General features: G+C 41.5%; 7 protein-coding genes and 2 long non-coding RNA genes across 13 annotated transcripts; 4 read left to right on the top strand and 5 right to left on the bottom strand.

Moving 5' to 3' along the window:
* Positions 1–2,503: 2,503 nt before the first annotated feature.
* On the bottom strand, positions 2,504–7,442 carry ttpal (tocopherol (alpha) transfer protein-like). Its single transcript, XM_086123027.1, has 7 exons — positions 7,361–7,442; positions 7,170–7,252; positions 6,863–7,071; positions 6,276–6,519; positions 5,509–5,702; positions 4,948–5,058; positions 2,504–4,128 (listed from the first exon to the last, which is right to left on the bottom strand). Exons 3-7 carry the CDS (start codon positions 7,052–7,054, stop codon positions 3,850–3,852), a joined length of 1,020 nt encoding a protein of 339 aa, XP_085979153.1. The 5' UTR covers positions 7,055–7,071; positions 7,170–7,252; positions 7,361–7,442; the 3' UTR covers positions 2,504–3,849.
* Positions 7,443–9,104: 1,662 nt separating this feature from the next.
* Positions 9,105–34,474, bottom strand: hnf4a (hepatocyte nuclear factor 4, alpha). 2 transcript variants are annotated; one of them, XM_086123015.1, is made up of 10 exons: positions 34,188–34,474; positions 20,179–20,353; positions 20,007–20,101; positions 16,679–16,785; positions 16,425–16,580; positions 14,758–14,845; positions 14,474–14,626; positions 13,354–13,590; positions 12,270–12,392; positions 9,105–9,962 (listed from the first exon to the last, which is right to left on the bottom strand). In XM_086123015.1, the coding sequence occupies exons 1-10, from the start codon at positions 34,261–34,263 to the stop codon at positions 9,820–9,822; spliced, it is 1,353 nt and encodes a 450-aa protein (XP_085979141.1). In that variant the 5' UTR covers positions 34,264–34,474; the 3' UTR covers positions 9,105–9,819. The 2 variants fall into 2 exon arrangements, with proteins under 2 accessions (XP_085979141.1, XP_085979133.1); XM_086123007.1 differs by lacking the exon at positions 34,188–34,474 and adding an exon at positions 22,156–22,312.
* ormdl2 (ORMDL sphingolipid biosynthesis regulator 2) lies at positions 29,459–49,963 on the top strand. 2 transcript variants are annotated; one of them, XM_086123053.1, is made up of 4 exons: positions 29,459–29,801; positions 45,476–45,649; positions 48,228–48,379; positions 49,327–49,963. In XM_086123053.1, exons 2-4 carry the CDS (start codon positions 45,476–45,478, stop codon positions 49,460–49,462), a joined length of 462 nt encoding a protein of 153 aa, XP_085979179.1. In that variant the 5' UTR covers positions 29,459–29,801; the 3' UTR covers positions 49,463–49,963. The 2 variants fall into 2 exon arrangements, with proteins under 2 accessions (XP_085979179.1, XP_085979169.1); XM_086123043.1 differs by lacking the exon at positions 29,459–29,801 and adding an exon at positions 44,100–44,173.
* A 544-nt stretch (positions 49,964–50,507) lies between these two features.
* On the bottom strand, positions 50,508–61,684 carry nemp1 (nuclear envelope integral membrane protein 1). The gene is made up of 9 exons (XM_086122994.1): positions 61,561–61,684; positions 58,953–59,074; positions 57,971–58,187; positions 57,819–57,891; positions 57,640–57,733; positions 57,444–57,558; positions 56,106–56,331; positions 54,866–55,042; positions 50,508–51,501 (listed from the first exon to the last, which is right to left on the bottom strand). Exons 1-9 carry the CDS (start codon positions 61,667–61,669, stop codon positions 51,315–51,317), a joined length of 1,320 nt encoding a protein of 439 aa, XP_085979120.1. The 5' UTR covers positions 61,670–61,684; the 3' UTR covers positions 50,508–51,314.
* LOC147211177 (uncharacterized) lies at positions 54,941–58,659 on the top strand. The gene is made up of 2 exons (XR_015102183.1): positions 54,941–55,062; positions 58,044–58,659. It is a non-coding gene; the product is annotated as an uncharacterized LOC147211177 (long non-coding RNA).
* A 6,344-nt stretch (positions 61,685–68,028) lies between the features above and the next one.
* Positions 68,029–83,417, top strand: cd63 (CD63 molecule). The gene is made up of 8 exons (XM_086123087.1): positions 68,029–68,196; positions 68,807–68,901; positions 78,519–78,707; positions 78,809–78,883; positions 80,559–80,657; positions 80,822–80,965; positions 82,104–82,187; positions 83,072–83,417. The coding sequence occupies exons 2-8, from the start codon at positions 68,836–68,838 to the stop codon at positions 83,135–83,137; spliced, it is 723 nt and encodes a 240-aa protein (XP_085979213.1). The 5' UTR covers positions 68,029–68,196; positions 68,807–68,835; the 3' UTR covers positions 83,138–83,417.
* Positions 83,418–88,557, bottom strand: letmd1 (LETM1 domain containing 1). The gene is made up of 9 exons (XM_086123073.1): positions 88,401–88,557; positions 88,029–88,168; positions 86,604–86,719; positions 86,366–86,448; positions 86,085–86,271; positions 85,465–85,566; positions 84,989–85,141; positions 84,809–84,905; positions 83,418–84,299 (listed from the first exon to the last, which is right to left on the bottom strand). Exons 1-9 carry the CDS (start codon positions 88,514–88,516, stop codon positions 84,223–84,225), a joined length of 1,071 nt encoding a protein of 356 aa, XP_085979199.1. The 5' UTR covers positions 88,517–88,557; the 3' UTR covers positions 83,418–84,222.
* Positions 88,558–89,418: 861 nt separating this feature from the next.
* On the top strand, positions 89,419–91,387 carry LOC147211180 (uncharacterized). The gene is made up of 2 exons (XR_015102189.1): positions 89,419–89,602; positions 90,356–91,387. It is a non-coding gene; the product is annotated as an uncharacterized LOC147211180 (long non-coding RNA).
* Positions 91,388–91,560: 173 nt separating this feature from the next.
* Positions 91,561–116,050, bottom strand: LOC147211181 (DNA (cytosine-5)-methyltransferase 3C-like). Of its 3 annotated transcripts, XM_086123100.1 has the most exons (25): positions 115,904–116,050; positions 115,645–115,790; positions 114,059–114,230; positions 113,889–113,959; positions 113,099–113,225; positions 112,781–112,843; positions 112,175–112,227; positions 111,330–111,428; positions 110,514–110,573; positions 110,270–110,419; positions 110,076–110,183; positions 104,728–104,857; positions 104,496–104,618; positions 103,710–103,754; positions 103,542–103,621; positions 103,231–103,343; positions 102,685–102,868; positions 100,419–100,503; positions 99,414–99,559; positions 99,249–99,339; positions 97,061–97,209; positions 96,905–96,990; positions 95,702–95,771; positions 95,214–95,329; positions 91,561–94,337 (listed from the first exon to the last, which is right to left on the bottom strand). In XM_086123100.1, exons 1-25 carry the CDS (start codon positions 116,025–116,027, stop codon positions 94,178–94,180), a joined length of 2,751 nt encoding a protein of 916 aa, XP_085979226.1. In that variant the 5' UTR covers positions 116,028–116,050; the 3' UTR covers positions 91,561–94,177. The 3 variants fall into 3 exon arrangements, with proteins under 3 accessions (XP_085979226.1, XP_085979235.1, XP_085979244.1); XM_086123109.1 differs by lacking the exon at positions 111,330–111,428; XM_086123118.1 differs by lacking the exon at positions 91,561–94,337 and having other exon boundaries at positions 94,975–95,329.
* Between the last annotated feature and the right edge of the window lie 13,801 nt (positions 116,051–129,851).

Here is a 129,851-nt window from a genome sequence, read left to right on the forward strand (position 1 = left end):
GCTTCATTGAAGGAAAAAATGCTAACAAAATAAACAGAAAGCAATTACATTCATATGCCACAACTGACGACCATAGATATTCAAAATGCAGATGGGCTAAACGTTACCCAGTGAGCTGCCAGCCAACCCTACGCTCTTGTTCATTGACCCCCCCCCCCCCCAAGTCACTCACCAGGCCAGGCACTGCTTTTTAACGGCAAACACATTCCAAGTCCCATATACTACTGTGTGAAACGTGAGGGGGGTGACCCCAAGCAGACAAAACTAATACCTGCTCCTCACATGGATATTTTGTATTAGTATTTTACATAAAGCACTGAAATATAAATATCCCATGAAATTCAAATAAATATATGGTCACTATCTGCTAATTTTCGTCTGTCAAAGGAAGTTGTGGATGGTAACCCTCATGATGAACGAGGGACTTATTGCAGACAAATACTGAAAAGTAAATTTAATATGTTTGTGTTCACCTTGTAGTATCATCACGAAGCAAAGTACAGCAAAGATTGCATTCCTGTCGCTTCCAGAAAACTCTTTCTAAACGCCTTCATCTCTCCCAACACCAAAACATGAGGCTTTTTGTTTCATGTCAAGTAAAGCTCGCGCTGTGAAATTACATCACTCTTCATTCATTCACTCATTCATGCGTTCCAAATGAAAACCGCCTTCCAGAGGAAATCAACGTGAATCTTTTGTGGCGACATTTTAAACAGAGTCGAGACAACTGGCCACCGGAAAAAAAGACATCGCAGAACCATCAAAGAGTGGAACGTGCGGAGATAAAATGCAGTCAAATCTATACAGTACTACCGAGGTCACAAAGAATGCTCACGAAAGAACCGAGACCAGCGTTAATATTTCTGTGGCAACCGACCAAAAGAAACGTGCAGGCTCACATGCCCACTGTATTTTTTCACCCGCACATTTACGCTGTCTGTACTGACGCGCACGCTTCATCCATTCATGACGCACTTGTTACATTAGCAATCAGAATAGTTTAGTTGAAGGATGGACAGCAGCTGATGTTAAATTGAAGCTCAAGGCAAATATTTCTTTGCAAGAATATCAAGTATGAGCCCACATTGGTCTAAACACGTTATTCTGATTGAGAGCGTGTTTGTGGAATAACATTTAAGATGAATCCGCCCATGTTTTCATTTTAGGGAGCTGCCATTTTGTCAAAATAGCGCCCCCTGCTGTCGACTGAAATTGAAGTACAGTACATGCAATAGAACACTGGAGATGTTAGTTCTGTAGCGTTTTCTCAACAGCTGCAGCTGAAATAAAGCTCTTTACAGAACAGCTAACATAAAATAAGAGTCCGCGATCATCTTACCAAACTCAGAAAACAGCTGAGCCATGATGCTTGCAATGCAAGCCCAAGGGTACCCTGGTGTCGGCTTAATTCGTAATACAGTACACAAATATAACTAAGAATATATTTTTCATACTAGTCGGAGAACATGGAATATACACACATAAGGTTTTTGCCTTAAGTTCGACCCAAGGACACACGTGTGGAAATAATACCCGTCTGCTCATGGATTCCCCCCCATAATGTTCTTCCTTTGATATATTGAGACCCACATCAAATTAACTGCTGGGAGACAGCATATATTTATTACTTCTTTCCCAAATTTGAGATGCGAGCTCTGTTCGGTAGAAGGGAACTCAGTTAGGTAGCTTGTGAGCAATTCTTTAAAAAAATGAAGCTTCTTAAAAAAAATGAAGCTTCAAGGTGTTTACTGCAACGCCCAGTCGAAGTTGACTCTTAAACCAAATGTAAAACAAAAATATTTAGGCTTTGTGTGTTTTAAACAACCCACATTGCTTTGAGTTTAAGCTCAATGCTAACACATAATTGGGAAATGAAATTCTCGAGTGGGTCAACAAATAGCATCTTTGTGGAGGTGGACAACAACACTGTCACCCAACAATGGATATTTAAACATAACAGTCCAACAACAATATAACAAGACTCACAGGCACACATTCGTTATCACCTGTGAAGAACTATTTCATTGCTGAGGAGTGACAGTGTTTAGCAAATGTGGAATAAATAAAGTATACCGTACATTGCATTGGTATGTCAATAATATACTGGCCGCATGTAGCCAAGGCATACACACAGCAAGCGGTGCAGCATAATGGCTGACGAATTGATTGTATGTTTTTATAAATTACATTATAGTTTTTCCTCATTAAAATACATATTACAAATATGTTTTTCGGGCAAGGGAGGAATAAATTATTGGCATCTGTATTCATAACACTGGGGAAAGATGATTATAATTTGGGTGTGGTCACGGAACAAATTCAAGTTGTATCTCAAGGCGCCATTGTATACTGTAGTGTCAGCTTTCTTCTACTTTACATCTGCCGTTACAATATGTGTTTGACTGTCTTGGAATTGTGAATCGTGAGACCAGTGTGGGCAACTCGTATCCTCTTCACACCTTTGTACCAAGAAAAAAAAAAAAAAAAACACAAGAAGGCTTCCTCATTCGAATTTGACTTTACTGCTATTTTCTGCTATGCAATCATTGACGGCATGAGACATGCATAAAATATAAAAGCCACGCGATTGCACTGTAAACAATAAGAAAGCATTGGGGAAAGCAGATGCAGCATTATGGCACTGTTCCTTCACAACATTTGGCAAGTCGCAACTGAATGTTCAATCGCCGCATATGCCCATTTGATCACCAAGGGCCTTGGGCGGAAAAAAATTAAAAAGGCATACTGGTCAACGTGGGCGGCCCAATAGTCCAGTGGTTAGCACATCGACTTCACAGTGCAGAGGTACCGGGTTCGATCCCAGCTCCGGCCTCCCTGTATGGAGTTTGCATGTTCTCCCCGGGCCTGCGTGGGTTTTCTCCGGGTGCTCCGGTTTCCTCCCACGTTCCAAAAACATGCATGGCAGGCTGATTGAACACGCTAAATTGTCCCTAGGTGTGAGTGTGAGCGCGCATGGTTGTTCGTCTCTATGTGCCCTGCGATTGGCTGGCAACTGGTTCAGGGTGTCCCCCACCTACTGCCCGAAGACGGCTGGGATAGGCTCCAGCACCCCCCGCAACCCTAGTGAGGATTCAGCGGTTCGGAAAATGGATGGACGGATACTGGTCAACGTAACATATATGCTTGCGCTCACTCTCACTCTATGTATGGCGCGGTACCAAATGGCCCACTGGCCGGTGGTTGGGGAGCCCTGCACTACACAAAATCCTTTTGAAGACAGTCCACATGAATATAGCTTTGGTTTGTAGAACTGTGTGCTGCGATTGCTTTAAGGCAATATAAGAACAGTTTTGATTTGACACCAACGTGTTTCCAACAACTTCATTCATTGCTTGGAAATACTTTGGTCATTTTTAAATTAAACTGTTCTGCTCGTATTTTATGATGAAACAATATTCTAAGAGAGCTGATGGGACAACGCTTGAATGAATCCTTTACACTACTTTTTTTTCTTTTATCAGCTACATTGTGGGAGTATGAGACTTGAGACAGACTGAGAACTGTTTATGCTATGACTTGGAAAAACATCCAGGAAAAAAAACTGCAATTAGATAAGACAAATCCTGAAAGCATTTTTTGCCACGCTCACGTCCACACGCCGCCTGCAGCTGGTGATGTACCAAATACGCTGAGTTCCAACTACACAACACTGACCATCTGACTCCAAATAGTGCTCGTGACGCCCAAATCAGCTGGGATAGGGTCTAGCTCACCTGTAACCCTAGCGAAGATACACAAACTGGATGGTTTGTAGAAAAACAATCTGTCATATTAGCAACTTGCCCGACTAATCGGCGTCTCGCCACAAGGGAGAATGTCCAGTGTTCATCAGTAACACGAATAAAGTTGCGAGCGCAGACCCCTAAAGGCATCTTCGTGCTCGCAGCCAGCATCGCCACCTTGGAACGACGCTGACTCAGGCGGCACAGCGCCCTCCAGTGGATCGGGCTGGCAAAACTCCACTATGAAGTCCTCCTCAGAGTCCAGCAGCAGTCTCGACCACGCACGCATGTCCAGATGTGCGGCCGTGCCGCCGTATTCCTCGGGCAGGACCGAGCACGGAATGTTCCGGTGGAGGGAGCGCAGGTCTGAGCTGTGAAGCAAGTACTGTACAAATAAACAGAGAACACCACTTGGTCATCACAAACAATTGGAGCGGCGCAAACGCACTTTGAAAATTACATCGTAGAAAAATACTCCTCCTCCCATTCCGTATGGAAATGGGACATTTTTCTCTTTTTACTTGGTCCAGCACCCTTCACACATTTTTATACCTAAAGTTTAGTTTCTACGTCAAATGATATCTCCGTAGCTTGCAAGGAAGGCACCCTTGAGTGCGTGTGCGCATGACTGTCTGGGTACATTTGTGTCATGCTATCTACCCAGGCTACCTTTGTTCAATCGACATCGACATATTGGGCACCCCTGGTATACATGCTTTGTGCTCTTTGTTTTTGCTAAAAATATGTGTTCAATTACATCTGTCTTGTGTCTTTAGATGCTGTATTTCAAGGATTAACTCAACATGTATTGTATTGTAATCACCTCTCAATATGGGTCAGTGAAGAACAGGAGGGATGTACAGTGTACAGTATTGAAATAACATATAGAAGTTCATTATGACTTTTACCATCTCGTGGAAGAACATTTCATTGCTTTGGCTGTCATATCACAGAGACAGCGAGACTGACATAAATACACCATTTGTTGAAAACAAATGATTTTCGGACCAATTGGGTTACCTTTAATAATTTGCTGTGGCATACCTGATGAGTTCACAAAGCATAGTGGTAATGAATGTGACGTGTTTTTTGCTGTTGTTGTTTTTGTTTTTTAAGAAACTACAGCTTGCACTTTCTCCAAATAGTCCTTTGTTGCAACCTATAATGTCTGGTAGGAGTGAGAGATTTGAAAGAGACTAGCTACCCTCTCTGCCATCTTCTCCTTCAGGAATGGCTTGATCACAGCAAAGATGCCTTTGAAAATCCGAGGCTCGTTAATAATGTTGACAGCCTTGATTCGGATTGGGAAGCCGTCCTGTAAATGACAAAAGAAACACTTTTCAGACAAACACAGCCGATACAGATTTGTGTGCAAATATAAGTAGCCAACTGCTGTTAGAACAAAAAGGTGACTAATGACTTGATGAACACTGAACAAAAAGGAAAACGCAGCGCTTTCGTTTTTCTACTCCCATTTTCCATGAGCTGGCCTCAAAAATCAAAGACGTTACCCCATGTTCACAAAATCTCTATTTCTCTTTGACATTGTTCACAAATCTGTCCAAATCTATGTTGGTGAGCACTTCTCCTTTGCCGAGATAATCCATTCACCTCACATGTGGGGCGTATCGGTGATTCTGATTGGACAGTATGATTATTGCACAGGTTGTCATTTTTGAGATCCGCTCATGAAAAACAAAAGTCTTGCGTTGACATTTTCAACCATGATGTATGTATTAAAAAAAATAATAATAAATTTCTTTACCTGTAGAATGCTCACGACCTTTTTGGCGAGAAAAGGACCCGGATTGGAAGCCTGAGACATACCAACGCCGGTATAATCGGCCAAGATAACGATACCATTGACTTGCGTCTCCTCTGGCTGGATCAGCTTCTCCAGCGTCAGATACATGGCCCTCACATTGTCAACAAACGGGTAATCGTTTGCTTTCCATTTTCCTATACGACGAGACGCAACACAAATAGTCTAAACTCTCTTTTAAATGTATTTTATTTAATATTTGTTAATATCTGAAGAACATTTGAATATATGAAGTTACATGATTTTTAATGGGAAATATTGTAACAGTTTTCATCCAATTTGGTGGTCAGACTTTTTGGAACAGGTTAATCAGGAAAACCGAGGTTCCACTCCAGTCACAACAATTCTATCTATTCTTAAAATGTTATCGGTCAATTGTACAGATTTCACATACACTTAAAATGTCATTGTGTTATTTTGACTGGAGGCAGAGAAGATCATAAATTGTGCTTATTATTGTATTTACAATATGCAGGGTGTGGACACTGCACAGAAGGGTTTCTAATAATGAAATAGTATAGTGATGATCATTATCTTTGCAAAGGCCAAACATACCCTCATGTTGTGTGGCCAGTGTAAGTACAGGATATTTAAATCCCCATGACCTCCTCAATGGTGGTTGACAAAGATAAATGAATACATTTGTGCTAATTGATCCTGTTTAAGTTTTCAAAGCAGTTAAAGCGGGCCGCCTTAGGGCAGATACCAACCTGGCCGAAGACAGAGGATGTACCTTCCGTTCGGGTCCGGTCGAGGCAGGACTGTGAGAAAGCCCAAGTCCAGCACATGCTTCACCGAAGACGGCTTCAGGTCATGGAAGACCTCGGGCCAAGCCTTCCGTCCAGCATGGTAATTGAGCAAGAGCTGTAAGGCTCGGTCATAGTCAAACTTCCTGGCCCGCAGGAAGCGCAAGAGGAATGAGTCGTCCAGCCGTGTCCTGAGATTGGGCTGCTCCTGCACATTCCATACAGAAAAAAACAACAAATGCAACTCACAAAAAAACTGGGTGTGATTGTAAACACTATACACATTCGCATTTCTACCACGATTCGTTTGACATGCAGCAAATTGTGAAAATATACCAGTAGTTGTCGCCACACATACCTAAGGACAATTTCGAATCTTCAATAAAGCTCGAATGCATGTTTGCGAGACACATGATGAAGGTGGAGAACCACAGAAAAGCACATAAAGTACGGTCTTCTCCGCGTACAACGGCAAACAGGCAAATTCAATACAGCAGTGCCGGATATATTTTTAAAAATTGAAAACTGGACTGAATACAGGCAGAAAATACCTTTAGTATCATATCTCGAAGGGCTTGAACATCCCGTAGACGCCATTCCGGTTTTTCCTGAAGCTCTTCCCGTGCCTTGGCCACCAGCTCGGGGCTCAGGGTGCAGGTGTAAATTGGTGGTGGGGGGCTCGGGAACCAGCTGTGTTCTAACGGGCTGACTGGACTGGACCGTGGAGCGGCAGACTCAGCCATGGACTGACTGGATGAAGCTGTTAAATTGGGAAGCACCACGCGGTCACACAGTACATTCCAAACACTTCTTGTAAAAATAAACAAATAAAACCAGACCACGTAAGATCTTGCTCACGTTTATTCAAAGTAGAACGGGGCGGTGCAGGTTGAAAGCATCATTCGTCACCGACTGCATGGCTAATTTGATTTCACATGACCCTGAAAATAAAGACAATGCAGCAAAGCTCATGTCAGACAAAACGGATGAACTTGAACTTGTGATTTAAATTGCGATTCGTTTGGTAATCCGTGAATCGAAATACTCACCTTCAATGTTATTCGCGATAACGATCGCAAAAGTGACTGTAATTACACCAGGGCTGTCGGCTACACAGTTAATCATTTCCGGGTAGAAAATAACGCGCTCACATTGGCTAATGTGCATCACATGAGACGGAAGCGATGTTTTTTTATTTTTTTATTTTTTACTGCATTTGACGCAGATTTTTTGTAAGCGCCATTGATACAAAAACACCCTCTCCATTGCAATAAAGATCAACATTTTGATCTACGAAAAAATATAAACATGTTTCCCTCGCTTTTTAAAAACCTATTAGGGCATTTTCTCATATTGCACGAGTTTTTTTGTCGTGTTAAGTGCCGGTTCGTATGCGTGTGTACCGTGGCATTTATCTACACTATATTTTTTCTTGAAAACAATGTGTGGCTGAGGTAATTTTTTCAGCGAGCAGGTTCGTACTGCAGATGGCAGAATTTGACTTGCTCTGGAGCAGACGTGTTGACCCCTACAAATACACGCATCTACCATCAAGGTTTTTTTCCAAGTTGTGATTATATTTGTCCATACAAGTATACCTTCTGTCGTACCTTGGCATTTAAAATGAACATGAAACCTAATAAACATTTTTTTCCATGACGACGTACAGTTAAAAGTGGCAGCCACAAACTTATACCACCATTTTGAAAGGTATTTTCAAACTTGAGAAGTAACTGTCAGCAGTCCCGAAGTCAATGTTTTTTTTTTTAAAATTTGTATGTGCCCTGTGATTGTCTGGTGACCAGTCCAGGTTGTACTGTATACTGTACTGCCATTGTCACCAAGAATCATCCGGGACAGGCTCCAGCACAACTGCCATCTTAATGAGGAAAAGTGGCACAGAAAATGGATGGAGGACAATCTTACAAGACAGTCATCACAGACAGCAGTTGATGATGAGTTCAGGTACAATTATACTCAGTCGTGTTTACATTTACAAGAGCAAAAAAAAGATAATAATAAAAAAATACACCCCACTTTCACGAAAGAGTAGACCTTTCACCATGATTAATTGCCGATTCTTCAGGGTGGCAAAATTTCACTAGTAAGCAAACCCTTGTCTTTTATCCAAGGCTGAGGGGAAAAAATGTTATTGAAGTGTAAATTAACCTGATAGCCCTTTGTATCACTCACTAGGCAAGAAGTCACATTCACTTCCAAAAAAGGTTGGTGACGCCTGCGCTATATGATTTGGACTTTGGACTAATTGCAACCTGAATGGTGTATAAATTATTGTGTATTATTCTTCAATTCATTCATTTTCAAGTGCTCATTCTCATTAGAGTCATGGGTGAGCTGGAGCCTATTCCAGCCGCCATGGGCGAGAGGTGGGGTCCACACTTGACTGGTTGCCAGCCAACTGCACTGGATGCATACCAATAAATGAAATTATCTTTATTAGGGATAAAAGATTTATGCATGGGCAATTTATTTGCATTTTCAATATTCTTTATTGGGGTGGTAGTAATATTGGACCAGAGTGAACATGCCGAGTTGCCAACTAAATCACTCAAATGTGTGTGGGAGATACCTCACTCCTCCATCTCTTCATTTTTACATTTGTCCAATGAATTGTATGGCTGTTTATCAGTCCAAAGGAATCTGTTATCAGTGACCCTATAGCCCTGCCACATTGCACCATGCTTAAAAAAATCTTATTCAAGGTCTGTCCTTAATTTCTTCATTCAGTTTGTATCGTAAACACTTGTGTTTTAAGTATAGACAACTGCAAACTTGTGCAATGTAAAAATAGACGTTGATTTATTCGTTTATCTTCACATTGTACGGCAAACATTTGCTTCGTTTTAAGGCAGTACAGGTTACAAGGCACACTTGGCTTTATTATCGTTTCAAACATTACATGAGCGGGTCGGGTTTGACACAAAATATACACATTTATAATAAAACTGGAAAACCTAATCAGTGGGCCTACTTATCAATGAGTAGTTTTGAACACACCATTTCATTGCAGTAAATCAAACACATGTTTTCGTCTGGCCAGTGTGATAAGCAATCTCGTAGTTTTTTGAGGTTGGATGAAATGCCTTTGTGACAGAGATTTTTTTTTAAATCACAGGAGAACTTGAAATATAAAAACACAAAACAGAATGCAAAGCCCTGTAACATTCATAAAATACTGACATGGTCCCATTGCCATGTCGACCTTGAGCTTTTCCGCCACACACTGAGGACATGCAAAAAGAAAGCCACATTGGTCATTGAGAAAGTATTTACACAACTAAACAAAGTTTGAAATGCCAACCATACCCAACAACTGCATTCTTTTTTTTTCTGGTATTAAACCGTTGTTTAAGTTGTAGACTCAAAATAGAATCATTACTTTCAAGGCATTTCGCTACTTTATGTTTCTGTCAACTGGACAGCTTCAAAGCTGTTTATTTGGAAAAGTAGAAGAAAAAAATAGACCCAAACATTCAAATAAGGGTCATTAGATGGCCTCTTGCTTGGTAATGGTCGGCTGAGGGATGGAGGTTGGCTGCTTGGGGACAGTGGCTATGACTCCTTGAGCTATTTTGTAATGTTCTGAGCTGGACGCTGTCGGCGGAGATGGTATCGGGGTGTCCGGAGTGGCTGCAGAGCAGGACACAAAGCAACAGGAGCCAGTTAGAAAGAGAACGAGGAAGAGAGGACCCACAGCATAAAATTCTAAACAGTATTATACTATTTATAATATATATTTCGAATGTATTATTTTATATAATTGCTCCCTATGCGGTAGAACATGTCGCAAGACAATGCTATTTTCAGATCAAGAACAAGCACTTTTGTGAAATTTCTCAGCGCATTAAACATGTTAAGAAAGAATAACAGAAGTTTTCTTTGACAAAGTAAGCCAGATTAGTTTGCATGAAGAATTTAAAGGATTATTCTGCCAAGCCCTTTTAGCTAAAAACATGACGAGGCTGCAGAGGGAGTTGGGAGGGAAAAACTTGAAATGCATTCAACTGCAGCACATTCAGGTCAATCGAAATCCAGCTGTCAGAGAACCGTCAAACTATCTTATTTGCTCAAATTCGCAACGTAGCAACTGACTGCCATCCTTGTGGAATTTTCAAAAAACAAAAACAAAAAAACCCCCAGAATGAACACTTCAAATGTCTCTACAGCAGGGGTCAGGAACCTATGGCTCACAAGCCATATGTGGCTCTTTTGATGATTGCATCTGGCTCGCAGATAAAACAAAATATTCTTGCTTGTTTAATCCATCCATTGATTTTTTACTACTCGTTTCCTGTTAAGGGCTGCAGTTGGCTCCAGGAGCAATTTTGATTGGATAATACTGGCCTACGTTGGCCGTTGCTGCGGAAACAGATAAACGCCCCCTTTTGAATCAGCCCGCTCGGTCATTAGCTCAAAGCTAATCCTAAACGAATAAGGTGGCGAAAAGAAAAAAAGATTAGGACTATGGTTGACCTCAAGACGAATGGACCGATGCATTCGCCTTTGTGGAGAGAACAGGTTCTGCGGTGTGTCTGACTTCCAATGACAAAATACCATTGATGAAACGGTCGAATGTAAAGCGGCACTTTGACACGCACCATGCTACGTTTGCATCAAAATACCCTGCGAGAGACAGACAGCGGAAAGGAAGCGTGCAAGCTACTGAAGAGGGTGCAAGCTAGCCAGCGGCAACTCCGCATATGGACCCGGCAAGCTTTCTTCCATACCGCTGCATCCAATGCTGCTCCGTTACTGAGTATTTTTGTGTTCTGCATCCAGCCCGGCTTTCTGTTGTTACTTTGTATTTTTGTATATAAAGACTTTTACTTTTCTACTTCCGTATCCTATCTTCTTCTGGGTCTAAATTCTGCTCCTCATGTGACAAGATATTAATTGAATATTCATTGAAAGTTGAATATTCATTTAAAGTCTGAGGATATGGATAATTTGACTCCTTATTGTTAATAAACAAAACAAAATCAATTTCTGAAACTTGTATATGATTTAGAGAGCGTGTGAGATGAAAATGTTGTTTAGGTCACACGATCCACAAGGTCAATTTCAGGGTCAGACTATAGGTCAAAAGGTCAAGTTGTTAAATATGCACCAATCTTCTAAATGCATATTTGGAATACTTGTTGAACTCCCTTTGCACAAATATCTGTTTTGTGACGATTGGGCCACAAGTTCCTGAGATATCAGGGTTCTAAGAAAGGCAGCCAGGTCCTTTTTTGCAGAAAATTTCCAAATTCGGCGGGGCGCATTTAGTGTTGTCTAATCACTATCAACAATACACTAAGTTTCATTAAAATCAAAATCTGCTTGGTTAAAATTGTCTTTTGTTCCGTGATTTGGCATGGAACAGAAAAAAAACAAAAATCAATTGATGACCAACGTACACATCTTCTACTGTCCACACTCGTCTCCTCTCAAATAATTATTCCATTTGTGCTGTTTGTGTCAAATTATGTGAGTGGCACCATTTGAAACATCATCGTAATTTTGACCCATCAGCTTGGAGACCCCGAGAAACTTCTGCCCGTACGGGCTTAATGGGAGATATTTTTCACAGAAGCTTTGGAGAAGGGCTTCCCTTAGTAGCAATGGACAAAAAATGTTCAAAAAGATATGTTGAGGAACAATCAAGTTGTAGATTGTTTCAATCAAAGGCCTTTTTTAAAATCAATTTTGTATTGACTATATCACACAAAAACATTCTCCAAAACTGCAACCTTTTTTTTGACACCCACTCAAAAAAAAAAAAAACTCGATTTCTCCAGAACCCATCATCTAATTTTTTAAAATTCTTGCTGCATTGTACTGAGGCAGAAGGGGTCCATCCAACCAAATTTGCCATTTTCAAACACTGTAATTTTGAGGAAATCTTGTTGCCATTGTTATTTATTTATTTAGTGAGTTAGTTTTTGGGGTACGTACAAATTTGTCCATTATGGATGGGCGTCGGCATGTTGCTGGCCACGATGACGTTGCTGCTGAGGTGCTCTTGAACCAAGTGTGGATGAAGTGAATGAGGTGCATGAGGCGCTTCATTGGCAGAGCCTGGAAGACAAAAGCGCACACATCGTAAATGGCACCAATTGCGATAGAATGCTCCTAAACATGTCAACTCAATGAATAGTAGAACACAACGTTCAGTATTAGCAGCCTGTTCTGTCCACGGTGGCTTGAAAAAAGGCTGCCATGACTGCCAGGAACGTAATTTAAATGTGTCCAAGCAACTCGGTGAAGATCTAATAAGGAGAATTGTAGATTTACACAAGTCGAGGAAACCCAAACTGTGAAATGAAAACCAATTGGTTTGGATGTTCCGGAGCAAACTAGGAAGTACAGTACCAGGTTTTACCAACAAGTGTTACTGTCCACAGTGAAGTGGATTTTATGTGGCCGTTGCACCGAGAGGCCATTTTCTGGTCAGACGAGACCAAACATCTGACTCACGAAGGAGGAGCCCCGTGTATCTCGTATTCTGGCTAAGCAAAGGTTTTGTGCATCTGTCAACAATGCAGCTATTTCCATGTTTGTTCAAACACGTCTGCCTGCTGTTTGCAGCTGTGATTGCCTGAATGTGCCTGACTGGAGGTTCATGTAATTTACGCTGAGTGAAGAAAGCTATTTTAATTAAAGAGATGTTAACTTTATATAAATAACACGCAGATTGTAACTAGTTCTTTTTATGTAAATAAAATGGTTTTCAGACTTTTAACCTGTCAAAAAGAAAATCTGCACGAATGCTATTCCGCTCTGATGATACAAGACAAGGCTAAAAATAGATTAGCTTTTAAGTTCACATGCACCACAAAAAAAAAAAACAACCCGCATGAATGAATTTGTCTGCGAAAATGTCTTATTTCGCCGATGCGATCATTGACCTCAAAGATAGATAGCATGAATTATGGCATGAGAGTCAATCACCGATTTTGTATGAAATGCAAAATATTGACTGATTTCGATCCATTCGACCAGATCAGAGTAAAGTCCACTTCAACCACTATTAACTCACCTCCGAGAAGCATCTCCTGGAGAAGATTGTCAATCTTGGCCATGCCAAACAGTTTGACGAACTGGATTTGTTCAATCATCTGCCAGGTGATGCTCTGCAGGGTCGGCAGCAAGAGTAGCAGCTCCCCGAAACGTCCACGGGAGTCATATTGCCGGTCGTTGATGTAGTCCTCCAAGCTGACCTGGACTTGGTATCGCATCCGTTTGATCTTTCCAGGGTCACTCAGACCTTTTGCATCTGTGGGCAAACACAAGCCATGTATTTACCAGGGAATTTGTCACAACTAAACAGTCTTCTTATTGCCACAGCTGTATACATTTTCAAAATGTGATCACATATTTCTGTCAGATGGCAAAAGTTCAAGCATTCTCATGGTAAACAAAGCCTTCCATGGAGGGATGCACGCTATCGGACCCATAACTATCAAACTGACATTTGGAAGAGAAGGACATCACACTCATCGGTCTGATATTAACAAAACACGCCTCAAAAACATTGTACTTCAAGTCTTCTGCCTTTCTATTGGTGACATGCATCCACTCGCAGCCGACAACGAGGCACTCTAAAACGCCTATGCCAGCAGTCTCTCTGCAGGGAAGGTGCGTTTTCAGGGCGTATGCATAGCTAGCTAGCTAACTGCAGCTCCTAATTACGCGGGATACCCGCTGATGTGAAGGAAGGGGCTCAAATTCTTGTGTGGGAAGGTAGCTGTGGAGTGGAAAGCTGGCAGGGCTGTTGGTTCTCGTGGCGGGGCCAAGTGCATCACTGGGTCCCGTTTTGGCCATTCTCAAGAAAGTCAAGGAAACTGAAATGGTGTAAGACTAAATCTCCACAATAGTGTACAGCATAGTTCTTTGACTTGGCCCAGTTTCAGCAATTACCTGTATTTTCAAACTTGTGTCATGCATTTATAAACAAACCTCTGAAGTTCTGAACATCATCACTGAAGGATTGGTTAATGAACTGACTTTTCTATTCCTCTGCCTATTGCTCTTTTGACAGTGAAATGGACGTTTAAGTGCAAGCACACTTGCCATGATGCTTCTCTCGCTTTCTGACGCTTGAAGTACCGTAGCGACGAGTGTTTACAAACATGAATGACTGCAAAGCTCAATAGTACCTGGATCAAAGAAAACAATGGCCTTTAAGCAGGCATATTCGTTATCATCTATTTGAAGCTCCTGGAAGGGAAGCACCAGCTCATCCAGGATCCTCACAGCAACCCGGCCCACCTCCAGCTCTGGACAGTTCCTGGGAATGATGTGATCATTTCCTGCAACACACTCAACACTTACTATGACCACCACAACCGCAAGAGTCTTGTGAGATCATTTTGATCACACCACTGGACTCTAACAAGAAGCATAACAGAGAAAATGTATGTCATTGAGGTGCTGGTTTTACCTAATAGGAGGATATCTTTGTAGAGCATGGACCTCTTTGCAGCACCGAGCAACAAATGTTCTCCGGCATGAGCTCGAAGCAATGCCACCTGAAATAATGATGTTCTTTTGAAATCATGTTTAAAAATATATATATATTGTTTTATATGGAGCCCCAGACATGACATAGGGGAAAAGAATGAAATGCAATTGCGGATGAAATCTAGATATAACGGGTGGACAAAATGCTAGTTGTGGACAGAAATTAGGTAAGTATGATAGTTGCATAAAATACAAATTTGTTGGCTCAGTATTATTCCCGTTAATAAATTGGATGTCAGGGTAAGCAAATGTCGCATACCTATAAACTACAATGTGCAATGTCCTCTACATGTCTTTGGATTCTGTTTTTTGTGTGGGAACGTTCATTTAATATGGACGCAAGATGAACAGGAAGTACTTGGTGGAAAGGGGGTTTGAATTCTAATAATGCTTCAGAAAGGTGCCGCGATGCAACATTTAAACCACCTTGGGCAGAGATTATTCCTAACCAACCTTGATGAAAGGATGTTACCCATCATCCTTTATGGCAGCAATATTAAAAGCAACAGGCCAACACCGAAGTTGACCACAGTTCAGCACTGGAGACTTCTTTCAGGAATACTGGCCATCACGTAATGACGTCAGTTAGGAAAAGTCCGTTTTTTTTAACAGTGAGCCTTTTCCCATGTTCAAATCAAAACACCATTTCAAGACTTGCTGACTGTTTCCTCATAGGTTAAGGAAATGTACCATAAAGGTTAGGAAACTTGCCTTTCCGAAGCACCGTTTCGAGAGACAGTGTTTTTGATTTGTTATCAGGGTACAACATTGTAGCCCCATTTTTGGCACAATTTGCTGTCGCAAACGATCGTCCAGGTCAGCGTTGTCAACATGGTTGTTGTTGCCACTATAGCAGCGGTGACATCCAGTAGTGCTGACGTGTTTTTCCTTTTCCCCTGCACCTTGATTTGACAAGATTAGCCCAATGATCGGAATATAAGGTGATAGTGTTCAGAACGAGATTTGATGACACGAGCCCAAGAGAGTGCCATCATGAGAGACCAAATTTGTATATTAGTCTGATCCAGGCATTAGGCAGCAGCCCTGGAATAACGATATCATTCATTTATATTTTGTCTACACATTATACCGAGTTTGGGGCCACAAATTAGTATTCTGTATGCATGTTGTGTATACACTGTGGCTACAATTAATCAAATACAAAATTTCCCATGCTATTTTTGGCGGTCTGTAGATCTGTCCGTTGGAGGCTGCGAGGAAAACAAATCCCTTCCAAATACAACATCAGCAAATGAGTGACCAAGAGCTGGTGATCACACTGTTAATGATTCCGAACTTTTTCCCCAAGGAGGGATATAACTTTCAAACCAGCTCATCATATTGTAACTGAGGATTCAAATACATTAACCACTCTGCATGGAGCGTGTGTGCTTACGGATGATGAGAAAACCCTCCACCTCCTCATTGCAGGTTTTAATCATTTAGCCTGATTTCTTTCAGCGCATGTTTGGAGAGAACTTATTTGGGTGGACGTGTGTCTTGTAGATGGATGTTGTCCCTGCAGTAGGCTGGTTGATGAGTGACCAGAGTGTCTATACAACTATGTACACTGTGTCTGAGTCTTACCTGGTCATCCAGGGGCAGGTCACAGAAGGCCGGGATGTACTTGGCCCACTCCACCAGCACCAGCAGCTGCTGTTTCATGGACTCGCAAACATCCGTGATGGTGGCGATCTTTTTGGTGCGGATGTCGCCGTTCAGGATGGGCGCGGGGGAGCTGATCTGAACGGGTCGGGTCAAGTCAGCATGTTATAGGACATTCACGGTCATTGATGGTGGTGGTGGTGGTGGGGGGGGGGCTTGTAGAAGAAGGCCTGTACCTGTCTTGACAGCACGTCTGCTTGGATGAGTGCATTGATGGAGGGTAAACTGCTGTCTTCGTAGCTGGATCTTCTGGTGCTGATTCTGTCTCTTTCATTCTGCACAGCTACACACATTCATCTGCATCACATACGTGCTGAAAGGTGCCATAAAACAGTTAGGCCTTCTCTGCTGGGCAAAACGCCATAAGACGCACTGATCTACGTTTACAACGGATCTATATTCCACAGCACCAGACACTTTGAAGCGCTCAAGTACATCTGCACAATTGCACACTTGTTGAACCACAAATACTGCTACTGGTCACTTTAAAATGGTGCACCAATTGCACAACTGTTATAGTATTGTATTCTACCACTGATCAAATTAGCTTTGCTTGATACTTTGCACATTGACTCACAGCCGTCATTGGGTGGTACCACCGCACAACGGTACACTTACATTACAGAATGTCCTTCCATACTAATTTGTCATGTCCTTGTTTATGATGATACTAGTGCAGCGTGTACTACCGGAGACAAATTCCTTGTGTGTTCTACATACTTGGCCAATAATGATGATTCTGATTCTGATTCTGAGATGGTTCTCAAATAATCTTTCCCCAGTGAAATACAATACAATACAATACAATACATGCTGATTTATATAGCGCTTTCACGACAGCGGCAGCTATAACAAAGCGCTTAACAAAACAGTCAACATAAAGTAAAATAATACACACAACACATAACATAAAACACGGACAGTCGTGCAGTCCTAACCACTTTTCCGTCACACGCTTTGTTATTTGAAGCAGTTTGAGATGAAAGAGGAGAGAATCAAAGTGTCCTTTAACCAGTGGATCAGAGACGTCATGCTCAAAATGAATGGAAATGCAATAAATCCGATCTAGTCGCCCCCAAAAAAGACCAAAATATGTTTTATTTGTTAGAGGTGCAACAATGAATGAATCAATCAACATTATCAACCTCATCAACACTTATTTTGAGAAGCGATTAATCAGATGAATTGACTTATTGCAATTTCAGCCACTCTACAGTAAATATTCACAGATTTCTGTTGTTCTTGCAAACAAATTGATGTAACCTTTGTGATGAAACAAAAAAGGCGTTTGTAAACATCTGCTGTTTTTTTGAAAAAAAAAAAAGATCAATAGTTAGGGCAATAGTTTTTGACAGATGTTTGGAACAAAACAGGCAACTAAATCAGAATTAATCTCTGTTCATGCATTTTCCGCATTATCATTTTGAAATGTCCTGCTTTTGAATTGGGGGATGAAAATTAAAAAGGAAAAAATCAATCTTGGGTGGCCCGGTGATCCAGTGGTTAGCGCGTCGACCTCACAGTGCAGAGGTACCGGGTTCGATTCCAGCTCCGGCCTCCCTGTGTGGAGTTTACATGTTCTCCCCGTGTCCGCGTGGGTTTTCTCCGGGTACTCCGGTTTCCTCCCACATTCCAAAAACATGCACGGCAGGCTGATTGAACGCTCTAAATTGTCCCTAGGTGTGAGTGTGAGTGTGGATGGTGCTTCGTCTCTGTGTGCCCTGCGATTGGCTGGCAACCGGCTAGCAACCCTGCCTACTGCCCGTAGACAGCAGGGATCGGCTCTAGCACCCCCCGCGACCGTTGTGAGGATAAAGCGGTTCAGAAATTGGATGGATGGATGAAAATAAATCTTTTTTTTCCCTCAATCATCAATTAATGCCCTGCAACTGACTGTCAACCAGTCTAGAGAGTAGTCAGCTGGGATGGGCGAAACCGATGACCCTTGTGAGGATTAAAATAATTATCCATCCATTTTCTGATCCGCCTTATCCTCACAAGGGTCGCGGGGGGAGCTGGAGCCTATCCCAGTTGTCTTCTGGCAGTCGGCGGGGGACACCCTGAACCGGTTGCCAGCCAATCACAGGGCACACGGAGATGAACAACCATCTGCGCTCACACATACCTGTGGACAATTTAGAGTGTACAATTAGCCTGCCATGCATGTTTTTGGAATGTGGGAGGAAACCGGAGTACCCGCAGAAAACCCACGCAGGCCAAAGGACAACATGCAAACTCCCCACAGGGAGGCCGGAGCCGGAATGGAACCCTGCACCTCTGCACTGAGGTCGACGCGCTAACCACTCGACCACCGGGCCGCCCTACCCTGTGGCATTCTCGTAAAAATACCAAACTTAAATCATGCACGGCAGACATAACAAAATGCATAAAATAAAGACTAAACGATGTTTACTTAATTTGTGAATGTACCGGTATGATGCAGGCCAAATGCTAAATGCTTTTTTTGTCCATGATGCGCAAGTCAATACCCCATGGTGCTATGGGGAAAAAAAAGCCAAATCTAAATCATGCACTGTAGAAATAAACAAAATAAACATTGTTACTTAATTCATTTTTGAACATATTGGTCAAATGTTTTATAGTTTGTGTGTGTTCATGATTTGCAAGTCATATAATAAAATCATAAAATGATGAATTAACAATGTTTACTGCCTTCATTTTTGAACGTATCAGTATTGTGTAGGTCAAATGCTTAAAAAAGAAAAACCTTCCAAAAAATGCTGTGTTTGCAGCATTTAGCTTGCAAGTACTTGCAAATATATTTGAACATATTCGCAAGTACGGTCAAACATATTTGACAGTTAAAATATTTTACCCCACATTGGCGGTGCCACACTTGCGTGCACCAGCACGTGCGTGTTTGATTCATTTATTTTTCATTTTTGTGCAGTCATATTTCAGCCATGTTTAATCTGAATCAGTCAGGCTGGCCCAAATAACCTCAACTGTTTGTTTAACCGTTTAGAATTTAAATTTGCCCCGCAAGCATGATCATCACATCTGGTGGTTGTGATGTATTTTATGTAATTGTTTAGTGTTTTGATCATATTTTTGATAAATATTGATTATGAACGCCCTCTGATGATGTAAGTGCGCAGTTACGTGCTGTTTTCTTGCTTTTGTTTGGGGTTTTTTGTTAGTTTTTTCATAACATTGATGATTTCTGTAATTGCGATCAGCTCACGGCGGTATTAAGTCCCCACTGCCACAAACACAGTAAAACTCAAACCTTCTGCCCCTCAAAGAGAGGCCCACTGAGTCGTTTCCAAAGAAAAATAAGACTTCCAAGGCTATCATGTTTATCAGTATATGGCTATTATTGCTCGGAGGTGTTTGCTCAGCATAAGCCACTCAGAGACTTCATCGCCCCGCGAAGTGATCATTAACAAACAACTCCTCTTTGGGTGTTGCGACACACCCGGGTCGAGTGCTGTCACTTGAGTGAGGGAAGCGTACGTTGACATTCAGTCTTGACTCTCGTACCTTCTTTCTTCATGCCAGCCCTGAAGCATTTCTTCAGTCTGCAGTATCTGCATTGATTTCTCTTGTCTTTGTCCACGATACATTGTCTGTTGAACCTGCACACGATACGTTTTGAGTTGTCATTCAGTCACGAAAGACACCCAACACGTATTCTTCCCTCTTGGAATCCCACCTGCACGAGTACATGTGGTTTTTGCGGACACTGCGTCGAAAGAAGCCTTTGCAGCCGTCGCAGCTGGACGCACCGTAGTGCTTGCCCGTGGCTCTGTCCCCACAGATGGCGCACAAGCTGCCCGCCGTCAGGTGGCCCGTGGCGCTCATGTTGGTGTTCTCAGCCGGCGAGGAATCTGAGGAAAACACGGGACCGCGCTCAAGTTCACACAGATTGGCTTCATAGCAGGAGGTGTCAAGAGGCTTGCAAAGGCCTGAACGGTTTCCAGTCTGTTTCCCAAATGTTTCCCATAACTCATCAAAGGAAATCAAGGAGGGGCGTTTTGGACATATTCCAAATTGGAAACTTTGGAATGGTGCGGGAATGAACTGGAAGTTCAGGTGAAATTTCATGAGTGCAGTGTATATCGGGTGGTCATAAGCAGACATCCATGCAAAATAGACAGCTGTTCTCTCCCACATACAGTACGAGAGCATTACAGGACCTTCATTGCTCCAAAATTTTCCCCCACTTCAGTGCTTGCCTTAGTCAGGCTTTTCTCAAATAGTCTTTCAAGTGCATTAAATTTCCTATTAGTGTTTCAAACTTCAATTTTTCAAAATTCCTCCTTTGTTCCCATAAATGCCCCGTAATTCCCATGAACTTTTCTACTTCGAAAATTGTTGGAATTTTGCAAGCCTCGGTGTGAATGACATCAGCAAAGACAGTGCTCATAGATCTGATCAGGAGAAACCCCGGTGATCGTTTCCCCTCCTTGAATAGCTCACACGACAAGAGTCTGTGAGTCAACAGCAGAGGCGGCAAAAGTATTCACCCTCTGTAATTAAGTCGACGTACAGATACTGTTTCAATTTAAAGAAATTCAAAGCGAAAGTGAAGCAGTGAAGACTACTTTTGATAACTCGCCGCGCCACTCACACTCTACTTCAGTAAAACTACTGATACTTGTGGGGGGAAAAAACACATTAAATGCTGCATGTTGTCAGTTAAGAGCTAGCTAGCTGTGCTTTGACTTTTATCACATTTGCTCACATTTGTGAATTAACTAACAAAAATGCAAGCTTAATAACGACCCGCAAAATAATTCTTGTACATAGTTTTTTCAGATCAGAGGGACAAAGTGTGAACACTAGAAGCTGGTGCTTTTTAAGCTAGCACACGACATATACGCATTTGCAATGAATCGTTCTAGTAGCAGACATCAAAAAGTTCTCTTCAAGCAGACGGGGAATATCCTGCTTCACTGAATTTGTTCTTGATTAATGCTCCTCCATGTTGTTGCCTCCATGTTCCACCTCAGGGGACCCGAAGACCTCAATCAATCAAGATTGTAAAATTGCTTGATGCTACTGCTCAGTATTCATGTCTTTTTGTTATGTTGCGTTTCAGTCGTGGCCATGTTGACATACAGGTATGTGTTTTCAAAAGTTGAGGGTCAAAGTAAAAAGTTCTCGGAAATATACACTAAAGTGACGTACAGATACCTGATAAATATCTACTGTAATGAGGTATTTGTACTTGGTTACTTTCCACTGCAGGTCTACAGAGCATCATGAATGTAGGTTGGGTTCAATCTGATCAGTGGCGACAGTCTTCCTGCAATCTCCCGAGTGGCTCAATCAATCACAGTATACCGTGACACGTCTATTGAATGAAGCTTGCGAGCAGTCCTGGCATGAAAAAGAACTCCTGGGAAAAGATTTTCAGCTTCTTCACAGTCAGGATCGCAGTCAGGAGTTATGGGAGAGTGCACGTTTGAATAAGATGGAAGCACTTAAGATGTCAAAAGCAAGGGGGTGGCGGTGGGGTAAAAAAGTCATGATTATGGACTTGTGTAATTGAGCATTTAACAGGAACGGCCACGCTGCTCTAACTCACTCAAGTTGGTGAAATCAAGCCAACAGCATCTGTGTAGCCGCTAAATTCAGGCAGATGACCATCGAGGATCTCGTCAAAAGTTGCAAAGGTTCCGCTCACCTGCGCCCATGGCCAGTACATGCATGTTCTCGAACTCCAGCGTGGTGTACGCTGGGTCCAGGGCCTCGCTGTAGTCTGCCATGTCCATGTCTGCCAAAGCGATTGTCCACTACCTGACGGTGTGATGGAAAGACTCGTCCCAGAAGCTAATGTGCCCCCCCACACCACCCTGCTCCTTCTTCTTCTCACCCCCCCCCCCCCCTCCCCTGACACCTCCAGCCACCCCCTCCCTCTTTTGGCTGACTAGCTCCACCCAGACGTGGGGTAGCTCCCAAACTTGACATGAGACTGACATGAGCTGGCCTCCTTCCCTCGTGCCGCTAACCAGCCAAGAGGCGGGGTGCCTGTCGCTGGTTGATGGTTAACTAAGCTCTTCAATGGTGAATCTCTGTTTTCTCGCTCTCTCTCTTTCTGAGGAGATAGCACGACTTTGATATCTTCCATCCTCTTGTCATCAGCAATGGTTCAACAATTCCCCCGTGAGGGGTGACTGGCTTTGTACATCATTTTTATAACCTGGCCCCATGCTTGTGTCACATGCGCGCATGCACGTCCAGCATCAACCAAAGGGGGACTGAGGGGCGGTCACACCAGCCCAACATATTCCACAGCTACTTTGCTGCTAAATCGGAGCTAATGCCCGCATAATGAAACAGCCTAAAACTTTGTTGTTGATGAAATGATGCACAAGAGGATTGTTATTGGTCAGCACAAAACAACCCCCCTTCACCCCCCCCCCCTCCAAAAAAAAAGTTTAAATGAGTAACTCAAGCCAAGAACGCCTGTCTCAGTCAATCAAGACCAGTGAGTTCATCATTCTTTGCAAGTTCTGCGAATGAGAATAAAACAAAAAAATGAAAATTTTAAGATGGTTTTTGGTGGTCCAGACATCCGATTGTTTTACTCCAGGTTAAAACTCATTCACTGCCAGCCATTTTAGAGCATTATGACATTTTCAGGTCAGACAGATATTGTGGTCAATGATTCCAGACAAACTAAAAGAAAGAAGACACTCTCTCCTTTATTCAGGAAAACAAAGTTTGATTCTGCCTGTTTTCCGTTCTTTCATAATGAACAGCGGAATGAAGGGTGGTTGCATAAAATGCAGCAGTTTCCCCCTGGGGACTCGCAAACTTTGCCGATCTCAGATTTAAAAAGGGACATTGATATCATTTACTGGTGGTTGTAGTCAAGTTGTTTCCAATTTTTAAATTTAAACTGGAGTCGCCTGAGACGCTCAGCTTTGTGAGCAACACAAACAGTATTGTTGAAATTGTGGTAACTCAAGTGATACTTTCAAGCTGCTACCATATCCTTTGGTGTGCTTGAATATGCAGTTTAGCTGCAAAATTGCTTTTCATTCTTCTGCAACTGACTGTGGCATTAAACTCACAACCTATTCTAGTTTGTTCTATTCACCACTGCAGAACAAACGTCATTTTCACAAATTCAAACTGGACACAAAACAACTTTGGCCTTACAGGAAAAACAAACAAACAAACAAAACAGACAATTTCTGGAAGGGAAACTGTTTTGAACCGTATTAATTTACATATCACTGTGCAATGTAAGCGCAAGATCACTCCATAAAATGTTTACTTACTGAAAAGAAATTCAAAGCCAATCGATTTGTCAGACACGCATTGAGAAAATGAATACATCTTGCACTTCTTCCAAGGAAATGTGGAACCCATTTGTGCGAGAATACCAAAAAGTTATTAAAACTGTTTTCATTTTGTATTCCGTTGTCCAAAATGTGTTTGTGACACGCTGAGAAAAGACCTGCAAAAGTATATTATTTTCTTATGATGGTCATCATTATGATTAGATTTGGGGGAGCAGGGGGCTTTCTAACAGCCTTGCTGTCAACATATGCATAAACAATCAATCTCCTGCTAGTCATTCATTAACTGGAAAACACTTGGCAAAGGTTTCCTCTTGCAACGTAACAACATAATATATCAGTATATATATACTGTATATCCCTATGTCAGTTATGGAATACAAAAGTACTTCAGTGTGACAGAGCTAAATTTGTCTTTGTGTACATATCTTCTATTTTATATCTTTTTTAAATAGTGTCGTTTGTTACTGCCGAAACGGCATTTTGATTTTTCCGTATGACGTGGATATAGGAAGCGGACCTTTAATTCAATATCCTCGAATCCTAATGAAAATAAATTTTCATTGACATATGTTTGCCCTGTGGTTCCTGTAATGAATTACTTTGTTGTCCCGTCAATCTACTGATGTTAGAGAATTAAGCCTGTTTTTTTTCTTTTTTTTTTGTACACTGTGGCCTCGTGGCGCATGTGACACAGCAAACAGCGGTGTTGTATTTGAAGAGAAAGTGCCAGTACACAGCAGCAGGTCAACAATCTGGAGTTCAGCGAGCAGTAAACCTCCAGGTAGGCTTGAACTTGTTAACTGTGCACTCCATTGCATTGAGACCTCGTAAAAGTATTTTTCTTGAGCCCATAACCCTAAACAGTAAACACAGTCACTGTGAGATGATGTGCTCAATGAGTGGATTTTGACAAACCTAACACCACGCCCCCCACCCCACCACCTCTGCAACCTGTTAATCCAATCATAAACTGAGGTGATTAAGTCCTACAGAATGCCACAAGGCTCATGGCATTGATTAACTCACGTGAATCTCCACCCTAAATTAAAAATTAATAAATAAAGGATTACCGCGTTATCTTGAAGTTCCAACATCCCGCCGCTTTGCTGTGATTTGGAGATTTACCCAAAAAAAAAAACGTATTAAAAAAAAAAGCATGACAAAATAAACCTTCAACAGAATTCGTTTTTGCCTCTTTGAATGGTTTATTTATTATTTATTTATGTATTCATTTATGTATTTATTCATTCAACCTCCATGAGCTGTTCCATGAAGAACAGAATGTCATGAGCATTGTCGACCTGACAGCAGGTAGGGGAAAATAGAGCAAAACAAATGCTAAGCTAAAATAAACGCATGCCGGAACAACACGAAAATCAGAATCGTCTTTCTTGTCCAAGTATGTAAAAACATACAAGGACTTTGTCTCCGGTAGTTGGGGACACTTGAATATTACAGCAAGAAGCAATCGCAAAGGATTTCAAAAAAAGCAACTCAACTGCGGACTGAGCGCACACCAGAATTTAAGAATATTCAATCACATTTTGTGATTTAATATCACAGGCGTAGCAGAAGGACTGTCTTGGTGAGGCACCTGTGACAATTCGGTGGTTGAAAGTTGAGCTAGATCTAACGCCTGCTGAGATCACATCTGAGACTGCCACAAGTTAGACAGCTGGTCTAACCAGATGTATTTTATTCATAAATATATGAACAATGGGCAGCAAACACTTTGAATATTGAAATCTATTTTGGATGAGCTATCGGGTAGAGGGCAAACAAATGATTGGGAGTGGGTCTCCAAGTGCCCACTTCACGGCACTGATTTACTTCCACCATGTTTAGAGTCAAGTGCATAACTCGCGCCCCACATTTAAAGGGAATGCCAGGTGTGTCTTTGGCCATGATGGAAGTCGAATGTGACCACTCCCACAACAGCGCTGCCCGCCTACCCAGATCCGTTAGCCTGAGCTCACCTGTGAAGTTACAACTGGAGTACAGTGCGCCGAGAATTTAGAAAATCTCATCTCAAGGGTTGCAGTTTTTTTGTGTTTGAAAAAAAAATTATGCATGTAACTTTTTCATGTTATATTGTCAAAAGAAGATGTGGTTAAAAATAAAAAAAAACACATTCAAGTGAAAGTAAAACAGTATAAAGTGGTTATTTCTCAACATATCTCTTTGACCCTTTGATTTCACCAGAGACTTGTGCAAGCTTTTCTGTGATTGGGTCGAAAGGTTCTGTAAAAAAAATAAAAAAAAAAATCCACCAATAAGCTTGTACTGGCCGAAACTGTGAGGGGTTCTCCAAGTTGGCATTTCAAAGGGCATTATTGGCACTAAAATCTCCACTTAAATAGAACAAATGAAACATGAGTGAGAAAAACAGGAGGATAGCTTCTATTCATTAGTCATCAATTGCTTTTTTTTTTTTGAATCCGTAACAAATGTGTTCATTTGTTACGGATTCAAAAAAAAACTTTAGAGGTCTGGAGTGCTCATTCTATGTTTGTTTGTTTGTTTGTTTTTAATACAGTTAATCAAGATGTCATGATGACAAAGCTTGTCAATGCAAATATGACTCATCCGAATGGGAAATTTTAGTTTTGAAGGTGGCCCAGCAGCATGTTCTGGATTGTGGTGGAAGTTTGAGTCAATAGATTCCTTCGCACAAAAAACACGGCCAAATTGTTTTTGCGTGTGTGTACAGAGGTCATCTCCTCTTACAACATGTTCGATCTGCTCTTCTGCAATGCTCTTATTTGCTCAAGAAGTGCGCTGATTATTTCAAAGCAGGGGGTGGGGCGGGCTAGGTGGAGGCCAAATCAGCTTTCTGTACATGAGTCACCACCTGAGTAAATCTTATCTTGCCTGCCATGAAAATGTTTCTATCACTGCTCCCATCTAAGTTTTCTGTGAACTCTTCAAGAAAGAGTCATATACTGTAGAGGACAATAAAATGTAATCTGCATGGTTATAGCTTTCTTAATCATGAACTGACAAACTGTTCCGAGGTTTCAGATAGCCTGAAAATCTCCCATGTCGTCATTGTCCAATCACCCACGTGCAAGGTGGCACGCACACGGCAATGTAAGGTGGAGGGATCTTCAGTATCTGCCCATATACAGAGCCCTGAGCCCATTTTGAAAATCTGTCAATTTTACAGATATGAGTATTTAAATTATTGGAAGTTGTTGTCATTTGAAAAGTAATATTCTAAAGTCATATTTTTTGCGCTTTTTTATGTTTCATGTTTAACAACATGTTTTCTGAAGATACTAATTCCATGTTTGGATTTAGTATCTGATACCACCTATCGAAGGAAGGCTACTGATATCAGCCACCGATACTTAAGGCAAAAACATATCTGCCATGGCATAAATCCTTCTGAGCAGGAGTTGACCCTGTTCTGCAGCAGTTTGACACATCGGCGAATCACCCTCCACGTCAGAAAGAAAAGTCTTTGTTCACGATTTGTTTTGCCATGCATGTTTTTGGAATGTGGAAGAAAACCGGAGTACCCGGAGAAATCCCAACATGCAAACTCCACACAGCCGGAATCGAACTCACGACCTCTGCACTGTGAGGTCGACGCGCTAACCACTGGCGTTTTGTCATTGCGTTCAATTAAATTTCACTTACTTTCATATACTTTTGACGTGCAATACTGTTTTCACTGTGCAATACTGTCTTTACTGTGTCCTTACTGTGCAATACTGCACGATGTGCAATACTGTTTTGTTGCTGGAACCACTACCTCATGACCTCAAGTGTTCAGCCTTTGTATTTCCTTTGCTCTGACTGTCTCTACAATAAGCCGCTCTCGCACAACTCTAATTGCCCCACAGGGATAACTAAAGTTTTCTGAATCTGAATCTGAATCTGAATTTATCAAAATTAGTAGAGGTATCACGACTCAGCATTGGTGAGTCCTCAAAGAGTGAATACTCACACTAACGGAATGTGCCAAACATGGACACGCCATTAACGTACAAATGTCAATTGGACATACCTGTACGTGTTTTTCACATGACGCCAACAATTCGAAAATGACTCATAGATATGAGGCTTACTTTGCAGTATCTTTCAGCTTGTGTCAGCAAACTGTACCCACAACTCAGCTCATTTTTCCTTTTTCATAAGGGGACACTATCTTAATGAACACGTATGGCTCGCCTGATAGTAGTTAATTAGTTTTGCTGTTAAAAGCAACTGAAAAATACCAGTACACCTCTATCCTGGTTATGCACTTTTATGGCAACATTTTCAATCAATTGGGCCATATTGGCTGCTAAGCATGGAAATGACATTTCAAGTGTGTCATTTTGATGGTCTGATTATCATTTTCAATACAGTAGTAGCAGCAACGTATTTCTGGCATTTGTTGACAGTGGCGGATGCATGTTTCAAAAGATGCAAGAACAAAATGAAGGCCACATTAACAGTTATGCAGCACACAACGCATTAATTATTTTTTTATTAGCTCAGCAATTTAAAATGAAAAGACGGCCGCCAAGACAGAGGCAGTGCCAACGTTTGTTCATAGTGTGCATTACGGCAACACGTTAATGGGCCATAAGGATCAATTTCAGAATAATAGCCTTATAAGCATTGGTGGTCATGGGTTATTATTGGTTATGCCTTTATTTTGAAGTTGGCCCTCACGGCGTGTTGCTGGCATGTTACCGTCACTCATGTTGCCTTCAAACGATGCGGCCTTCGAACCTATCATGATCGACACTGGAGGCAAGCTCTACACTAATTGTGTTTGCTTCACACACACACACAACGTCTCTATCCGAGTTATCTGGTCATGTTTTCGATAATATGACAGCGCCCAGAAAATGATTGTAAATTCTTTTAAAAGCGTTGAAATGTATGTAAAAAAATCATCATATTGTCAAATTCATTACAACAAAAATGTGAACGTTTTAAGACAAGATTCACCATGTTAAGTCTAGTATCCCTTTAAAGAAGTACACAGGTTATTTTGCGGGGACAAAGGCACCCACAAAGTGCTGTACTGCCAAGTACAGATGATAGACAGCTTGCTTGTGTGGCATTGTTCCTGACAGTTCTGATAAAGACCACCCCCCACCCCAACAAAAACCCACAAAAACTTTGTGGAACTAAAACAAAGCTATCACTGTTCAATTTGGCAAGATTTTTTGGGGTCAATTTGTGAGCTTTAGAAATTCTGAAAATAAACAAATCCGATCTTTTTCAGACAAAGCCAATCACGTGATCGGATCAGTAGAGTGTCAATTCTACAAGAAATGTGTTCTAGAACCACTCTCAATTCGTGAAAATCTGCAATATCGGTGGACTACATAAAATACATCTTCTTTTTTTTTCAATTTTACCTTTCCGATAACATTTGAAGCGAGGCCATCCAAACTTTTTACCTTTTGGGGGGACTGGCTAGGCTTAGGACACGAGTCCCGTGCTGGGAACTAAATGAGTGCTAATGAGCAGCGCGTGTGTCGTGTACTTTGCCGTATGACGGCAGTGGGAGGCTGCCATGTTGAAGAGCGACGGGCCACGAAGCGCTGTCTTATAATTAGTCACCCAAACCCGCGCCCCGGGGGCCAAAAGTCAAAGGATCGCCAAGGCCTGATGTAACACATGCGTGAGTCTCCCCTTTCAGACTTCAAACTCCAGTTTGTGAACAAAGTCCTGTCTATCTATTCTGAATAGGAATCTCCGACCAGTGAGCAAACTCCAGTTGCAAGCGCTGCCTATTTGTAGCTTCTCATCAATGACCGCTTTTCATTCCCACACGTCCCATCTCAAAGGCAGCAGGCAAGACGGCCGCACGTGAGCAGCCAAAATAGCAGGAGCCCACGGCCGGGAAAAGGAAGTACGGGGAACCTGGGACTTATTTTCTTCTGCTGGCGGCACAGGAGCCGTTTGTTTGTGAGTGTTGATAAGAGCAAAGCGAGAGGAGAGGAGACAATGTGCTGGCTACAGCAGAAAGGAGGCCGCTGCTCTGCTGTCATGCAGTAGATGGAGCAGATAGGTGAGTGCATGGAGTGTCGGGGCAGCGACAGTGTCAACAGATAACTATCTGCAAATAACAACGCTTATGCAAGCCACACCGGCTGAACGGGGGAGAGTGGAAAAAAAAAATCATATTTCCGAGCCACTCAATTGCTGTCATTTTGCAAACGATGGTGCATATTATGCTGAATTTGTCGATTCATTTAGGAGTGCTATTTGTATTGTCTGACCTTCAACCCCACAACAAACTGGAATAAGAACTTAAGTTAATTAAGTATTAATTGTATTAAGTACTCAAAGGTGCTTAAAACTACATTTCACACTCGCTGTCCACCTAAAGTTGGGTGTGAATCTCATTTCCACGGCACACCAGATTGTCGTTGTGGCAGGGGGCGGCCACTTTAAGTACTCAGAGCCATCCGGAACGTCTCCCACAGAAAAAAACAAAAATAAAAAAACACAAGAAGCCATAAAAGCATTTTGACATCTAAAGTGAGGGTAAAAATTCATATGACACCCATTTTTACCTGTGTGCATTAAAGAAAACAAAAACAAAAACAGGTTTTTGCAATAGTGAAATCTACTGCTAGGGAAAACACACAAAAAAGAAGAAAAAACTGTCAATTTGAATTTTAAAAAACAATTTCACTTAGTAATCTAAAATATATACAATGCACCCCCCCCCCACACACACACACACAGTCTATCACCTATGGATTCACCTGTTCAAAAAAATGTTTTTCAATATTTGTAATTATTTTTTTATGTGGAGCGTGAACCCGTTTCTCATGGAAAATGCTTATTGGAGGTCTGTCACCATATTGTTCAAGATGTTTTTGGGTTAAGTTTTTTTAAAAATAATCTCGCATTTATAACATGCATCTGTTACGTTTCAGTGACCCCCAAATAAGTGAAAAAAAGAAATACCCTCTCCCAATACATCCAAGGCACGCTTTTTGTTGTTGTTGTAAATTTACGGTACCAGAAATCTCTTTAAGGTCGTTAAAAAACGTTGTTGTTTTTGTTGTTGTTGTTTGTTTTTATGTTTTATATTGTGTACATCATATAGTACAATTTGTTGTTTGCACTTCTGGACTTTCTTTTCTATTTTTACCTACAATTACCTTGTCTGTTTACATAAATAAACAAATAAATAAACATAAAACTGCGAAAGATATGGACTGCGAAAACTGAACTGCAATATCGCAGGGGTTTACTGTAAATGTGTCATCCAAATCCATATAGAAAAAAAAAAGATGGACCTGGTCCCCCGGGTTTTGAGATTGACACACTCAGAGATGCAACGATTAATCCACAACTATCTTATTATCAAATTATTTTTAAAAAATGTTGATATTTGATTAATTGTTGAAAGACCATTTAAATGTGTCCAAATCCTCGTAAATTCAGCCTTTCAACAGTAAATATTCTCAGATTCACGTTCCATGAAATTAGATTTTTTTTTTTGTTTCATCCAAATTCGATGTTCTCAAACATCTGCTTTATTTTGGAAAACAATGCTTGACATTTTTGCCTATTTACTTGTGTTACAGACCAAACTAGGAACTGAATTTTCATTAATTTATGCTTTTTAAAAAAAATCTGATTCATTGATTAACTCATTCACTCCCAAAGACGTTTTTAAACGTCTTTTCAGACTTGGTCTAGAATTGGCTGGTACTGAATGAGTTAATTGACAAAACAATAAATGGGAAAATTATTTATTAAAACAATTATTATGTGCAGGCAAATTTGAGTTTTCTGTCCACCATGATCTGTTCAGAGGACTGCTGGCACACAATGTGGAGAGTTGGTTCGTCTCCGCTACATCCTCAAGAAGAAGTCTTATCATAGTCATTATAACCCATCTCCTCTTGTCATTTGACTTTTAAGGACAACTATGAATATACCTTGTCATGAAATCAAACCTGAGAGGAGTGCTCAGATTGTTCCTACTCATGACATCTATTTGGTTTCAGGCTAATCATAAACCACAAGGGCCTATTTAGCTGTTCATATTACAAGACGATAAAAAGCTCTGATAAAAAAATTATGGCACTTGGGAAGAGACATTGTTGCTTTTTTTGGGGGTGGGGGGCTCGCTCCTGACATGTAACATTTCATCCTGGCGGTGGCTCTTTAGCATGTCTTTGTCAAAATGCCTGCATGTCACATCACGTCAAAAAGTCTCCTCCGTGCAACAAATAAGTCAACAATTGCGTCAATAAACACAGAGAGCCACGCAAGACGTAAATCAATCACAGCGTGCGATAAGGCCCTTCAATCATTAACTGTTTTGCTGAGGATTCACGTCCTCTTGTGTCAGCGGCTCGTCTCAGGGCGAACCTGCCGAGATTCTTCGGACCGTCGATCCGCAGACGGCTTCCACCGCCACATGCTCCAAAAGGACACAAAAGTCACTTACGCTAACCGGCGGGGCTCCAGGCGTGACACGGAAACTCATGCTGTGGCCACATTATACACAACATGCACACAAAATGCTGATCTGTGGCCATGAATCCGGCAGAACGTCTACACGACTAGTCATTTGTATTAATGTCATACTTGGACAGCTGGGTAAGCAAATCAAGCTCACCTTCTCTTCAAACAGTCAGGGAGAGGTTGAAGATGTCGCATATTATGAGAGACATCATTCAGGATTACCTCTCATGCACACTACTAAAACGCTTTCAGTCACACAGCTGAAACACAGACACACCAATGACTGAAAGTCTCTCACACACTGGTCAAACTCTCACACGCATTCCTGAAACTCTCATGCTCACTTCTAAAGTACAGATCAACTAAAAATCTCTCACTGACTCCCGGAACAATCCTTCCACACTACTAAAATTTACACACTAATGAAATCTTGTAACACTTGACACTGAACTAGGCTCGTAATATACTGAATGCACTCCTGAAAAAAAACTAGTTTTAGTCGTGTGAATGAGAGTATTGCGGTAGTTGTAATGCATGAGACAGAATTTCGGTTGGGTGTATCAGTGCTGTTTCAGTCGTAAACATGAGTGCTTGTTAGTAGTGTATGTGAGAGCGTTTCAGGAGTGTCTACACCTCATCCCAGATTATTATGGAAAGATGTTTTGGATTTAATCGCTTTTGATTTCAGCAAGTACTGTACAATCTCCTAATGCTGCAAATTCAACTCATGACTACTTTCAGTTCTTTAAAACCCGCCACTCAGCGAGGTGTGGGCTGTGTGTTCCTGACAAGACCTCATAGTCATCGTGGAGGGTCTGTGGATGCCCCCCTTCTGATGGATGCCCGGGGCCCCCGCCCCATTAACCCTTGCCTTTAAACATCCCTGGTTCAAGTACAAGTGTGAGTACTTTCCAGGAAACGTTTCATGGATTTTTTTCTTTTAAATTATAGTTATCCATCCATCCATTTTCTGAACCGCTTTATCCTGACAAGGTTTGCAGGGCATGCTAGAGCCTATCCCACCTGACTTTGGGCAGTAGGCAGGGGACACCTTGAACCAGTTGCCAGCCAATCACAGGACACACCAAGACGAACAACCATCCGCGCTCACACTCACACCTCGGGACAATTTGGAGTGTTCAATCAGAACTGCTATGCATGTTTTTGGAATGTGGGAGGAAACCGGAGTGCCAGGAGAAAAAACCCCACAGGCCCGGGGAGAACATGCAAACTCCACACAGGAAGGCCGGAGCTGGAATTGAACCCGGTACCTTTGCACTGTGAGGTCGATGCGCTAACCACTGGCCCACCGGACCGCCCAATTGTATATTTAGCACAAATTAAATTTTCATGTTTCCTTTTGTACATCAGTACATTTTTAGAGTTTACTTTTTACTTTAGTATATTTCAGTCTGGACTTTTTTTTTTTTTTACTTTTACTGAAGTAAAGGAGTTGAATCAGTAATTTTACTTTTACCAGAGGTACATTTTTAGTCTGAGCTTCTTTTAGTAAAGAGTTGAAATCAGCACATATACTTTTACCACGGTCTTTTTTTTTCTCACAAGGCATATTTCTACTTTAGTAAAGGGTTTGAGCACATTTCAGTGGTGGTCCGAATCAGCAACATCACTGCAGTCGATATTGTGTGCAAACTGTAACAAATAGTACTGATAATGAAGACTCTGCTGTCACCGTGTGGCTAAACGTTACCCAGCCACAAGTTCCATTGGCTGAAACATGATCAACTCATTTTAGTAGAAATTGATTTTTTTAAGTTGCAACAATGTTTCTTTCGATCCTGCTTTTCCATTATTCTACGCCTTCTACTGCAGCAGCGTTGCCCTCCACGCGGCCGAGCTTCCAGAAGCACAAACAGCAGCTGGTTGTGTTCTAATGTTGTAACCCGGAGGCCCCTCCGAACATCCCCCGGACCACCACCATCACCCGCTGCTTGCCCTTTACCTGAGACAGAGAAGCGCGGCGTCCCATCATGGCCGAACATCCCGACGCTCAGCCGGCCCGTGGGGCAAAGGCCCATGAGTTGAGACCGGACCCCAGCCTGAGACTGGACGCGGTTATTTGTCTGGGCCACGAGGTGCTCGATGATAATCCTCTAATACCTGTCACAGCAAGATTTGATTGGACAATTGCATTATTAGTATAAAATGAGCGGGCCCGATGAAAGCTTCCCCTCGGACGGGCGGAGCACAAGAGAGATGGGTCACACGTTTGCTTCACTCACACTTGAGAGGAGGAGCTCCTCGGCTGGATGCAATTTGTGCAAAACATGAGATTATTGTACTTTCTAATCCTCTTTCGCGGGACTGTACAAATGCTTGGAAAGCTCACGTTCATGCGTGGGACTAATTGTGGCTGCTTTGTTAATTTGGATCAGGAGAGACCATTTGGTTTCCAAATATCATCAGAAAATTCCTTAACTTTTACCTCTGTACATGATTTGCATGTACCGAACAGCAAAGGTAAATGTAGGATGTTTGTATTGCAACACTAAAACAAGTCAGTTAAAAATCGGACGGGGCCGGCCTGCAAATAGTGAAAACCCTTGAATAATTGACACATTAAAAATAATCTTTTTTTAATCTTTAAAAAATATTGAATAAAATGGGATATGCTGCGAATACGTGTTTTCTATTGAAAATTCAAAAATATTAATAAAATAAAATAAATATATCTGCAAGTGCCGAATTTCGAGTATGGGATGTCTACTGTATTGTAGTGTGCTGTATAAAGGCATATCATAACAACATCACTCCATAGAATGGAAAAAAATAATCAGTTTGTGCATCAATTTAATTCATTAAACTGCTCCTTTTGGTCTGCCCACAGCCACATGAACAGAAGAGTTTCACAGCTACTTTAAATGACTCAGTCGACTTCAGTGATGTTAGTAATTTTTCACAGAGGATGAAGATTATATGACTGACTGTGAGTATTATGATTTTGTCTGTCTACATAGATTGCTTCGTTGTTTGTGTTAAAAATGTATTTTTAAAAAACATGAAAACACGTTCAAGACAGTGAGTGAGTTAGCCATAACTCAGTTTGAACATTATTGGCTGGGTGCGGTAGAATTCAACACCCTATATATTGGAAGTACATAATCATTTGAGATGCGAGATAAAGGAATCAATAAATGTATACTATTTATCCTGTTCATATAAAAACATATTTGAGGTACTTTTATTCTTTTTTTTCATGATTTAATTTTTGTCCCTTTCAATGTGACTAAAACAAGGATTATAGCGGCGCCATAGCCCCCTCTACTGACGAGCTGCCACTGGTGCTGACTCCCACATCCCCAGTTAAAAACAGGTGTGCACGCGTGTGCAACCACATTATCGCAGTCTTTTTATTTTTACTTTCCCTCTTGAAAAGATGTGTTCTGGAAGTTAAAAGTAGTATACTCACATATACTGTTAATTATACAGTATATTATAGACATAAATATACATGTAGATTAGGGTTTATTTGCTTCATTTTTTTATTCTGTTTTTTTTCACGTCAGAGAAGACAGGAATAGGTCACCACATGCACGCACGCACACACACACACACACACACACACACACACACACACACAGGGTACTAAAACTCCGATGTTGCAAGACCAAAATATGCACCTTGTATCTGTTTTTTATTTTTTTAAACCATCAATGATTTTATTTTTTTAAACCATCAATGATTTGTCACTGTCGTGCTGATGTGCAGTAGCTGTCAGAAGGAGATGCTAGTGGTAGCTTCCTAAATATTGGCACGGCTGGAGGAGCCGTCGGGTGGGAAAACATTCATGAGGCCATCGGGGCTGCTTAGCGGCTGTTGTCGTGTTGACATTTGGCACGACATGATCGTTTGGGACCGTTGAGCCATTCAGCCCACGTGGAACACAAGTACCAAACGCTGGCGTTCTCCTTCAGCCAGCTCAAGTAATTCTCTCTCTCCCCCCAAAAAATACTGTATACCTGTATATATACACACACACACACACAGCCAATCACAGGACACACACACACACACACACACACACGTATATATATATATGTATATATATATATATATATTTCCAGCAACCCTTCTGGTCGCAATGGCCAGGGAGTGAACCACCAACTACCTCTGGGTTGAGAAACAACTGCTCTACCATTCCACCCATCATTGAAAAGCTTTGAAAAAATATTTTGTTTAAGATGGGTTTCCTGCAGAAGAGTTACTAACATTGTCATATTGAAGTAAGACTAAAAAAGAAAGCTATGATTATACAGTATTATGTTTTGTGTTGTTTTATTTTCAACCCATACAGAGGATGAGTCATTTAAATTAGGGAAACATATTAAGTGTTAGCTCAAAGCCAAACTAGCTTATTGCTAATATACCAAGGGACAGTTGAAACAAACTTGCCTGGGGTAAGTTGTAATGCCTATAAAATTATACAGTTTTATACAGCATGCTAAATTTGACATGAATGCATCAGTACAAATTTGATTGGAAAAAACAACTGGCCACACAATCCAGCCACATTCAAGGAACATGAGTTTGCACTTAAACAAGTAACTGATCATAAAGGTCCAGCTTTAACAGCTTCAGACCAAGCTTCTGCTATGACTACTGTCCAAACTTCTGCTCCAGCTATAAACCAAGCCACTCAAAAAGCCGCCATCTCTACAGATAAAACACTGACTTGGCTGAATTGTTGCTCAACAGTTTTTCGACCCCTACCAAAAGTCAAACTACAGAAACTCCCTTTATCCAAAAGGAAGAGGAAACAAGCAGGAGTAACTGACACACCTGTCAAGCTGACACTGGAAGTAGAGCAGCAGATGAATTCTGAGAGGGGAAACCGGAAAATAAGATTGCCCCCCCCCCACCACCACCACCACCACGACCACCAAAAAAAGTTTGTTGTAGCTATTAAACAGTGGCACCTTTTGTACCATTTTATTTTTATCAAGATTCATATATTAGTGAATTTTAAGTCATATATACTCTACAGGACCACAGTAATTTTGTTTAAACATTTTGAACTTTCATCATTATCATGACATTTATTTCAGATTATTACATTTCTCCCCACATGTTATATTTGACCCAGACCAGAAGGTCAATTGTAACATTATACCCCTTGTATTTGACACGACGTCATGCATTTTCTGTTTGGTTTGCACAGGCATTTTGCATGCCATTTATTAGTAGACACTTGAAGCTAGTTTGCAAAGCAGTTTCAACACACAAGGTCAAAAGAGCTCAAAGTTAGAGACACACAGGTCCAACATGTTACAAATGTCGCTGGGTTCCCTATTTGAATTATTGACAGGGAAATCCTTGTTTTTCTGAAAGTTAAAAAAAAAAAAAAGAACAATTGTAAAGCAATAGGTTTAATATTGTTCATGCCAAAATATCTTTAAAATAGATATATTTGATTCTGGCTCTGGCCTCCCTGTGTGGAGTTTGCATGTTCTCCCCGTGCCTGCCTGGGTTTTCTATGGGCACTTCGGTTTCCTCCCATATTCCAATACAAGCGTGGCAGGCTAACGGAAGACTGTAAATTGTCTCTCGGTGTGAGTGTGAGCGCGGATGGTTGTTTGTCTATGTGTCCTGTGATTGGCTGGCAACGAGTTCAGCATGTCCCCCGCCTACTCCCCAAAGACAGCTGTGATGGTCTCCAGCACGCCCCGCGACCCTTGTGAGGATAAACAGATAAGAAAATGGATGGAGGGATGGATGGATATACTGTATTTATCTATAAAGAGATGCTTTCCTCCTCTTGCTTCATGTCTTTTCCATGAAAACGAACACAAATGTGTCTTAATGACTTCAGAGTTAGTTCCCTTTTTGCTCGTTTTCAAAATGGTCCTTCATCGTCACTTAATTTGTCTTTACCGTTAATGCCACTGGAGGGAGCTTTATGATGTTGTTGCAATATACCAGAGAGATCTGTGATCTGAATTGGTGTGGTAGCCATTTTGCGTTTGCATAATTGCAGTCAGCAAAATAGAAGATGCTATTTTTAAGATATGGATGAATTTGTGAGCGGGTCAAAACAATGCATGTCCTTACCATTGTTGTGAGTGTATAAGAGTGTACGGTAAAGGGTGTCATGAGGAGTTGGGATCATTTATTCACTTGTTGCCGCAGAGTTTGTCGGCAATTCGAGTGGTTGCTATGAAGCCGCTTATGTCGTGCTTATGTCTCTTGATATGCATTTTTGTCTTTACTTTTATGCAAGGAGAGAGAATATAAATTAGAATCTTCAGAACAATTAAATGAAATTGGATCTTTTCCAACGTTTGTTAGCGCACCCAATGGCACACTGATTTGCATTCAGTCGCATTTGTTGGAGACAGACGATTTCTTCACATGACAGTATGTTTTTTTTTCCATCCATCTTGCATCTGCCCAGCGTTTTGGATCAACTTAATTTGCATCCTGCGTTATATGCAAATGATTCCATGAATGAACATTTGAGCCAAAGCCGCACTTCACAAAGTCTTTTAGTAGGTTGCTGCGCTTTCTTTTTTTTTTTTACTTTCTTCTTTTTACTTTTACACTTTACCTTTGAAAAATTTTATTTTCTTCTACTTAATCCGTCAAAATTGGCCCATTACTTTTTTCAACCCCAGTGGATGATGACATGATGTAAAAATGACCTAAATTGAAAGATGTAAAAACAATCGCGGTTGGGATCTTGATTGATCGTGATTGAGTGAAATTTGGGGGTCTTATTACATGAACAAACGAGGACAGCAACAACATGGACAAACATCAACCAGGGAGCAACAACAACAGCATCGGAGAAGCAAGCTATCCCCCATTAAATTGCCTTATTCAAGAGAATTGTTTGATGTTGTTGGCTACAACAATATGTGGTGAATGGATTTTTTTTTCTTGTGCCATCCTAAAAAAATCTGCTAATGAGTCTAATCTGAAAAAAGAAGAAAAAGCACACAAGCAAAGTGTATTTTTTTTGCTGTGATCATTTGGTAATCAAGCTTTTTCTCATGCAGGACACATTGTCACTTCAGTCAGAATTACGTTTTGTACATCTTATGACTTAATGCATTTTGTTATTTCATGACATTCATTGTGACACATATTTCAGAATATTTTGTGAGTCTGTTTGACTTGATGTTTACCCCAATTTGGGGCTTTAAATGCGTTCATTTTAAGTTCTGGTGCACAGATGGAAATGATCTTTCTGCAAAATCAGCAGGCATCTCTTTTTGTATTTGGATGTTTAATAATCTAATTGTCTGTAAACTTCATCAAAAAAAATGCTGCCTCTGTCCGCAACAAAATCAAATGTACACAACAAAAGATAATCACGATCATCCTCCCAAAGGACAACATCCAATATTGGCGGCCATTGGCCGGTGTGGCGGGGGGGCCAGCTTCCTGGGCCTTGTTAACAAGCTCCATATCTGTGACACACCTCCCCGATAAGCAGCGTGTGAAAAAGCCAGACAAAACGGGCCTGAGCACCAAAAAGTCAAAGAAAAACAAGGGAGTGGACTTTGCGCGCAATCCGCTGAATTGGCTGAATTGAAGCGCGCACTCACCAAATGGCCGTTCCACACTGGAGCCCACTTGCGTGTTTACGTTGACCATGTCCTCCTCCTCCGAGGCGTCCTTGTGTTCAATTCTCGTTTTCCTGCCAGCTTGAGGCGTGAAATGTGAAAGTTTGGCGGCGGGTAGGCGGCCGTGTGAGAAGGGTGTTGGTGGAAGGTAAGGCCGGTGTGGCCGCTGTTATCTTATTGATTTTCCTAATCTGGGCAAATGTGGGTGGGGAGGTTAAACAGTAACCAGGCTCGTATGGACACCGATCTATATAGCGGCTGTAACTATGGCAACATGATGATAGAAACTCAAATAGACATCAAGTTATGATGTGCTTGCCGTTCTTTCCCTTCACTGCACAACATCACAAATTGGTAGCCGAATAACATAGTTGCTCAAGTCGCTTTAAACTCACTGTCACAGTATCAGTAAAAAAATAAACAAATCATAATTAAAAAATTTTGTCTGTTTTTTTTTTTTTGGTCTGTTGTGTTGTTGTTGTCCAAGCATGTTAAAAGTGATTGAAGTGGTTCATTGAGAGAGAGTGTTTACACAGTGGAAGAGTGAAAGGGTGGTTAAGCAAGCTAAGATTGACTATCCAGAATCAACATTGTAGATATCAGTAAGGTCTTTCTGACTAGTTGTAATTATATCTTGAGTAGTCTGACTTTTCATTCAAGATATCCATCCATCCATTTTCTGATCTGCTTTATCCTCACAAGGGTCGCGGGCCGTGCTGGAGCCTATCCCAGCTGTCTTCGGGCAGAAGGCAAGGGGACACACTGAACTGGTTGCCAGCCTATCACAGTCATTTAAGATATCTGTAATGTAATTGTGACGAGCCAGAAAGACAGACAGCATTCTGTCACTTGTGCCTAGTTCAAACTGCATTACAGATATTTGCAATTATTTTGCCCCGGGAGTTGCTGATGGTGTAGTGTTACACTCACCTGACTTGTGTGCAGACAGTGTGGGATCATTTCTCACTCAGTGACTCTGTGGATGTGGGTGTGAATGGTTCGTCTCTCTATGAGCCCTGCAACTGACTGGTGACCAGTTCAAGTTGTAATCTGCCTTCCACCCTAAATCTGATTTTCTTTTTTTTAAATTACTGTTTAGGCCTGTGTTAGTCAAACTGGAGTCTGGAAGCTGTAACATGGGGTCGGGGTAGGGGGGTGTCTGCAAAATGATTTGCTATAAAGAATGTATTTTTTTTTTTCCGGATGACTTTGCCATTCCATTCCATGTCAGTGCCATTTATATTGAACAGTGATATCGAAAAATGCAGTGTGAAAGGGCCTAAAATTACTTGGTTGACGGTATATTATTTTTCGTAGCCAGCCAAAGGAAATTTGTTTGCTAAAATATGTACAAAAATTTCAAATTTTCATGAGTGATGAATAATTACATCGAGGTTTTGTAAGAATTGTTCTTACTTGAACTTTAATTTGCCAAACTTTTATCCTTGAATTCTGATTTCACAACTAGTAATCTATCAATTTGTTATGTATTTGTAATAATACATGCATTGTTAACACAATTAAACATTTTCTTGGTCTCACCTTCGTAACGGCCCCTTTAAGGGAAGCCGCAGAGTTCTACAAAGTAGCCTTCAACAAAATTAGTTTGACAGTCCTGAGCTAGTAAATGTAGCTGAGCAAAAGGTTTCTTTTTATTTAGCGTTGTTCCTGCTTGATTAGAAGTGTGATGGGGATTGTTCTGGATATGTACAAATTTTATTTCATGAATCCCTGACTGTGGATGAAATAATAAAGAATGACACACGCACGAATGCACAGCCACCCCTGGCCACCCGTAACTGAGGTGTTGTGCCACTGTGGCCACCCCACTGAAAAAAATTCTGGCTACGCTCCTGTCCACAGAATGGGTGCTGGTTGCGAAAAAAAAAGGACATTTTGTGAAAGCAATAAAGGTGAAATTGATGACATTCATCTTATTTATTTGTTCCTATCTGGAATGTATACCTTCCAATGAATGTACAAAGACAAGTGTTTTAGTTGGCTTCTAGGCCCAGATATTATCCTGTTAAAAACACAAATGTCCATTCAATTTTATTTATTTTTTAATGTTAATGGGATCTCCACGGTTCATACATCCCATGAACGTAAAACTTTTTATAATGACATAAATTGACGTGAACGAGGGCTGATTGGTGGATGGACATAGGCTCCCCTGATTGGTGACATCGAAGGCTCAACGCCTTGACGAGCAGATGTGTGATGGCACCGAGGAGGGGACTTTCTCTTCCTATCTGTTTGGAACCCTTGTGCTTTGTGGATGACAGAGAAGTCAACTTCCATTTGTGTTTCAATGTTTTCTCTTGTTTCTGTTCGCGAGGAATGGGTTTTGGTTTCATTAATGTTGAAATATGTTTACTTTCCCACAGAGAAATGTTTTGCTCACTGTTTTGGCCTTGATTAACCCAGAAGTCCTTTTGTTAAGGTATGGATGGGTTGCTGGAAAACTCCAATTGTAAATAAATTAAATAAAAAGTCATTTTCAGTGCAAGTGATCCCATGATTCCCTTATTCCTAGAACAATGTGAACTGGAGTGACTGATGCACTTCTTTAACACCAAGATTCACATATCCAGAAGATCACTACTTTTGTATAGCTGTCCACTGTCGTGACTGACATGCAACTTTGACGTGGTGTGACAAATCTAGAAAAACACTGCTTTTCTATAGCTGTAATGACTGATGCACAACTTTGAATTCAAGACTCACACACCAAGAAGAACCCAGATTTTCCATAACATACCACTGTAGTGTTGTTGTCTTTTATAATAACTGCTATGTGAAGGACTCAATGTTGCCTTTGAAGTATAAAAGGTGTTTTAAACTGAAGTATTAATTGGTAGATTGACATACTGTATGTTGTCAGCAGCATTAAAAAAAATCATGCTTGTGACTCTGCGTAGTGTATATGAGCTGCCACTGATTGCCTTATCCAATATTTTTTGCTATAAAAACGTCATCAGGCTCCAGTTTATGGCAGAGAAAGTCTCAGAGGGATGAACAGAGAGATGCAATGAGCTGAACGAAAATATACGCTTCACAAACAGCGAGTGACACTCGCATCTTTCAAAGTTGGGCGACCTCTTTGCACAATATCCAGCTTTTCGTGGATGGTCCGTCTTGAAAATTGTGTGGAAAGTAGTTCTGCAACCAGATCAACGTCTTCTTCTTCGGCCATTTTGGGTTAAAATGCAGTGATAGCTCCCTCTAGCAGGCGCTAATCCAATCACCGAACGCACACGTCCAGTCTCGACGTAAGGCATTCTAGCTGGCACCGAACGCGCACATCCAGTCTCGACGTAAGGCATTCTAGCTGGCCCCGGTGCGCAGACTCGTGATCTGATTGGCTATTGCAACCTGACTGTGCCCGTTCATTTACAGCGCACAGGGGCCTGCACTGTTTAATCTGAAGGCCCCGAGCAAATTTAATTTACCTGGCAACACAAGCTATCTGAAATATGATTGGTTAAAATCTCTACCATAATAAATAAATTATTTATCGAGTGGCTTTCAGTTATTTAAATAACATTGAAAGCCACTCGACTAAGTGGAAATAATATGACGCAAAGAATACAGAGAATAATTTTGTTTACATATTTATGAAAATAAAATAACATTAATTAAATTTATGTTATTGTATGAATGTTTAGGCCAGCAGAGAAGGCCTTGCTGGCCCTGAGGGTCCGCCACTGCATCTTTGTATTTGGATCTACACCATTGCTGTTGTCAATCGATCTTTCTCTAACTCACCCAATTGACCCCATATGGGGGGGGGGGGGGGCATCTTGCCCACAAAGTCACACTTTTACTGTTTCACATCTTGCCAAAATATTATTTGGTCTTTTTTGTTAAAACTAATTGGTTACCCTACAATAGACTTGTATTGATATTTAAAACGGGGTTGTGTATGCTTATGCTTAAAAAAAGATGGTTACATCGTAGTATCGAAATATTACATAAATTTACCTCAAAATCGGTTTGGATCCGTTCCCGCCGACCAGTAAAATAATGTCAATGCTAAATGAGTAAGGACCTAAGGACGGGGCTGAAATTCAAATTGGCTCTATCTAGTGGCCATGAAAGGAATGATGGCGGGACTCTGTCCCCAAATGAACAACAAACAACATGTTTTTTTCCTGAAATGAACAAGATAATGCTTGACAGGACAATGCTTATGTATAATGTGAAAAGAAAGGAGGTAATAAAAAAAAGAAAAGAAAAGAAAAAGAATTTGATTCCATTTGGGGTGGGAATGAGGTGTTTGACAGATATTTAAGGGACAGCCCTAAGGGGCGGATCTAACGCGAACGAGTTATTTCCTGGTCACCAACGACAACACGCGAAGGTAAAGTTTAAAACACAACAAATCTACAAGAGTTGCTCACGCTTTATATGATTTGCATGCGTTTTATCCTGCTGCCTTATCTGAACGCCATCACTGCTACTCAGCGATCATATCAATTTTACACTTTTGAGCCGCCAGTCCATAACGTTAGCAAAACCAGCTAGCAGGCGAATAATCTGTAACGTATTTAGAACGAGATAGAGTAGTTTGTTTTGTCCTTACATTCATGTCTCATTCATGCCATAACACACTTAATCCCTTTGCCTACTCCATGTTTTAGTTGATAATTTTCTTTAATTCATGTACTGTACTGTATTCGGGTCCTTCACATAGAGAGTGCATTTTTTAATTAACCTACAATGCTCTGACGGACGGAGTCGAATGCCAGTCTATGAAAAACAACGCTATCCTGTTAAAGTGATGCTTCGCGACTCTCCCTATACGTACAATAAATAAGTGTACAGGTACAAATATCCATTATTTGAAATTAATAAGAATTTTTGGGGAAAACGTTTGTGCTCCAGGACTAGGTTAAGATTTGAAAACTGAGTGATCATTTGGCGATGAGATTTAAAGACTTGTTAAAATGTGTCGAAAAATGTTTTATTTGAATGAAATAGTCGAAAACATTTTTTAATACACTAACCAGTAATGTAGTACAAAACCTAAAATTATGCGATATTGTATATTTTACTCATGCAAAAAAAATTCGGTTAAATACATTAATCTTTTATTTAATTTAATATAGAAACTGTATACAGAAAAAGGTTTTCTATATCTATCTATCTATTTCTATCTATATCTATCTATCGAGAGAGAAAGGGAGAGAGAGCGCCAATAGATGTTAATTTTAGTATATTTTAATGGTCTTATTAACTATAACGGATCACCAAATAAAAGCATTTTTATCTTTTTAGAAGCTGTACATACTTTTTAATCTTACTGTTATTTAATTTTTAAAACAAAATGATGATTGAATTCAGAAGTAAAATATTAAATGCCTATGAAAGTTGTTCATTGTATTGATTTTTATTATTTATATTAAATCAATTAAACAATGAATTAGATCAATTAATAGAACAATTCTGAATAACCTTTCAATGACCAGTTTAAGAGGGTAAAAAAAAAAAAACCCACATCTGAATTAGTCCAATATATATGACAGATGTGTTGAAAGAGAGATCCACACTTTGCCCTCCTTTGAATGAAATATTTGATTTCCATGCAATGTGTTGATTGCAGTACAGTCATGTTGCGAACAGCAACATCTTCTCTCATTGTTGCTGTGGTTTGTTGTCCCAGATGAACGTGGGCGTGGCTCACAGCGAGGTCAACCCCAACACGCAGGTGATGAACAGTCGCGGCATCTGGCTGGCTTACCTGCTGCTGACCGTCGTGCTGCATGTGGTCCTGCTCAGCATTCCCTTCTTCAGCGTGCCGCTCGTCTGGACGCTCACCAACGTCGTACACAACCTGGTCAGTTACGCTCCCAGCTTTACCCTCTTACAATCTTACTTGCCATGAGCCAGTACACACATGAAGATTTTGCAAAGCTTAAAAGATTGTTTATCTGTCCACACATGAAGATATTAAACAAACGAAAAAAAAAAGAATAAAGGCATTTAACAGTATAACACACATTAAGATAAGCATATGAATACAGTAATCCGTTGCTATTACGCGGTCACCTTCCGCGGCTTTGCTGTTTCACAGATTTTTTTTTAGTGCTTTTTAAAAATAATAATAATACAGTGAATTGTGTTCTGCATCCTGATTGGCGAAGGGACTGACCAACGTGAACAGTCTCCGCACCTCCTTCTCTGTACATTCATTCATTCATCTTCCAAACCGCCTCATCCTCATTAGGGTCGCAGGGGGTGCTGGAGCCTATCCCAGCTGTCTTCGGGCAGTAGGCGGGGGACACCCCGAATTGGTTGCCAGCCAATCGCAGGGCACACAGAGACAAACAACCATGCACGCCCGCACTCACACCTAGGGACAATTTAGAGTGTTCAATCAGCCTGCCATGCATGTTTTTGGAATGTGGGAGGAAACCGGAGCACCCGGAGAAAACCCACGCAGGCCCGGGGAGAACATGCAAACTCCACACAGGGAGGCCGGAGCTGGAATCGAACCCGGTACCTCTGCACTGTGAAGTCGACGTGCTAACCACTGGACTACCGGGCCGCCCTTCTCTGTACAGCTTGCCAAATTTACCTTTGCAAATTTTTGGTCTTTGGTTTCATTGTATCAGTGGCGGAAGCTGGTCTGTCAAGGAGGGGAAGCTCAATTTCGGCCTACATCATAAAATGTGTCCGTTTATTTATACGTGAATTCTACTCTTCGTTCCTTTTCCAAAAAAAAAATGAAAAGGATGCCTTCACCATAAGATCGGTGATTGGCTCATTTCGCTGTCAATCAAAAAGAGATTCAGCCTCAGGCAGATCATCCAATCATCATGCAGAAAGACGGAGTTTTCGGGCCAGCCTATAAACGCCCACTGTCCGTCCATACACTCCCAGAGACGCTGAGAGGCCAGTGGGCGGGACAAAACCAGCATTTATCCAATGACTTGTCTCGTTTTCAATGCATTGAGACAACCTACTCTGAACTCCCCAGACGCCCAGCGTCTGCGCAGTCGACGCTCAGCGTCCACACAGTTTAAAGCACAGTGAAGCTGCGGGAATGAATGAGAAGAGAGTCGCGTCGTAACCAGTGATAAGAAGCTGATTCGGAACAAAAGTTGAGCGCGTTGTAGCGCATATTTAGTCAATGACATGTACACACATATATTTGATCACTTACTTTTTGACATTTTAGGGGAAGCTGAGCTAGAGCAATCGCCTCTGCATTGTATACATAGTCCAGTATTGTATAATAACTGTAAAAAATAAAGCTATCAAGTATTGTGCAACTTTAGTGTCAAATTTGAAATTTCTTCCCTCACATTTTTTTTGCTTTTTTTTTTTTAATAAATCCTACTTCACGGATTTCACTTATCACGGGTTCTTTTTGGAACGTAACCCCCGCAATAAACGAGGGATTACTGTATACAGTTTGTTGTCATAAGACATCCGTGGAAAATAATACAAATCAAAATCATCACAATTCACAAGATTTTGTTTTGGAAGGAGAACATGTGTTTGGGAGATTTTATGGTTAATTTATTGTTTTTTTTTCACAATAAGACATTTGTACCATTAGCAACATCTGCTTTTTTCTTTGGAAAAGTCGAATCAAAATTTTTTCCGACGTTGTCACAGATGTTATGGACCAAACTCGTAACTGATAAAAATCATAATCTCTGTTGCCATTTGGGAATTTTCTGCTGTGACAATTTGAAATAATATCCTTTTTTTTAATAAAGAGATGGAAGGTACAACAAAATTTGATTCATTGATTACCGACAAAATAATTCAAACAATCACTTATTGCGCACAAACGTGACCTTGTGTGGCCGGTGATACTCAAGGACTTGGCTCACAGGCGCCAGCGTTAGAGCGCCAGAGAGCCGTCGTAGATTCCAAACGGCGTCTGCTCTGGTTTTGGCACAGGCTGGATGAATTTTCCTCGTTGTCAGTGTCGAAAAAGTCCTTCCAGTCGTATTCCTGCGCGTGCACCGATTGATTGATTACCGACAAAATAATTGAAACAATCACTGGGCTTATGTACTATTACATCACAAAAACCTGCCATTTGAACAGTGGTGTGTTGATTTTTTTATATCTACGAAAACAGACAATTTCTCACATGTTGGCACTTTTGACCTGAGGTATGTGCTTGCAGGAACTCGTTATTTTGCTGAGGTTGCCTATCCTTCACTTGTGCAACTCACCATGACAAAAGATTTGAAATTATTGATCATTTCAAACCTTAGCTAATTTTAAGACTTATGTTACGATACATGCTGCCTTTTACAGACATTTGGTTGGTCGTATCTGTGATATCCCAAAATTTCATCTGTGAGTGAGGATAGAAAAGGTATCAATGTCAAGTTAGTGAGCGACTTTTTGTATTTTTCTTTTCTTTTTTGGGGGGGGGGCGCCAAACGCAGGCGATGTACCTGTTCCTGCACACAGTGAAGGGAACGCCCTTCGAGACACCGGATCAGGGCAAAGCCCGCCTGCTCACGCATTGGGAACAGATGGACTACGGCATCCAGTTCACCGCCTCGCGCAAATTCCTCACCATCTCACCCATTGTGCTGTAAGTATGCACCGCTCACCTTCTCACAAAGGCCCGGTTTGGAAAAAGACGGAATATTGCGATCATAAATTATGGGGCGGGATGTTTGTATTTTGGGAATATTTATAAAATTGGAAATTTCTCCATTGTGAGACAAAGGTTTTCTTATCTTCTTATCTTATCTCATTTGGCTGTACTAAAGTGTCCATATTTTCTCAAGATAAAAAGTCGTAATTTTACGAAAATAAGGTTTTACTTTTGCAAGAAAAAGTCTTAAGATGACACCGGTCAACAAATTCTACATTTTTAAATTAAAGCTGCAAGGAAACTTTGAGATTCTTTTTTATGAACCATGAGGGCAAAATTTTGGAAATTGCCCATCCGTGGTATGAAGTAATATTCATGAACTGATGGTTCAGTTCAGCAACAGAGGGTTTTTTTTGGGGAGCTATAAATGACAACATATGGAAAAATCTGTATTGCACAAGTTTTAAAGGCCACACTTAAAATATACTGTATATCATGAAAATATCTCCAAACCTGGTGTGCTAGGAAAAAGGAACACTTTTTTAAAATGAGCATCAAAAATTTGCCATGGACGAATGAGTCGTTGCACAAAGCAAGAAGGCCATATAAAGTGTTTTTAAAAAGGACTATTAAGGGAAAAAATGTGCCTATTTAAAAAAAATGTATATACACACACTTATGGGATTTTTTTTAAATTAAAAAAGACTATTCATACATTAATATGATGATGCATCATAAACTTACAGAACTTTGAATTGATTTAACGTGTGGTAGTTTTTTTCTTCATGTTGCAGATTTTCATCTGTTGTTGGTTGTAATGTCTTCCCAGCATTAAATGAGTGTTGCCTCTATGAACGTGTATGTGTTGGTTACAATTTTGCTCAGTGATCACCGCTCGAAGGAATATTACATTGATATGATGTCGTTTCTTTTCTCGGCAGGTACATTTTGGCCAGTTTCTATACAAAGTACGACGCGACGCATTTCTTGATCAACACATGCTCCCTTCTTAGTGTCCTTTTGCCAAAGTTGCCGCAGTTCCACGGAGTGCGAATATTTGGAATCAACAAATACTGACAAATGAACGCTGGAATGCGACGAATACAAACACTGGAATTTCACCATTTTGGGAGGGGGGGGGTTGTTTTTTCTTGCATTATTTCCTCTTACGTCTGGAAGCTCTTTGTACTGTATGCATGTTGAAAATATTGTGCACTATTATCAGTGGGCTTTTATTCAATGACATGATTTGCTCTTGCTGTGGACAAAGCAACGCTTTTAACCTGCAGCAGCTTTGCCCATTATTTGAGGAGTATCAGTTACTGGACCACTCTTTTCCCTTCTTTTGGGGGGGGGGGGGGGGTTCCCCCTTGTCTAAAACCAAAATGATGACTTCATGTCTGCATGAGGACTGGCCGCAAGTCTGTAAACTTTAGGCTATTAATGTGAATTGTTTCTATTCATTGTGAAATTCCACCTTTTCATGTGTTTTTGTGAATGATTCTGGTTTGCATTTTACATGAAGGTAATAAATATTTGCTTTGCCTAAAATGAAAATTGAATTTCTGAACCCCCAGAGTGCAGACTGCATAAACAATGTCGAGTAACCATAACCTCATTTCAGTATTATTAGATATACACAATTGCTTCTCCATTTGATAGTTATTATAAAGCTATTCCACAACAATCTTGTCTTTTTGGGGGGGTAATGTGACCATTTTTCCACTTTTGGCAAAGAAGAAATATATGACAATACAGTGCTTTGAATTTGGGATTTCATGTCTTCCTCTAAGAGTCATGGTTCTTAAACATGTGACACCGAGTAGACATGAACACAGAGTAGTAGGCTTAAGTGTTCAGGTAACAACTGAGTTGATGTCTACATTTGGTCCTGTGATGCTCGCAATGCAAGCCCAATTTTTGCATTTAGGGCCCCTTTAAAAAGTGTTTTTGACAGTTGGCAACTTAAAGGCCTTCATCTGCATACAGTTCAAGTATTCAGAGGTCTTTGCCAAAAAGTGTCTCGTGACAAACCAAGTGACTTTGATCTGGTGTTATTGGAGACTGTTGAATGATCCGTCCAGGCTGAGCAAACGTTCACCCAGATAAAATCACACTTAGAAAAGATTGACCTGTTTTATTTCACAAGTGACAGTAGGACTAAGCGTTCCAAAGATCCAACTGTTTTTTGTATAAACAGAAGTATTTCCCAGAGAGTACAGTCACAAATGTCTTGGGCATTGTTCTGATGAGCCTTTTTCACAGTAGTCAATATGACTTGTAAAACATGAATGGGACTCGGTAGGTTCACACAAATTAAAACATGAAACTTGGTCAAGGAGGCCTGCGTGATCAGTCAACTAACTGCATTTTATGACATCCTTTACGGTTAGGATTAGGGCGCATTATTATTGTTTTTTTGTTTTTGTTTTTTTTGTTTTTTAAATCTGAGTCACTGAAAGTGTCCAACTACCAGACTAATACTGGTGGCTTCCGTCTGTTCAGCATCGTCCATTGACAAGAAAGTAGCCTGCGAGCTAGCAAACAACCAAATGACAAACCTCTCGGAATTTTCACATTTATTGATCGTTCATCCTTGGTGGGGGGCTGCACTATACTTATTGGCCTTCTAGTTTTCATGCTCAATGTGGTATAGCAAAAAAAATAAAATAAAAATCTAACAGTGGCCTGAGGCTTTTGCACGGTGCTATACATACGATTAAAAACAAAGAAGGTGTCTGCGCTCCTCTAGGGTTTCGTGGCAGCCGATTGGAGCAAAGACCCCACGACAGTAAATTCACCAAACCGTGTGTTCTTTTGTACATTCACATCTGGCAACCAATCGCCCTTTGTCAGTCAACTTCATTGCGCACAAACGTGACCTTATGTGGCTGGTGATACTCAAGGACTTGGCTCACAGGCGCCAGCATTAGAGCGCCAGAGAGCCGTCATAGTTTCCAAACGGCGTCTGCTCTGGCTCGCTCTGGTTTTGGCACAGGCTGGATGAATCTTCCTCGTCATCTGTGTCGAAAAAGTCCTTCCAGCCGTATTCCTGCGCGTGCACCGACACCTCGTTCGCCATCAGGTGGGAGGAGCCCTCTATGAAATCGGCAAACCTGGACATTGGACAGATCACATCCACCTGTAAATAGCACCGCTTGGAGCCGGGAATGCCTTTTATGCTTAATTTGGACAAAAACCATCTTTTTACATCTTTAAAATGTTATTTTTCTTTGTTATTTTTGGCTAGGGGGTGTAAAAATGTAAAAAAAGAAAAAAAATAAAAAATTCCTCATCTCACCCCCCCTCAGGTGGTGTCCGTCCCTCATTCAGCTCGGGTCCTCTACCAGAGGCCAGGAAGCTTGAGGGTTCTGCGCAGTATCCTTGCTGTTCCCAGCACTGCACATTTCTGGACTGAGATGTCCGATGTTGTTCCCGGGATCTGTTGCAACCACTCATCTAGTTTGGGGGTCACTGCCCCGAGTGCTCCGACCACCACAGGCACGACTGTCACCTTTACCTTCCAGGCTCTCTCCAGCTCCTCTCTGAGCCCTTGGTATTTCTCGAGTTTCTCGTGTTCCTTCTTTCCTCTGTGCTGTCCTTCAGGCCAGCCCTCTCTAGCCACTGATAGGACTTCTTGCGATCGGCCACTTCAGTTATGGTCCGGTGGTACATCCCGTGTAGGGGCTTGTCCTCCCATGATGGTCCCTCTTCCAGCGCCTCATCTTCTGTTCCCCATTGTCTGAGACATTCTCTGAGTACGTCATCCGTTGGAGCCTTCTCCTTGATGTATTCATGGACCTTGGATGTTTCATCCTGGACAGTGGCTCTCACACTCACTAGTCCCCGGCCTCCTTCCTTTCGGCTTGCGTACAGTCTCAGGGTGCTGGATTTGGGATGGAACCCGCCGTGCATGGTTAGGAGCTTTCGGGTCTTAACGTCCGTGGTCTGAATCTCTTCCTTTGGCCACCTTATTATTCCTGCAGGGTATCTGATCACTGGCAGGGCATAGCTGTTTATTGCCCGGGTCTTATTCTTGCCATTGAGCTGGCTTCTTAGGACTTGCCTCACTCGCTGGAGGTATTTGACCGTAGCCGCTTTCCTTGTTGCCAGTTCGAGGTTGCCATTGGCTTGTGGTATACCGAGGTACTTGTAGCTGTCCTCAATGTCTGCTATTGTTCCTTCAGGGAGTGAGACCCCTTCAGTGCGGACTACCTTTCCTCTCTTAGTCACCATCCGACTACATTTCTCAAGCCCGAATGACATCCCGATGTCGCTGCTGTAGATCCTGGTTGTGTGGATCAGGGAGTCTATGTCCCTTTCGCTCTGAGCATACAGCTTTATGTCATCCATGTAGAGGAGGTGACTGATTGTAGCTCCATTTCTGAGGCGGTATCCATAGCCTGTCTTGGTGATTACTTGGCTTAGGGGGTTCAGTCCTATGCAGAACAGCAGTGGGGAGAGTGAATCACCTTGGTATATGCCACATTTGATGGACACTTGGGTAAGTGGCTTGCCATTGGCTTCAAGTGTGGTTTTCCACATCCTCATCGAGTTCGCAACGAAGGCTCTTAGGGTCCTGTTCACCTTATACAACTCCAAGCATTCAGTGATCCATGTATGTGGCATCGAGTCATAGGCTTTCTTGTAATCAATCCAGGCTGTGCACAGGTTGGTACGTCGGGACCTGCAGTCTTGTGCGACTGTTCTGTCAACCAGGAGCTGATGTTTGGCTCCTCTGGTATCTCTCCCAATGCCCTTCTGTGCTTCGCTCATGTATTGATCCATGTGTCCACTTATCTTAGCCGCAATGATGCCTGACATGAGCTTCCATGTTGTGGAGAGACAGGTTATTGGCCGATAGTTGGATGGGACTGCACCCTTTGAGGGATCCTTCATGATCAGGATCGTTCGCCCTTCGGTTAGCCATCCTGGGTGAGTCCCATCCCTCAGCAGCTGGTTCATTTGTGCTGCTAGGCGCTCATGGAGTGCTGTGAGTTTCTTTAGCCAGTAGGTGTGGACCATGTCCGGGCCTGGTGCTGTCCAGTTCTTCATATCTGAGACTCTTTCCTGTATGTCTGCTACTGTTATGGTAACTGGGTTCTGTTCAGGGAGGCTGCTGTGCTCCTCTCTCAGGGTCACCAGCCATTGTGCACTGCTGTTATGTGCAACCTCCTTCTCCCATATGCCTTTCCAGTACCTTTCAGTTTCCAGTCTTGATGGGTCAGCTCTGTTGTTAGGACCCTGCCACTGAGCGTACACTTTCGCAGGTTGTGTTGCGAACAGCCTGTTTATTCGTCTGGCCTCGTTCTCTTTCGTGTATCGCTTTAGGCGGCTGGACAAGGCTTGGAGCCTTTGTTTGGCAGTTTCGAGTGCTTCAGGTATAGTCATCTGGATGTACCTCTCGGGTATCGGCCTTTTCATCACACCTCTCTGGGCCTCAGTCAGTTGACTCACATCTTTCTGAGCCGCCTTGATCTTAGCCTCCAACCGTCTTTTCCATGGTGGGTAACGTATCTCATGGCTTCCATGGTTGCTCTTATAGCCAAGCATCTCAAGGATCACTGATGCTGAAGCGTATATCAGCTCATTGGTTTCCGTGATCGTTACGGTAGGGATCGCCTTCAGTGCTGCATTCAAACTTTCCATGAGACTTTCAGGTGGTACTTCACATAGCCGTTGTAATCGGTTTCTAGGTTGCCCAGCTTTCATTCTCGCCATGATCTTAGCTTTCAGGTCAGTTGCTGCCTCGCTCAGCATTTCATTCATTGGGGCTGGCCTCCCAATCTCATCATCTGCATTCATTGGGGCTTGCCTCCCAATCTCTGGTATGACCTCCTCCTCTGATCTGGCAGCCTGGGGCCCTTCACCATGGAACCTGCGTTGTACCTCATCAATCTCAAGTTGTGACAGCAGTTGCCGTTTGTGGATGTTGGAACACTGAGCTACTAGTTGTTTCGTGGTCAACCGTGACTGTGGGTTTCGAAGTAGCCATTTAGACCACATTCTCTGCATGTAACCCCTCTGACTAGGGTTGCTTGAGTAGTAGCATTCCAACAGAGCCATGTTATCGCATCTCGCCCATCTCCGCTTTGTTCCAGTAGCCCATTTTTCATCAAGGTGCTCTGGTTCCCCAGCACCTGACGCAGACCTTGTTTGGCCGGGCGACATCTGAGCCGGCATGTGATTAATTTTACTGTCTCTCATCATTGTATGAGGTAGGCATTAGCGTGAAGGATCTTGCCCAAGGACCCACACTGGATGGTGTTATGTGCTCATTTTTTGCCCCAAGCGGGATTCAAACCACCGTCTCCCGTATGCCAAACCGATGCCTTGCCAACTGAGCTATCCAGCCGCATGGGTGTAAAAGTGTAAAAAAAGAAAAGAAATATATATATATATATATATATATATATATATACATACCTATATATATATATATATATATACACACACACACAATCAAATAAAAGCGAGCACCTCTTGGGGGACTGTAGCCTGCTGACAGCTTTCCACGGGCTGCACTCCCTGCTGTTGCAGTACTTGCGCAACTCATCTAGCGCTCGCAGCGTCTCCTCCTCTCCTTGCTTGCGATACTCCTCTTCGGTCAAGAGGCGGCGCTTCTCCGGCTTCCAGTGAACATAATGGCGGATTTTTCTGGACAACAACAACAACAGGTAATCTTCATTTGGAAGATCATGAGTACTGTGATGCAGTTGGTGATGTGAGTGTGAATAAATGGACGATCGCATGCGGAGTACCCCAAGGGTCTACTGTCGGGCTGCTTCTACTCAACAAGGAACATGCTGCCACTTGCTCAGATCATAAAGCATGACGTCTTATCATGCTTACTGTATGCAGACAACACACAGATCTACATCTGAGTCACCATGTCGCCTTACTCTCTCTGGTTGAATGCAGCGATCACATCAATTAGTGAGTGGATGAGTTTAAACATTCTCCAGCTCAGTGCACAAAGGACAAGTCATTGTTTTCTACCCTCAACCTGAAGGGTAAAAGGTCCGTGCTCAACTGGGTGTGTCATTGACAGCTACAAGTCAGTTGAAATTTTTTGGTGAGATTATTGGCAAGGACCTGTATTTTAAAAACTGTGACTAAGTCTGCTCTTTAGCTCTTGGAAAACAGCTTCAAAATCAAAGATCATCTGTCCAAACATGACACAGTTAAACTATTGTTCCTTTTCAGTAGATTGTAACAGTGTTTGAAGGTCCGAACAGATAAAAGAAAATCAATCCAACAGCTGCAGCTGAATCAGAATGTAGCCACTCCAGTTTTTGCTGGTACCAGTCAACCTAAAATCTCCAAACTGGCTTGCTGTGAGTCAAAGAACAGACTTTAAAATCTTACTGTGAGTCTAAAAAGCTTGATATGACCTCGGACCGAAATATCTTCACGACCTTTTAGATTCTTTTGAGATTTCTGTACCCTGCGGTTATCTGGTGTCAGACTATTGAGTGTTTCCAAAAGCACAATTTAAGAGTGTAGCAGCATTGTATTTCTGTACTCCTCAACTATGGGAGAGAAATAACCTTCCCAAACATCTGAAAATCTGCTCAAACTTGTAATATTGCATTTGGCATGAAAATGTTACCATTCACTGCTGCCGTTTCATAAATCCAAACTATTATTTCAACACTTTGCTTTTATTTTGTGACCTCACTTGTCCTGATTTCATGCAACATCTTGTGGTAGCGCTCACCTTATTGCGATGACAGCCATCATGATGGGGTACTCCAGATTCTTGGCAAAAACGGCTGCCACAATGATGGCAAAGGAAACTTGCTGAATTTGAATTCCCATGTAAATGAGAAGCAGGCCCATCAACTGCAGCGACCACGAGAGGATGTTGATGCTTTTATCGTCCACCAGAGGGCCATAGCGGTAACACACAGCAAAACTAACAAAGCCAACTACACTCATATAACCTGCAGGGTAGAAAAAAGATAAGCCTGAGTTGCACAGCTCTACGAAACCAACTAAAAGTAGGACAATTCGGTTTGCTTACGGTTTTCATAATAGTGGACTAAAATATGTTTGGGGAAATATTTTAAATATTATGTACTGTATATTATACACATTTTAACATAGTCCCAATTAAACCCCACATCTTAATTTTACCTCCATCTGAAATTCCCATGGAAATTAATCAGAAATTAAATATATTGGACATTTTCCACCACTTTGCAACCCCTAACCGTAATTTTACTTAAAGTGTTCTTCCATGTGTTCCATGTTCTTCCACACAGTTCAATTACTGCACTCCCACTACATCGCTTGATCGCACTTTTTCATAGCCGATAGTGAAACCAGTACTGTAGCCTCGAGCATCGGTCGATACTGATCCAATACCGATCTGATTCTTTTTGTCACTACAGTAATCCCTCACTATAAAACGTCATCTTTCACGGCTCTGTTGTTTTACAGATTTTATTTGTGCGTTTTGTTTTTTTTAAACAGTGCATTGTGTTCTGCATCCTCATTGGCTAAGGGACTGTAGACTGATGTGAACAGTCTCCACGCCTCATGTACAGCTGTACAGCTTGCCAAATGTTCTCCATGACAAAACCCACAATGTCGACAAATCATTCTGCACAGTATTTCTAAAACCTGTCAGTTGTTTGTAAAAAAACATTTACAGTATATTTTTGTATTATTTTTAAATGCTTTGGCCTGGAAAAAAAAAGTTTAATCTTTGGTTTCATTCAATACAGCAATGTATTGTATATGTAATAATTGTTAAAAATATAGATGACTACTTCACAGATTTCACTCATCACAGGTTCTTTTTGGAACATAACCCCCGCGATAAACGAGGGATTACTGTAATACGTGCACAGGCCTGTCGCGATAAGTTTTTTTTTCCAGACGATAAGATTTTCCCAGAAAGTATACTGTCTGCCTATAAATAGCAAAATCAGAGGAACTGATCATTTTGCGTTGGTCCCCTCATACTTTCCATAGATGTTCACTTATAGTGGGTGGGTACGCCTCACGATGAAGGGGCGTTGACTGCATTACCTGACCGATTTGCATGTACCTAAAGCCACAGGCCAATGTTCTCGAAGGATGACGTTCAGGTTCCTGCAGACAAGCTGGATGGCGTACACAGAGAAGGACCAGCCGCTGACAATCAGTATGTAAAAAGGGCTTTTCTGTGGAAACATAAGGGGTAGATGCGTTTTTTAGAGCGACGTGCTTACTTACTGCTCTTTTAGAAGGCCGCACAACGCTACCCTTGGCAAAAGACGAGCCAGGATAAAAAAGAGAACAGCCAGGGAGGCGATCATTCCTATGCCCGTGCCGGCTGAATAGAAAAAAACTTGACTCCTATTGTAAAAATAAACAAGTTAGGGACAAAACAGAACAGCCTCTGAAACCTCAATAACATACTCGCTTGCGGAAATCAAATTACCTGCTCAGGGAGTCGGCAAAAACAAATAAAGTGACTCCGAGGAGGACAACCAAAAACAGGTAGATGTCTAACTCTGAAAGACAATGCAATCATCAAGTTGGCGCAATATAATTCACCTTCCGACATAAAACATGGACATTATCGTGACGTACTGCGGAGCGGCTTGACCGTGTATTTGGTATTATCGCTGGGCTTGATTTTGAAACACGTCTTCTTCCTCAACAGGTCGATGTTGATGGTGGTTTCGTTTTGGCCTTCGCGCAGCAAACTGTGCAGCCAGTTCCACACGCTGAAGCGTTCCAGCTGCTGCAGGTCCTCCTCACTTTGCACCATCTCCAATATAAACACCTTTGAACTCCAAATTCGGACCTGGCAAATCATGTTGGTGCCAAGTGACTTGGATGAAAGGTGTTCAATTGCCTTTTGTGAAATACAAACGAGTCGTTTTCAGAGGGACAGGGCCCAACCGATGTGCCTCAGTCTGCAGACCTGACCTTACTGGATGTTCCGAGGGTTAAGCGGATCCTCAGAGAGGATCGAGCCTTTTCCGTTGCCGGTCCTTTTTTGGGAAATGTTAGGTAAGCCCTCTCCCTGTCCAGTTTTTAAATTCCTTTGAAGACACATCTTTATCCTTTGGCTTCTGACCCATCATGAGACTGACACTATTCTATTGTTTTCTGATGTTTCCTGTACATGTGTTAGTCTCGCTAATTTGTATTTAAATTACCGGTAACTGTTTTCACTTTCTTCTGTTGTTGTATTGTTATTTGTTACAGCTGCAGCTGTTGTGAAATGTGCTGTATAGAGTTGTCTAAAGTTGTATAAAGCATCGCTTAGCATGGTTGGTGCACATTTTTGGATTTGAAAATTCCTCTGATGAAAAAGTAAATACTAAACAACAAATATTGTAAAACAGTCAAATCTTCTGCCTGTATTTCAAACCTTTTTTGTTCTAAGTGTTAAGAAGCTATTTTAGTCAATAGATTTTTTTTCATTGATTGGCCGTCTAATCGGTTTTCTGTTTTTTTTTCTCTGCAGAATATCATCCTAAAAAAAAAAATCCCAATCATTATGGCCCTTATGTTAAAACAATGATCATTTGACAATCAATTTCATATTGCTCATATAACCAACCTGAATTGTCGTCCAGGTTTGCCTCCAGTTGGGTACGATGGAGTTAGTGTAGCAGAACAGGTTGGAGGCCGATAGTTCGTACTTCTCTCCATCCTTGAGATCGATGATTGGAGGCTTGTTAACTGGATTACAAGAGCACAAACATTCATTTCCCATAAAAGGACATCAACAGTACATTGTGAAAGCATGAAAGTCAATACTGGATTGTCCACCGTTGGCTGGCTGTCGGCAGCGGCCACTCAACAAGCTACACACTTCATGGTACAACCTGAATAGTGGTCGAACTACTCGACTCGCGTTATTTTCTTTATCGCTACATCAATAGGGATGAATACAACAGTTTTCCTAATTTATACATGGCTTTGACATTTTCACATTGACCGAGTAAACACACAATACTCAGACAATATTCCCAAACTTTGCAGTTGACAAACGGCTATCAAAAACATTGACGGAGAATATATTATTTCAAAGCCATATAATACTCTAAATGATACACTTCATTTATCTGGGATTTTGCCAAATGACATGCAAATTATTTGATTCACACACACACACACACACACACACATTTTACACCCTCATCCCTGGCCAAACACACCACCAAACATAACAGCAGCCATGTTTATTTGTAATGCTACTTCAACCAGCATGATAGCCCAAATTGTCTGTCGCTTCCAGTGCTAATTTCATGAATGTTAAAACCTTCAAATGTCTCTCTTTATTGTGCTATATTTAATTCTTACTATGTATTTCCACAATTGTATTATATTGTATAATTTATGTTGTGTTTGTTAACTCTCAACTACAAATGGATTTTCTCTCTGTATATTGTAGGACTGCAACTAATGATTATTTTAATACTTGATTCATCTGATTATTTTGTCAAATAATTGGTGAATCGGATTTTTTAAAGCTTTGATTTCCATCCGTTTATTTAAAAAACAGATTATATATTGAAAGCGCACAAAATGCACAAACATAAATTAATTAATATTAAGTTACTGATTTGCTGCGTAACGTGTCAGGAAAAAAAGGGCTTTTTTCAAAAGCAAATCAAATGTTTGCAAATGTTTTATTTGATTCAACACGAGAGTAAATCTTCTTACCGGTATACGATGATTACAGAACTCAACTCAACTCAACTGTGTTTATAGAGCACTTTCAAACAGCCATCGCTGCATACAAAGTGCTGTACATGGAGCAATTTAACATATACAACAAACAGTAAAGCAAATCGGTAGTAAAGACGGTAGAAAGCACCGAACAGCAAAACCAAGAACAAATCTAAGTCATACTGAGTCAAATGCCAAAGAATACAAGTGAGTTTTGAGGCGGGTTTTGAAGATGGGCAGCGAGGAGGCTTGCCGAATGTCATTCCAGAAAGCACAGAATACTTTATTTACTATTCAGAGGCTGAAACTCCAAAGATTTGGACACTTTTTAAGTTTAACTGGGTCAATCGATTATCAAAACTGATGATCAATTAATTACATAATTCGTTGTTGATTAATCAATTAATAGTTACATCTTGAGTATGCTTTGTGTGCCAAATGATTTCATTTAACTTTGAATGTATCCATCCATCCATTTTCTGTTCCGCTTTATCCTCACAAGGGTCGCGGGGGTGCTGGAGCCTATCCCAGCTGTCTTCGGGCAGTAGGCGAGGTACCCCCTGAACTGGTTGCCAGCCAATCGCAGGGCACACAGAGACGAACAAGCATCCACACTCATACTCACACCTATGGACAATTTGGAGTGTTCAATCAGCCTGCCATGCATGTTTTTGGAATGCGGGAGGAAACCGGAGTACCCGGAGAAAACCCACGCAGGCACGGGGAAAACATGCAAACTCCTCACAGGGAGGCCGAAGCTGGAATTGAACCCGGTACCTCTGCACTGTGAGGTCGACGCGCTAACCACTGGACACCGGGCCGCCCACTTTGAATGTATTTAATTTTAAACAGTGACATCATTTTTGTTGTCAGTTTTTGTATTTAGCAAGATATGCAATGATAACAAACTTTTGAAAACAGGATGGAAGTTTGAATCTCAGAATATATCAAAAAGGGCACACCAAAGATCCTGACCCCTGTTGACTTGGTATTGAGACGATGGCCAGAAATTGGTGTGTTTTCACTGTTTTAAAGAGTCAATTCATATATATATCTAAAACAGAAAATCAGTACTGTACTTATACTACTTGAATCGTATTTAAAAGATCCGTCTCATAATGCCGGTTTTGTGTCAATCAATTAATCTGTGGAATGCTACACACGGACCCACTGTGAGGGAGAAATGTATCACTGGGCTCGATTAGAAAAATATTTTCATTCAACAATTGAATGTTCCATACTACAGAATTTTCGTGGATCAATAAAAGTAAGTTATCGATCAATCATATAAAAACATAGGTCTAGTCGTGTGTTGTTTCATAAAACATCAGATCTCAATGTAATGAACCTGTACATTTTGTGTGGTGTCCATGATCAAGCACAAGCTAATTTGCGCCGAGAGGCTAAACAACGACAGTCTCGTGCCGCATTGCTCTATGTAAGGTATACGTGTGTGCGTGTGCGTCTAAATACGTCGTTAAGTCACATATTACCTGTAGCCTGTGACGAGGTTACAGCTAAACAAGACAACAGCACCGTTAAAACTAAGGATTGAGCTCCTATTGTGAATATTCGGTTTCGTTCGTTCGTGCATCCCGCCATGATGATAGCACCAGTTCACTGTCTTCGGTCCCGCCCTTTCCTCGTTGGATTCCTTTGCGTCATAGGAAATACAGCCAATCACACTGGCTGAGCTTTTGTTGTTGTCGTTTTTTATAAAACTTTATTGATCACTGTAGCATATTGGATCACGTGGTTTAGATGGTAACTGTTGTGTTTAAAACAAAGAATTTTAAAACGTTTGAAATTCCCGTCAAGCACATGACTGACGGTGTGTTATCCTTGACCACATACGATGGCATTGCAGTATAATTCTTGTTGATGTGATCCTTCTGATTGTTATATTGCTTACAAACAATTTTCAAACAGTCTTAATTCTGCTCTGACGTTTCTTCTCCCAACATACACGCAACCCTGTTATTGAAACCTTACGAGCCATTATGTACAGTAGACGGTAGAGGAAGGAATTAAAAAAGTAAGCAACACCCTGCAAAAGTGCAGCAAGCCAAGATTCAAACACAGAAATCTTCAGCCACCGGACAACCCACTCTTACCAAGTGAGGCACAACAGCAAACAGCTGGTTACCAGCTTTGTTTCATCAGCTCCTGCCAAGGCCCCAGCAACATGCTGGCCCTGTTAGGCAGTTGAGGCTGAGTTCATAGAGTGGGTTACCCAGTGACTGAAGGTTCAGCTGTTGGAATCTTGGCTGTTTTGTTGTGCTTTTGATGCTGGTCTTGCACCAAAACACAACAAAACCATGCTGGTTTCTGCTGAGGGTTTTTTTGTTTTGTTGTGTTTGTTTCCAAGCAGGGACACCTTTCAGTGGTACCGGGGCCTGTTGCTTTTCAAAGAAAAGTACTGAATTTTTTTAACCCCATAAACAATCATTTGTATTTATTTATTTATTTCATGTTGATTTAATTGAAGACAGGACGAGTAAAAAATAGGAATGTTTACAAATCATCATTCAAATAATTGTGCAAAAAGGTTGAGGTTTCTATTTCACGAGACTATTTCTCAGAAGTTATTAGTCAACAATTTAAAGGTGTTGCTCATCATGCTTGAATGGATGAAACACTTCGCTGGGAGTTGAGGTTCCTGCAGAACAATCTGTCATGCAAAATCATCATGAATAAATATTAGTGGTGGAACAGGTGTCTCACAGCAAGGCTCGTTTGTTTATTCTGCTACAACAATATAAACCAGCAAAAACACAAGAATGTGTCATAAATGTGGTTTAGCCCTGTATTGCCTGACCCATCAAGAAATAGCCAGAAAAATCTGATTTTTGGGAACTGAGATGTTCATTATACACAGAATCGGTGACAAGGTATAGCCTTGGTGGAGTTCAACCCTCACTAGAAACAAATCCAATTTAGCGGACCAAACTCTGACATTGGGGGTACAGGTACTGAACAGCCCATATCAGGGGTTCGGTATGCCCATACTTGCGAATTAACTACCCTGCCCTCTCCCCACCGCCACAGAACTTCCAGATGAACATGGTCGAACACCTTGTAGGTTGGTTGGGTAAACTCCCATGGAACCTCAAGGACCCCGCTGAGGTTGTAGAGCAAGTCATTACTGCTCCTCCGGAAACAGAGATTCGACTTCCCAATAGACCGCAAGGGAGCCAGCGACCACGAGGGACCCAGGAGACGTCCAGCCAGCAACCGCGAGGGAGCCAGTGATGACGGCGAGAGAGCAAGCGACGACAGCGAGGGAACCAATGACGACCGCGAGGGAGCCAGCGACGACCGCGTGGGAGCGGGAAATTCACATCCCAAAAACATGGACTTCCAACCCTTTGAAGATATTGACTATAAGCCATTCGATCCCGAGAACAATTTGGACCCAGACAACAACTTCTTCCAGAACAAACAAAGGGTAACAAACTCTGACTATTACCTGGATGAACAATTCAACACTAATATAAAATTGGAAAATGCACTTTCAGTAATACACTTAAAGAGTAGAAGTCTCTATAAAAACTTCACAAAAATCAAAGAATACCTGACTAAATTCAATAAATTTAAAATAATTGCCATATCAGAAACTTGGCTTGATGAAGATAAAACAACTGAAATGGAAATAGAAGGTTATGAAATGTTTGCAACTAATAGGGAAAACAAAAAAGGAGGGGGGGTTGCAATATATGTAGACAAAGCACTTAAATGCAGTAAAATCGAGAGATTGACAAACACAATAGAAAACCTAATGGAATGTCTAACCATTGAAATACATAATAAAAAGGCATCAAATATCATCATAAGTTGCATCTATAGGACACCAGGATCATGTATTGACACATTCAATAAAAAACTAACAGATATGCTCAGTTACAACAACGATAAGAAAACACGAATAATATGTGGTGACTTTAACATTGACTTATTAAACCCAAATGGACACAAAAAAACAACCGACTTCATAAATACTATGTACAGCAACAGCTTTTTCCCAGTAATCCTGAAACCTAGCAGAATAACAGTTGACACGGCCACATTAATAGATAACATATTTATAAATAAGATTGACCATAAAATGGAAAGTGGACTTCTCATTAATGACATAAGTGACCACCTACCTGTTTTTGCAGTTTTTCATAATTATTTTGATAGAAAAGCTAAGTCAACAACTCACATAACAGAAATAAGACTAAGAACCCAACGCTCCACCGACGCCTTTAAGCAAGACCTAGAAAAACAAAACTGGACCGAGGTCTACTCAAACGAAGACCCAAATACAGCGTTTGAAGTATTTCAGTCTACCATAATCTCTTTATATGATAAACATTTTCCATTAACTAAAGTCTCCAAAAAGTATAAAGACCCAAGTAAGCCATGGATAACGAAAGGCATAGAAAACGCATGTAAAAAGAAAAACAATTTATATAAATTGTTTTTAAAATTGAGAACTGAAGAAGCAGAAAAAATATATAAGACCTATAAAAAGAAACTAGTAAATATTATAAGAACCAGTAAAAGAGATCATTATCATGCACTATTAGAGCAGAATAAAAGTAACACACAAGAAATATGGAAGATACTTAACCAAGTAATCAGAAATAGTCCTAAAAAAATGTATTATCCAGAGTATTTTATCAAAGGCAAAAATACTATTTTGGAAAAAACTGCAGAAATAGCAACTGAATTTAATGAGTATTTTGTCAACATCGGCAGTAACCTAGCAAAACAAATTCCTGATCCAACAAATTTGTTTGAAATAGATAGATATGTAGAAAAAAACTCCTCCACGATGTTCCTTACTGCTGTAAAACAAGAAGAAGTATCAAATATTATAAAAACGTTTAAAAATAAAAAGTCAACTGATTGCTTTAATATTGACATGACAATAATAAAGCAGATTATAGAATATGTAGTGCGACCTTTCACGCACATATGCAACCTGTCATTCAAAGCTGGTATCTTTCCATCAAAAATGAAAATTGCTAAAGTTATTCCAATCTATAAAAGTGGAGAAAGACATCGGTTTACAAATTATAGACCAATATCACTACTACCACAATTTTCAAAAATATTAGAAAAACCATTTTCTCGCAGACCTGATAGCTTTATACAAAAGCATGCGCTGTTAAGTGAGAATCAATATGGCTTCAGGGAAAAACGGACCACCTCAATGGCAGTTATGGAGTTTGTGGAAGCAATAGCCACTAATATAGACAACAAAGAATTTACTGTTGGGGTTTTCCTAGATCTAAAAAAAGCTTTTGACACAATAGATCACAGTATATTATTGAAAAAACTAGAAAGATATGGCATTAGAGGTGTAGCTTATAAATGGATAAAAAGTTATTTAGAAAACAGATATCAGTACGTGCAATTCAACAATAAAAAAACGAATCAACTAAAAATCACTCACGGAGTTCCTCAGGGGTCAGTGCTTGGTCCAAAACTATTCATCTTATATATAAATGATATCTGCAAGGTCTCAAAACAATTTAAATGTGTCCTATTTGCTGATGATACAACTTTCTACTGTTCTGGAATAAATCTGAAACAGCTCCTGACAACCGTAGAAAACGAATTAAACAAATTAAAAAACTGGTTCGACAGAAATAAATTGTCACTTAACCTGAAAAAATCGAAGTTAATTGTTTTTGGCACAAGACCAATCAAACACCAAGCTAAAATTATGGTAAACTCAATTGAGATAGAAAGAGCGTATGAAACCAAGTTTCTCGGATTAGTAATAGACTCAAAACTATGTTGGAAGCCACATATCGATAACGTAAAAAGAAAAATAGCCAAAACCGTAGGGATCCTCTACAAAACCAAGGAAGTGCTAAATAAGAGATCTTTGTACACATTATACACTTCATTATTATTACCATATATGACCTACTGTGTGGAAATATGGGGAAATGCCTGCAAAACAAACACACTCCCTATTCTAAAACTACAAAAAAAAGCAATTCGAATTATTAATAGATCAAAATATACGGAACCCACAAATCCACTATTTATCAAATTAAATACGATGAAATTTTATGACCTGGTTGACTTTAAAATCGCCCAATTAATGTACAAAGCACACAATAACCTGCTCTGCCAAAACATTCAGAAGTTTTTCGAAATTCGAGAAAGCAGCTATCATTTAAGAGGTACCAACTTATTCAAAAAACTCAAAACAAGAACAAACATCAAGCAAAGAAGTGTATCTATCAAAGGTGTTAATCTGTGGAATAATTTCGAAACGGACCTGAAAATGAGTAAATCGCTTGCTGAGTTCAAAAACAAATTCAAAAAAATAGTACAAACAACCTACATCAATCAGAGTTAAAATGATAAATTCAAAACATTAAATATAATGATAAATCAGAACTAAGTTGATAAATAGAGAAAGGTATATAAATATCCATTATGAATACAAGAGAAAATTGACACAAGAGTGTCAGGGTGTGGAAGTATATAATCCCGATACAAACCAAAAGTTGTAAAAATATCACCGTTAAGGGTAAAGTATGAGCCTTAATGGAGACTTCTTTCTTCTTACTTTTTTCTTTTCTGATTGATATAAAAATGATTTATTAGATACAATCACATAACGGGGTAGGACTAGATAAATTTTTTACTTCTTCCTACTCCCTTGAACATAATAACTGTGTTGTATGAAGATTGATTTCTTTCTTTTTTTTATCTACCCTATTTTCTGTCAAATTATTACTGTATATATGTTTTATGTTCAATAAACAAACAAACAAACAAACAAACAAACAAACCCTCCTATCCACCAGCCTTGAAGAGACCTTACCAAGCAAGGCTGAGGACTGTGATGATGACTTTTAGTTGGAACACAAAAAGAGGAACGACCTCCCCGCTCTGCCAATCCCGAGGCACAGTCCCTGATGTCCACGCAATGTTGTAGGGACGTGTCAACCAAGACAGCCCCGTAACATCAGAGACTTTAGGAACTCTCTGCGGATCTCATCTGCCCCTGCAGCCTTGTCAAAAAGAAGCTTTTCACCATGGTGACGTCAACACCAGAGAGAGAGGAACCCAACTCGGCGTCCTCAGACTCTACTTCCTCAAAGGAATGTGTGTCTGTAGAATAGAAGAGGTCTTGGAAATATTTTCCACACTCTGAGTTCTAATTTCACTGCTGAGTTGAAAGTTATTTTCACAGTTTTGCATATCCACTTCAAATGTTGATCAAACTTAATTTAGGGGTCCAAAGTGACATCTAAAAACATCAATTCATCCAATTGGTTACCAGTCCCCTCCAGAACTATCAGAACAAAAAGGTCAATTTCTTTGTTTTTGCAGTACAGTATACTGAAAACCTCTGGGGTTCAGAAGATGAATGTGAGAAAAACCCGCATCAGAAATCCAGCTTTATGTCATGGTCTTTACATCTAGATGTGTAAAATAACTCAGGAGAAAGCACCTTTTGTTTGAAGACACCCACTTTTCAAGTGAGCAAAGCTATTGGAACAGACATTTTTAAATTAACTCGACTCTCAACTCACAACTTTATCTAGCGGGTTCGTGACAGCTGCAGCTGTAACAAAGCGCTTTACAGAAAACATGACATAAACCATTAATCTGAATAAAATCATCACAAACCAACATCCCTCCACCACCCCACACATCTTTCTTTCCACTTTATTGCTTGAAGTGGTAATAGACAAAAGATGAGCAACTCAAAATCTCCTTTCATCAGTGAATCGGAGACCTCATGAGCCAAGTGGATTTGGTGGCCAACCATTACTTCTGATAGTGTGGTTTATTTCAATGAATTTCCATCCTCACAATCGAGTCACAGTTTGGGAGGAGTTGACTTGCTACAATTGCGAAAAGAGCAAAGTCTCTTGAACGTTACATTGAGTGATTGTTGATTTGACAAGGAGTCCCTGAATGTGTCACGTGAGTTTAGGTCAATCTGTATTGGAGTTGGAGGCGAAGAAGGGCAGCCGTCATCGTCATCCGCTTCTTCTTCGTCACTTGGGGCGGGACTACCGAAGAGCAAGGATAAACGCAACTTTTCCTAAACTTCAGCGCTCTTCACTGCTTGTCCTCCGTCAACGGAATTCACTCAGCTCTAAAAGGTAGGCCGTAAAAATTCCCCCTTGCAAAGGATTCTCGTGAAACGTATACTGTATTCCTCCTTTTATTTTACTAAAGCGCAACGCCATAATGATCCTCCCAATTTGCTTAAAAAGCTTCCAAGCTGTTGCTAAACATGGATGACTCGCTCCGTCCACACGTCGGCTACAAATTGACTAGACAACTCTAGTACAAATTCAATAAGGCTACTAAATGGATTCATTCGATGTCATTTCGCCGCCGGACAAAGCTGGCTTTGTCGTTGTCGCTGGCGGCGGTGTTTGTTGCCAGTTAACGGAACGAAGCAGAGGCTGAATTCATCCCCAGCGGGGAGAGGTTCTGCTCGGGTCCTTTGCTTGGATGTCAGGGCTTACGAAATTCAAAGTTGAGCTATTTTTAGTGACTTTAGAACTTTTGTTAACGGGAGTACTCTTCGAAATGGATCTGTCGCTCTTCCTCTAACTTCTCCAAACGGAATTTTTCTGTTAGCACGTTTGGGGAAATGACTCAGATGTTCTTGCTTGGGAAGCAGCTGCTACTCCCACACTCTTACTGTCGTTGGGAGGGGAAGAAAAAAAAATGAAAGAAATGTATTTTATTTCGCCCTCTTAGTTGATCCAGGAAGCTGATCCGCTTCAACCATGACTCTCGAGGGGGGAATGAAATGCGTAAAGTTCTTGCTCTTCTTCTTCAACTTCATCTTCTGGGTGAGTCTACTGTTTCCAAGTAATTTACACGTCCGGAATGTAACAGGACAATTTGAGTTGTTCCGATTTCCGACCACTTGATTGGAAATCGGGTCGTAAACGTAAATGACAGATGATCGGAATCGAAGTGAAAAAGATCCGATTTTTCAAATATTCTTTTCGTTGACCAAACCAGGAAAACGTGGTTGGTTTTTTCCCCTCTGTGTTTGTCACAATAACGAACAAGACAACGGGTCACAAAGCCCCCAAAACAAACAAACAAACAAACTTTATGGCTGGGGTCTTTGGACAATTGTCAAATACAGCTGTATAATTTATGTGTACAAATATGATATTGCTGGCACGGAAACCAGCCACAATTTGGTAAATCGAAAATGTTTAAAATGGCTTGCTCTCTTTGATGATGCAATGTTAACAAACATGCTGTTTTGGGGTCTCCTGAAAAATAATGATTTTGGTGGTACAAGGATCCCGCCTGACACCAGTCTGAAACCAGCGGCTAGGCTCAGTTGTAGAGTAGGCGTGTCTCCCAAACCAGAGGTTGGGTTTTTTAAATTTTTATTTTTATTTTTTTCTATAGCTGTATAGTGTTTATCAAAAGGAAACAGGAGGGTTCATGTGAATAACACTTGATCATTGTGGTGACTGCAAGAGAGCATGAAGTAGCACAAAAATTAAGAGGAAAAAAATACAATACAATACAAATCTTTTTATATCATGACTTTTTTTTTTGAAAAACATGTAAAAACACACATAGAGAAAGCATACAGGGAACAAACAGGCATCAAAATGAATCACCGCCCTTGACTCCATGTTATTTTGGTCTTGTGACTCAGAAGAGCCTCTGTACTTTTGTATAAAATGAAATCACCATGAATGTACCGCCTGACTGACCAGCTGTTCAAAAAGTTTGACTTAAAAGAAACACAGAGTCCAGGCGCATAAATCACACAGTCGGTTTATCTGAAAATGCGTGTGTGTGTTAAGCACTTTACAGCAAGTGCTGATGATGGAATGTGAATCTTATGACCAGATTGTCAAGTGTGTAATGGCGTCATGTGACTTTTTTTTCTTTCTCTGCCAGCGACATGGAAATGCTTTTAAGGTCAGTTGTAGTATGACAGGAAAAAGGAAGCTGTCAATGGCAAAGCGGATTTTATTCTTTACACAGCTAGTTTGTTTGCCTCATGAAGTTCTGAAAAAAAAATCCTGAATTGCATAACATGTGAAATGGTACTTCCTGAGCTCAGAGGGCATTTCAGTCATAGTTTGCCTCATAAAAGAAAGTAATACTACAATTTAAGTTGTATATTTTTAAGGGGAAAAATGAGAATGTCGCTTTTTAAAAATGTTTTTTAAGAGGTTCAATAAGAACGTTTCAAAAATAAAGTTATGCATCCCCCCAGAACAAACCAGTTTGATATTCTTCTGAGAATGTCTTCTTTTTCTCAGGGATATACAGTTTGCAAATTGAGAATAAAGTGGTACTTAAAAAGTCGTAATACAAGAATAAATAGATTTTTTTTCCAGTAAAAAACATTTTCAGTATTACTAAAATAAGAAATGTCCTCTGTGTGGGGAAAAAAGTCATTATATTTTGTCGCTTATTTAGGGAGATATTTCTGACAATAAAGGCATATTTCCTAGTTAAAAAGCGGTACTGTTAAGTTTTTTTTTCCAATAAACAAAGGGTATATTTTCGGGACAATAAATCATAAGATGACAGGAATAAAATGTGGTCTGATTAAAGGTAGCATTATGATTAGATCCCTCTAGATCATTTTCTTGAGAATCCAGTCGAGGGAAAAAAAAAACAGTCGTCCCAGAACAAAATTACACACAGTTGTATGTACACTGTTATTGCTATCAAAACGAAGAGGTATTTTTTTTCAAAAAAAATCATAATAATAATTCAATATTTAGATGGAAAAAAATTACATTTTGTCTGCAAACAAGGCAAATATTCAGGAAAAAGTGTCAATATTTTCCCTTAGATCAAAACATTGACATATTCCAAGAATAAATACACATTGTGCAACAGAAAGAATTTCCCAAAATAAATGGCACAATTTGATATAAACCTTTTTTGACTGGGCTGTGTGTCAGGTGGTTTATCCCGAGCAATAATTGGAAAACGCAATGTTACAGCATGTGCTTAAAACAGGGGTGCGCAAACCTTTTGGACCGAAGATCGACTTTTCCATCAACCAACCTCCCGGGTTCGCCCCTTACCGCGCACGCAGACACACGCCATAATGAGAAACAGCCTGACACGGAGGCATGCAATGCACTTTAGCAGCCCGTTAACCATCGCAGCTCACACGTACCGTTTTAAAGTGCTTCCCTGGGCCCTCTAGATTCCTATTCTTTTCCCGTGCCCTATGTGAATTGTACAAGAAGCAAACTCTGAATGAGAATAATGACAATAAAAGTCATAGCGCAACAGCTCTGATCACAAGCTGCAATTGCAGACTGCTGAGCGCTAACAACGTCCGGTGACGTAGGTCACGCGCCACCGTAGGTTAAAGATTTACCTGCTTTATTTTATTTTTTAAATATTTTTTGTGAAAATGAGACTGACAGGATGATTAGGGTTCAGTGTACATTAACACAAAAAATATATTACTAACATGTACAAAGACACACAAATGGTTGTTTTTTTTTCTTCTCTCTCCTCTATACCCCTCGGATCTACTTGGGACCTGTCCAAGATCTACCGGTCGATCAGTATCGACGTAATGGGCACCCCTGGCTTAAAACATTTTTTTTCCCCCAGCAACATTTCCTTGAATGACATTCGTACACGCTTGTTTAAAGGGAACATGCAGTATATCCTGGAAATATCACTTGAATTTCTTGGATACAAATAGCTGCGTCTCGAGTGTGTTGGGTACACAATTGAGTGTCATTGTTTACTCTGAAATTGTTGACGCAGTCAGGGCTAGCAGTGGAAGTTGCTACTTTAATGTTGGGTGATATGTCTGCTGCTTGCGCCACATTCACTTTGTTGCCAACAAATTGAGAGGGCAATTCACAGGCTGGTGATGACGAGAGTTGGGGAACCCGAAGAGCACGACTTGACTCGAGTCAGAGTTAAGTTGCCAATTTTCGGACTTGACACGCTTGTCTAAAATTGATGGAAGACTTGACTTGGGTTTGACTTGGACTGCAGTCTAGTTGGTTTACTTGCGGGTTGGGGTGGGGGTCTAGATTTTCCAGGTACTGTGCCATTTTTGTTTTTGAAAGAAATTTTTTTTCTGTTGTATGTAAATCCCCCTATTAAACTACAAGTATGATTTGAAGGATTCTGCTTTTGGTATCGGTAGAAATGGAACGGCAATGTGCAAGTTAGCAATTAGGAAAGAGGCACGACAAATAACTTTATCTATCCCAATAATTAAGAAACAGATGAATACATTTGATTTCTATAAATCTCTGCCAGTGTTTACATTTTCCAATGGTCACTTTTACAATATTCCTAGAAAATCACAATGCCCATCACTGCTAAACTATTTTTAGAACAGGCCAGCGGGCTACTCAAGAGGTCCTGGGGGGGGGCTTTTTGGTGCCCACGGGCATCAAATTGGGGACCCCTGGACAAGGCAGTCGCAGAAATTGATGACTCACAAGCTCACATTGAGCTATTTGATTCATGGATGCCCTGCAACGACATGGTGAACCTGCGTAGTCTTTTCAGGCTGCACATACAGTACATTATATTGTATGGAAGCATTTTTATTAAACCATAAGAAGCGGTTTATCCCATCGCGGGACAAATATAGGATATCTTAATCTTAACTGTAATTATATTGTAATAATACAAAGGGAGCAAAGGAGAGAAGGTGGATAATTCTGCAGGTGTTTGCTCCCTTCACTGACTTCGACTGGTACATTTTGGAGGCAGAGACTCTCAATGCTTCGCTTTGTAGCCAAATTATGAATACAGGTGGATATTGTGAAACACATTATATACACTCCTCCCTCATTATATCATGTTTCACATTTTGCCGGATCACTGCATTCCAGATTATTTTTTTTTATATCGTCGTACTTAGATATTTTATTAATTCTGTTGGAGAAACCCATCGCAAATTATTTGCTATCTTAAGAAATTTTGAGGTGATTATTTTTCCCCCTGGACTTCTGGTGCGGACTCACCAAGCAATAAATGGGAGCCCGTCAAGAGGAAAGAGTGAATAAAAGACAATGGCAAAGTTTTGGGACAATTTCACACTCAAACATAACAATCTTACATAACTGCACGTCTGTGGTAATGTAAACGTCGTTTGCTAATTTAATATACGTAGCCTACCGGTTTGAGTTAAAACGGAGCATCATCCCACCGCATGTGGTTAGGCTCAAGGACTGCTTGTACACATTCAGTCGCTGCTTGTGCATTTTCAAACGGTAACAAAATAACATAAACACAAGTGCATTCTTATACGATCTGCAAGTGATCTCAACTGACGTAGTCACTGAACACCAGAGGGGCTAAGGTATAGCCTGTCAATAGCCAGTCAGTTCAACATTAACAATCGCAGACTTTTGAAAGTGACACACATTCAACATCACAGATACTACAGTGTAGAATGTGGACAAAATGGACAAAAATACCTGCAAGTCACATGCAGATAATACTGGTATTTTGCGTAAGGCTTTCAAATATGTATAGTATACAAATAATAAAATGAATGTATGGCGGCTACTTGGTGGATATCATTTAATGCAAGGTTGGTCTTGAACTGATATATGAGGGATTAACTTTGTCCTCTATTTGTGCAGCTTGACATACTTTTGTTGTGAAAGCTCATGTGATACGACACGGCATTTTCAAATGGCCATTATATCTGCAACGCCGTTCACATGCCTTTTAAAATGTTACATTGGATTGAAACTGGTGGAGGACGGTCGGCCGCTAATGAAAAGAAGTTGCTGAAATCTGCATCCTGCGTGACATTCATGACTCTCATGTGACTTACTCCCAAGTCCTGCCTCCACAAAGGAAATCTTGTAATTCTTGATCATTGTCATAGTTCTGCAAAAGCATGTTCAGGACATATTAGGACACCTGGGAACTGTTTTAAATTGTGTTTTTAAAACAAGTCTTAAATACTTAATGATGTGGATATTTTGTTGCGACAACCTTTTACATAATCGGTCATGTCAGAGACTGAAATGATTAATATAAATGTTGCAACTGAGTAAACGCCTCATCCTTATTTTATTCACGCTACAATTGTTCTGTGGGCTTGATGTCCTGTTTGCCATGTTTGCCTGGTCTGTTGGCTCCTTTGTTTTCCTACAGCAGCCATTAGCTACCTATTTGACTCGAGGTCAAATATTTACACTGCTAGCGAGTACTCAACAAAAAGGAACAGCACACCGAGACAAGGCCGCTGAAATACGACTGGTAAAATGACTTGCAGTGTCATTTGTTTTCTTAATGTCCTTACTGTATATTTCATTACAGCCATTAACGGCTGTCTGGGTTTCCCAGATTTTATTGGTCGCCATAGTCTTGAATGGCCAAAAGTTGACCACTTTTCCTGACAGTTAAAGGCTATGACTTTCCATCAAGGCTTGAAAGGAAGCTGAAGGATATCCCAACTGACTCACTAAGCCATTTGAAGAGTGCTTGAGGCCGTTTAACACGCGTTTGGCCAGTATGAGTGTTCAAGTTGGTGACACTTGTTTTCCTTTGGGATGTTTGGAAGACTTCGGCCTGCCATGAATGCTTACGTCACGTGGGTGTGTCATAAAATTACTGTAATGAGATTGTTCCTCGCAAATTATAAACAAATACAATGACTCAATCAAATTAGAGGTGTAAAAATGAATCGCTCAAGCAACCACTGACTGATTATACTAAGACACATTTCTCCAAAAATATTTGCAAATCAGAGATGCAAGTAAACTTTTCTAGATTAATTTTTGACACTCTTTTTTTTTTCTTTTCTCGAGTACATCAGGTTCTCATGATATAATAAATATGTACCGGTAATATAATGAGGGATGCACTTAAACCAACTTGGCATGGTTTTCAGATGAGCACCAAAGGTTGTTCTTGTCTCCCCCCCCCCCCCCCCCCCCATTTTGGGGAAAAGTAATAATCTTCATTTTTAACCTGTTACAGAAACATTGTTTTATTTGTCACCATAGTGTGATTAGCCTTTAAATGACATGTAGTTGAAAATGAAGCATTCACAGAAGTGTAGTATTGCAAACTAGTAATTCTTCATTTGCATGAATCGGTAGTAGCTCTCTGTCTCAAAAAGGTTGGTGAGAACATCACTCCCTGCCGTGTGTTATTGCTTCATCGTTTATTTGATTTTGTTTGGTCATTACACAATAATAAACAATTGGTTACCAAGCAATAATGGAAAATTTTATTTATTTATTTAGCATTAGACTTTTGTTTTCAATTATCTGGTTGATAAATAGCATGTATGATTGCAGAAAGATTTGATTGCTTCAACTCTACAAAAAAATGCACCATTATAAAAGTCCACTGTACGCTTGGTCATATTCTTGTCATTGATGCGGTTGTTCTACTTGCTAATTATGAAGGCTAAATGCGATTTTACCCAATAGAAAACCAACCCTACTACAAATGGTATTTAGTAACAGGATGAGAGAGAAATTGCATGACCAGGAAGCTTTGGAGACACTGCTGGGAGCAACGCTTTTCATGGAGAAATGTCATTTGATTTTCACATTTCTGCATGAAAACAGGCTCTTGTAAATGTTATGTCGGCATTGTCACGTTTGTAGGGTTTATGATTTCCAGTTGGTGCATCTTGGTCGTGATCGTTTATCACCGCCACTCTGGCACAGGAAGCAGACGACTGGTAGTAGGTTAGTAGTTGAAGTTTCTTGAGACTTGGCTTCTGTTTTCAAGATGACTGTGACATTTGTCAGCGGACACAAACTTTTACATTTCAGAAAAGCTGAACGTGGCAATTGCTCAAGTCAGGTGGTTTTTGTGGGATCTTTTTTTTTTCCACGCATTTACATAATTCCACATGTAATGTGTCCTCCTTATTTTATTTTAATTTGCATTGTGCTTTTTTTAAAATAAAATGTGTAAATAGAAATTAATTAGTCATGTGGTATTTAATGGAATTATTATTTAAAAATAAAAGGAGAGGGAAAACAATCATTTTACAGAACTGCTTGGCCCACAAGAACTGAGCGGACCGGTATAACAGACATGAATAAGGTAAATATTGTGTAATGTTAGTTTTTCCCAAGGGTGAACACATTATGGTGAAAGGAAAAAAAAACAGAAGTGAGATAAAACGAGTGTGAATTAATTTTTGGGGGGAGCTCCATTTGGCTGTTTGACTTGAAGAGTGTTCAATTTATTGCTTGTGGTAACACTTTATCGTTACCACTTCAAATATCCCAAAGTGAAACGGCGTCCTGATTGGTTTTTCATGATACAAGCTGTCATTTAACCAATTTACTTGCTTTTGACTGGAAAACGTGAGATGTGAGCCCTATATCGTGGCAGTGAACTCATTTCAACTCACTTGACCATAAGCAGCAGTTTGGCAAACAGTAAAAAAAACGAGGCCTCAAGCTGTTTTTGGCCACTCCCAGTTCAAGTTTACTCTAAAACTAAGCGGCAAACCATTGAGAATGACATGTTGTACACCTGTGTATATCTAAAACAACGTTTCCTTTAGGGTGGCCCACGAGCTTAATCCTAACATGATGAAACATTCCATTGAAATGCTATTGCTTACGATCGATAGTCATGGTTTTACAATCTTGAAAGTACCGGACATTCAAACACAAATGGGGGAAATAACACATGAAGGCATTGTAAATAATGTGGTGGTCCTCTCCTGCATATTCGCTGCAAATCAGCCTCTGTTAAACGTTTTGGGAAAGTGTTAAACACAGAATGTAGGTGTTGCATTGAAAGCACTCTGTATTAAAATAGGTCGTGTCACCGAGGATGTAACGCTGATGCATTTTTAATGCCGTAGCATGACTCGGATTGCTGTCTTATTTGAAATTGACACCACATCCTTACATCGTCATTGAAATTGACTGGTTAGTGTCCAGACAATTTTCTTCAGCATCATTTTTCCTATCACTTGCAAAATGAAATGAAAGTAAGGTAGGCAAAACTTTCACAGGTTGGGGAAAAAAATTGAGAAACAACCAGTACACTACAATTTGCAAATAGCTAACAATAAGCCCTCATGTGCACATAAGCCTGCGAACGGCAGTCGCCACTGCTAGGGGGCTCATATGGCTAACTGATCCACGACCTTACGTACTATTGGAAATAACTTTGTGTCATTAGTTCAGTGCTGAGGAAAAGATCATTAAGGGTCGGTAATAAGGATTTATCAGTCAACTAAGCTCCTTGAGCTGGTCTGCTGCGGCCACAACAGAAACAGGAGACAACGTTTTATTATATATTACATAAATTTGTAACGGTAATATTAATATTAATAATAGTAATAATAATACATTTTATTTGGGGGCGCCTTTCTAAGAACTCAAGGACACCTTACAACAAGCAGTTCAAAAACAGTAGACATTAAATATGTTGGAATGAAAGTATACCTTTTTTGCTGCTACTAGTACTGTAAACCTATATTCTATGTGAGAGACTCATTGGATCCTTTTTGGGGGGGCCAAAAAAAATGCTGTATTATTCACGGAAAAATGCAAATACATTCGGGTTAGTGTTGAGTTGTCTTTTGAATCGTTTGCTTTTTTTACAGTCGGTGAAAGCGGTTTGCGGCGCAAAATAAGGGGGCCACAGATCTTAAAAGACTTGGGTTTGTGACTGTGCTTCTCATTGTTTGACTTCACCCTTCCATGCACCCCGCAACCAGAGAACATGATAAGCCATCTACGGTCGTCACCACTGTCCCTGAAAGGGTGAAGCATTGCACAGATGCTTGCACTTGCCATCTCAACTTGACTTGCCGGGTCAAGCTCTCCCACTTGATTCGACGGTTTACCGTCACAATGTTTGCGAAAGATTAAATGTGACGCATAAATGAATGACTGTGAACGTGTACGCCTGCAGGAACGGCAACCGCAGAGTATTGCAACTTCCTTCCATCTGTCTGATGTCCTTTTGCTGACTCATCAGGCCCGACCGACTAATGTATGATAAGCAAAGTGTTCTTCTGTGTAACTCGGCCACTGAGAAATTCTATCAAAATGGCAAATGTACGGAGCGCACCTTTTGCTCAAAATTAAAAACCAGACGCCCTTTGTTGAAACGCCTTTCAATAATTAAGATTCCTTGCAACGTAAGGCTTTTTAGAATGTCTTTGTTGGACATTTCCCGCCTCAAATACATTTCTATCACACTATCTCTGTCCATTGTGTAGTTTTAAACTCTGCCTGTACCTTACTGCTTCAGGAGGTGTGGTTCATTTGCTTGCTTACCGGTTCACTCGGGAGCGAGAGCTACTTTGTGACCACAAATTAAATTGGTATTCTGCGCGCATGTTGTTATATTTGCAGTATGTTGTGGCCAGGTCATGCCAAGGGCTCCGTATGGATGGAAGGGAGGAGTGGGGTGGGCTTGGATCAGAGTAAACCTGCATTTTTGTCCTGAAAACCTGCGCTGCCCTTTGCAGTTATGCGGCCTGGCCTTGATTGTGGTGGGAGTCCTGGTTCAGGTGTCCTTGCATCAAACCGTCATGATCAATGACGCGTCGGCGTCAGGAGCGCCCATCGTCATCATTGCCGTCGGGGTGGTCATTTTCTTCATCTCCTTCTTCGGCTGCTGCGGCGCCTGGAAAGAGAACTACTGCATGGTCACTATGGTAACTATTTGCCCGATATTTTACATTTCGCCAAACGACAAAAACGCTCTAGTGGTGTTTCACTGTTTTTTTTGCATGTGTTTTTATTTCTCTCTCCATAGTTTTCCATCCTTCTCTCATTGATCATCCTCGTTCAGATTGCGGCGGCGATCGCCGGTTACATCTACAGAAACAAAGTGAGCCACCAAAACATTGCTTTTGCTCAATCTCTGCATCCGATGGGTTCTTTCTGCGTTCCAGAATGTAAAGTTTTCTTCTTTTCTATTGGTCTATTTTGTACACCACTCTCATGAGTCTATCCCAGGGAACTTCGTATGAAAGTCGAGGTACACTCTGGACTGATTGCCAGCCAATCGCAGACTCTAAATCATCGGTTTTCTACCGTTGTGAGCCGACCACCCGCATTTTCCCATTGTCGCCGAGTTTTGCAGAAGTTCGGAACAATAAATAACATCTGCTGTTGAAAAATAGGCTTTGAAAGCATTTGCAATAACATTTTTTCAACATAACTAGACGTTAACATGTTCAAAGTTCCTTTCAGAGTACCGGTACTTGATTGAGAAACATTCGATCATGCACATGACAAGTGCATGTGCAAAAATGAACAGCTTGCCCTTGATCTAGGACTGGGCGATAAGACTGAAAAATATATCAAGATATAGCTATTTCATATTAGTCGACATTGATATCTATTGATGTTTTTTTAACTCTCGATGCAACCCCAAAGCAGTTTTGTTGCTTATTACATGAACCTTCATTCAATGTTGAGACAGTATGAGTGTAGTGATGTAATACACTCTTGCAATGCAGGCATGACCATTTGACCGACCGTCTTAGGTCGACTTTGTCTTTTTAGCGTACTCATGTTTGCCATAAATAGTCCATACATATTTTCTTTGCATGATTTGGATTTGTCGCACACGGCTAACATTGGTGCTCGCACGTCAAAGACAGGGAACTCCTTTACCTGCACACCACGTCTCCATCCGGAGATGTTTAACCAGGTCGGCGTGCACAATATCATCCGCTCGGGTATGCCGCGCACACACTTCGTCGTAGGTTTAGCGGCGGCTTCTTCGTTGGTTTAACTGCTTCTTCGTTTTTGGCTTACAACACGCACAATACCGCGGTCGAGGTTTGCGCGCTGATTTTTTTTCGGTGGAACATTTTATCGATTCTATTTTCGATTGATTGCTGTCACGTGTCTATCGCGACACAAACCTACCCTGATCTATTCCTTTCAGGAAAATGCAACGTCAATTGGTTGTCTTCTTTTTTTAGGAAATGAAATTCGAAGACGAAAGCAACTCTTAAGTCTGCTCTCAAAAATTGATCTTATTTTATTTTTTTATGTGAGAAGTTCTTGAAATGCCTCTAGAAATTGCATTTACAACCCAAGTGTTAATTTTTATGTCGGTCTGTTCAAATGTTTTTTGTTTTTTTTCCAAATTGAAAGCAACTTGGAACACATAATGCCTGAATCTTTAACGAACCTATGCCAGCGCAAAACTAAATTACAGTAAATATTTGTATGGAAAACGCTTCTGCACCATCGGAAACTGAGGACAGCTTGGAATGTATTATTATTATTATTATTATTATTAATTTATTTTTCACCACCTGTCCAGGACCCACCAGTTGTGAAGTACTGCTTTACATGGGTACCGTACTTCAAGTTGCTTGTTTTTCAGTGCCTTGGCTGCCGCCCATTCCACGTTTCTCACTCGACGTCAGCTGGGATAGGCATACGATAAAAATTTAGGCTTGCCAATGGAAAGAATGAATGATACAGGGATTTGATTGCATAACACAGCTTGGCCTTTTTAAACGTCCGTTTTGTCTCCCGCCAAGGTGTCTGACGTGGTCCAGGACAGTCTGGCAGACATGATCACCAGGTACAGCAACAGCTCGGCTGAATTCAAAGCCAGCGTGGACGCTCTCCAGGAGGACGTGAGTGGCATTATTGACTTAAAACTCAGACTACACCCTGGCGCAGTGGCGCCGCATCCTGGGGCGTCGCCACTGCTTCCATGCCATGCCGCGTTGTTTGCCTTCGCATCCCGTGTTGTCCTAAATCGACGTCGGTCACCGACGGGTCTCCTTTGTGTTTCCAGTTGAAATGCTGTGGCATGAACGGCTCCTCCGACTGGCGAAACTTCCGGCCCGACGGGATCTCGGTGCCCGACTCGTGCTGTGTTAACGTGTCTGCCAATTGCGGCATCGGGGCCATGACCGACTCTGCCAAAGTGCACCAAGAGGTAAAAAAGTCCAATTAAGTATGACAATTTAAGTATGACTTTTAAGATGCTGGGTACTATGCCTTTGAAAAAAAACCCCAATCTCCTGTCATTAAAAGGCCTTTTTTAATCTTTTTGGGGTTTTTTTTTCTCCCCAACAACTTTTGCTTCCTACCTCTATATATCAATGTTTGTATGACGATGCCAACATTAAAGCAGACAATATATTCCAGCAAGTTCAGCCTCAAACATATCTGCATAACTGAGATGAGGATACAGTATAGACATTTTGCAAAATACTGTATTGTTTTGTGCTGATCCATGATGATGCTTTTTTTTTTTTGTAAAATGCCTTGCCTCTACAGGTTTGGAAAGTGTGTATTCGTCCACCAAAAACCACATGAATTGAAAATCATACTGTAGCTTGAGTCACGTTTTCTTCATTAATGATAAAAGCCTAAAAAACAAATTCATGGCATTTAAGTAGCGCATGAAACACTTGAAAGTCTTCGGCTGTGTGCTCACGGTTGGTGGCTTGCTCCGGTGTGCCCAATTTTGTCCTTGTGTGGCTTTTTTTCCAGGTACCCTCGCTTCCTCACATTTAAAAAAACATTGAATAGTACTTGGTCCAATAAATAAGAATAAAGGTCAGGAAAGACTACCGAGTAGACAGCTGGTAAGTAAAGTAGGTTTGACTCGGCAACCGGCCGAACGTCTGACAACTCACCAGTTGACATTGTTGCAGGGCGCGCATGTGTTTCATGTTCTCGTCTTTGTTGACATTTTACATTTGACTTTCCGTTGACTACACTGCAGGCTGTGCCGGCAGCAGCGTGTTGCACACCTTATAGTGGAGGTAGCCGGAGAAAAGTCACACAAGTGCGCAGACCTGTGCGACCCACTTGGCCAACAAACTACAAATGTGGGCCTCTTAAGTTGAACACTTAGCCTTATTGTACCTTCTGCCATCAAGCGTAAGAACAGCGAATTGTTTTGGCTGTCACTAGAAGTCGCTGGTATAGAGGAACTCGCATGCAAGTTGTAAATATATTTTCTGACGATTTTCCATTTGAAACGTCTTGCCAATGAAGCCATTTGTGGACAAGCAAATGCAGAAAAATAGAATAGCGCCTAACTTTCCTCCCTGTTGTCCCTCAAGGGTTGTCGCACTGCGCTTGAGGAGTTACTGAAGAAAAATATCCTGTGGGTGATCATCGCCGCTCTTGTTCTGGCGTTTATCGAGGTACGCATCCACTGTGTGTGAACAATGTCCCAAGAGCCATTTGCGGTCCACGTCATATATCAAAATGAACAATTGACACAGCCCTGATTACTACAAACTACTCCCAAAAAATGCGTAAATCTGTAATACAGCTCTGGAGACCACTGCAAACTGATCGGTTTCTATGGTTTTTCTATTGGAATCTGCTCCCCCCCCCCCCTTTTTTTCTCAAAATTACTGACAAACTCCAAAATACAAATATTCTCATTCAGAGAAATTATTGGCAGAAAATGACAAATGCTCAGTTTTCCCACACACCATAAATAACTTTATTTCTAGAGCACTTTAACAACCACATCTGTAGCAAAGTACTCTACATAAGACTGAACATAAACCACAATAAATGAAATGGTAATAATTAAAATACCATCCAGAAATAAATGAATATTCTTTTCCACTTCAAATATAACACGACAGCATTTGGCACCGATGAGGTCTGGCGTTTGATTCCCTCTGGCTGCACAGCTGAACGTGTTGTGTGAAGTTGTTCGTAAATGTGAAAGGGAACGTGATTAAGGTCTCCAGTGACTAGTACGACAGCACCCAATGCTGAAATTGGAATCTATTCCCTAGGGCAAAGAAGTTAGAATTGCTCACGGTATCTTTACGAACACTCATGGATTAGGTTAAGCATGTTATTAAATGTAAAGATGATGTATGCTCTGCAGCCCTTGCGTCTTTTCATTTTTCTGTTCGTGACCCTTAGAAGAAAAACTATGTGGACACCCGCGAGATATAGAAAGTGACCAACAATTTCTCACACGGGCCCATCACACCATCCAGATGCAAACATTGATTCTTAACTCGACTTGACTTTGCATTCTCTCCTCGTTCCCCCCTTATAGGTCATGGGCGTCGTGTTTGCCTGCGTGTTGATGCGAGGCATACGGAGCGGCTATGAAGTCATGTGAGTCGCTCGCCGCCAGCGTTCACGCGGAAGACCACTCACTTGGCGGGCGCCTCACTTTCTTTTTGTAGTGCCCAGAACAATCTTTCAGTGATCACAAGTGGTTGTGGTTTGATACACTCGTAGGCGTGCAACATCCATTTCTTCCTTTGACACGACACTGTCCACTTCTTGATAGTTGAGGATCTTGAATATCTTTGCTGTTGCATTAGAATTTGTGATGTTTTGTTTTTAAGGCTTGTTGGTTCCCAGTTTGTTTTTATTAAAGAACCTTTCTATCCAAATTGGTTTCACAATTGTATTTTTTGGGGCACGTTCATCTCAATATGGCACAGCAACACATCACTGAACAAGAGCAAATGTCCAACAAAAAACCCCCAAAACAATTGCATACAACCCATTTGAAATATAATCAGGCAGCCATTGCAAAAGGCACAAGTCATTAAATTATATTGAGATTCTATTTTTAACATTAAGTAAACTTCTGTAAAGTGCCAATACTCATCAGTCGGCTTCACTGCAGGCCAAACAGCAGTTCTGTTTTTACCACAACCATGCAAGTATTTTGTTAAGCCCGGTCTGCTTTTGAGCAACAGGTTTTTTTTTCCAAATTACATTTTGATGTCTTCCCCTTGCATTCAGTAGAAATGTTAAATAAAACGACAAAAATAAGAGGAGTGCACTCACCAAGGTAAAACGGGACGAAAATGCAGCATATTTGCACATACTGATATATGCAAATGGAATGTGTCTGAACAATGTTATCCACCTTAAACGGATGACATTTCCCCTTAATTTTGATGAAGCAAAAGCAGTGATGCGTTTCCAGCGATGAGGCGAGTTTCAGCATGTGAAATGTGTAAACTGCACTCCGCACAGCCAGCGTAAACACCTATCACACACCGACAGATTCTTAATACTATGTGGAAGCATTTATGCGAACTCTGCAATTGTAGACTATTTTTCATATCTAAATCTGAAACTCTCTCAAAGAAACCCATATTTTGAAATATTTTCCTCATCAGAAAAAAACTGATGCTCTCAAGTGGTGTGCACCGAAGCAGTAGGGAGGGACTGCAGGGGTTCCCGTTAGGGGTGGCGAATACCATTCGGGTCACTGGCAGAGAGGAACACGAGGCAGTGCAAGAGGAGTGACAGGTCAGAGTCTGGGGAGCAAAAAGACAACAAAAACAAACTGTTGAAATGGCTTACGAATGGTCAGCCATTTGGGAAATGGTTAAGACACGTTCATGGTTGAAAAGTCACCTGAGTTTTTTTTCTCCCCTATCTTTTGGCACCATCGTGTGTCATTTCAGAAAAGTACAACAGCACTGTCTAAATATGGTCCAGTGAAGCATGTTGAGGCGATACTACAGGATCTTAACGATGTGACAAGCCTTGTATGTTGGAGAGGAGTTAAATTTAGCTTGAGTTGTGAAAGAAAGTGTGTACAGACTCATTAAATGCGTTGTTTAAAAAAAAATCAAATCTGTCAACTATTTTGAAAGGTAATGTAAGAGGAGATGAAAGTACGGTAGTTGTCTGATCACACCAAGATGACACAAAAGATACCAAAGCAATATTTTGTTTAGACTTGGCTTTGTCCTGTGCACAAAAAAAAAAAAAAAAAAAAAAGATTAAAAGAAAAATTATCCTGGTTGTTAACGTTAAGTACCTTTGAGGGAGGAGGAGATCTGAAGCCACTGGTACAACCATACTCGGCAATGGTTGATGGCGAGACGATCCGAGTTGAGCCCCCTCACGTAGCAGGCCTGACAGCGAAAGAAAGGCCGACTGTGAGTAGCTGCCCTTCGAACACGGCACACGTCGCCTGGCCCGATGTCAAGGGTTGCACCTGTCTGACTTCCGAGTCGCTGAGCTGGTGTGGGCCCAGCTTGCTGAGGGCTCGGTCCAGCTGGAGCAGCTCCAAGGCGTGACTGGTCAGCCGCCGGCCGATCAGGAAGCCGGGGAGGCGAGGCGTCAAGAAGAGCAGGGGGCTTATGTTTCTCTTGAAAGTTTTTTTTTAAAAGTCACAGGCAATCATGTTATTGCACTAAAGGAGCCCTCCATCGTACTGCATTTTTGTACATTCGTTTGTGATGCCGATATTAAAAGGCAGATTAGGTCACTTAAGTACCCACGAAGGCCCATGTCCCAAATGCACTGCCAGCCACTGACAAAAAGTGTACAAAATTGAAAGCAATGTACTCTCAATGAAATTGTTGTCAAACTTTGTGCCTGAAATGTCTTTTTTTAAGGCAATATTATCTTTTTTTTAAAGCAATATCATTACAATATTTATGAGCAAGAAACAACTAAACCTTTACTGACCATTTGACCCACACTCAGCTTGCTCATGCCCAGCGGAATCCCCGAAAATAGGCTTCGCACTGCAAGGACATCCGACACTTTGGGGTTTGCTCCATTTTGCACCTGAAATTTAATTTAAAAAAAAAAGACTTAATGTTGTCTGTCAGGCGCGTCACCATTGAGGGCCTACATCAGCCAATGTGTGTGTGTGTGTGCCTGGGAGTGGCATGAAACTGCCAAACTGCTGTTTGTTGTGAAGTTAGCCGTTGCAACGAAGCGTTGCAACGCTTGATTCTCAAATTCTCATAGGTCAAAACAAAAAACATTTTCAATTGGCCAAGTGACGGCTGATATCTGGGGAAAAAAAAAACGCAAGTTGGGCCACTTATATGTCAAGACATTACTGAACTTTGTCTCAAGTCTCATCTTTTCAAATGTAATCCCAGACGCTTGGCACATGACCTGGCCGCTTTCGCTCACCTCTCAAGCTCCTTCAAGTTATGGGGTGTTGTGTGCAGAATTTTAAGGCAAAAAGAAAGAAAACAGAATGTGGCTGTGAAGAAAATGTGTGTGTGTGTGTGGGGGGGGGGGGGGGGGGGCGTCGGAGTTCTGCATCTCCTCTCCCAATCCAGTGCAAGTACCTGAGAGCACAGGCTGTCGAGGCGACTCCGCAGCTGAGAATCTTTCACCTGGCCGCCGGCATGCTGCAGGCCAAGCAGGACCAGCCGGTGCTGTCGCGCCCGAATTGAATGGTACAACTGGCGAAACTCCACCTGCTGCCTCGGAGTCCAGAAATGTGGGATCAGCACCTGGCGGGGGAAAAAGTACCTGGTTTTGGGGTGGGGTGGAGGGGTGACGGGGATACAATTGTTCAATCCGACAAATATTTGAAGGGCCTTCTGTCACTGGGAGCGGGACTCACATCAAGAAGAAAACCAGGTAGTTGGCAAAGGGAGGGATGGAAATCAACACCAGTGGGATGCCTTTCAGCATGTCTCGGCGAAACTGAGCCACACACACGCGCACACACAATAGCACAGACATCATAATGCTGCAATGTCTTCAGTTTGAATGGTGGTCATGATGGTGGCACTTAAGAGATTTTTTTTGTTTTTGTTTAGGTGGTACTTAAAAAGTTTGAGAAGCTTTAACCGACTCACCTGTCTGAGTTTCTCCATTTCCCTGTAGGACAAATCTTGGAACTTGACTCCATCGCTAAGCATCTTTGTTTTGATTCTGCTGATGTCTTTGGCATCTCGGAAAAGAAGCTTGAAACCTACATGGGGCGGGGACATTGAATTGGGGTAAAATAACCCAATTGTCATATCATCGACTTGATGTGCACCCATTTTGACTACGGCAGTAGCCTATCCCAGCTGACTTGTAGGTGAGATGGGGTACACCCTTAACTGGTTGCTAACCAATCACAGGGCACATAGAGACAAACAAACAACCACATTCACACCTACAGACAATTTAGAGTCTTGAATTTACCTTTAAAAAAAAAATGGGGGCGGTGGGTGTGAGGAATTTGCAATCCAGCAAAGATGCAGACATGGACAGCAGGAATTCTCACATCTCCAAAACCATTATTTTATTTCATTATTTTTTAAGGATTTTTTAAATGACCTTTTTTGGTGAGATATTAAAACCTTTCACTGTTAAAGTTCTCAATCTATTTTTTTCAACACTTTAGATTGAATAATATTTTTTAAAATAACAGTTAATGACCCATGTGGGGGGGCGGCCCGGTAGTCCAGTGGTTAGCACGTCGGCTTCACAGTGCAGAGGTACCGGGTTCGATTCCAGCTCCGGCCTCCCTGTGTGGAGTTTGCATGTTCTCCCCGGGCCTGCGTGGGTTTTCTCCGGGTGCTCCGGTTTCCTCCCACATTCCAAAAACATGCATGTCAGGCTGATTGGACGCTCTGAATTGTCCCTAGGTGTGAGTGTGGGCGTGGATGGTTGTTCGTCTCTGTGTGCCCTGCGATTGGCTGGCATTCAGGGTGTCCCCCGCCTACTGCCCGGAGATGGCTGGGATAGGCTCCAGCACCCCCCGCGACCCTAGTGAGGATCAAGCGGTTCGGGAAATGGATGGATGGATGACCCATGTGGGCACTGAGCAATACTATCAATTTGAGGTTTTAGAGTTCTGCCCAAGAGCAGGATTAGGATTCAAGGATTATGTTTCTGATCAAATAAAAATGGAGAAAATTACAATGTGCAATGTTTACAAAGCAAAGCTTAGTAATTAACCAATTAACTACTCAGTCAAATGTCATCACAAGAAAAACCACAAGCATAGCTAAGCTACGTCATCGTCACACAGTCAGAGCTGCTCAAACATGAACTAAATTACATGCTGGATAAGCATTTAATCGAGAAGACGGGTGTGGATCCATATAACAAAATAATTTATATGTGTTACCTAAGTACAGATAGTGGGTGAAAAGTGGATACTGTGGTTTGAGCAAGAATGAGGATGACTCCCTGATTGTTTGCATTTTGCACCTGAGGTAAGTCTTGAGACCTAAATAAATGACTTACACATATAGGTAAGTGACTTTCTCCCACCATTTTAACCTCACCTTCCACAAAGGTATGGTAGAGCAGATAAAAGCGTGGAAATCGCCTTTTGAGGAAGCCTTCGTATTTGCTGTTGACCCACTGCAGCCTGGACGTCACATAGCGACCAATCCCTCGTCGGGCTTCGGAAGACGAGTAATGTCTACACATTGCAATTCAAGAGGGGGAACAAGAAGTCATTCGTAGTGCAACAATCTTGAAAATAAGGCATGCGCAATACTAAAGAAAAATACATTCAAATATAATTAAGCGTTAAGTGATGAATTGCTGCAAGCTGTCAAACTCGGCAGGTCGGAAGTGTCAACAGACTATGAAACAAAAAAACTGGTCAGGCGAGGACAACATCCATCAACGTTCAATATTTTGGAACAAACCTGGACTGGTGACACACACACTGTCCGTACAGTCCATTGGCAATTTGGTTTGTTCTGACACTCCACAGTCGAATCAAAGACAAATTGGTGGTGAGCCTCGAACAGGACAGCGCCATGTCTGAACGACACAACTTCCGCGTCGTTACCGTAATGGCGGAAATGCACGGAAACAACACCCACAAAAGATTTGTGCTTCACGTGAATTATCCAGCCTGTATTGCTGAATTACTCTAATATTGAACGTGTTTTTTTAATTATTATGATTAAATGCTTTTATCAAACAATCAAACACATTATACGGTATATCCTGTAAATCGACGCGATTGCATTTATGAGCTAAACAGGTATACAAGTCACAAACTCGACAGTGTCGCTCTACATCAGTGGTTCTTAACCTTGTTAGAGGTACCGAACCCAACCAGTTCATATGCACGTTCACCGAATCCTTCATTCATGAAAAATAATATGATTTTTCTTACAAATTCAAGATATAAAAAACGCATTTATTAAAACCTGAAATACATTTTCAAGACATAAGTGTAAGTTTTTTAAAATTGTGCACAGAATGAACCAGCCACTGATGGCCAAGCGAGCGTGTCATAACTAATTGACATGTTGAGTCGCGTGTGTCTTAACCTCCATGGCAGAGGCTCCGTCGAACCCCTGAGACCGATTCACCGAACGCCTAGGGTTCGATCGAACCACCAGGTTAAGAACCACTGCTCTAAATTGTCGGAATAGACCGGCCGTACAAGGGTGTGCTACAAGCCGTACTGCGCATGTGTGAACTGGCTGGGCATCATTACGGCAGTCGTATTAAACCACATGCCGCTCCTAATTTGCACAGCGAGGGAACTTATTATTATGAATAAGTCTTATTTGTTTGAAAAGAAATATAAAAATGCATTAAAATCATTAATCTGTGTAATGTTTCTTCAGTTTTTGTTGCTGCGTTCCCCTAACAATCGCTTATAATTTGTCCAAGCAGAATTGCCGTACAACTTGTGTTGCAGCGCGAGTTCCGTATACATTGAAATGCAAATTTTCCCCAATAACATCGCGATGGAGTCTGTTTTCTTGAGGTTCGACTCGTATGATTTTGAAGCTGATCGAAGGTTCCAACAAGGCCTGCAGACATTACACTCTGGCGTCTCTGGGAAAGAAACGAACATACTCGATGCAAAACTCTTCTTTTATAACAGGTGGGAAGCGCGACATATCCACACGACTGGACCGCCAGTCATAATAATGCCAATTCAACACAACTACCTGTGCACCCGAAGAAGAATATATTATTTGTTGCAACTTTTTAATCTATAAAATCATGAGCTATTCAACAGAAAGATACAAATTGCAATAAATTTAATATTTAGCCACAGGAGCTAATTTAATTTGTAAAATCAGTCAGTGTTGCTATCTTGTTTTTGTAGCTTTAGTATTTTAAATCCCGCTCAGAAACAAATTTGAGGAGAATTACTTGGACATTGTTTGCGTATTCAAGTAAGACCAATGAAATGCAGTCAGGCTGCTGAACATTGCTTTCGGCTTGGTTCACGTCTATGTTTGAAAAGCAGTAATTCCTGCACATTTTGGACTGGAGATATATGCTTCAAAGTCGTATACATTTTGCTTATGTCGCCCTTGCCTCACCTGTGAAAAAAAACACTTGTTGACCTACAAGTGATGATTCTGATTTCGGAACTGCTGCTGACATGCAGGGATGTAACAATTATGGAGTCAAAATCATATCAGCACTTTTGATTGGTTAACTGTATTTTGTTTTCCAGATGTATGTATTTTTAAACGACACAACAAAACTTTCGGCCTTACACCGCAGAGGGATACAACTAGTTTTCCGTTTACAGCAGTGCCTTGGGGTGCACATTGCCATTAGACTCCCTAAGTCAAAGAAATGAAATATCTTCCTGTCATGACTTTCTTGTCTTTTGTCCCAGGTTTGTGGAGCCCATGGACTCCATCAGTTACAAAGCATGGTCCAACTCTGCTTCGAGAGTGGTGCCTCCATCATGCGGCGATTCTGAAGGACAGACGACCGAGAAGTCTGAAGCGTCACAAGTCAAGTCACTTTCCTTCGCTGAGGTGATGCAACTCGTGCAGGAGGGCAAGGACGTGCCCGGAGTTACAAAAGTGGACATACAGGCAAGCAATCAGAATGCGACTCCATCACAAATGGAAAGAATACGCAAACCCTGGGAAGTGGCGTCAGTGCCCAGGTAACAAGTCACCCAAGAAGTCGCCTTTTCGTTTTTATTAGAAGCCCTTGTTTCATAAACATGTGAAAAAGCATATAACCGATTGTTCTGAATTTGAATGGGTTTAAGTTGGACAGGGCTTCATTTTGAGAAGAGGAACAGGAGCTAAAATTCAGATCTTGCAAAAATGAACAAGATTTGACGTCTTTGTTGGAATGGGACAGCAAATGCTTTGGCCCTGGCCTGTTGCGTTAGTTGCCCACCCTTTTTTTGGGATCATCATCTTATGAACTACACCCAAGCATAGACTCAACATCTTTTTCATTGATCAGCTCATTGGAAGAGTTTCCCAAGCCCTTGGTGAGCCAGGACATATTTTGCATTAGAGGAGAATCCCGCGGCGCACCAAGAAACCACAATGGATCGGAAATGTCTCTTCTCCCTCTGCTCATGAATTGGCTTGCTTAGTTTGAAATGAAATGTGAAATGTTCAGTCAAACACGTTTTCTGTTGTGTGATGTCAATAGTCAAAACATTATGCACATTCATTGTTTCTTCTCCCATCCAGTGGAAGAGCAATGAATTGTTCCGCCTGTTATAATACTCTACATCGCTGGCATATATCGATGAACAAAGGTACATTTGAATATCCATCCATCCATGATCTGAACTGCTTATCTTCACAAGGGTTGCGGTTGTGCTGAGCCTATCCCACATTGAAGCATTACAGGCGATTGAAAGGGATTGGTGCATTAAAAAATACTCCTAATGTGATGGGATTGTTGTTGTTACACAAATTTCATTTATGTGGGCTCAGCTTAACCCTCTGCACAGATCAAAAGATGACAAAGTCTGGAGCTGTTAGCATAGTGCTAAAGGTAAAATGAATGAATAAATCCCGTTTGTAACTATGAGGCTGGTATTGATGCACAACAGGACAATAAATGTGTCACAGTAAGTTCTTCTTTATGAAGGCAGCAACATTTTGTAAACTTCCAGTCACAGTGGAATGCTTCAAATAAAGCAATGATCAATCCAGTAACGTGGAGGCACACTAGACGGACTTTCTGATAGTGGGACAATTCATACATTGAAAAATATGTCAAATCAACGCATACATCACAAACATCAAGATTAAAAGAAACGTAATAAGTGGATTTGCACCCAAAAAAATCCAGCACCAGTATATTGCATTTTCATCATCATCACGCTCACAATGACTAATACAACATCCATGTTGGCTAACGGCAGTTTGTCTGAAAAAAAAAAAACAAAGCGACATTTCTTCTATTTATGACATTCATAAAAACTATAAAAATAAGAGTAATGGAAGAACTGAGGTAGAGAACAGCGGCCTGTCTCAGGAAGCAAGTCCTGTTTTGTTGAGACAAAAAAGGGACGTTCAACATGATACCTTAATATGACAAATAAAGATACAGTATATTTTCTCAGAAATCACCTTCTGAGGGGGTGGGGGGGGCTGTCGTTTTCAGTTTGGTAAAAAGAAGGAAAAAAAACAGTGTTTTCGGTGATACCAACTGATTGTGTTTTGCTTGTTACGAAAAAGCTCGAAACAAAAGAGTCAACACTTTCTCTTAATAGATTTGGCACTTATGTTGTGACAGAACACAATACTTTGCGGATCATGAAAGATGAGTCAAAATACTCGCCCCTCTGCTTGGAAAACGGTTGGCAGTCACTGAGTTAATGAATACAAGCCACCAAGCTTTTAATTTGAAGAAATTATTGCAATGAAAGTGTGCTGAAGGGGAGAAGGGGGCATTTAACCCTTTCAGGGACAGCGGTTACTACAGTGGACAGCTTACCACGTTATCAGGTTACAGGGTGCACAAAAGGGTTCATCTCCTAAAACAAATGATTTCAGCTGCCTCTGTCCTGGCGGAGGCACGCGGAGTTCACTGAGGTATTAAAACGAGCACGTAGCATGCAGGCAGTTTCATTCGGCAACCATAATCATCACTCACTGCCGTCGTGCTCACTCGGTTTAAAAATTGACAGCCTAAAAATACTTGCTGATGAGGATGCAGGCCAGCTGTGCTGTTGTTGACATAATACAGTAGATTGTAGCACCATATAAAGGGGAATTTGAAATTGAACAACCACAAAAAAAAATCACTTTTGTCATATTTGTTAACAATAATGATTTAACATTTGTGCATGAAGTGGAAAACTCATCTTGTGTTAAATTTGATCCATAGTCATGCTCGTATCTCAGATCGTCTTTCCCCATTGAAAAGAATGGAAATACAATTCACCCATTGCAGCGCCCTTCCCTAAAAAACATTTTAATGTGTTTACTCATTCAACCCCCCCCCCCCCCCAAAAATGCACTTGACAGTAGCGTACTTCAGTAACTGTGTTGGGAATCATTCACTCATTTCCAAATCACGACACTGTGGTTTTTCCAGATACAAGCAGCTAGACTTAATTTTCTCCCCCCACATTTGAGCCAACATTTGCCCATTTTTTTGGTCCTGAGATGTGAGCAAAATTCAGATCTTTCCCAAATCACTCCACAAGGCTTTATATACAGTGAACCTAGATAGCGCCACTGAAAATCCTTTAGTCCTGATTTGTGAATTGGGAATGAGTGACTGAGTGTGAACACAGGGACTGTGTTACTTTTGGTCTTGAGATATTATCACAATTGTCGTTATTCCCTAATCACTACAAAAAGGATTTTCAGTGGTACTGTTCTAATCCACCACATCAAAATCCCAGTTTAGCAACCCGGGGGAAAGTGTGAATTTTGCTCTCAAGAAAAATAAATAAAAATCAGTCAATGGATCGCTCGTATCTTGAAAAACTTGAAAGTCAAGGCACTCATGTGTCAAGGCACAACTGAACAAAAACAAAACAAAACAAAACACAGTGTCTGAGGAAGGAAACAGCCACCGTGAAACAAAAGGCGTGATTTATGAGGTGTCCATCTCCAGTTGTGCGCACTCATCACAGGCACACACCTGAAAATGAGTCAAGAGGCCATAAACCACACCTTCTGTTTCTGATTGGTTGTTTTCCTCGGAAGTTTTTTTGCCAATGTAATTATAGGCACAAATTTGAGGCCAGAGATGGCAGATTATTCTTATTTTTTTATAATCCCCACCTACAATCACCACACACACAAGCACACAGATCATTTTTACCATGTACCACAGGCAGGCTAAAATGGTAGTTTTAACAAATATGACAAAAGTGATTTTTTTGTGTGTGTTCTTTTTTTAAAGCACATACTTCCCTTTAATCAACGAAACATTTAAATGTTTTTAAAAATCATGACATTAAAAACAAGGTTTAAAAAAATCAGTCCGTGAATTTATTTTCTTTCCTCAGTTGCGAGAGGCAGGGTACGCCCTGGACTGGTGGCCAGCCAATTGCAAGACACATTTCGAAAACCAGTCACTCACACTCACATTCTCACACAAGGCCCGCTTACACGCATGTTTTTGCAATATGGGATGATACGACCTGCAGCGGCAAACATTTGGTGTTTCAGGAAGAGGCCTGGCACCAGTGCGTGGAAGTCTGCATGCGCGGGCAGCCTTACGGACCTGACTGGTGCGATTCACATTCAAAATAATCCTTGAGTGGCGCCATCAGGTGGCGGATGACGGCGACGCTCCAGGAGCGCCCCAGGACTCTCTGGCGCTGCATGCGGCCCATGTTGTTCACGTCCGTGTAGTGTTTGGGAAAACCAAAAATCCTACACACACACACACACACACACACACACACACACACACACACACACACACACATCAATAGGCCACAGTGTTATTTTGGATGTGTTAAAATGGTCCAGTCCCACATTGTGCTCTATGTGGTGTGTGTGGATCGCCACACATTTAACTGAGTCAGGAAACTGCAATGTGAATCCTATTAGTTGTTTCTTTGCAAAGGATAGAGAGTATTTTCCTGTGTGTATTGTGCTATTGTCTGGCTAGATATTTTTCTGCACCTGTGGCATTCAAATATTGGTTGCATGTTGACTGTAATTTCTCCTCTACTGTAGAATGCGTTTCTCCAAAATGGCCCCTGAAATGTCAGATTTTCTATCTTCCTGTGCATACACAACTCAGAACTGCTATTAGCTTTGCTCAAAAAAATGAAATTTTATCCGTATTGGATGAGGTTTTTCCATCCATCCATCCATCCATTTTCCGATCCGCTTTATCCTCACAAGGGTTTCTGGGGGTGATGGAGCCTATCCCAGCTGTCTTCGGGCAGTAGGCGGGATACACCCTGAACCGGTTGCCAGCCAATCACAGGGAACACACAGATGAACACCCATCCACGCTCACACTCACACCCAGTAGACAATTTACAGTGTTCAATTAGCCTGCCATGCATGTTTTTGGAACATGGGAGTAAACCGGATTACCCGGATAAAACCCACACAGGCTCGGGGAGAACTGGATGAGGTTTTTCAAAGAAATATTCTGCTCTGAGCATGCACTGACCAAATGTATTTCAATCTGCAATGTACCACCGCTTACCCGCACACATGGACTTTTTTTCTTCAGTATTTTTCCATTATCTTTTGTGTCTTGTGTCACATGCACAGAAGATGAATGCTTACTGTTCCATTTCGGTACACCACAGGTAGTCTTCTTTGCCGTTCATGATGACAGGAAGTCCCAACTTCCCCTGAATCATGGAATTGGATTTTGTTGTGATGGTTCGCACCTTGTCCAGCTGCACAAAAACACCAATTTGTGCAATTAGCAAAGCGTGTGCACAAGGGCTGAATGATTTGGACAAATAACCTAAATGAATAATACAAAATAATGCAAAGAAACCTGTGGTGTTATCACTTCAACTTTTCATGTTTCTTCAAATAATGAGATGGAAATGTAAACTGCACTTAATGACTCACCTTTCTGAGGTACAATAAATTCATTACACAAATACAGTATAAATAATGACACAGATGGTGTTTTTTAAAAAAATCTAGATTAGCAATTTGCGATTTGAAAACGTCATTCGACTTCAGTGTGATGTGCATTTGAATTGGATGAATTGTTCAGCATCAGTTATTTGCCGTTGCGGTGTGAAAGCTGCTCTTACCTTTGCCACACGGCCGACTTCCAAACAATCCTGAAGATTCAATTTTTGATCCAGAGAGGCCGTCAGCGGCCTGAAGAGAAAAACAAAACCACCTCTGTTTATTTTGTCAATATTGTAAAATGGATGCTCTGGCTACAGCACAATTTTAAGGTGGCGCTTTGACATACGAGAGACCGGACCGACTTGGGAACTTTCGAGATGCGAGCTGTACATCAGCTTCGACTGCTTTGACTTATTTAATGATGTGTGTGTTGCTTGGACACAAGGGTGTGCTGTTGTATCAGGACTGTTCGAATTACGTGAGTTTGAATGAAAGGTTTCTGTGTATCATGGATTAAAAGGAAGTGGACACGAGGCGAGTGGAAGAAAAGAAATGGAGACAAAAATATGAACCTTATAAAACAAATTTTAAACGCCCGTTTAATCAACTTGTTTAAGTTGGATCACAACTGAGCATTTTAAGTGGTGTAATATACTGTAGGTCCTCAGCATACGTTAGATTATTTACTAACATATTGCCCACAAGAAAACCTGTATTAGACCCATTCAGTTGAATTGATAGATCAACCATACAGGCATTAACCAAAATAAAAGACAGAGTTCCTCCTTGTTTTATTGTATTACTCACGTAAAAAGGGGCATTAACAACACATCAGATACAGCTTAACTAAACACAAGAATTCTTACTAAAAATTCAGGAACACCTCCACATAGCCATTTTGGAAATAGTTTATCATGGTTCATTCTATCAGAAGCCTTAGTTGCATAAAAAAAAGACGAATTGAGATTTGTGTTCTTTGAAATAATCGTTTGGTGAGCACGGATAGAAAGGTCAGCATCCGGTACTTATTTTGAAGCCGAATTGGTTGTAAGAGCAAACGTTTTCAACTTTGCTGTCAGGATTCTCTCCAGTACGTTCGTCAAGATACTGGCCAACGTAACAGGTCGATAACTTTGCATATTATTCCATTTCCAGCCTTGTCTTTAAGTACTGTACTGGCACTCACTTTGTGGCCATAATAGAGTGAGGCATAATACCAAAAAACAAGAAACATGGATAGCGGTGGGCTGTGTCTGTAGCTCACATGATAATACTTTTTAAACTTACTCGAAACATATTTGAACACAAATCTTAAGTGTGTAAAAACAACGTGCCCCAGCAAAGCTCAAGTGCCAAAGCAGAAGGAATCTGACTTTTCATACCTGTTCATGCCTGGCAGGTTTCCCCAGAAGTAGCGAGCTCGATGTGCAGGGCTAACAGTCACAGCATCAATGATGATTGGATTGCACTGAACGACGACAACAATGGGACAAGTTAGCACAGAGTGGTCCCCAGCGGCAGCAATCACATCCGATTACCTCCAGGAATCGACAGATGTCCGTCTTGTCTCTGGTGGACATGAACACCACGTTCTCAAAGAGCCAGAAGAACGGACGGTCGTCACCCTCCTTTGGCTTCAGCAGCGTCAAAATGCGGTAGAATTCAAAGAACAGCCTTCCGGTGCCCTCTGTTGGATCAACATTCAACCTCCAATGAGCTCATTTTCTCCAGTAGCGAAGCCCCCACGTGTTCCCCCGTCACTATTCACGTTTTCAATGTTGTAGGCTAACAGTAGCCCGATGGTACCGGGGGGCTCCAGCGTGAATGAGTCGGGTCACCCGAAATTTACTGACGTTGGCCCGTTCGGATCATCACCAATTTAATTAATAAATGAAATACGATGAAATCAACACCGGATCTCTGCACTGTGAGACGGACGTGCAAACCATTCCCCCACGGTGCCGCCTAAGTCATTTCATTCAATACACATTTTATTCTTAATCGGTAGATGAATAAGTTCTCAGAACTGGATTCTGCCAAGTATCGGAATCAGCAGCAGCCTCAAAAAAATCCATATGGGTCAGGGACCCATTTATCTGTGCTCTTTCTTGAACTTTCTAAAATGACACAAGATGTCACCAAAGCCCCAAATTAATGGTAAAGTAGCAATTGATGTCAAAGAATTAAGTTGAAGTGATACAGTGAAACTCCTCTAGAACGAAACCTACATGGGCGAAAATTAAGATTAAGAATTAAGAATTAAGATATCCTTTATTTGTCCCGCAATGGGGAAATTACAATCAGAATTCAGAAAGGAAAAACGCTGGGTAGGGAGAGGGAAAAAAAACTACGCTCGAACTATCCTCTTCCGAGGATAATTTAAGTCCAAGATAAAAAAGACCCTAGCACATGAATAAGCATTAGACAGTTACAACAAGTCACAAGACATAACATGTATAAGGGGGAGGATGAATGGGAAGGGGGGGGGGGGTAGGTTAGGGTAACGTTCTTCTAAAATACCCCCTAATGTGAAAAAATCTTCATGCATTAACACCATTCCCATTCTACTGCCCCCCATACGACGAAAAAAACCCTGTTGCGTTATACGAAATCATTTTCTCTGCTCCAGCCTCGCGAAGACATTCACTACAACGAAGTCTAATCCAACAGCGACCTCTACTGCTTCGTTGGGAAACGGCAACAGCAACCACCATACTGGTTTACATAGTGAACAATGTGTATTTCGCTCACAGCTGCGAGTTTCCTGAACGCAACATACTCATAGCTGCTCTGCCATTGGCTTACCGAGCATCATCCTGGCCTCTGATTGGCCAAGAGGGACCTCACTGCTTATGTGTGTAGATACTGAAGCTAGATCCGTAGAAGATAGAGTGGAATGCATCCAATTAGCTGCTCAGAGTAAATTGCTTATGGCTCGACGGACATTCAAATAAACGAACGTTTCCTCGTATTACAAGTAAAGCATTTTCCTTGAAAATGCTTTACTTGTTATCATGCTAAAAACCTTACGCTAATGAGAGAGAAGCGCTCCAGTTAGCATAAGGTTTTTAGCTTTCGAGAGCTAACTATGGCCATCGAGGACTACGAAGCGTCCCGTGGCTGGCTTAAAAGTTCATTGTATGACATCAGCTGAGCAACGCTGTCTTGGGTGGCGAACGAGGGGAGGTCGAGTTAGAGACAGTGAGATGGTGGAAAGAAAAGCCACCGGGTCCAAGAAGTATTTGTTATTGTTAGATTCAGACGAGCATGGACGTTGCATTGCTAAAATGGCTACAAAACGGACCATTGGATGTCAAGCAGCTAAGACAAGAAGAGCTCCGATGCTGGAAGAGAGGGTAAAAGTGATCAAAATGAAAGACGGAGCAAGCAAAATAATAGACATTATCCTTAGAAATTGATGTAAGTGAAAGTGAATGCTGATCGTAAATTTCGCAATTTCCTTCCCTTTTTTTCTTTCTACACTGACAATATGAAGTGTCAAATAAGTGTGTGCTCATACTTAAGCACTATTGAAATAAAAATAAAGAGTACACATACGATTGTGTGTGTGTGTTTGTTTACATCTGAGATCAAATTTGCTACAGTGAAAAAATCCCTGTTGTGAAAAATTTCTTGCGGCAAAAATGATTTCGTTGTAGAGGAGTTTCACTGTACATCAACATACAATTTAACGGTCCCGGGCGCCACAGTCGGAATTGGGCTTACCAAACAATCCTTTTCGCAGGGGATTGACCATAGAGAGGTCGTTGCACGGACTTCCTCCAATCAGCAGGTCAAACGGGCCCCATTCAGCCAGCTGCAACACAACCACTTCCTGCTTATTGGTTCATCCAAACCCCGAACAATTTTGTTTTCATGCATTGGACGCACATGTTTCCTCGTGATGGTGCGGACATCCTTGACATATTCGATCTTGCCCGCGTGCTTGATCATCCCGACAGCGATGGAATCCTCGCAAATCTCCGAGGCGATGTAGCTTTCCACCTTCAAGCCGAGGTCTTTGAGCACCAAATATCCTGTCACGATGGAAAAAAAGAGCCGCTGACTGAAAATAGACACACACTTTTGACTTTATAGGTCATCCCGCCGTCTCATATCTTTAAGTGTCTCATATCTTTACTCAAAATGCGCAAAACAAATATGTGAGCTTGAGGCATGAAGTACCATGTTTTCCACAGTATGAGGCGCACCTCGAAGCATTCAATTTTCTAAAGAGCCGCCAGTGCGCCTTGTAATCCGATGCGCCTTTTATATGGATCAATATTCAGATTTCTTGGATGCAGTATTTTAAATGTTCTGTATAGCGCTTTGTTGCAGCTGCAGTGGTTGTGAAATCTCTGTCTAAGTAAAGCTGTATTGCATTGTATTCCTTTAGAGTAGCTCCATCTAGTGGCTGTGTAATGCAACCGCAGCCACTATTGTAGCTTCTATTCTAAACGCCTTATAATGCGGTGTGCTCTGTTTATGAAAACCGATTTAAAGTAGGCCATTCATTGAAGGTGCACCTGATACTCAGAAGCGCCTTATAGTGCGGAAAATACAGTATGTTTTAAGTACTATGTACATACATACATACGTATGTACGTACATACATAAAAAGGCACCTCAAATTATGAATTGAATTGGTTCCGTGAGCCTGTGTGTACCTTCAAACGTTCATAAGTCCATGAATGTTTCGCACTGAAATGAACGGAAATGCAATTAATCTGTTCTGGTTCACCTTTTTGTTTTTGAACCTGTGTTGTGGTTAAAAGTCAATATAAGGGAATACAGTATATAAAAAAGTTAAAACACTATTATGAATTATGAGCCATAAAATGTGAATGCAGCCCAAGGATGCCTGAACAGCGTGCTCCTGATTTGATCTTAACTGACCTGTGGCAATGCCGTCAAAGAGCGACAGAACCTTCAGGGGCTTGCGTCTGTCTGCAGAGATGGCCGGGTAAACTCTGTGAGGCTCCTGGGAACAAACATGTTGGTCAATGGAGGTGAAAAAAAAAACAACAACAACAAAAAAAAAAAACACATTACATCCTAAACTTTCCAAAAGACATTGTAAACATTTTTAACATTAAAAAATGCAGGCATAAAATGTAGAGAAAATTATACTGTTTTAAAATAATATTGTTTGTGTTGTGCTGTCAAATCTGTGTACATGCATGTGCCTTTCAGGGGCGCGGCCTAGGTCGGTGGCGTGCGGTGTCGGCGAGGTTATGTGGTTGTCTTGGCCTGAGCGGTGGTTGACACCAGCTTCTGCGCTGGTACTCATTGTGTTTGTGTACTTTACTGTTCTCCTGGCATTCAAGAAACGGCTCTTCATTCCCACATGCAAGGGCATTGCAACGAGTCTAGTGTACGGTAAAAACTTAGCAAAAAAAAAATCTTTATAAAACAAAGATTTCCGTGACAGACAGAACTATATCGGGATGCTCCACAACTGCAAACAATGAACGGTGCTATTCAGTAGCAAACTACACAATGAATATTATATATACTGTAAAGGTGTGATTTACTCAAAATCTAAAAAAGTGTGTGCTAAATCACCCATTTGCTCCAACAGGGTACATTATTTAGCTGGGCATGGTTTGAAAGGTTTTGAAATCAGAAGTCAAGGATAATAGTTCATTCAACTATTCTTTAAGTTATTGTGAAAAGTAGTTTGGTGAAAAAGAAAACGCCTTTCAATATGTCAACATTACCAAGATATATTACATAGGACAAATTTAAATGTTTGATTTTCGCAAGCATTATGTAGGTTGCTGCAAATGATTTGCTTTTGTGAGCCACATAAAATGATGTGACGGGCCAGACGTGGGCCGTGTCCTTCTTGTGACTGGCAAGCAGGTAAAGTCATTGAACCAAGAGTGGGCAATTAATTTTCCAAAACTGCCATGTGAGAAACTGAGACGATTGCCATTGTCATTCATCAAGCATGCTTAGATGAATTCTGTTCCTTTTTATATATCTATTTAAAGCATTTAATTATGTTGTTTTATGAAACTGCTACTTGTCCATACATGGAACAGTATGTTTTTAGAAATCGGAAATAAAAATGGGCGGCCCGGTGGTCCAGTGGTTAGCGCATCGACCTCACAGTGCAGAGGTCGTGGGTTGGATCCCGGCTCCGGCCTTCCTGTGTGGAATTTGCATGTTCTCCCTGTGCTTGCGTGGGTTTTCTCCGGTTTCCTCCCACATTCCAAAAACATGCATTGCAGGCTGATTTAACACTCTAAATTGTCCCTAGGTGTGAATGTGAGCGCAGATGGTTGTTTGTCTGTGTGCCCTGCGATTGGCTGGCAACTGGTTCAGGGTGTCCATCGCCTTCTGCCCGAAGACGGCGGGGATAGACTCCAGCACCCCCCGCGACCCTTGTGAGGATGAGCGGATCGGAAAATGGATGGAAATAAAAATGGTAAACAATATTCCAGAGTTGATTCCATTTTTTTTCATTGACTTAAGAAATCCAATTGCACGTGCTAAATGAATATTTTTGCTGTATCTACACCTCTCAGAAGTTGCAAAATGACACACCAAGTCCTCTCCTAGGATCACGCGGGACGTCCAAAAACCCGCTGTAAAATGCGGATGTGGCGAAAAAGACTGCAAACGACTTCTTGCCATCTGGGGAACTCACTTTTATAGAAAACACCACATAGGGAAAAGCATGTTTGTTTTGATTTATGGCCATTTCCTTGTTCCTCGCCAAATCCAACTCGTGAGGCCCTCATTATTCTTTTGTGAGCAGAGAAAATTATGTTCACATTTATCAATTTGTAAAGTTAGACATTACATATCATATTGGAATGAATGGTATACCTTATCAAGACACCTAAGTGCCAGGAAATGTCTATCCAATGAGACGAATTTTCATTATTTCATGTATAATACACCCACTCTTTTTTTAAGAAAAAAAATCTGTTTTATTCTTGACGTAAAAAACTTTGAGTAAATCACACCACAACATTATGCATTACTGTCGATCATGTCGACATTTTGTGTGGTTCCATTCAAAATGATTGACGGTCTTGCTTGTCTCCGGGAAATCCTGTTGACAGGTACCTCCCACCGAGGACAGACTAGAAATCCGGGCTCATGCAATTTTTGTGTAACTGGGAAACAAAGTGCGACACAGTATACTCACAAACTCCATGGCACTGTTGTTGGCAAAGAGGTCTTGGACCCTCACGCTCCAGTCGGGCCTTAGTTTGAGGTTTCCCTCGCACTGGGCCGGCTGGCAAATGTAGCAGCTCCAGGGGTCGACATCTTTCAGCACGCGAAAGGTTCCCCGTCCCACCAGGATCTCCACACAGTCCTTACAGAAACATCTGCCGTGGACACCACACAACGCAAATGGAGCTTTTGACACCAGTGAGCCGAGGGGAACCTCGAAGAGCGGCTTTCCGCTCGTTGAAAAATTCCAGCGAATACAACTCTTGTGTTACTTGACGCGCTTTCCTCAGTGTTGCTTCAGTTACCTTGAAAAAGTAACTTAGTTTACTTATTACTTGATTTCACAATAAAATTAGAGCCAATATTAGCAAATGTGGAATGTGGGGGAAAAAAAGAAGAGGTTTGACGACTCATTGGAAGAAAAAAATGTGGTTGTAACAGAGGAATGCACCGGGTGTTCCTGGCAACAGTAACGCTACTTAAAAATGTAAATGCCGGTGCCTTGAGCTCCGTTTACCTGCAGCAGCTGGCGTTGCCACAAAGAATGACCTCCGTCCCCCCGCAGCACACGGTGCAGTACGATTGGTAGCCATCTTCATCGTAGCGATACAGTGTTTCGATGAAGTTCTCCTGCGGAAAGTGAGGGTGATCAGCATTTTTTCAGTATGCATACTTTTAGTAACATTTTTTTTTTTTTTGATGGTGTGCTGGGATTTTTTTTTGGTGGGGTGAGTTTGTTCAATAAAGGTTGTGAAACCTGATGTTCAAGGCAGAGGCTTTGCCAACTGCACCGGAACGGGTCGAGGCACACGTTGCACTCTGTCTTACCTTGCATTTGAAACAAAGACCGCCTTCAAACAATGGGTGCTGCACGACGATGTCAGCCAACCCGCAAGCCAAACAACAATCTGAAACAACAAGCCTGTCCTTAGAATTTGGCATTAAACAAGAAGAGACAGTATAAGACAGAAATTATGATGCTCAAGCAGGACTGACCTTTGATTTTTGTGCCTTTGTCTTTCAGCCTCTCAATTAAAGTGTCTGGAAGTGAAATGTCACAGTAAATCAGTCAAATGTAATAACAGTTGCAGTTTTTTTCACAACTACTTTTCATCATTAGAGCTATTTTTCTCAGCGTCACCGAATCGAGCCTCTTTGTGTTCATCTACGTATGGTTGTCGACCTGCTTTAGATTTAGAGTGGCCATAGAATTGCCTCACCGTGGTTCAGTGGCTCTGCGTCATCTTTTCTCAGTATCGCGACACACACATTCTACTACTTACTTCCACACTTTTCGTATTTATACCATGCGATATCTGTTCAAGTGTGAGGTGCCTAAACTTGTCTAACTCCCTGCGTGTTGGTGTTTGCAAAATTCTCTGTCTAATCTTTGTCTTCTATTTAAAAGATGTGCTCATGTCTAACACGATGTGATGCAACATCATCATCTACAGCTGGGTGAGACTCTCTTCCGTGCGTACCCATTGAAAAACATACTTGAGGAATATATTAGATAGTGGCAGGAATCACTTGGATTCCAGATGACAAATAGAAATGTTCACAGCAGTCAATAAATTACATCCCGCAACTCTTTGACCATGCGTAGGTGTGTGTGCATGGTTGTTTGTCCGTGTGTGCCCTGCCATTGACTGATGACCAGTCCAGGGTGTACCCTACTCCTGTCTCCTAAGGTTAGCTGAGATAGGCTCCTACTTGACAGCCAATCACAAGTGAACCAAAGTGATAACTTGACGCTGACTGAGGATGAGCAGGTGGACGCACCTCTTGTGAAAATGTAGTTGGAGGTGCTTGCTCGACTCTTAAAAGCATGTTTCCTTTTCACAGGCGGCTGGTAGTCAGAATGAGCAGAGTCTGAATTGGACATGTGGACAGCCTCTTGATCAACTGAAGGTAAGAAGACAGGGGGGAAATGTTTGTCACTAGCATCTTTAAGAAACAATTGTATGGAATAGAAAGGTGCCCAATCTGGTGACCTGGTGGCGTGCACACTTACCTGACGGTGCGAATCCCTGCGGCCCTGATGGCAGAAATCCTTTCACTGCCCAGTCCACCATCAGATTAAGTTCTTTTTCTTTATCGTCTTTTGCCTCTTCAAAGGACTTTTCACAGCGTTCACTTGCCAGCTGCAGGTTATACTTGGGGATTAGCATGCACTGAATCTGATGTAACAAGCATTTTGCAGACAGCAGTCTGGACAGAAGTTATGTTCTCTTAGTTTATTTAGTGCGGGGGCGAGGGGGGACATTTGCCCGCAAATAGAGAAAAGGGTGGGGAGGGATCTTTTTTAACCCCCCCCCCCCCCAAAATCTTGAATTAGCGGAGATATACAGTAATCCCTCGTTTATCACGGTTAATGGGGACCAAAACCACCCGCGATAAACGTAAATCCGCGAAGTAGCGACCCCCCCCCATATAGGTATATGTACATAATATTTATAAGGCCAAATCTAATGACATACATGTATGTAGAAGTAAATTTTGAAGTAATTAACATGACTTAATGCTGTATACTAATAGATTTAAACATAAGTATAAGTTAGGTTAGTTTATCAATAACAAAATACAGTAAACATATACATGTAGTACTGTATATGTTGCCCTATGTGACTCGCTGTTGTTTTGCTGACTTTCGCTGCTTCTCACTGACCTTTTGCGGACTTAAAAAAAAAAAATTATGAATATGTTTGAAAAAATCTGCGAAGCACTGGAGCCGCGATAAACGAACCGCGAAATAGCGAGGGATCACTGCACTGCCATTAATCATTTTTCACAGAAAACAAGGGCTGCCCCCCCCTCCTAAAAATCATATTTTTAAATGTTTTAAATACATTGGGGGAAAAAAACAGTGAATAGGTTAATCGCAAGGTGCCAAACTGCAAGTATTCGGAGCTCCACTGAATGCCATATGTCTTTACATACTGTATAACAAGGAAAAGGCAACGTGTTCAGAGAAAACAATATAGAGTATAACCCTGGTGAATTTTGAGGGAGGAATAACTGAGGAAATGTTGCACACAAAATAACGGCAGTAGATGAATTTGTGAAAAGCAAGCTACTCTACTTTATAAAAAGCATGCGCAAACTAGAGGCAAACCATGCATTGTCATTATATCACTAGCTATATGTGAACATTCAAGATATTAATACCGTAAAATCACCTATATAGATTTTCAAGGGTGGCACTGGATGCAATTTTAGTCGCGGGTATTAAGGGGAAAGTTTATGTCACTGGAGGAACACTAAAAGAGAAAGAGGGAAGAGGAAGAACTATACTATTGGGAACTCTTGGGGGAGGAAAACCATACAGAGAAGTGAAAAGGATGGCAGGAGATAAAGAAGAGTAGGAGGAGGACTGAAGAATGTATGTATGCCAAACAACGGTGCAGCTTCAATCACCTCCTTGGTGTCTGAACTGCTTCGCCCAGACTTTGTCTTCTTGTTGCGCTCCACCTTCACTGACCCTTCCTGTCTGGATCTGCGCAATTGGTGGTCGGTGAATTTGGCCCGCATGGATATACTCTTGGCGTGCTCTTTGGGGTGCATCTTTCTCAAATGGTTAAACAAGTTTGTCGTGTTGCCCCTGCACGTTTTAACATTCCCCCTGCACACTTTGCAGAGCACGAGGGCTTGAGCACTGTCATCTGGCTCGAAACCAAACCATTCCCAAATCACAGAGTATGAGCCCCTTTTGGGCACTAAATTCGCTTTGGCAGACATACTGAGTTTTGTGCGCAAAGGATAATAATTCACTGTTTGCTTTGTCCAATTACTTATGTCCCACTAAACAGTACTAAGTTCTGTTTATTGTAAAATATTTATCTTCACTGTTTGGTTTGACTAATTAGTTTTGTCCCACTAAATTATCTTTGACATACGGTACAAGTGTTGTACTGTGTCATGTAATAAAAGGTAATAATTGACAAGACTTTTTAGTGTGTTTACTTAGTTTCCCCCCACTAAAATGAACTAAATAATTCAGGATCGTAATTAAGTGTTTCTGTTTAGTCTTTGCAATTAGCTTTGCCCCACTAAAACACATTTAATTCTGCTTTTTAAAAGATTATAGTTTTACATTGTTTGCTTTGTCCAATTAGTTTTGTCCTACTAAATCGTCTTTGACCAACATCATGAAAATTATTTTATGAGGTAATGATGTACAGTTGCGGTTTGGTTTGACGAATTAGTTTTGTCCGACGAAAGTATTTAAAAATCGGGTTATTCAAAGATAATCATTGACGAGACTGATTAGTTTGTCCATTTTCTTTTGTCCGATGTCACTGCATCCAATCAGGAATCAGTTAAGTTCACGCGAATTGGGAATTTTTAAACCCGTCATGCTCAATCTCGAGTAGCGGGGACAGAAACAGATGACATGAAGGCACTAGTTGTACACGACTTCTTTCTCCTGCTTTCCTCCATGCGGACTACACGGGACGGAGACTTTACCCGTTTTTAAATCGTTAACGACACGTAAAACGATCGGAAAGATCAGCGCGTGAATTCACCTTACTATTACAGTTGGCGAGGACGTGTCAATTCAAATTAGTCGAACACGTGGAAATATATTTTCGATCAACTTTCATTGAAAATTGCAGCGATCGGTGGCTTTGTCTCCCTTCTTTGTCGGCCTTGAGAGCGCAGAAGTGGTCGAGGCTCTCCGGCGATCCGCTCCACGAGGCACTTGAACGCAACCATCCAGACTCTCTCGATGTTCGAATCGCGCTTCTTTGGAAAGGGACAAATTTGCGATGATGTTCTCAATTCGAACCTACTCAAGGTGTTTTTCTCAGTGGCCCTTCGGCGGAAGTGAGGGGAAAAGGCTGCCGGAAGAGTGGGTGGCTAGGGAGGGGGGTGTAAGAGACCCTGTGCAAAGGGGGGGTCGAACGGAGTCGGACAAAGACTGGACTCGCTGCATTCTTTTTTCTGCTTTCGCTCCTTTTGACTCCAGCCAAAGGAACGCGCTGGGTCATGAAGTCACAAATTAACATATGAAGTCACAAATTAACATATCATGTTTGTGACTAATTGAAAATGAAATTTGTTTATTTATTTGTTTAGTTTAAAATAGTACTTGATTTTATGATGTGGTCCACCAAAGCAAATTAAATCTACTTCAGGTTCTTTGCCGAATGCATTAATACCTTTCATTTCAGCAGATATCGTGTAGCAAATTGTCCTCACTTTTAACACCTAACCCCTTTACATAGATTGAACAAAAGTTGTATATTAATTATATTATTGTATTTGGGTGTCAGGTACCCACAACACTTGTGGGGGTAAGCGGTTCAGAATGGATGGAGGGAATTTAACATGATGCAAAAAGTACGTAAGAACAATAAAATGCAGGCCCCTTTGCTCACAGTATATTGCAGGCATTGGGCATAATCCTTGCGTCACCAAAACATCAGTAAACAATCAAACCGGCACATTTGAGTCATTCACATTGTGTCGTCGAGTCGAGCAAAGCATTTTCAACACTTTATATTGGTCAGGAATTTGTAAAAATAACACACACACACACTCTCTCTCTCTCTCCAAACTCGCTTGTCATCTCGGGATCAACCGGGCTTGCGCATTGATTGCGCCGCAGTTTTGGTGGCCTGAGCCTAGGAAGGATTTCACAGACTTCATTGGTGCCTGCTCAGCCTGCACTTGTGGCAAGACATCTCGTCAGCCCCCTGCAGGTCTGCTTCGACCACTCCCGGTACCGTCTCACACACGGTCTCACATCTCACACTTGTTTGATAACTGCTCTGTCCACGTCTCATGGAAAGTCTGTCATCGTCACTGTGGTGGATCGATTTTCGAAGCTGGCGCACTGCATTCCACCAACCAAGCTCCTGTCATCGTGGGAGACCGCCCAACTATTGATCAAGCATGTCTTCCTCATCCATGGAATCCCGGTCGATTTAGTCTCCGACTGGGGTCAAGAGTTCGGCTCACAAATCTGGAGAAAATTTTGTAGAGCCATGGGTGCAACTACCATCCGCCAATCAATGGAGAGACAGAAAGGGCTGATCAGGACCTGGAGGCTGGCCTTCGCTGTGTCTACATGCAGCAACCGACGTTGTGGGCTGCCCATCTGCCATGGGTGGGTGATGCCCTCATCTCGTCTGCCACCGATCGGTCATTGTTCATGTCAGATTATGGCTATCAACCCCCTCTGTTCCCGTCTCAGGAGGGTCAATTCAACTCAACTGTATTTATAGAGCACTTTCAAACAGACATTGCTGCATACAAAGTGCTGTACATGGAGCAACTAACATATATACAAGGTCAGGTGGACCTTCCCTCTCACATAGTGTGGAGGGAGACCAGAGCAGCTCAGTCCGCAATCGGCGATCAGAGACGACGTCTGGCACCGAGCCACCTACCAACCGGGATCTACATCTGGTGGGGTCTTCACATTAATTAGGGCCATTATACGTTGGACCTTTCTAGGTGGAGGCTGTCATCAACCCCGTTTCCACGCGATCCTGTCTACCACCTACCTTTAAGATCCATCCTGTGTTTCACATCTCCCTGCTGAAACCAGTTGAATCATGTCCACTTGCTCCTCCATCCGCCCCTCCACGCCTTGTCGACAGTGACCCAGTGTACACAGTGAAGGAGATTTTAGACTCCAGGCACCGGGCCAGGGGTATGCACTATCTGGTCGATTGGGAAGGTTTTCAGCCAGAGGGTATGTGGGGTCCCTACTCCTGGATCTTGGATTCCCTCCTTTGGGATTTACACTCAGCATGCCCGTCGAAACCAGGTGGTCCGCTGGGGGGGCGTCCGTTGAGGGGACTGTCATGTCTTGATCTGTTTGTGTGTTTTGGTTTACAGCTCCAGCTGGAGCGGAGGGTGTTCCCATCAGCGATGTAGCTATCTTGCATTTTGTAACCAACCTCCTGGACGAATCAAGGACTGCTTTGCGCTCATGCCGCTGTCAGATTATTCGCCTTGCTCTTGTTCTACGTACCAAGTGCAATTTTCTCATCAATCTTGTTCTCCGTTCTTGCCATAGTCTTCGTTAGTTATTGTTATTGTATTTAGTTTCTTATTTCTAGCATAGTCTGTTTTGTGTTTCATTCGTTAATGGATTTACATGTCCTTTTGACAAGCAACTTACATTGTTCGTTTTTACCCCTTGCCTTGTGCATGCACATTTTGTTATCCAGGGTTTTTCTGGCCCTGCTGGGCAGCGATCTCATTTGTACTTTGTTGGTCTTGTGACCTTTGTTGTAAATAGACGTTTTTTTGTCAAGAGATTTTTATCCTTGTCTACATTTTTGGGATCCACCCTTTTCCGGATTATTACAGAACGTGACAGACAGCAGGTTGATTTTACTCTCTCACCTCGATGACCTGGAAGATGGCGACCTTGTAGGTGGCCACGCTGGCAAATGAATTTTTGCAGAAACATTCTGTGAAATCCCGAAAAGGCATCAAAGCTTCCGTGTGGATCTGTGAAGGAAAGTCCGTTTGTGTAGACTTGAGATTCACTTCTGCAGCACATTAATATAATTAAAATAGCACGGCAGCAGTCAAACCTTGGAGAAGGTTCCATCTCCAAACCATTCGACGCGCCGCAAACTTTGTGGTGAAAATTTGGTTTTCCAAGGAATCACTAAGCCGGGCCACCAAGCGAAGCCCTCCACTTTCCCCCATACGAGCTCGCCAGTCAAAAAACCTTTCCCATCCTGGGGGGGAATCAAATGTTTTACATTTGATCTCAACGGGGCTCAAGATATTTTCAGTGCTAAGTCCAACTGTCTTTTGAACTTTTAGACTGACCTGGTAATTGGCTTTCCGTCGCCCTTTGTGCGCTTTATGCCTGGGTGACGTCTTTTCCGCCTGAAAGTTAGAGGAGAAAAAAAATCAACATATCATAAATTGACCTTAAACTAGGTCCCAAATGTGTGCATTGCTAACCTGAATTTGTATTTGTTTGTTTATTTAAAAAAAAGGGAAAAATATTTTCATCAGACCAGTATGAAACTTCCTTGCATATCATTAGTTACAGATTGGTTGTGAGCCCGCTGGTGGTATATACATGACACTGCAAGATACAAAACTCCAAGTGCACAAGTGAACAAATAGAAAAAAAGAAATTGGGTGTGTGTAAATAGTACAATTTAAAAAACAGTAAGCTCTGTTGCATGATTAAAGTCCACTTCCCACTGGTGACGTGATAAAGCTCTTTTATCGTAAACCTTGATGGCTCTGTAATAGAACTGTTTCAAGGGCTTTCGTAATTGTTTGTGAAGCAAGATTCCAGGTGGGCGAAGCTCAAACAGTGGAGATGTCTTTTTGCCATATCAGATGGGGGTTTTTTTCGGTGTGAATTGTGTTCCTGGCTTTTTATTTATTTTATTATTAATTTTTTTTCATGTGTGTTGAAGGTGAGTTGCAAGTCCGAAATGATTGAGAAGTACTTTTGTTGTTCATCTGCAATTTTTCACTGGCCAATGCCGCTGATATCTGCCGTAGTGTTGCATGGTTTCCATTTGCGGTTACGTATTCAAAAGTGTCGGATTCCTTTGAGTTGCAATAGTACATTTGCGACAATGGCAGTAACGCAACAATCACAGTGCCCATCACTGCACTTACAAGTCTGCAAGCGACGTCGCCATCAGCCTGAAACACTGTGCGCGCTTGTGGCTTCTGGCGTAAACTGCAATGCCAGTCAAGACCTCCCCTCGTGGCCCCCTGAGGGATAACCAATTATACCCTAAGTTGGTGGTCGGAAATCAGGTAATATTGCATATGCATACAACATGTTTGGCACGCTATTTGACAGCAGGAGCAACATGACAAGTGGCCACCATCTTCTGAGATGGAACGAACTCCTCAAAAAGCTCGAAAGTCCTACCTAAAAAAAAAAAAAAAAAGATGGGGAAAAAAAGCGATTCTATTCCGTTTATGCCATTGACCGGTAAGTTGAGTTTTTAGGGCAAGTGAAACCGGTTGAAATATTTTGACATGTTTACTTGGGGAAGCCATCGGAATTTCGACCTGTACGAGCTTATTGGTGGGAAGTATGTTAGCCAATCGGAGAAGGGCTTCCACAAGTACAAACCAAACCCAAGGGTCCAAGATATATATCGGGAAATCATGTACTGTATGACTCACAGTTGGAGGCATTTTTGGAGCAGGTTTTCAATATGTAAATCCAGACAAAAACATTACCCCCCCCCCCCAAAAAAAACTGATTGGTGAGCAAAGTTAAGCTTGTTATTCACAAATAATTTTCCGACAAATGCCACAGTACTCCTAATAATCTTCCACAGCACCCAGGTTGGAAAGTGATGTCTGAGTAGCAGTCCCTAACCAGCGGGTGCCAAATGACATTTAATGTTCACAAAATGACATGCATCCATTTCAGCCATCACACACAGTTGACAATGGAGGAAGGTCGCGTAAGTGGTATTTGAAGAAAAGAAAAGGAAATGTACCCTTTTGCCAGAATCGCCGTTCTCTCCAAGAGGGCTGTCATGTATGTTCAGGTCTAAGGAAGTAAAGCAAAACAGACGCTATCATCGTGTTCATGGCACTATATTCCCTTTTAGTCTCCTCAAAGTACACCTGCATCAGTTTGACAGCTTGCTGTCACTGGCTTGGCATTCAGATCCTTTGCAGACAAACATTTGTCGTGTCTAGTGCACAGGTGTCAAACTCAAGGCCGGGGGCCAGATGTGGCCCGCCACATCATTTTAAGTGGCCCGCGAAAGCAAATCAAAGATGAAAACTTCAATGATGCTTGCTAAAATCTGTACCAAAATCTCAAATTTTCTCATGTAATAAATCAGTGACATATTGTAAGCATTGTTTTGTGACCAAACCCATCATTACAATAGTATACAATAGAATAAAACATTATTCTTGACTTCTTTATATAGTTTTAGTCATAACGGCCCTCCAAGGGAAACAGTACTTATAATGTGGCCCGCACCAAAAATGAGTTTGACACCCCTGATCTAGTGTGACTCTTGCAAATATTTGTACATGGAGATTTTATTCGGCAAGGAATATACTTTCTAGACCGTACTCGTGCTTCTTACCTTTTAACTTTGTAAGGGCGACGTGACATGGCTTTAAATATCTCATATAGACCTCATTCTGTTCTGAAAATAAAATGGAATAGATATGATGGCACTTCAATAAGCAGAGATCCAAAATCATTGCATGCCGCCATTTTCTGTTTGATTTACAAACTACTTTTATACATTTTTAAAAAAGTTGGGCGATATGGTCAATTAGATTCAATACAAAATGAATAAATTCAAGGGTGGCATCGTCGTGTCTCCAAAAACATTTCAAATGAAACCATTTCAAAAAGTTCAAAGACAATGATGCTCACTGCAGTTTTTTAAACTTACCAGTGACTGTGTTACCTTGTGGGATTTTTTGCTTATCGGGACTGTCTGACATGCGTTCACCGTTGCTCTCTATTGAGCATTCACTGTCAAACAGAGATTCGTCATCTGCAATTCCCGGGGTCTCACACTGGAAATAAGAGCATTCAATTCAAAATGCACAGAAAAGAATCAAGTGATGCATATTATGCAGCGTAGTATCACGTGTCTTTAAATCCCATCCCCATCTGAAGTTGTCCCATGCGGAGTGGACCGAAAAACATCAGCCCTGATGAGTACCGTATTGTAGTTTGACAATAGTTTTGCAATGACGCCGTGCATGCATGTGAAAATTTGATGAGACGCCGGCTTCGTTTGAATCTCCAGTGTAGATTAATTTTGCTTTCATCGTGAACTACAACACGACGAAGGAGTAAAAATCGACGACGGATGTTTTACTGTCTGCAAGCGCTGCTTGATATGTGATGTATGAAACACAAGCAGTCTAACCAAGCTTCTCTCGTGTTTGTCATCGAGGTGCAATAATTAGTTGATTAATTAACAACTGATTATTAGTTGACAACTATTTTGACAATCATTTAGGGCCATTCTTTAATTTAAAATTAGCCAAAATACTTTGCATTCCCTGGCAATGAAATGGTTGTGAGGGAATGCAAAGTTGTTTTTGTCTTCTTCCATGTCACTTAGGGTTTCCATACAAGGAATGTCATGGCAAAAAAGTCTTCTTTAGTGTCCTTGTTGAGCATCGCCAAAATAAATATTAAGAGTGTTTCTAAATCAACTTAAAGGACACCTTTATGTTGTTGAGTGGCTCGGCTTTCTTGAGTTCACAGTCCAGATCAGCAGAGTCCAGTCTTGTGCTGTCTAGGGAATTGAAAATGCGATTCCATTTCATGCTGTGATCAAAAGTATAAGCCACAACCTCGTGTTACTGTCACAGAGGATGGCGAAGAATGAAATTACTTTTTGTAGGGTGCTTGGATGGCATATACAGGCTGATGTCACGGTTATTCCGAGCGTTGACAGCATCGTATTCTTCATCCGTCACGTTGGCTGTGTAGAAGGCTTTAAACCATAACAGGAACTCTAAGTTGATTTTAAGATCCCCTCTTATGAGTTCATCGGATGGAATGCTCTAAAGGAAAAGAAAATGTGACACATTTTAGCTCTTGGACTGAAAAGCCGGTCCTGGCATCCTCAGGTGAAATATCACAATCGGCACACCTATCTTAAAAAGTGGAATCCACCCCCCCCCCCCCCCGACAATCACGGGTGGGGTGACGCTCCAAAGCGGCACCAATAATCAAGGAAAGCAGCAACGTAGAAATACTCTATTTTAATACACTCTGGAATTTTTATCGCATTTCTATCATTTCCAAATGTACGGTCTTTAAACACACTTTTAAAACAATATGAATATGTTTAAAATGCCCCAATTATTCTTTTTTGGGCACCTGAGTCAGAGTCGTAGGACATAGAGCGCAGGTGTGTTTGGTGTAAAAACAGAAGTGTCTTCGTTTTGGTGCCCAGGCGTGTATGGTTTACCATTTTGGGAATTTGGCCGGTTGCGCCATGCTGGGGGTTCGGGTGGTCCGCATGTGTTTTCTTTTACACGTCACACGTGAACTATTTTGTCGCTTTACGGCCTTCATAGGTTCATAAAATGATCGAAACTGATTTTTTTCGCCCGATGCCAGATCGGGTGAAAGTCATGTGTTTAGATTTCCAATCACATGGATTGGGACATCCCTAATTTAATTTCAAAGTAGGAGAGAGCAAAAGCATGAGATAACACAAAACTAATGGTACAAATAGTGTCAAAAGGAACAGGTGCAACAACATACAAGGTATCACAACTTGATGCCTTTTGATATGGATTTAAAGCAGCAATGGTTCAAATCAGGTAAACAGATCAAATATTTTATTCTCGAATCTGGAACAACTTTCAACAGCCATTCTTTTTCACCCTGTGCCCAACAGATGAACATCACATGATTGGGACAACCCTGTTTTTTCGTTTAATACATAATAACAAATTTCCTTGATTATTATTTCTCTTATAATAATGAACAGGGATAATGCTACATTGAGATTAAGGGGGTGTTGAGAGAAAACAGCTTTTGTAAAAGCATTGCAGTCGATCTTTGCTATTTGCAGGGGAGAGAGAGAGGCCCGCTTCGCCCGCAAATGCCCGCCGTGAAAATCCGTGTGGAACTGACAGCCACCGAATTACATTTGGGGATTTCTTTTTTTTAATTCAGCAACCCCCCCCCCCTCAGGCGCCCCACCGCAAAATTTCAAAAAACGGTGATAAACTGTCTTTGCATATTTTCCCCGAAAAGCACGGGGTGAAATGGGGAGAAAAGAAATCCTGGGAAAAAATGAATTGAAAAAAAAAAAAATAGCTACAAATATGTGAAGCCGCAGACGCGGGTGTTACGCTGGTCAAAATTCCCCCGAAAAAGGGCCAGCTGAACAATTCCTCAAGTATGAACTCTTCAACTCAAGTGATCTCAACTCATCTTTATCGAAGTAAACAAACGCCGTACCCTTGTGATGTGGTTCTTGGTGAAGGCTTCTTGAAGTAGACTGAAGTTGTGCTTGCAGTCATACTCAGCCTGTGCATCAAACTTCACCTTGCTCATGTCTATGGAACCTGGGATGACGCAATCCATGATCTGGCAGTGACAAGCGCCTGTAAAATAAATGTACCGGTAATACAAATGTCAACAATGTGAGTCCACCATGAAAGCGTTTTTGGAAAGGCGGTCCAAAGCGGCCATTTTGATCTGCTGAAATGATACGAACCTGAAGAAATGTGCTGCATCTCCTGGAATTTGGTCTTCAGAAGAGTATTGAGCCATGTCAGCGAATTTAACCCATCCGTCTCATCTGGGATTAAGTCTGGGCTCACGATCACTTGCTTTCTCATCTTGCTGATTGTCAGGAAGGGAAAAGATGACAAGTAAATGAACAAAGATGTAGAGAGGTTTCATTCCCAGCCCCCATTTTGTCGCATCTAAACAGATATTGTATATTCTGTTGTTTTTTTTACTTGAGTATGGGAGTTCAATCAGCACATCTACTAAACAGATATTGTATTTTCAGTTTTTTTTACTTGAGTATGGGAGTTGAATTAGCACATCTACTTTTACCAGTGTCTTTTTTTACTACTTTTTTTTTACTAGTAACTGTACTTCTACTTCAAATGGAAGTATGGCGAAAAATGTTCTTTACGATATGTTTTATGCACCCCCACTAGACAAAACACAGTATCCTGATTAAGATATTGTTTGTGGAATATGAATTAAGTAGAAAAATCCATCCGTTTTTATCCATCCCAGGAGGCGGCCATTTTGCCACTTGCTGACGACTGAAATTGACATCACTAAGTGTCAGGGCTCAGCTTCAAAACATCAGATGACCCAACTCAAAAAAAGAGGTAAGTCGTGACGGTTGTTAACTGAACCCTGAGCAACTGTGAGGTCACTTTCAGTCAACAGCAAGTGGCAAAATGGCTGCCCCCAGAGACAGATAAAAACAGGTGAATTTTGCTGCTTAACTCGTCTTCCAAAAATACAAGATGAATCAGAATACCATCTTTATACGAGGGCCTGACCGATCTTGATTTTTTTAGGCCGATGTTTGGCAGAAAAAAATATGGCTTTCATAACATTTATTTTCTTTTTTATGCCTCAATGCATTTCATTCATCAATTGTCTTCACTATAGATAGCATTCACTGACGTCACAGGTACGTGTAATCTCACGAATAAGCGCCATTTTGCAGGTCAAGCCTAATGCGTGTCAGTCATACCTCATATACCGTAAAAGACACCGGAGCGTTGACATTTCATTCCTCAAGGGGCCATGGCGCTCCAGCAAAAAGTACAAGTGTTAAATAGTATGTGTAAAACGAGTTTAGACTAGTGGAGGTGCATTGAACATATTCTTGTAAAGGATTATTCTGACTTGACTTAGAGAGTGGATGAGGATGCTCTTTTGCCACATACTCATCCAGTTTGCTTACTTCTTCATGGTTGTGCCGATCTCACGGAAACTGTCGGCCTTGTCTTGGAAGTCTGCTGGCTGTTTTTGGCCCACCGGTTTCTGTGCTCTGATAAAGAGGCGTTTGCGTTGCATGAAGCGGAAACACCAAGAAGGTCCTCCCGCAAAGTCACTAACATTCATCTCCTTGGCAACTACCAGGGCTTGGAGACGTAACTTAGTGGTTGACAAGCCTCTCCCGGCAGCACGTTGTTCAAGCGCCCATCTATGCACTTGTTCCTCCAGCTGTGGCCATCTTGCTTTTTGCCCGCGGTTAGCTTTCTGCGTTTTCTTCATTGCAAGAAGAGTAACCTTCGCTTTTCGCCATGCCCTCACACCAGTCTCACTCACTCCAAACTTTCTTCCTGCTGCTCGATTACCGTTTTCGACTGCGTATTTCACAACTTGCAGCTTGAATTCTGAAGGATATGATTTTCTTTGGGCCCCCATTTGTGTTCAATCTTTCTCCGTTGTCTTTCTGGCAATCTTTACTGTAAATTAACTTTCAGTGGTACAGGAGTAGCAGATACTTGTAGTTAACATTTATGAGCATGTGAAATGATATATTTTAATTATGGCTGCGCACAGATCGGTGGTTGACTCGAATTATGATAAGAACTGTCTATTAAAAATGCGATCAAAATTTCCTTTGAATCCTCACCCCACTGCCCCCCAAAAATCATTGAATTAATTGATTTTGGGTCCCAGTCCGAGCTCCACTGTTCTTCCTCTCTTGTTTTTGGGAAATAAATTTCCCCCAAAAATGCAACTTAGAGTCCAGTACGACTTATGTTTTCTTCTTCAAGATGCATTTTTCGACTGGAGCGATTTGTAGTCCCAAAAATACAGTGCTCATCATGAAGTTGACCTTGCCTTTAGAAGCGGGCATGTGTGACGGGTGCGACTGGGTGCCTTATAATTCCAAATCCTCTATTGTTTGTCAGGCTGTCTGTATGGTAATGAGAGAGAAAGAGAAAAAAAAACTGACAACTTTGCATGAGCCTTTTCACTTACAATATAGGAAACCCCCAAAAGGGTGATATGGAGAATAGGGCTGGATGATTGTGGGGGGAAAAAAAATCCTGATTATTAGAAGGAATCTTTATTGACTTTGAAGCTAAAAATTTTTTTGTGTCCTTAAATTTTGATGAAAGGAAAATTAATTGAATATTGGCTAACAACCGAATAGAGACACCAACTAAAACCTTTTTAATTCTAACCCCTCCATTAAAGAAGACATCTGTAATGTCTTTCATTATCACTTATTTTCAACCTCCATGAATGATGACACAATGTAAAAAAAAAAAAAAAAAAAAAGTAAATACAGAGAGAGGAAGTCAACTGACATTAAATTACAGCGTTAATTGATTATTAATCGATTGAGAGATTCTTAGTGACTTCTAAAATGGGGGGACGGGGGACGGGAACAGAAACATGGAGGAATGTGAAACGGAACATTATTGACAAATTCTGAGAAGCACAATATTTTCCGCCCACATCCGTATTATAAAGGAATTGTTTTATGTTGTGTGTATTTTGTGTGTAAAGTGATTTTATTATTATGAAAAGTTCTAAAAAGTGTGTGTGTATATATATATAGTATGTAAACTAATTTTATTGCTGTGCAAAGTTATAAAAACTGATATTATAAATCAGTGACAGTATTTGGTTTTTTTCACTTTTGTTTTTTTTTTTTACTTAAACGTAAGTAAAGGCGATTAAACTGAATTTCTACTTATACCTGATCTTTTTTCCCCACGAGTGTGAGTGTGTTCTTGTGGGAGTGGAGGGATGGGTGAACGAAGGGCATGAACCTTTTGCACTTTGTTGGAATTTCTCTTTCTGCAGTTCAGACTTGCGTGAATTTACGAGCAGATCTGCCACATCGAATATGGCGGACGCACTGACCTACCATGGTACCGTGCCAGCAGACTCAAAATGCGTAGTTGAAGTATCGCGAGGTTTAATACGTTTTGACCGCCCCCACCCCCACCCCCACCCCCACCCCCGCGCAGCGTTATTATGAATCCCACTGCTTTTCCAGGCAGGACGCGTTCTACGTGTGTGATTGGCTGCAGGACACATGCCGCTGCATATGATTGGCTGCTGTATCTCGCCAAGTTACGACCAATTGCTTCCTGGCGCGAAAAGAAAAACCCGATTTGAGCCTTGCAGCGTTATTGTGAATCCAATCGAAACCACCCTTACCCTAACGGTAACCCAAACTAGCTTGATTATTTTGATTCTGTACAAACAGGTCCCTATTAGGAACGTGCATCTCGCGCCACCCTGCCTACAACACCAGTGGGATTCGTAATAACGCCGGTGACCCCATCCAAAAATCAGAAGGAGAAAATGAGGGAACTAAAGACTAACTTGAGTCGAAGTTGAAAACGCCTTGTAAAATGTTGTACAAGCGAACGGTGCAATGGTTCTATTTTGTGGCTCTCTCTACTTGCTTGAAGTGGAGTGATAAAATGACTGGTCGCCAAACAAAGTCCGCAAGACCAGCGGCCACAACTACACGTGCATGCACTCGTTATTACACAGACTTGCAGGAACGGAACACAATGAAAAGGACAATGCAAATTTCGATTTCATTTCTGAAATTCAAAGTACATTTCGCTCCGAGTTGTTATCGAAATGCAAACGCTGTCTTGTGTTTTTGCATGTACCGCTGGTCGGTCTTTGTTATGGAAGCGATCAGTTCGACGCGCTTCACGTGGAATTCAAAAAGCAGGACAATGGAAGCGAGGCACCGTCAATGCTTGCTTGGATCAAAGTGTCGCTTGAAATCATGGCGCGAGACTTACCGTTGCCTTAGTCCCCTTTCTCCGGGTTAAATGTGGGTCTGTACCCCAACAGTCGCCGACGAGTCCCAGCCGGAAGTTCTTAGGGCTCACCGGTGGGACGTCCTCGCTGAGCGATGCAGCCCCGCAGAGGAAGAACAAAAAAAAAAAAAAAACGCAGAACAAGGGAACCGACTGGCTCTTTTCTTTTTTTGCTAGGTCGGCAGTGTCGAAACTAACCTAAAGTGTGTCTTCTGGAGGAATTTTGTGTGCATATACAGTACATTTCACGAGACCATCATTGTCAGATAGATGTTGTTAGGGCAATTGCTGTGATAGAAGTGTTGTAACTCTCCAGACCGGTCTCGAGACAACATTTTGGGTGTCTTGGTCTTGTTTCCACCTGGAACTGGCCCGACTCGATTTTCCGTCGAGAACAGCACTGATTTGCTATTCTTCAACTTCATGAATGTGATAATAAGGAGAAGGTGAGACGTACTCGGTGAAACAACAAATAGCTTCCATTCATGTGCGACTTCTTAAGCTTGTGACTACCCCCGTCATGAATGCAACCCAAAGTTATGAATCTTTAAAAAATCGTCAAAATATATAAATTTCTTCCCAACGTGTTAATTCAAAGAAACGAGCGCTGCGATTTTAGGCATTAAAACAGTAATACCTCATATTAAGTTAAAAACCAATCAGAAGGTGTGCGCTTATGTTGGTACGATCAACGAATTCGGATTGTTGGAGTGTGTCCAGCCCCTATTTAAAGGCAACATTTGCTGCAGTATCTTCCCAGTCACCTCACTCCCCACAGTGAGTTGCGTGTGACTACACGCACATCTAACGACGATTCGTGACGTACCCATAATTGAAATTCGTACCACTTTTATTCCTCGTCCCGTGTTTAGCCATTTTTAACGTTAATACGTTTTCAAAATAGTAAATCTGTGGGTGATTTGCAACGCAAGGTGAAACTTAATTGGTGCAGCAGGCGAGCAGCCGAGCTCCATCGTAGCAGCTCTCTTAGCTCAAACCTTTCTTTGAAAATGATGATAAATCGGTCCTTCGGTGAGTACGTTCCAAATAGCGGCCATCATTTCCTCCTTTCCTCTGCGTGTGGAGGACACGACACAGCCAGTTCCCCCTGCCTCCCTGACTGTACGTTTACACCCGTTTGCTCAGGCCAACACTGCGCCCCTGTGAGACACACAATTGTGACTATTAATGTGTGTGTGCGTGAATGAGTGCGTTTTTGCCTTTTTTAAAACTTTTGTCAGCTATAAATGCTGTGAATGACATGTATACGAATGACAATGCCATTTTCTCGATTAGAAATCCCTCATTTAGAAATCTCACTAAAGACTGTGCCTTATGAAGAGTCTCCATGTTGTAGTTGCCAAGGTCATGGATGTTAGTGACTTTGCGGAGGACCTTCTTGTTTTTCCAGCTTCATGCAACGCAACCACCTCAGAGCATAGACAAGGGGGGCCAAGAGAAGGAATGGTTTGCCCGGGGCGCATTTCTAGTCAGGACCGCCTCTGTCTGTGTGGTCACAGTGGCACGTTGCGGCACATCAGGACAGAAGAATGGGAGCAGTGGAGTGTTTGGGAAACGAGGAGTGTTCATGAGTCTGTAGTGAGCCTCTTTCAACTGCCTGAGATGGCTTGTTTTGGCCTAAACATATTCTGTGTTTGTTGAGGAAAATCAGATGTGGCTTGCACCAGGAAGTCTACAGGTTAGCAGAGGGTGTGCAACGACGTCTATAGATCGGGAGTTATGACATAGGAACGTAGCGCCCCACTTTGGTCCTATCTCTTGCATTGCACAGGAGTCTACTGCACCTGTCAAACTTCTAATTGGTCAATGAGTGAAAATGGCTGCACTCCAGACCGGAAATGTGTCATTTAAGACAGCGGAGATGAATGGAACAGCTTTACTTGTCACAAACTATAAACTATTTATCCTGCTTATCTAAAAATTGGAATACAGTGGACTCCATTAGGCGGCATGTTGTTCAACTGATTCGCACGTCTGCCCAACAGTGCAGAGGTGCGGGTTCAATTCTGTCTGTCATGTTCTCCCCGTGCATGCGTAGGTTTTCAAAAAATGCATGGCAGGTTAAAGGAGCGCTCTAAATTGTCCTTAGGTGTGATTATGAGCCCGAATGGTTGTTCGTCTCTGTGTGCCCTGCGATTGGCTGGCAACCAGTTCAGGGTGTCCTCCGCCTACTGCCCGAAGACAGCTCGGATAGGTCGCAGCACGCCCGCGACCCTCGTGTGGATAAACGGATTAGAAAATGGATGGATGGACTCCACTATTCATGGTACTTATTCTGTATACTTTGAAAAATGTGGATTCATTTTGTTGTCTTCAAGCAAAGTAACGTGTCGACAGCCCTATGCCCTTTATTGGCATAGTGAAAAAAGGGGGCCTCATGAGCTACGGAAGTTTGCCCAATTTAACTTTGAAACAATTGGTTTGCAAACCTTTTTATCAACGAAAGTCCGAAATGACCTTTGTTAGGATATAAAAGTAGTGGTTACATGCCAAATACATATTTGCTACACCTGTAGAAAAATAACCTATGCATAGACCATGACCGTATCATGACCTAATCAAGGAGACGCAAATACATCTCTAATTCAGTGGACCATTAATCATGTTGGCTAATGATTGTATCCAAGTCAAACATTTGAGGCAGAGTTTTCAGTCTTCCTAGGGAACCCTTACGAGGGAGACGTTTTTCTCAGGAGCCCTTCATAATTCCAATGCCAATTGGATTGGATTAAACGTTATTGTCAAATGTACTGCATGTGAAACATACAACCCAGATGAAATTTCTTCCCTCTCAACATCAAACAAGAGGAGCCGCTGCGGGTGTCCGCGCCGCCATCAAAGAAAAGTTAACAAAAAAATGACAAAATAATACAAAACAACACATGAGACACAGACAATCGTGCACTCTTAACCACTTTCCTGCATACACTTTGTTGTCTGAAGCAGTTATAGAAGCGTAGCATCCATTAACGAAAAAGAGAGATTGGCAATCAATCCTAACTACCACATGTATCCCTTTAAATGTGTTAGGAATAAAACATTGGCCAATTTTCCAAGTCTCAAAAAGGTTATTGTTAGGATTACAAATTCATATTTATTAGAGAAAAAAAGTTGTGGTATTATGCGTTGTGAACAAGGGCAGAAAGTTATATTTCCCCATAAGAAATGCAACGGCTGGTCACCCTCGTTTGAGAGCCACTCAATTTTGACACTTCTTGTTGGCTATCAGTTGTTCTGCAGATGTTGGTGAAGATAAGGCAAGAGCTGATCAGCAGTTCAACAAGTAGGAGTTTCGCGCGCGCGTGCGCGCACACATTCCTTGATCGTGTCGGCTTTGTCTGGGCCCCTTTGAAGGGTCAGAAGAGAAGACAGGGTTGCAGGAAAAAAAAAATTCAGCTTGGAATTCACTTGCACCTTGGGAATTAGAGGCTCTGTGCAGGGCAGCTTCAACGCCTTCTGTGACTTTTTGCATTTTTGATGAGGGTAGGAACTAGAATCTCCGTGCACACTACTGCCTTTGCCATTGTTAAATTCATGCTGACCGTTTAGATGAGATCACCCAAATTGGGAAACGCTGCATTGAGGCACGACTGTAAAAAGACATGGATAACTTTCACCAACAGAGGGCAGTAAAAATGCATTTGCACATGATTTAAATGGAATACGAAGCGCCTGAATTTCCTAATCTGTAGGGTCACATTGGAAAAACGATGAACGACGGACGAAACAATTTTTTAATTTCCTCTTTTAACCTCTTTTTATCCACGTACAACAACTAAGAACCGATTCTCATTTGCAATGGTGACCTGGCTGCAGATAACAGAGTCAAACAAAGCAAAATCAAAGAAAATGCAAACACATGGCATACAAATGAGTATCCATCCATTGATCCATCCAGCCATTTTCTGATCCGCTTTATCCTCACAAGGGTCGCGGGGGTGCTGGAGACTATCCCATCTGTCTTCGGACAGTAGGCGGGATACACCTGAACCGGTTGCCAGCCAATCACAGGGCACACAGAGACGAACAACCATCCGCGCTGACACTCACACCCTGGGACAATTTTTAGTGTGTTCAATCAGCCTGCCATGCATGTTTTTGGAATATGGCAGGAAACTGGAATATCCAGAAAACACCCATACACTCCACACAGAAAGGCCGGAGCCGAAATCACCTCTGCAATGTGAGGCCGACGTGCAGACCAGTTGAACACCGTGCCGCCCCATCCAAATGAATAATGACACCAAAAAAAAAAAAAACCAGTGTTACATATACACATAGTTATATATTTGCATGATACATTACATCAGGGGTCCCCAAACCTTTTTGACCGAAGATCTACTTTTCGATCAACCAATCTCCCACGATCGACCCGTAACCGCGCGCGCACACGCACGCCATGATGAGGAACAGCCTGACGTGGAAGCATGCGACGCACTTTGGCAACCTGTAAAACCTATCGTAGCTCACGTGTACCGTTTGAAAATGATTCCCTCGGCCCTCCAGATTCATATTCTTTGCCCGTGCCCTCGGTGAATTGTACACGAAACAAACTCTGAATGAGAATAATGATAGCGCTAAAAGGTATAGCGCAATAGCTCCGATCACAAGCTGTAATTGCAGACTGCTGAGCGCTAACAACTTCCGGTGACACAGTTCACGTGCCACCGTAGGTTAAAGATTTACCTGCTTGATTGTCTTTTATTTTTTTGATACTTATTATGAAAATGACAGATTGGATGATTAGAGTGCAGTGTAACATTAACACAAAAAAATATACATGTACATGTATTACTAACATGCACAAAGAGACACAAATGGTTGTTTGTTTTTTTTCTCCTCTACACCCCTCGAGCTACATCGATCGCGATCGACGTAATGGGCACCCCTGCATTACATCATAGCATATGAGCTAAGTACCTCTTCTTTTTTTGTCAAGAAATGAGTCATTTAGGTTTGGTGCAGATTTTGTAACAATCTGATCTTTGTTTTAGATTTTGCCTCTCTTTTTGGGAGGGTAGGGGAGGGGTCAATGCATAGTCTCAGAGTTTGTTTCGTTTCTGCCATTTTCAGTCCCTGTTGGCTTAATTGGCAAATTGTTTCAATGTTTTTGTTCATGCTACCCGCAACGCACATCCTAAAAGCGCAGAGAATGCAACTGTGTTGAGCCTTCTTGAATCACAATTTGACTTTGCCCCTCCAGCGTTGCTACAGAGCATGAAGGAGCCGTTATTTTTTTTTCTTCAGGGTTGTGCCTTTAGGCCATGTGTAAAACTTGAAATTGCTCTAAGATACTTGTGAGACTGAGGCAGTGGGACTTTTTTTTTAGCGTCCATCATTCTTCTTGATTGTCAAAGTGAGCGTTTGCTCTCCAAATGTTCATTTGCTGTTTTATTTAAAGGTGTATTTAAAATCAATAAAAACAATTCCATCTGGTTCAAGTCACTGGCGGATCACTTGGCCTCCTGACCTGGAAGTAATTGCTTTGTGTTGTTATGTCGAAGGTGGAGGCGAATGTCAAACTTATCATATTAATGTCAAGTTATCACCTTGAAACATGAGATTTATCACATTCAAACGTGAAAGTTGGCACACTAACAAAATTAAGAACATATGTCAAGTCACCAATATAATCCGGCTTTCTCCCTCCTCCGTGCTCACACATACACACACGCGCACACACACACACACGCGCGCACACACACACACACACACACACACACACAGAACGGCGTTTCTCTCTCCATCTTCGGCTAACACAAATCTTGTCAGTCTGGTGCAGTGGCATTGAGCTCCACTGTTGACAGTCTGAGCCTTACTGCCACATTATCGTCCATCTCCTTTCTTTCCGCTCTGCTCTCTTCATGATTAACCAGACTTACCACCCTCCATGCTCTGTTGTTTCCTGTTACTTGGTTACCAGTTGCCGCGATTTACTGGGCCGTTTGTGTTTCCATGGCGACCGTGCCAATTCTGTCGTCTCCCGATGGCCCGTAGCCACCCTGGCCGGTCGGGCCTTGACCCGCAGCTCACCGGCCGTCTCTCCTCCCGGCGTCCGTGCCTCACGGTCCCACCGGGATGTCAGTGCGCGTTGGCGTCATCCACGCCGGTGCCCCTCGCTCACTGCGGCTGACTGGAAATCCGGCTCGCGGAGGGCCCGGGTTACGCTTGTCTGGGCAGACAAATTCAAATTCGAAAGAATAGACATTAAATGTGCACTCAGCTTGTGGCCTCTGCGCAGCTTCATTTGCTCTCACGTCGAGCACGACGTCAGGTCGGAACATTAGCAGAACGCCATCGCTTTGAAACATTATCTACCGCAATGACCAACTCCAAAATGCAGCAGTAGTGCACTAGGCCAGAAAGCAAATGTATTGAACGGAAAGGTTAATTGCTCAACTACACTTAAATTTATTGTACTGGATTAAAAAAAGAAAGTTGAAGCCACTGTAACATGCAGTTTGAACATTTAATTTAATGATTCTTTCAGATACCACAAGAGGGAGCCATTATACGAGTGATACTCATACCACATTTTGAGACCACTAGTTCAACTTGTCCAAATCCGCGGATTCAGCCTCCCAACAGAAAATATTCTCCAATTTCTTCAGTCCACCATGAAGGCAGACTGATTTGTGGTGATGGGTAAATGAGGCCTCCTGTAGCATTGCAGCACATTCGGCAAACTGTATTGATGCTGTATCAATACTGCTACTCTATTGTTTAATACGGACACCTGCTGGATCTGACACGTCATTGCATTGTAGGCGGCTGAATATTATTGAGGTATGCTTCTTTTATATTGTTATTTGTTGAAATCCATCCATCCATTTTCCGTTCCGCTTATCCTCACAAGGGTCGCGGGGAGGGGGGGGGGGGCTACTGCAGCCTATCCCAGCTGTCTTTGGGCAGCAGGCGGGGGACATCCTGAACTGGTTGCCATCAAATCGCAGGGCACACAGAGACAAACAACCATCCGGGCTCACATTTACACTCACAGCTAGGGACACTTTAGACTGCTCAATTTGTTGAAATCAAAATGTAGAATATCAGTCAATAAATAATACATGTATTTGAGATCGAGAGGTTTAAAGATTCTTTTTATTATGATTTTTGTTTGTTTGCTTTTGGTCGGGGAGGGTTCTAGTGTTTCAGCAGTCTGCTGATTTCTTATTTTTTTCCTCAGCAATTTCTCTATCTTAAGAAAAGAAACCTCTCTTGTGGGGCATTGATGACGCTGGTCTGCCAAAAAATAGTGTAGAAAACCAACAGAGCTTCATATGTACTACTTACTGTAGCAAACACATTTTCGATGCAAACCTTTCTGTTTGGCAAATCACGATGGCTCAGAAAACAATTCTGAATTGACTAATCTAATGCATGGAATCTTGATGTCTAAAAATTAAATACAATGCAAAATACACACAGGGAGACTGGAGCTGGAATTGAACCCAGTACTTCTGCATTGTGAAGTCAACATGCTAACCACTGGACTACCAAGCCACCTATACTTTAATATAGGAAAGTAATAAAATAAATACATTCAATCAAATCGTAATTGTATGTATACAAAAGTTTAAAATATTTTGTATTGTGGTATGTTTTTTTTCCAAATACCTATTTGTTAGAGATTACACAGATTTTCCAGGAAAAAAAATGTCTGAATTGGAAGAAAAAAAAATTCAGTTTTTATGAGATGAGCACATTTTTTCAAGAAATTATATAATGAGACAAAAAGATAACAGTAAGAATTTTAAGAATAAGGTCCGAATTCTGAGATAAAAGTGAGAATCTTGCCAACTTTGTTTTTTTCCTTCACTGGCCCTCATTCTCTTGAAGATTTTTTTTTTCAAATCAGACAATTTTTAGGGCCATGAACGGAGAGGAAATGTGAACATCTAATCTAATGCATGTGCTTTTGTGTGGAATGGGTCAGCAGACGGGACACAAAAGGGCTGCAATTTTCACTTCCACCTTGAGGAGGCAGTAGCGGTCAGGTTGCATGAAGTCACGCGGCGACATCAAGAAAGGGACAGGCAGCGTCCACTTGTCATCCTTAGTGAGGCCGATTCCTCATCATGCACCGTCAGGGTGTGTGCCACGCATTGTCTTCACGTCAACACTCATGGCTTCACGTCACTCTGATTCTTTGCCCCCGTTTACTGGACCCCTGCTGCTGTGCAGTGTCCAGGTTCTCTCACAGAGGATGTGTGATGAATTAATATTTAAGCTAAATACGTAACCTATAGGTGTAACTGTGACTAGGTTCCGCTAGAAACAAAACATCTTCATTTTTGTGGGCTAAAACAACATTCGTCTGAAAAAACACATTTGCTCAATTACCTTTAAAGTGATTAAACTTGTTGCTACATTCGTCTTCGTTTTTGGCCCTTCACACACCAGCACCCAGCTTCCTCTTCTGGGTTCTTCACAACACTGAGGTCAGAGTTCATACAATTGTCAACGCAAGCCAGCTTTATTTTTATAACACATTTCATACACATGACAGTTTTACGCCAATTGTTTTTGTAATGTGAATGAGTACGTGGCTGGCACAGTGGGTGACTGGTTCGCGCATTTTCCTCACAGTGCAGAAGTTGAAGCTTTGACAGGAAGACCCCGGCCTTCCTGTGTGGAGTTTGCCTGTTGTCCCCGTTTCTGTGTGGGTTTCCTCCGGGTACACTGGTTTACTCCCACATTCCACAAACATACAGAGCATCCATCCATCCATCCATTTTCAACACCGCTTATCCTGTCATGCTTGCGGGGAGTTGCTGGAACATCTCCCAGCTGACTTGAGGCGGAAGGCAGACTACATACTCAACTGGTCACCACTCAGTTGCAGGGCACACACTATTCAGACACACATCCACACCATCACTGAGTGGGAACCGAGCCCACGCTGCCCACACACAAGTCAGACTAGTATACCAGAACACCATCAGCGACCAAGATACAAGATACTGGAGGGCGGCCCGGTAGTCCAGTGGTTAGCACGTCGACTTCACAGTGCAGAGGTACCGGGTTCAATTCCAGCTCCGGCCTCCCTGTGTGGAGTTTGCATGTTCTCCCCGGGCCTGCGTGGGTTTTCTCCGGGTACTCCGGTTTCCTCCCACATTCCAAAAACGTGCATGGCAGGCTGATTGATCACTCTAAATTGTCCCGAGGTGTGAGTGAGGGTGTGCATGGTTGTTCGTCTCTGTGTGCCCTGCGATTGGCTGGCTACCAATTCGGGGTGTCCCCCGCCTACTGCCCGAAGACAGCTGGGATAGGCTCCAGCACCCCCGCGACCCTAGTGAGGATAAAGCGGAACGAAAAATGGATGGATGGATGAATGAAAGTCTACTGGAGGCAAAAATAATGATATGTTTCGCTTTGGAGCATGCAACTCTTCATTCTGGATACCAGTATGTTTGTAAAAGCCTGTTTCAGTGATTGATTTGCCTTAATTGGTGAAAGTCAGGTCTAAGTGGATCAGTACCCCGAGATTTCGGACTTGGTCTTGTGATTCCAAGTGTTTTTTAAGCGCAATCCTTTTTTTACATCTGATTTGTTTTGGTTAATCCAGTTGTTAATTTGCTCTCGAGCATGGATGCCCAACCTTATTTGACTGAAGATGTACTTTTCAAGGAAACCAACCTGCGCGATCGACCGTTACCGCATGTGCACACATACACACGTGCACGCATGCGGATCCATGCACACACGCCTTGATGAGCAACAGCCCCTAAGATGAACGAAACAGAAAAATAAAGTAGATACAAGAGTTTGTGAGTTTGTGAAAAGAAATACGCTGCCTATCTTAGTGGGAGACCTGACGTGGAGTAATGGGATGCACTTTTGCAGCGTGTTAACTGC

The sequence above is a fragment of the Hippocampus guttulatus genome, chromosome 1 (genome assembly GCF_054856545.1).
Source record: "Hippocampus guttulatus isolate MCC_2025c chromosome 1, RoL_Hgut_1.0, whole genome shotgun sequence".
NCBI lineage: Eukaryota > Metazoa > Chordata > Actinopteri > Syngnathiformes > Syngnathidae > Hippocampus > Hippocampus guttulatus.

What these genes read in the sequence shown, in the direction of transcription:
- ormdl2 (XM_086123053.1), top strand. Translation starts at nt 45,476, where the DNA reads ATGAACGTGGGCGTGGCTCACAGCGAGGTCAACCCCAACACGCAGGTG. An exon ending in CCAACGTCGTACACAACCTG is followed by an intron (nt 45,650 to 48,227) that starts GTCAGTTACGCT and finishes CGCCAAACGCAG; the next exon opens with GCGATGTACCTGTTCCTGCA. An exon ending in ACCATCTCACCCATTGTGCT is followed by an intron (nt 48,380 to 49,326) that starts GTAAGTATGCAC and finishes TTTTCTCGGCAG; the next exon opens with GTACATTTTGGCCAGTTTCT.
- cd63 (XM_086123087.1), top strand. Translation starts at nt 68,836, where the DNA reads ATGACTCTCGAGGGGGGAATGAAATGCGTAAAGTTCTTGCTCTTCTTC. An exon ending in TCTTCAACTTCATCTTCTGG is followed by an intron (nt 68,902 to 78,518) that starts GTGAGTCTACTG and finishes TGCCCTTTGCAG; the next exon opens with TTATGCGGCCTGGCCTTGAT. An exon ending in TGGACGCTCTCCAGGAGGAC is followed by an intron (nt 80,658 to 80,821) that starts GTGAGTGGCATT and finishes TTGTGTTTCCAG; the next exon opens with TTGAAATGCTGTGGCATGAA.
- nemp1 (XM_086122994.1), bottom strand. Translation starts at nt 61,669, where the DNA reads ATGGCGGGATGCACGAACGAACGAAACCGAATATTCACAATAGGAGCT. An exon ending in TTTGCCGACTCCCTGAGCAG is followed by an intron (nt 57,734 to 57,818) that starts GTAATTTGATTT and finishes TTTTTACAATAG; the next exon opens with GAGTCAAGTTTTTTTCTATT. An exon ending in ACATTGGCCTGTGGCTTTAG is followed by an intron (nt 56,332 to 57,443) that starts GTACATGCAAAT and finishes TCTACCCTGCAG; the next exon opens with GTTATATGAGTGTAGTTGGC.
- ttpal (XM_086123027.1), bottom strand. Translation starts at nt 7,054, where the DNA reads ATGGCTGAGTCTGCCGCTCCACGGTCCAGTCCAGTCAGCCCGTTAGAA. An exon ending in AGGTCGTGAGCATTCTACAG is followed by an intron (nt 5,059 to 5,508) that starts GTAAAGAAATTT and finishes TGTCATTTACAG; the next exon opens with GACGGCTTCCCAATCCGAAT. An exon ending in AGGAGAAGATGGCAGAGAGG is followed by an intron (nt 4,129 to 4,947) that starts GTAGCTAGTCTC and finishes TTATTTGTACAG; the next exon opens with TACTTGCTTCACAGCTCAGA.
- letmd1 (XM_086123073.1), bottom strand. Translation starts at nt 88,516, where the DNA reads ATGGCGCTGTCCTGTTCGAGGCTCACCACCAATTTGTCTTTGATTCGA. An exon ending in TACCTGGTTTTCTTCTTGAT is followed by an intron (nt 86,272 to 86,365) that starts GTGAGTCCCGCT and finishes CCCCAAAACCAG; the next exon opens with GTACTTTTTCCCCCGCCAGG. An exon ending in AGCTGAGTGTGGGTCAAATG is followed by an intron (nt 85,142 to 85,464) that starts GTCAGTAAAGGT and finishes AAAACTTTCAAG; the next exon opens with AGAAACATAAGCCCCCTGCT.
- LOC147211181 (XM_086123100.1), bottom strand. Translation starts at nt 116,027, where the DNA reads ATGAGAAAGCAAGTGATCGTGAGCCCAGACTTAATCCCAGATGAGACG. An exon ending in ACAACAGTGCCATGGAGTTT is followed by an intron (nt 100,504 to 102,684) that starts GTGAGTATACTG and finishes GTTTGTTCCCAG; the next exon opens with GAGCCTCACAGAGTTTACCC. An exon ending in CTTTGACGGCATTGCCACAG is followed by an intron (nt 99,560 to 100,418) that starts GTCAGTTAAGAT and finishes CCATCGTGACAG; the next exon opens with GATATTTGGTGCTCAAAGAC.
- hnf4a (XM_086123007.1), bottom strand. Translation starts at nt 22,243, where the DNA reads ATGGACATGGCAGACTACAGCGAGGCCCTGGACCCAGCGTACACCACG. An exon ending in TGTACTGGCCATGGGCGCAG is followed by an intron (nt 20,354 to 22,155) that starts GTGAGCGGAACC and finishes TGTTTTCCTCAG; the next exon opens with ATTCCTCGCCGGCTGAGAAC. An exon ending in ACCTGCCCCTGGATGACCAG is followed by an intron (nt 14,846 to 16,424) that starts GTAAGACTCAGA and finishes TCATTATTTCAG; the next exon opens with GTGGCATTGCTTCGAGCTCA.